At 38.7% G+C, this 143,368-nt stretch overlaps 10 protein-coding genes across 14 annotated transcripts; 4 read left to right on the forward strand and 6 right to left on the reverse strand.

The window, feature by feature from the left end:
• The first annotated feature begins 15,114 nt into the window (after nucleotides 1-15,114).
• LOC110710758 (protein kish) lies at nucleotides 15,115-18,944 on the forward strand. 2 transcript variants are annotated; one of them, XM_021889103.1, is made up of 5 exons: nucleotides 15,115-15,320; nucleotides 15,416-15,491; nucleotides 15,602-15,708; nucleotides 17,778-17,812; nucleotides 18,550-18,944. In XM_021889103.1, exons 2-5 carry the CDS (start codon nucleotides 15,489-15,491, stop codon nucleotides 18,615-18,617), a joined length of 213 nt encoding a protein of 70 aa, XP_021744795.1. In that variant the 5' UTR covers nucleotides 15,115-15,320; nucleotides 15,416-15,488; the 3' UTR covers nucleotides 18,618-18,944. The 2 variants fall into 2 exon arrangements, with proteins under 2 accessions (XP_021744795.1, XP_021744788.1); XM_021889096.1 differs by having other exon boundaries at nucleotides 15,116-15,320; nucleotides 15,434-15,491.
• A 1,002-nt stretch (nucleotides 18,945-19,946) lies between these two features.
• LOC110710749 (GTP-binding protein At2g22870-like) lies at nucleotides 19,947-23,973 on the reverse strand. Its single transcript, XM_021889087.1, has 10 exons — nucleotides 23,289-23,973; nucleotides 23,064-23,191; nucleotides 22,831-22,950; nucleotides 22,325-22,412; nucleotides 21,850-21,941; nucleotides 21,656-21,760; nucleotides 20,895-21,004; nucleotides 20,468-20,555; nucleotides 20,333-20,368; nucleotides 19,947-20,211 (listed from the first exon to the last, which is right to left on the reverse strand). The coding sequence occupies exons 1-10, from the start codon at nucleotides 23,833-23,835 to the stop codon at nucleotides 20,128-20,130; spliced, it is 1,398 nt and encodes a 465-aa protein (XP_021744779.1). The 5' UTR covers nucleotides 23,836-23,973; the 3' UTR covers nucleotides 19,947-20,127.
• Nucleotides 23,974-25,428: 1,455 nt separating this feature from the next.
• Nucleotides 25,429-27,891, reverse strand: LOC110710771 (uncharacterized protein At3g27210-like). Its single transcript, XM_021889117.1, has 3 exons — nucleotides 27,439-27,891; nucleotides 26,987-27,067; nucleotides 25,429-25,855 (listed from the first exon to the last, which is right to left on the reverse strand). The coding sequence occupies exons 1-3, from the start codon at nucleotides 27,572-27,574 to the stop codon at nucleotides 25,548-25,550; spliced, it is 525 nt and encodes a 174-aa protein (XP_021744809.1). The 5' UTR covers nucleotides 27,575-27,891; the 3' UTR covers nucleotides 25,429-25,547.
• Nucleotides 27,892-29,760: 1,869 nt separating this feature from the next.
• Nucleotides 29,761-44,766, forward strand: LOC110710782 (mannosyl-oligosaccharide glucosidase GCS1-like). 2 transcript variants are annotated; one of them, XM_021889125.1, is made up of 22 exons: nucleotides 29,761-30,338; nucleotides 30,553-30,626; nucleotides 31,428-31,679; nucleotides 32,454-32,628; nucleotides 33,176-33,262; nucleotides 33,700-33,768; nucleotides 33,907-34,003; nucleotides 35,065-35,147; nucleotides 36,283-36,390; nucleotides 37,925-38,043; nucleotides 38,158-38,265; nucleotides 38,344-38,417; nucleotides 39,658-39,783; nucleotides 41,429-41,496; nucleotides 42,677-42,826; nucleotides 42,900-42,950; nucleotides 43,139-43,195; nucleotides 43,270-43,416; nucleotides 43,754-43,845; nucleotides 43,990-44,099; nucleotides 44,206-44,269; nucleotides 44,363-44,766. In XM_021889125.1, exons 1-22 carry the CDS (start codon nucleotides 30,048-30,050, stop codon nucleotides 44,523-44,525), a joined length of 2,565 nt encoding a protein of 854 aa, XP_021744817.1. In that variant the 5' UTR covers nucleotides 29,761-30,047; the 3' UTR covers nucleotides 44,526-44,766. The 2 variants fall into 2 exon arrangements, with proteins under 2 accessions (XP_021744817.1, XP_021744824.1); XM_021889132.1 differs by lacking the exon at nucleotides 29,761-30,338 and having other exon boundaries at nucleotides 30,553-30,640.
• On the reverse strand, nucleotides 44,760-65,418 carry LOC110710796 (nuclear pore complex protein NUP54-like). 2 transcript variants are annotated; one of them, XM_021889139.1, is made up of 10 exons: nucleotides 64,691-65,418; nucleotides 64,497-64,550; nucleotides 63,930-63,989; nucleotides 63,688-63,798; nucleotides 62,495-62,566; nucleotides 60,092-60,157; nucleotides 59,889-59,975; nucleotides 59,487-59,588; nucleotides 59,247-59,396; nucleotides 44,760-45,192 (listed from the first exon to the last, which is right to left on the reverse strand). In XM_021889139.1, the coding sequence occupies exons 1-10, from the start codon at nucleotides 65,174-65,176 to the stop codon at nucleotides 45,076-45,078; spliced, it is 1,305 nt and encodes a 434-aa protein (XP_021744831.1). In that variant the 5' UTR covers nucleotides 65,177-65,418; the 3' UTR covers nucleotides 44,760-45,075. The 2 variants fall into 2 exon arrangements, with proteins under 2 accessions (XP_021744831.1, XP_021744835.1); XM_021889143.1 differs by lacking the exon at nucleotides 62,495-62,566 and having other exon boundaries at nucleotides 64,691-65,411.
• Nucleotides 65,419-66,064: 646 nt separating this feature from the next.
• Nucleotides 66,065-76,958, reverse strand: LOC110710807 (F-box/kelch-repeat protein At1g67480-like). Of its 2 annotated transcripts, XM_021889150.1 has the most exons (4): nucleotides 76,509-76,958; nucleotides 75,038-75,102; nucleotides 73,955-74,805; nucleotides 66,065-66,948 (listed from the first exon to the last, which is right to left on the reverse strand). In XM_021889150.1, exons 3-4 carry the CDS (start codon nucleotides 74,458-74,460, stop codon nucleotides 66,321-66,323), a joined length of 1,134 nt encoding a protein of 377 aa, XP_021744842.1. In that variant the 5' UTR covers nucleotides 74,461-74,805; nucleotides 75,038-75,102; nucleotides 76,509-76,958; the 3' UTR covers nucleotides 66,065-66,320. The 2 variants fall into 2 exon arrangements, with proteins under 2 accessions (XP_021744842.1, XP_021744849.1); XM_021889157.1 differs by lacking the exon at nucleotides 75,038-75,102.
• A 33,431-nt stretch (nucleotides 76,959-110,389) lies between these two features.
• LOC110713775 (uncharacterized mitochondrial protein AtMg00810-like) lies at nucleotides 110,390-110,971 on the reverse strand. The gene has a single exon (XM_021892221.1). It carries the CDS (start codon nucleotides 110,969-110,971, stop codon nucleotides 110,390-110,392), a length of 582 nt encoding a protein of 193 aa, XP_021747913.1.
• A 2,735-nt stretch (nucleotides 110,972-113,706) lies between these two features.
• LOC110713783 lies at nucleotides 113,707-114,405 on the reverse strand. The gene has a single exon (XM_021892230.1). It carries the CDS (start codon nucleotides 114,403-114,405, stop codon nucleotides 113,707-113,709), a length of 699 nt encoding a protein of 232 aa, XP_021747922.1.
• Nucleotides 114,406-120,976: 6,571 nt separating this feature from the next.
• Nucleotides 120,977-124,817, forward strand: LOC110713791 (small ribosomal subunit biogenesis GTPase RsgA 1, mitochondrial-like; the record flags this gene model as incomplete). Its single annotated transcript, XM_021892236.1, has 5 exons — nucleotides 120,977-121,339; nucleotides 121,610-122,161; nucleotides 123,657-123,878; nucleotides 123,985-124,218; nucleotides 124,320-124,817. Coding segments are annotated over 5 exons (1,590 nt in total), but the record flags the coding sequence as incomplete, so codon positions are not given.
• Nucleotides 124,818-132,181: 7,364 nt separating this feature from the next.
• LOC110710821 (small ribosomal subunit biogenesis GTPase RsgA 1, mitochondrial-like) lies at nucleotides 132,182-136,503 on the forward strand. Its single transcript, XM_021889165.1, has 5 exons — nucleotides 132,182-133,525; nucleotides 135,138-135,359; nucleotides 135,470-135,664; nucleotides 135,763-135,956; nucleotides 136,057-136,503. The coding sequence occupies exons 1-5, from the start codon at nucleotides 132,848-132,850 to the stop codon at nucleotides 136,241-136,243; spliced, it is 1,476 nt and encodes a 491-aa protein (XP_021744857.1). The 5' UTR covers nucleotides 132,182-132,847; the 3' UTR covers nucleotides 136,244-136,503.
• Nucleotides 136,504-143,368: the final 6,865 nt, after the last annotated feature.

The raw sequence follows: 143,368 nt of genomic DNA on the forward strand, positions 1-143,368 counted from the left end.
ATTTGAAATGATCTAAACTTGTTCATTTTTTATAAGTTCATATCCGAGTCCACATTTTTTTTAATGGCATATTTTTTAAACATTTAAATGGCATTATTCAAAACATTTAAATAAGATTAAATAGGCAAATGAATAAAAAAATTAGAAAAATAAAAGACCAATAAAAGTCTTTTAATAGCTCTAGTTCGGGTCATCACTTTCTCGAGTCCAAACAAGTCAAGTCATGATCGGGTACATGTAAATTATTTGGGTCAGATTATCATTGGGTCATTGTCATATACTCTTGCACACATTCAATCATTATCACGTTCAATTCAATCATTATATGATTTTTTTTTAACTTTTTTTTTAAAATTTATTTAATTTTATTTTATTTTTATAAAATATAAGTTAAAACAAACAAGCTTAAGGTCAAATTATATTTTTAAACCGTAATTGACTACATTAATAAAGAATGCACATGCATACAAAAAGTAGTGGTATTCATAAATTTTTATAAGTTTTTTTGAGACATATAAATTGTAATACATTTGATAATAGAAAATTTTATTGAAAATATTTGAATAAGCTTAAATAGGAAAATAACTCATAGAATTAGGGGAAAAAAAAAGATATGACGTAATCCTAAATTGCTAGTTATTTGGAGAAAAATGTAATACTTTAATACTTTATGACTTAATTAGCTAACAAAATAAATAAATAAATAAATAAATAAATAAAAGAGGGTAGCTCATTTCCTTTGAGTTCAGAAGAGCCGTGTTTGGTCCAAGGTTCTTTGGAACCCTTCCTAGAAGGTGGCCTTTGGATCTTGGTCCTTGGCTGGTGGTTGTGTGCCCTTAGGGGCTTTAGGCATTTGGGTTTAGGCCTACGGGCTTTTTGTATTCCTGTTTTGCTGCTTTGCAGTTCCTTTTGGTAATAAAATTTACTACAAAAAAAAAGTACTTAATCTAAAACAAATAAATTTTTCATCTTAATTGATTTTGATAAGTATGTGGAGTGTTTGTACTAAATTAAAGAGATGCATATATGTACACTAAGGTTAAGATATGAGACTTGGTATATACATGTACAACAAATATATACTATAATTAACGCCTAAATTTCGGGATGATGCTTCTTTCTTTTGTTGGATCGACTTGGTCTCCCTGCATCCAAGACAAAATACTTTGATTAATATTAACATAGAGTAGTTTTAGCCTTACGAAGTTTTGACATAACGAGTAGCTTAGAATATATATATAGCATATATCTTTATTTAGTATCTGATCTACAATAATAAAGATGTATAAAATAACAAGTCGACTTGATTTCAGGTTGGGTCAATAACAAATCGGGTTGAATTTGGATCGGGTCAATAACAAATCGGGTTGATTTCGGGTCGAGTTAGTGACAGATCGGGTTGAAGTTCGGGTCGGGTTAGCAATAGGTCGGGTTAAATTCGGGTTGGGTTAGTAATAGGTCGGATTAAATTCGGGTCTGGTTAGAAATAGGTCGGGTTAAATTTGGGTCTGGTTAGGAATAGGTCGGGTTGAATTCAGGCTAGGTTAGTAACAGGTCGGGTTTTGACGGGTTAAATTGGGTTTGGGTCAATTTCGGTTCAGGTCGGGTTCGGTTCAAGTCAATATTTTACGGGTTATATTCGAGTCGAGTCATCTCAAGGTCGGTTCATGTTCGGGTTCGGGTCTCAAATACTCGGGTTAACTCGGGTCTAGGGTTGGTTTCAGGTCGGGTCATATCGGATTCGGGTCATCATTTTTCCGAGTTTAGACGGGTCGGTTAATAATCGGGTTCGGATCGGATCAATTTTTAACAGCTCTACTTGTAGGTGCACAAACTTGAATTAAGATCGCATGAATATTCATCCTCTCGAACAGTTATGGTATAATTGATAATAAAAAAAGCAATTTCTCAACTCTTTAAAAAAAAAAATTATAAATAACTTCTGAATTATACTATTACAAATAAGACATATTATCTCTGTGTTTTGTGATACTGTACCTATAGAACTTTAGACACTATTTTTTATACCCTTCTACCAAATACTCAACCACAGATGCTTAAGGGTGATAATGTGCATGGAAATGCGTGAATCCTCCCATGTAATATTAAGAATATATCATAATACATTTATAATTAAAATAGAACATAGTTTTCAAATGTCAAGTTTGCAAATAACTACTTTTTTCAAATTCTGGCAAATTCAGACCTTAAACCAATTTTTTTTTTGTGTGAGTGGAACCTTAGTCTATATTCCAACTAGACCAATGTTTTTCGGCAATGACTAATGCATGCAGGTCACGTGAACCATCCCCCTCTTTTGCTTCCAATATTCCTCCATTTGCTTGCTTCTCTCTTTCTTATTCAATTTTGATTGAATTTGCAAATCATGTGTTATCTGTCCCTTACTACATTTCAATCATAATCAAACAAGGTAATGCCTAACTCTCTCTTCCTAGCTATTAATTTACCAAAACCCTAATTTCAATTCTACCAACAAACACACCTACCAAAGAAACAAGCCCTATTGAACCCAAATTTCAATTTCATCGACATGCATCTATCAAAGATAGTTAGATAGTACTTGTTTCGAGTGAAAATAATAGGTCCTTCGTCTGGACCTTTCTTGTAGGCTGAAGACTGAACTCGTCCCAAATGATGATTGGGATGAGGGTTTCCTACACAACAAACACACATAAACTGGCCTCGAGGGTTGTGCCGAGGAAGGCCCCTTCGATGCCGAAATCAATACAGTGTTTAGGGAGAGAAAGCTATACAAGAGTATTAATTGCTTGAGGTTTAAAGTGAATGACCGTAGAGAGAGGAGAGTGAAGGCTTTTATACCTTGCTCAATAGATAAATGGGCTTACCATGTTGACTGGGTCTTTGACTGACTTGGCATGTGTTTGAGGGTTGAACCTTCTTTGGGCTTTATAATTAAATCATTTGTGGACCGGCCAAATTGGAGTGAATTGGACCCAAACAACTTGCCCCCTAGACTCAGTTCGGAATTGTGACGAAGTGGGTTTTTACTTGCAAATTGGAGGGAAGTAAATGATTAAATTAGCATTTAAATTTTTGGGATTATTGAGGTTATAACGGCTGTTTGGAGTTAATGGAGGATGTGGATGGTTTAGTGGGCGGTTAATTAGAGAAGAAGACGGAAAAGTAGAGCATTAAAGTGGAGTTAGTGGGGGTTTTAGTGGCACGGACTCCCAAGATTCCCACTTCTGGAAGATATTTAAGCCACTCGTCCCGTTCTTTCTCCTTATTTCATTTTGCTAATTTCCAATTTCTTCTCGCTAATCTTCGCTACTAAACCCTTTTCTTTTTTTCACTCATATTCAGCAATCCGAGGCTTGAAATTGACTTTTGTTGCTCCGAACTTATAGATCGGCAAATTCCGCATCTGACCAAGGTAATTTTCTTCAATTTTCTTCGGTTTTCTTGCTTTTCCAAGTACCCCTCTTTTTCCCCTCTTTCGCGCAACCACCTTCAAAAATGGCCGGCGACCGTGGAAAGAAAAAGGTGGAGGTTGAGCCGAGTATTGAAGAAGAGGAGGAGGAGATTTCGCAGTTGATAACGACCAAAACCCTAGGGCTAGGATTGGTGCCTCCCCTGAGCGACCAAAACCCTAGGGCTAGGATTGGTGCCGTCGCCGCTTCTAGTAGCGCTGCAATTAGTGTCATTCCTTTAACTACTTTGCCGCCCCGTGCTTCGGGACAAGCTAGCACCTCTAGCCAATAGGGCGACTTCAGCGTCTATGCCTTTAACTCCCGAGGAAAGGGAGTGGCTGGATGAAAATGAAAACGCTGGCCTCATGTCGTCTCTGCCTTATAAATGGTGGATTGAAAACAACGCTGAATTCTACTTTGCCGAGCAACTTGAGATTTGCTACGGCATTATGAAGGAAAATGGGTACTGGTGCCAGATGCCCACTGTTAAAGACAAAATTCACCGTCCTCCGCCTGGTTATATTGGAGTTTATACTCCGCAACTGCAGTATGGGCTTCGGTTCCCACTTCACTCCTTCATAACCTCGGTGTCGAACGGGTACAACATCTCGCTGTGCCAACTTACTCCTGTGAGCATCCGAAGGGTGATGACTTTCTAGGTGTGCTTGTTTTAAGAATTCACACCGAGTTTTCATTGTTTTCGTTGCATGCACAAACTAGTCCTGAACACCCAGGCCAACAGATTTCATGGCCCTGGATGGTGGCAGATTGAGGATGAGAAGGGTTTCCTTTTTGTTTGGCCGAATGACACCTCGGATAAGGATTGGAGGGGTCAATGGATCTAGGTAAGGGCGCCCCAAGATGAAGACCATTAAAACTACTTCAACGCGTCAAGGTATTTGAGAAAGCCCGACCCCAGCATACCTAGCATCGGCCCTGATGAGTTTTCAGAGGCGGATTAGAAGCAGATGGCACTTTTTGGTCGGACACCAGTGCGTGGGGCCACAGGCCGAATGAAGGACGTGCCCACTACCTGGCTACCCTACTACCATTACATCTTCCAAGAGAAGATGCTCGCTGTTGTCCGCCTTAGCCGAAGATACCAAGGAGGTAAGGAGCTCGACTGGGGCCGAGGACTATTTTTTATTTCTTTTGTTCTTCGATGTTTATTTTCTTCGCCAAAGCTAACTATTGTTTTGTCTTTTCAGTGCTGTACAAAGCGAATTCCGGCATAATTACCAAGTGCTAGGAATCGATCAAGGGAGGAATCCGATTACCAACACCCCAAAGATCACTGACTCAAAGGACTTGCCTCCCAGCTTGCACGAAAAGAGGTTCAAGATAGTCAACGCAGCTGATTATCAACAACTGAAGTCTTGGTACAAGAAGGTTGACCCATATTTCATTCATTCTGCTGCTAAAGAACAAGCCGCTGCAGCTCGCGCTTTTTCTTCGGTTAGGACACCTAGGGTCGCCGAGGCTTCCAGTAGTGGTGCTAGGCATTCTACTCCTGCTGCTAAGCCAATAGTGGAAGAAGGAGAGGAAGAAGACGAAGACGAACGTCTATTGAAGACTTTGGTGAGTCTTTGGATTTATATTCATTTGCTGCCGTCTTGTTTTTTTTTTTTTTTCTCATATGGCTCTTTGCCCCTCTGTTCCTTCTTCTGTTGTCCGACAAAGAAGAAGAGAACACTGGAGAGCCAGCTGAGGTTGCTTAAGAAATATCTTTGGACGAGGAGATGTTGGTCCGAGGAAAAGAAGAGTTATTATAGGGCCAGGGATGTTTCAAGCTGCCCCAGTTCCTGCCAAGAAGCCTCGGTTAGAGGAAGAGAAAGCTAATGAGACCGAGGAGAAAAATCCTCCTCCTCCTGAGACTCTAGCTGAGCCAATTGAAGAGGAGGTTGAGTACCAGGTTCCTCCTTCCGAGCCCCAGAAGGTTCAGTCCAAGGGTTCGACTCCATCTCCATTTCCTCGGCATCTGGCAGAGCCTTTTGCTGAAGAGATTTAACGAGAAGCTGATGCTCTAGACTACTTGATAGTCCAGATTGAGGATGAAGAGGTGCATATCCTGGGTGGGAAGCCCTAGGGCTTCAATGCTGAGACCCCGAAGGGTGTTGAAGCTAAGACAGAAGCAGAGACTGCGAAGGGATTTGTTGTGCCTTCAACTGTGGTGGGCAACTCCTTCAGAACTTTCCAGTCTGCTGATATGGGGTTCGAATCAGTCCCATTACTCCATGTCCCTAACAACACTAGGAACACCCTTTGGTCGCATCGAGATGCAGCTGTCTCCGTCTTTGGCGACCTGTCTGGCCTGTCTGAGCTGGAGAAAGCTAAGACTTGGTCAATCAGGGCTACTGCTGGGATAGTCGAGCCCAGTGTGAGGGTGCCTGATCCTCTTTCTAAGAACTAGAAACTGCTGATGCAGGTATAACCCTTTATACTTAAGTATTTTCGCTTAAGGTTTTTTTTTTTTTTTCACTCTTTCATTTCGGCTGATTGGCTTTTAACTCTTTCAGGTTGTCCAAAACCACACTCTGGTTGTGGAAATAAATGAGGAGTTGAAGTTTAAGCTAGACGAGGCCGAATGCCGAGCTAATCTTGCTGGGCTCCGTGCCACAGCTGCTGAAGAATAGGCTGCCGCAGCCAAGAATGCCTCAGAGACTATCTTCGAGAATTTGGAGGATCATATATTCCCTGCCTTGGAGGAAGGATCCAAGTTGCTGAAGAAGTATGGGGTTAAGGACATTCCTGGTCTCGAGTCTCAGATTCAGGGTATGCATTGAAGGCATGAGGAAATTCAGTGGATGATGGCTGAGGATTTCAAGCAGGAGTCCAGTAAAAACACAGTCCTAGCTTCAAGATAAGATCCAGCGACTTCGGAATGAGCTGAACGCTATACAGGTGGAATCTTCTAAGGCTTAGGACAAGCTTGAGGATGCTCGGGATCAGTTGAAGACTTTAAAGGAAGAAGCTGCTAAGACTCACGTTGATCTTAAAGCAGCTCAGAAGTTGCTGGAAGTTAGGATCTATACCAAAGCCGAGTATGAAGAAGGCTATGAGAATGGTTTTAATGTGGCTCGGCGACTGGCTTTCCACGTTGATCCCTATATCAACTTGTTTTTTAGTACAAAATCTTTACTTGTTTTTGTTTTTGAGTAGATGTACTTAGTTCGACAGCTGTGATTTTCGCTTGTGGGTGGCTTCCAATTTAGAATATTTCCTCTGTTTACTCTAAACTTGATTTGATGTAGCTCGGGGATCCAAGTCTAACTCATTTGCTTTGAAATGCATTGTCTCTTTTCTTTCCAATTGCCTCGCTCCTTTTACTCAGCTTTGCTAAGTTTGCAAAAATATTCTAAGTGTTGAGCTTCGGCTTGGAATTACTTCGCCTTATCTTACTGAAAAAATAAGACTGGGCTGGGCGCTTCTTACCCCCCCCCCCCCAGAAATTTGAAGTTATAATCTTCGGATTTCTAAGGTGTTTGCTTGGAATTTCCAAGGTAGACGAAGCTAGCCTTGCCTTAGAAAAATTTTTAAGGTCTTAGCGAAACTTTTGAAGTTTCTGTCCTTTTTTTTTTTTTTAAGAATCTATGAGTTCATTGCTCAGAAGTCTTGGACTCCGAGAGTTGTATTCTCTTGATTCTTGAAATTTATCCGAGGGAATGACTATCCGAAGCACAAGGCCATTGTTTTGGCAAAGCCTCAGATATAACTCCACTGAAGCACCTTGCCAGTGTTTGGCTATGCTTCAGATTTGTCCACGACCTCTTTGCCCCAAAGACTTGATTTTTCCGAAGTACCGTGCCCTCATATGGCTATACTTCGGGGATGAAATCATTGTCCCTGTTGGGCAGGTTTGACGGCAATCCAAAGTACAGTGCCTTTATTGGGCTATACTTTGGACAGTGCCGAAGGGAAACCTTTTTCAAAAAATATAGAAGACAGAAAATAGAAACTTGCAAAATTGATAAGAATAGTGGCTCGAAGACCTTTCATTAATTTAAAAAGATGCACTTACATAGATAGTTCTTCCCCGAAGGGCTTACACATGATATTTTTCAGTACATCAGCGTTCCAGTGGTTCTTCAGCTCGGTTCCATCCAACTGATGAAGTCGGTAGGTCCCTGGCTGAAGCTCGTCATAGATTTCATAGGGTCCCTCCCAAGTGGCTGAGAGTTTCCCATGAATGCGGCTTTTTTGCACAGCTGCAGCATTCTGAAGAACCAGATCCCCAATTTTGAGTGGTCTTCATTGACCCTTCTGATGTAGAATTTGCTGATTCTTTGTTTGTATGCAGCCATTCTATCTCGATCCGAGTCTCTAACCTCATCCAGAAAATCGAGGGATTCTTTCATGAGTTGTTCATTTTCTTTGACTGAGAAGAGATGTACCCGCAATCTTTCTGTACCAATTTCCACTAGAAGGACGGCTTCAGATCCATACACCAGCTCAAAAAGTGAATGTCCTGTAGCCTCTTTTTCTATTGTTTGAAGTGACCAAAGGGTTCATGGGAGTTCCTCTTTCCACTTGGACTTTTGATCCTCAACTCTCTTCTTGAGCGCGTTGAGGATCTGCTTGTCTGCAGCTTCGGCTTGACCATTACTCTGCGGATGGCATACTGCAGAATTAGCCAACTTAATGCCGAACTGATCAGTGTACCGCCTTTACGGAAAATTGTCGAATTGCCTCCCATGATCAAAGACAAAGACCTTCGGAATCCCAAAGCGAGTGATAATATTCTGCCAAAAAAATTTATGACAGTTTGCTTTGTGATGTTCGAGGCTGCTTCGACCTCCATCCATTTTCTAAACTAATCGATGCTGACTATCAGCCACCTTTTTTGGTATGGAGCATCTGGAAATGGCCCCAAGATATCGAGCCCCCATTGAGTAATTGGAAGTAGGTTCAGGATCGGTTGGAGATCTCGGGTTGGCTGATGGATGATCGGTGCGAATTTTTGACATTTCTTGCACATTCTGACTAGTTCCTTAGCATCCAGGATCATGGTGGGCAAATAATACCCTGCCCTTAATGCCTTGTGGGCCAGTGTTCTCCCCCCGATGTGGTTTCCACAGATGCTGAGGTAGATTTCTCGAAAGATATAATCAGCATCTGTCGGTCCCACGCATTTCAGTAGTGGGGTTGAGATGGATTTTTTCAGCAGTTGTCCTCTGAAGACGATGAATCTTGAGCTAATTCTCTTCAGCTTGGAGGCTAAGTTTTTGTCTTCGGGAATTTCTCCCCGAAGTTTGTAGGCTAGGATGGGGTCCATCTAGCTTGGTTCATGTGCGACGCAGCACACTTCAGGTGCTTCGTCCACACTTCTTTCTTGTCGCACTTCCACATATACAGATCGGTTTAACTTAGTTAGAGTTGAACTTGCAAGTTTGGAAAGTGCATCGGCTTGTGCGTTCTGACCCCTTGGGATCAGCTCGACTTCTAAAGTCCTCAACTTCACAATTATTGTTTTGATCTTTGCGAGGTAAGAAATCATTGAGGGCTCTTTAGCCTCATACTCGCCTCGGATATGATTTGCGACGAGCAGGGAGTCTGTCTTCAAACAGAAATTCTCGGCTTCCAGGGATATGCACAACTCTAGGCCAGCAATTGCTGCCTCATATTCTGCCTCGTTGTTCGAAGCTCGAAATGAAAATTTTAGTGCATATTCGAAGGACTTGCCTTTAGGCGAGATAAGTACTACCCCGGCCCTCGAACCATTTACAATGGAGGATCCATCCGTAAAAACGGTCCATGTCCTCGGCTGATAACTTATGCTGAACTCAGTGAGCTTGAAGGCCCACTTTGCGAGCCTGCCTGACTTTTCAACTTTGCCGAGGACCTTTTCCAGTGGCTGATCAGTTAAGATCACTATCTGATGATAATCGAAATAGGGCCTCAGCTTCCGAGCGGCTACCACTACTGCATATGCAACTTTATTTTCCGAGTCAGGGGTAGCGAGTCTCAATACCTGTCAAAGTGTGTCTGACAAAATAGATCGGCTTCTGGACCTTGTCTTCCTCTTTCAGCAAGACCGCACTTATAGTGGCTAGGCTGACTACCATGTACAAGTACAAGGTTTCTCCTTCACCTGGACGGGCCAGCGTTGGGAGTAGAGCCAGATGCTCGCCGAGCTGCTAAAAGGCTTCTTTTTGCTCATTTTCCCAGATGAGCTCCTTTGTTTTTGGGAGTTTCAACGCTTTGAAGATGGCCATCCCTATGTCTGAAGCTCTGGAGATGAACCTGGACAAGGCGGCCATTCTTCCAGTAAGACGCTAAACGTCCCTCTTTGTTTTTGGCTTGGGAAGATTGAGCGCTACTTGTACTTTGGTGAGATTGGCATTAATCCCCCTCTTGCTGAACATGAAACCCAGCAACTTGCCTGACTTCACGCCGAAGACACACTTCTTCGGATTCAACTTCATTTGGTGCTTTCTAAGGGTGGCGAAGGTTTCGGCCAGGTCCGCAACATGGTCTTTGTCCTCTTTGATTTTGACGATGGAATTGCCAACATAAACTTCCATGTTACGGCCTTTCTGCTCAGCGAAGACCTGATCAACCAGCCTTTGATGTGTTGCCCCGACATTTTTCAATCCAAAGGGCATCATTTTATAATTGTACACCCCGACGTTCGTAACGAATGTCGTTTTTGCTTGGTCGTCGAGGTGCATGAAGATCCGATGATACCCCGAGAATGCGTCCATGAAACTAAGCAGAGCATGTCCACTTGTCGTGTCGACCAATTGATTGATCCTCGGCAAGGGGTAGAAGTCCTTCGGACAAGCCCTATTTAGGGCCGTGAAGTCAACGCACTCTCCAGATGCCATTTGCCTTCTAAACCATCACCACATTGGCCAGCCATTCCGGATATTGACAGGGTTCGATGAAGCCTGCATCCAGAAGTTTTTTGACTTCGGCTGGATGTCTCGGTTCTTATTAGCTGAGTAATTCTGCTTCTTTTGCTTGACAGGTCGACAGGTGGGGTCGACGTTCGGCTTGTGGGAGATGAGGTTTGGATCGATCCGAGGCATGTCTGCTGCTGAGAAAGCGAACACATCTCTGTTGTCCCGAAGGAGTTGGATAAGTTCAACATGAATATTCGGGTGAAGCCCGATCCTGATGCTCACACATTTTTCTAGGTCTCCTTCGGTTAACTTAATTGACTCGGTCTGCTGGTCCAAATCCATTGCTTTGGAATTGGACTCTTTGCAATCTGCCCTTCTGACGATATCAGCAGGCGTCCTTGACTTCGACTAGGCTTTCGAATCTTTCGGTTCGGATAAAGAACTAGTATTTCCTCCCCCCTTGGCTTTTCTTGGGTAGGAGTACCCTGAGCCGAAGCACTTAATCCTTTTTGCTTCGGTCCTTTTCTTTTTCCCCTCCTCATCCTGTTCGTCGCAGCGACTTTTGATGGCTTGAGGTAATTGCATCTGCAGGATTCTTTTTGGCTGCCTTGAATTCTTTCGGAGTGGCCCTCATCTGAAACATATATCATCATTTGATGATACATGGAGACCACTCCTTGAATTTCGTGAATTATGGGTCTCCCCATGATCACGTTGTACACAGATGGAACATCCATGACCGGAAATTCGGCCATGACGTTTCGAGCTGCTCGGTCTCTGCCGATGGTGACGGGAAGGGTAATCTTCCCATCTGGGTATGTTGCAGACCCATTGAATCCGGATACCGAGTAGGATATTGGAGTCAGGTCCTTGGTATGCAACTTAAGCTGGTCATACGCCTCTCGAAAAAGGATGTTTGCCCCACTACCGCCATCGACGAGGGTTCGCCAGATGTTGTGGTTTGCAATTCCCGTGATGATTACCAGCGGGTCATCATGGGGGTATGCTACCACCCGACAATCTTCGGCTGTGAACGTAAAGTTCGGCACTAGAGATTTTAGACTTTGGAATGCGGCATGGTTGACTTGATGGGTTAAACCCCTCAAGTGGCGCTTCCGAGCATTTTGGGATCTTGTCCCCCCATAAATGACAAGGATGTCAGGATTCTCTTTATCCTGTGGCTTTTCCTTTTTCCTGGGGAAATCTAGTTGCTTCCGAGAGTCTTTCTCAGCCTTTTTCTCCTCACATCGATCCGCGAGGTATTTTTTCAGATAGCCCTTTCAGACCATATCCTCGATCTGATCTCTCAGCTGGATACAATCCTCGGTGTGATGTCCCGGAGAGCCGTGGAATTCACACCATCAGTCCTTTTATTTCTGCTGATGCCACGAAGGTAGTGGCCTCGGCTTCTTCCACTTCTATTCGTCCTTCGTTATGCTGTAAATTTTAGCATGTGGAAGGGCAAGAGGAGTGTAAGATTCGTATTTACCTACAAATGGGGTTTTTTCTCTTTTCGGCTTAGTAGCCGAGGACAGTTCTGAGGATTTCGCCTTTCCTTTCCTTTGGCTCTGGCCTTCGGACGGTTGTCCTTCTGTCTTACCAGTCTTAGTTTGAGATTGGGACTTAGTTTTGTTCCACTCTTCGGCTCAGAGTACTTATTCGAAGCTTCTAGAGCTTCCTTCAGGGTATGTGGGGTATGTATGACCATAAAGTCAAGGAACTTTCCAACCTGTAGCCCATTCCGCAATGCGAAAACGGCTAGCCCTTGGTCCAGACTCGTAATTCTGGACAACTCATTGTTGAAGCGAGTCAGATAGTCTCGGAGGCTTTCGTCCTCCCCTTGCTGTAGGCTCATCAGCTATGTAGTTGTCTTCTCTCGGCGATTTACCGTAGAAAAATTGCTCTTGAACTTGTTAGAAATGTCTTTCCAACCGGTTATTGAGCCTTCCTTTACTCCCTTGGTGATCCACGCTTGTGCAACACCCTTGAGAGTGGTCGGGAAATACTTGCACCAGGTCGCTTCGAACTTAGGGTTCAGATACATGTGCTCCTCATAGGAGGCGATGTGGTCCTTCGAGTCCGAAATACCATTCATGTTACATTTGCCGGTATTTTCACCGTCGGCACATGCTCTTCCAGAATCTAGCTTTGGAAGGGTTAACTGCTGGGCACCATCACGACTTTCCCCTTGTACCCAGCCGTTGGGACCTCGATTCGCTCTCTCAGAGAGGTAGAAGTGGTTTTTGTCCTCGGCTGGGACAGTGCGGGGTACGGTGCAGTCCCTCCGGGGTAGCTGAAGCGACTGTGCACGCTCACCTCTCTTGAGCCGATACATTCGTGAATGTTTCGACGAGCAGTCTCTTGCCATGCAGAGATGGTGTTGTTGCTTTTGAAGCTTCGGGTTTTGGATTCCTCGAAGAACTGGGGGTTTCTTTCAATTCTCCAAGTATCCTCTTCCCATTTCTCTCTGAGCTCCCTGAAAGATGGGGCTCGCCCGCCGTCTTCTTGGCCGGTCCTCCTTCTCAGGATTCTCGGCTACTGAGGGGTGTCGGCGTGGACTGAGTGACTGGGAGGTGGTGGAAAATTGCCTGCTTAGGCCTTCATGAGGTCCATGAAGACCGCGAAGGTTTTCGCCACCTCCTCTGAGGTGGAACTCGTCTGAGGTGTGTATCCTCTAGGGTAGGAATGGGACTCTTAGCATTTGACTGGCTCGGCCGACGAGAGTCTGACGGCTGCGCAGTTTGATGAGATGGTGACTTCTCCGATGCAGCTCTCTTAAACGAGGCAGCCTCCGAAGAAGATGATGAAGAAGCAGCCTTCTTCAAGGAAGAAGGATTAACTTTCTTCGCGCTTTTCCCACTTTTAGTCATGTTACTAAGATGTTTAAATTTTGGGTTGTTTTTTTAATGTCTTCCCCACATGCGACGCCAAATTGTTTCGAGTGAAAACAATAGGTCCTTCGTCTGGACCTTTCTTCTGGGTTGACGACTGAACTCGGCCCAAGTGATGACTGGGATGAGGGTTGCCTGCACAGAAAACACACGTAAAGTGGCCTTGGGGGTTGTGCCGAGAAAGGCCCCTAAGATGCCGAAGTCAATACAGTGTTTAGAGAGAGAAAACTATGTAAGAGTATTAATTGCTTGAGGCTTAAAGTGAATGATCGTTGAGAGAGGAGAGTGAAGGCTTTTATACCTTGCTCAATAGATAAATGGGCCTTGAGGTCAAATGAGTTTACCATGTTGACTGGGCCTTTGAATGACTTAGCATGTGTTTGAGGGTTGAACCTTCTTTAGGCTTTTGTAATTAAATCATTTGTAGACCGACCCAATTAGAGTGAATTGGACCCAAACGGTACTCAATTGAAAAAAAAAATTAATAATTCTATTGAATTTTATTTTTTTCAGAGGAGAAGGGGCAAATAGAAAGTGGGTGTGTGAATACCCAAAAAAAAAAAAAAAGCATGCGTATTGCACACTCTAGCCAACGTAAAAAAACATTACTCAACAGCCGAATTATTGGTTAAGGTTTCAATTTAAAATAAAAAAATTATGATTTGAATTTTCCAGAGTTTAAACTATTGTTTTTTTTTTTTTTTTTTTTTTTTTGCAATTTGCAAAAGCTAGCTTTTAAAAAGGTTTGTGTTGACAAATTATTGCAAAAACGGGTTTGTAGTATTCCAAAAGAAGTATTGCAATAATTTACTATTTACTACACATTACTTAGGCCCTGTTCTTTTGAGTTGTTCTGCTCTTCTCTGCCCTACTCTGCTCTGCTTAAAAATAATAATTAATAATAATAATAATAATTAATATTTAATAAAAATAATAATAATTATTATTAATATTTAATAATAATAACTAATATTTATAGATAATAATAATTTATATTTAATAATAGTAATAATTAATATTTTATTATAATAATAATAATAATAATAATAATTAATATACAATATTAATTGATAATAAATTAATATTTTATATTATTTAACACATTTTCTAATGTTATAAAAAGAGTAAAAAAAATATAAAAAAATCAAATAATAATAATATTAAAAAAAAAAATAATAATAAAATTAATATTATTATTATTATTATTACTACTACTATTAATATTATTATTATTATTATTATTATTATTAGTATTATTATTATTATTACTATTATTATTATTATTATTATTATTATTATTATTACTACTACTACTACTACTACTACTACTACTACTACTACTACTACTACTACTACTACTAAAACAAAACGTTGTTGACGTCATCACTGTCCACATGTCACTCTCATAATAATAAAATTTCCCGCCTAAATGCAAGGATGATGTCATTTTTTTTTTTTTGAGCTATCATATTTAATAATTTTCAAATTTGAATATTAGAAGTTTTTACATTACAACTACAACCTATCAATTTATCCTTAAAAAATGAAATAATTTTAAGTAGCACACTAATAAATAAACTCCTATATTGAAATATATATTAGGTAACGTTGAACGGGTATTATATCATAATTTTAATGAAAATCTAAAATTTTAAAAGTACAGATATTTTTGTACAAGGTGCATAATTTTTATTTATACTTATTTATTTTTTTAAAAATGTACAAATTAAAAAAAATAGATTTTATATAAACCGTGCATTGCATGGGTTTTAACCTAATAATAAAAATAACGCTATAACTTTGTCTTGCTCTGCTCTGGTGAAATCTGTTCTTCCCTAATCTGCCCAAAAGCTCAAAAGAACCAGGTCTAGTTAAGCTTGAATAAATATTAAGTTAAATTTTGGGCCTATTTTTTGTTTTTTATTTTCTATACTCGTACATATAATCCCTGTGTAGTTGTGTTTGTGTGGGTTTTTAACTTTTTATTATTGAGTGGGAGAGGAACATACAACAAAAGGAGTCGACCAATTTCTTTTGATTTTTCCGTCGTCACCTATCACCGGAGATCTCATCCTCTCTCTCAATCTAGGGTTCTTCGCTTCTCAATTTCCCGTATCTTTCCAGTTTAATCTTTGGTAATCTCTCTCTCTTTCTCTTCGCTGTGTTTTTCAATTTGATATTGATGCTATGATGTGTATACATATTCAAATCTCTTCTAATTCGAAAACAGTTGATTTTCTCTGGTTAGGGTTTTTTTGGAAGATTCTGAACGAGTTCCTGAGCACAAATAGGAAGCATTAATCATGGTAAAATTACTCAATTTTAGCTTTTTAATCTACTCAATTGATAGAATTATTTTGATTGTTTGGTCAATTTTTGGCGAATTTGTAATTGGTTTTTTTGGGGAAATTTTCAGTCGGCGCTTTTCAATTTTCACTCTTTCTTGACGGTGGTGCTTTTAGTTATTTGTACATGCACTTATATCAAGATGCATTTTCCTGCCCTTCTTGAACAGAGAACTGGGTATGATTTCATATTTCTTTTTCAATTATTTTTTTGTTCTTTGATTAAACCTGAGGAATAAATGCTGGTGAATGTTTTATTCATTGTTTAGTTGAGCGGCTGCATTGTTTGAATTTTGAATATCTGAAGCTTGGAGACATTTGATCATTATAAGTTGCATGTAATACGCCTTCGGTTTTGGGATGATGTCCTTTCAATTTGAGTTGATTCTAATATATGTATACGGAGTACTTCTTTCCCAACTCCCACATAGTACCAATGCCTAGATTCTCTGATTTAGAAGAGTAATGGGAAGAGTATGAAAATGATATGACATTTAGTAAGGGATCTTTTAGTGAAATCATGACTTATCATTAGTTGTGAGGGACTGAGGGTTTAGTACTATGTGGCAACTATTAGGTCGGAGGACTACTCTTTTTTTTTATTATTATTATTTTTTTTTTTATTTTTTTATTGTCTCCACAGCTCTAATAATTATTAAGATGATTTTATTAGCTAGGAATGTTAGTTTGTGTGTGTTAAATGGAGCATTCTTCATCTACCCGTTGGGTAATCTACCCACGTAAAATAGATATTAATAGTTACTGGAATCTAAGTAACGTAAAATAGATTTTAACTGTCCATTTATATGGGTAGATTATCCAGTGGGTAGATGTAGCAATCTCTGTGTTAAATTAGGCCTTTACTTTGCTAAGCTGCAGTCTTTAGGAATTGATTTCTGTATAGATTGTTAGAATGCCTTTAGTTTTGTTTGGTTAGCAGCCAAGGGATTAGGAATTGCCACTTATTGAAGAGGGGTACTATTTTAATTTTCATGGTTGTAGGAAGCTGTAGTTGACTAGTTGGTCGTTATCTTTAGTCCTACCTTCTATTAATTGTGTGCTGATTATCCAACTAATAGTGGAACTAAGCTTGTACTCCATACTGGTGTAACCCAAATGACATTTATTAGGAATTGGAATTTCCTAATTTTATGTTGTCAACATAATGTGTCTTTATTCTGTATACAAATTAGCCATGGATTAAGCAAAGAGAGATTAGAAATTTGTTATTATAATTTGGCATGCTGCATGCGTTATGTGTATATTGTTAGGCATATGCTTCTCTAGGTACTTGTATACTTGAAACTCCACACATGATTGGACAGTAAACTATACTGGAATATTGGGAAATCACTTTCATGATTTTTAAACCTTTTATTGTATTAAGGCCATTACTAGCTTCTTGGGTTATTACTCAATGTGCTTATGGACAAATGGCCTCTTTTTCCCCTGATCTGATGTGAAATAAGGATTGGATATGTGGGAGCATGTCTTTGACCATGAAGCATATTATTGTGGTTCTTTATGAGTAGATAATATCATAATAGCTTATATCTAACACATGAAAGGTAAGTTGGTTGTTGTAGTTACTAGCAACTGTATCCTCTGAAATCTGTGTGACCTGTCATTGTTTCCAGATTAGTATCAAGTAGCTGAATCTTGTGCTCTTTAGCTTTTACCACCATTATCTTCTTGAGCCTAATATTTGTTCTGTTTTACCCATTTTTGTTTTGTGAGGGCCTTGTCATATATATTGGCGTAGCAATAACTGATGCATATGTAATTTCTTCAAAAAAAAAAAAAAAAAAAAAAAAAAAACGAAAGAAAGAAAGGAGGATCTTGTTTTGTTGATGTGAAGACTAGAAATGTGTATACTGTTTAATAGATAAAGCTTCATATTAGAAACTATTGTGTAAACCATTACTGCAGAACCAGATGAATCTCTGGGATATTACTTGTGCAAGGCATGTTGTGCTTGCTAATTCTTTGGAGCTTTAGTAATGTTTAGCATACCATCATTCTATATAAGGAAATAAGGATATTTTTAGTTAAAATCTGAATCATGACTGTAACCTTGTATTATGTTCAAAGTGCCTTGTTTCATTTCAGGATTAAAGCTGTATAACACTTTAACTTATCAAGTTGAAGTTACTGTTTAGGGAGGAGCTAGTCTTGTTGTAATCTCACTTTTCGTAGGTGTTGTTTTTTTTTTTTTTGGGTTTCATCTAATATTTTCTGGTCTTACAGATTTCGAGGGTTCTTTTGGAAGGCTGCTAGGATTGGTAAGCTTGTTATAGTTTTATTTTGTACGCTGAATATGGTTGTAATTGTTAGTGATGGCGTATCCTTTTTATCTCTTAGTATTGTAGTTGTGGCTTGATGGAATCCTTTGCATATTAAATCGTTCGCTCATCTTTGTTTAAAGTTTGCTGACAAAACACCGGTGATTTCATTGATTATACAATAACGCAATGGCTGTACCACTCTATCTCCTTCATTACACAGTTTACCTCTTCAGACTGCAATGCTGACTTATAATGATTCTAAAATTTCATATTGATTTATTTGATCTTGAAGGTTTATATCAAACATGTACATGATTGATTTCCGCATTTTATGGTAAAATGTAATAGTTGCCTACTACTATCTCATTTATATCTCAAGGTTTGATCTTTTAATGTACAAGAGAATAGAGGTTTATCCAGGTACTTTAGTTACCAAAAATACTGCAATGAATAATTTCCTCCTACTGCAAGAGATTAATACTACGTGAATGATATGAGCTTTGGCTTTGTTTGTTTTTATGGTTTTTTAAGCACACTCGTGCTTATATATGTGATGAGGTGGTGAACCTACAATATTCAGGGAAAGCTAATTTCTTTTACCATATTTTGCTGTTAAGCATGGTGCTTGATTTCTCCTTGATTGTAATACAATGGGTTTCATATGTGTGCTTATGGCGAGTTTTGCTGGAAATGCCATATGCTTCTGACATGTGTTCCTTGTTTATATGCATCAGGTGAAAGGCTGAGTCCATGGGTGGCTGCAGGATGCTTTACAATAGGTGTATCAATAATATTTTTCTAATAGAAAACCAATGTTATGTTTGCGAATTTTGCTCATGACAAGCTGCTCCTGGAATGTGAAGTTGAACCTCTCCAAAGTGTTTACATGAGGATTTTTTCGCACCTTTTGTGTCTAATCAAGGAGTTCATTTTTTTTAATCAAGTCTACTTTGTAATGTAGGACATTGATATTAATTTTACATCATGGAAAACCTTAGTGTAATTGTTTGTGACAGCATAATTATAATACTTGTAATATTGTGCCACGCAATACGCCAATACTAGTACCTGTAAGTACGGGTCTATATTTTCTACTACCTCTATGCTGTGTCTTATAGAGATTGTCATACAAGTAGTTTTGGATACTAGGACTCCAGTCCCAGTTGAAAGATTTGTTTTACAGGTGAAAAAAGTATTATCAGCTTAAACTATGTCAAATATATGAGTTTAATCCAAGCCAACTGTGCTTAAACAAACAATGAATTGTGCAATTGTGTTCCTTGGAAGATTAGTAGCCTTGATCATTGATTTTCCAAATTTTATATTTTTAAGAATTATAAGCAATATACTCCCCCCTATTTCCTTTTGATTGTTCTGTTTGAAATTTTAAGAGATTTTAATGTAATCGGATTCATCATGATATGATTTTTTTTTTTTTTTTTATCCAAATGTTAAATTTCTGTATGTTTCTTGTAACAAGTACACCGAGACTCTGTTATTACAATATTGCATTAGAAGTGTGTGATTCTAAATGATACCTTAAAGGGACTCTAAATGATACCTTAACGGGACTAAGGGAATAGCAACTCTAAGGCTCCATTTGTTTTCGTGGAAAACATTTTCCTAAAAAATGATTTTCCTTCATCTTTCTATTTTCCTTTGTTTATTTTGATAAGAGATGGAAAACAATTTTTCTAAAGGTGGAAAATTACACTTTAGAAAAGGAAAACCATTTTCCTTTGGAAAAAAAAGGTATATCACATTTTCCTCTTCACTCATTACTTGTCCTTATAGTCTCCTCCCATCCTTCATTTCCTTTTACTTCATTTTTCCTTTTCTCCTTAACTTTTCCTCTAATCAAACAAACAAAGAAAACTTGCTTTAAAATCATGTTTTTCATTGACAATTGTTTTCCTTGAAAAATGATTTTCCATGACAATTGCTTTTTCTTCAAAAAAAAACAGAGCCTAAATGTTACCTTAAAGAGACTAAGGGAGTAGGAACTTAAGTCAAAGATCATCCTCCTAAACCAAAATCATTTGGTGATATGGAATTGAGATAGTGTACCATAGCTTGTTAATAAGCGAGACAACAAGCCACTTATAATTGTACAATTAAAATGCTTTCTATATATTGTGATTTGAATTCCAGTTGCCAAATTTCATTATGAATTAAATAAAGAAATTACATTCAACTGACTGTTCTCAATTTGAAAGGCGTCGACCAAGTCTTGCACTTTCAAGGCTCTACTTAAAGTGACCTAAACATGTAAATATGCTCAAAAAAAAGTCCCAACTTCCATCCAAAAATGTTCAAGGCTTCACAAATTGCGCTATTTTGGAAAGAGCTGTTCTCAAACATCTAATGCCAGCTCCAGATCTTGAGCTGACCATCATCTGCCACAGGCATTGCAAAATTGCAAATATTAATGAGAAGAACCCAAAAAAACGCAATTCCTTTATATCTCATATTCACAAACACAGACATAAATATGGACTTGGTACAAGAAAGACATACCACAGGTTGGACAATGGATCTATGTTCTTTGAGTGTCTGCAAACACAAACAGATGGATTTTTATACGATGTTATTTAAAGAGACTGTCGTAGACTCATAGAGGATAATGGGAAGGTGATACTTCAAAGTGCTCACCTCTTCAATTTGCATAGCACGACGAGCCACATCAAGGGGGAACACTGTGTCTGTTTTTGTCAAGACAATTTGATACTTGGTCTGATATCTGAAAATTGAAAAAAAATATCAGGATACAAGTTGAAGGAAATCATGTTAGTGAACGAAGGCCACCATTAGTCTGACTAGTCCAAGGCCTTTAACTTATCACTATGCTAGAAGTCTTAACTTTCAATAGCAAATCCGATGTTTTAAAATATGATTTTGAGATTAACAACAGTGTTGGTCATACTATATGCAAAGCCTTACTAATGCTAGCAAAGCTATGCAAAGATAGCATACTAGTATCACTGAACTTAAAGAGCCATGCAAATTTTGACTGAAATTGGTTAAGTTGAGATCATTTACCTTCCAAGAGGGAGAGAGACAGAGAGAGAAAGAGACATACCTTTCCATCAAATGAACAAGTTCATGATCCCTTGGTTTCATACCCCACTTGGTGTCAATTAGAAGGCACACTCTCTTTAGCCCAATTCTTGTGGAAACATACTCTTTTACCTACAATATACAAATCCGAATCACCTCAAGTTATCAAACCATACCAAATTATGTAATGAAAAACAATGCTAATGGCAGATTATAAAAGCATAACACTTTTACCTGACATAAATTACAACACTACCCTTTTCCTATCTTAACCCATAGACTCTATTTATACATGGCCAGTTGGCATTGTTCAACTCTCTCTCTCTCTCTCTCTCATATTTTTGTATTTCTTACTTTTTGTAATCACATCGGTTAGTCACCCACTTCCTCGCTGGTATAGCATGCTCTTGCAAGATAAAAAGGTAAAAGCCAAGGAGCATATTACAAAGATCACATACAGTACTAACTAGAGCATCCCAGGGAGGCATTTTGTAATAGCAATGAATTGAAACAATATTTCAGGATGAAGTTTAAATATCCTTGATTGACAAGTGAAGGAACTTGGACAAAATAATAAAAAGCAGTCACAGTGGAAACTGTAAACCTTCACAATTGCTAAAAAAATTGTCATATCCCAGTCTCCCGCTTTAGAATGCAGCTTGGTGATCCGAGTACAGCACATATTATACAAGCTCTATAATGTGATATTGGAACTTGACTAAAAATTAATGTGATCCTGGAGCTTGACACAAGAAAAATTAGCAAGTACAGTAGCATACTTACCAGATCCTCCCAAGCCTCCTTGACTTCTTCTTTTGCATAAGCAAAGCCATAACCCGGTAAATCTACTAAGTTGAGCTTTGTACCAAGATTAAAAAAGTTAATACTCTGCAGAACAAAAGCCAGCTTGACTATTAGTAGACTAAATACAAACATTACAGCATGAAGCAAAATGTCTAAAGTTGATAAAATGAAACCTGAGTATGACCCGGTTTATCGGAAGTCCGAACAACTCCCCATTGTCTGGTAAGTGAATTAAGTAGAGACGATTTCCCAACATTAGACCTGCCTAAAGAGGAGGGAGAAATACACGATATCATTTTGGTGCCTTATTCTTCTCCATTTTCCCAAAGGAAATATAATGCGTACAAGTAGTCAAGCACCATCAAGCAAAATTGAAGGTTTATGCCTAAAAAAAAAAGTGACCAAGGTGAATTGCATCTTTACAAATTTGAATATAAAATAAAGTTAAAATAAGCCAAATAGGTTACAAAATTGTCCTTTATTGCACATTGCACATGCACAAAATGGCTAGAGAATAAAAGCAGTAGCATGGGGCAACATCATCATAACTCAAGAAGTTTTCATTGTCCATGCAAACATCAATCCCAAGATTCCAACCATACTAGACAGGTAAAGAAACTTGAATATACACAGGATGAAATAAGTTACCAGCAAAAGCAATCTCAGGAAGATCAGGCGGGGGAAATGATGAAGAAACTTTTGCAGCTGCGAAAAACTCCATCTTATTCCTGAATACCTGAAATAAAAAAGTCAGAACAGTGGAATGAAGGCAAACATAATGATAGTCTGATGGCTAATAGGATCCATTATGGGTTTTTCACTTTTTTTTTTTTTTTTTTTTTTTTTTTTTTTTTTTGAGAACTTGTGGGTTTTTCACTTGATTTAATGCTGATAAGTAAAAAAAAAAAAAAAGCCAATTGCAAGGCTTAGAAAGTTCATTTTTATCATCAATAAGATATATTGCAAACAAAATTTATCATATTGCTAGACTTGCTCCAATGCTATAGCTAACAGGCTAGAGTAACATCTACAACCATTACTAAATAAAGATCGAAACAAGCAAAGTTTTCCATACATATTCAGCAGCAACAAATGACCTCAATAATGGGAAAAGGATTTAAGGCAAAAATGCAACTCCCAGTAAGTGAACATACACTTTCTTCAATTCTTTCTCTATCCGTGCTTGTGGAGAAGGGTATGTTATCCAATGGCGCTGAGAGTTCAGTGTTATAGCCAACCCTTCGCAGCTCAATATCACGTCTTCGACCCAATAGCTAAACAGATTTACAAAACAATAACCCACAAGAAAATCAATCAAAGTAACAAAACTAACAATCAATAATCTAAACCCCCAAAAAATTTAAGCAAAATTAGCGAAGGAAGTTACATTGTCCTCAACAAATGTAAGGATTGAAGGACTAGGTTTAATTGCCCTGAATTGTGCATTCATTGACAATTCCACTTTGTCAACCTCTTCTTTTTTCTCTTCCTTCTTCTTCTGTTGATTGGTTATCTCTAAAATTCACAGACAATCTAATTCAGCTAAAATAATGGATATAAATTGAACTTATACAAACAAAATTGGACCACAAATAACAACAATTTTCCTTACCATTAAGCACATTTCCATCATCAAGCCGCTTATTCGAAAAGTCGTAACAATCAATCTTGATCACTCTCTTCTTCTTCTTTGGTTTAGCTTCCACTGAATCATCCTCAGAATTTTTCTTCCCAAATTTCTTCCTCTCGGTTCTCAAAATTGAAACATTTGATGAATTCTCCTCAAATTTATTCCTATTATCCCCAAATTTGTTCTTACCAGACTCCGAAGAAGAAAACTTTAATGGGTTTTTTCTGATATACTTGTTATCATCATTATTGGGTTGCTTATCAAAATTATTCCCCAAATTTTTGCTGCTTTTGCCTGAAAAATCCTCAAATTTCTTCTTTTTTTCTCCAAATTTCTTCTTGCTGGATTCCAAAGATGATACCTTTAATGGGTTTGATCGAATATGAGTCTTCTCTTTTGTAAATTTTTTGCTGAAACCTTTTTTACCCTTTTCTTGTTTATCAAATTCACCATTGTTGTCTCCATTTTTACTGCTTCTGCCTTTGAATTTAAGGCTGATTTTGGATGATTTTGCGAATTCCTTTGCCATTTTCTTTCTATCTCTTGATTATTATTGTGGTATGCACTTTGCAAAATGGTGAAAGTTTGAGCGTTTTGGGTTTGTAAAATCCCAACTTCCTACATTACCAAGTACCAGGTTCAGGGGTTTAGGGTTCTCTACAGTACGTTTTAGTGTTCTCTCTTCGAACTGGCCACGTGATTCCCACGTGCTAATATGAGATGCGACTATAAGACGGAATTTGATCCCGTGTCTTGAGTAGTGATACTACCCCTTCAAAATTTTAACCAATTAATCTAGTAGCTTATGGCTTGTTTGGCACTTATTTTAATTTTCTTTTTTAAACAAAAAAATGGAAACAAGAAAAAGGTATTTCCACTTTTCTATTGTCAGTTTTCAAAATTATCATGATATTAGTAAGTTTGACTAATTTTTTTATTCATTATATGACATATATCTTGTGATTTTGAAAAACAAAAAACTAAAAGCCAGAAAACCGCAGCGAAACCAAACGAACCCTTAGTTAAAAATCCGTTTTTTTTTCTTTTTCTTTTTCTTTGTTATGTCAAATTTGCTCTTTATTGATTTTAACCTAATCGACTTGTGTATCATCTATTTTAGCATCTAAATGAGAATTATATGGGTGTTTTTCCAACACAAATCATCTTTAAAATGTTGCTATTCCTCTAACATGCTGTAGATCAATTGGACTTGAACATATTTTTATATGTTTGGATTGGCTTAAATGATTGCTTTGATTTTTACTATTTATTGGCATGCTTTAATATTTCACTGAAAAAATATTACACATATCGTCATTTCATGGGGTTGAACGTCGTAACAATCCGAATGTAAAAGTTACCGATCCAAAAATGACAATAATTAGCAAGGGCAATGTAATTTTTATCTAGCAGCGGGGAGATATTTAAATTTTTGTTCTTGCAACATGACCAAACGATTATTAGTAATTGGTCTTACTTATTATGTTGTTACGTCCCATCAACAAACATTTTATAATTAGTAATGAACATTAAATATGATGAAAACTACGGAGTACAATAATTAGAATTATCTGATCTTAATTGTTTTGTTATACTTTAAATACTTCGTATAAACTCCTTCCTTCAATAAAAATTTTCCAATTTCAAATCTTAAATTTTGTGCCTTCAACATGACCAAACGATTATTAGCTATACATGTTATGTTGTTATGTCCCATCAACAAACATTTAATTAATATAATTAGCAATGTACATTAAATACAATGAAAATGAAAACTAAGTTAGATTTGTCTTATATTAATTATTTAAATAAACTTTAAACTCTCTATAAATATCTAGTCTTTAATTTAAAAGTTTTTCATGTTTAAAGTCTTGTAATTATTCACATTTTGAGAGAATTTTTAAAATTATAGTATATTTTCAGTGAATAAGGAAAAGAAACATATTCAATAAAGTCTTGTTGACTTGTTTCAATGAGATTAGTACGTCTTTAGAGGTTTCAATGGTCATAGATATGCATCGACAAAACATGCACAATTAAAACACGATGAACTGTTAAAGTTATAGACGAGTACCCGGGGTTGTTATAATAAAGACAGATACTTAACAAAAATGTTAAGACATATTAGAAGCAAAGCACTCTTATCAATTACTTTGATAAATATTTATCACTCTCTTTACAAAGCCATACATATATAAATTATCAAGACAAACTATGTTTGTGTGTTGTGTTTATGTATCATCAGCCTGCAACAGCAATATGAGCAGGATTTGGCCTCTTTTTGCGATCACCACAACTTAAACTTCTAACTAAACTTGGTAAACAATGCTTAACAGATTTACCCCCAGATTTTTTATCTTTCTCCATCTTATTATTAGGAGTACTTTTACTTGAAGTTGTTGGTGTCTCTTTTCCTTCTTCACTTGCTGCTTGTGCCTTTGCACTTGTTAGGCTGTCCCTGCTGAAGCTGCTGTCCTTGAATAGCTCGGACAGCCTTCTTCCTTGGTGTTGATCTTCGTTCTTGTTTGTTAGCTTATACGGAGGCGTATCTGAACATCACAAGGTGTTAGATGCACAATGCCACATTGATAGAGGCACACACACCCAAGTGCGTGCATAAGTGCATAGCACACCCGAGTATATGATAGTGTCATATAGGCGATAAATAATATATACATGTACTTGTCATACTGTCTATGTATTTATGTGCATTTAATTAAGTTGTCACATATTAGATCCATTGGACAAAGTAAAGAAATTAGCTACCTTCAATACCCTCCTACTTTATTATAGGGTGTTCTATTCATTTAACATTTCACATATATTTTGTATCAATTACTGGTATTAATAATTCTTATCTGAAATTATGTAACCGTATCTTAAAAATAAATAGAGATAAGGTGGATATAACCACGAGCCCACCTTAGTGTGGCTCAACCTTATTCATCAATGTGTTGAATTTATAGTACTTTGACTTGTAGTTGCAAGGTGGGCCTCTAAAATAAATGGAGAAAGGGCTGCCAAATTGTTCATTCATACTCCCTTTTTGTAGGAACAACCATTGCGTCATCCGGTATCAACTCGAGCTTATGAAACATCATCCATGATTCCAAATCAATTATAGACTAGTATTCCGTATAAAACTAGTAATTCCTAATTATTTTACCTACTACCGAACTGATTATACTTCCTCCTTACTAACTGCAATATGAAAACCTTTATAATTGTCAATGTTATAATTTTGAATATTAATCATTCGGTAACAATGATTATAAAAAATTTGATATTTTGAAAACTTACCTTTTTTTAGAAATTTTTTAAAATTTACCTAAAAAGTTTAATTTTACTCCAAAAATCTTTTAACTTTTACTCTGTATATCCGTATATATTTACAGTACTCCGTAGTAAAGAAGTTCCCAAGTAATAATTAACCGGAATCACAAAATTCGTACTGATTCAAATCTCTGTGCTTTCCCTGTGTCTTCAGGAATATATGCAAAGATATACAGTACAGTAACGAATCATGAGAATATAAGATTAACCTCCCCTCTATCCCCTTAAATATCACATGAATTAAATTAATAATTAATTGATAATACATACCAGTATAAAAGTGTATGGACAAAAAAAAAATATATATATATATTTAACTAAGTTAAATACAATCTTGCAATACTTACCACTATTGATACTGAAGAAATCTTGTTCATCATCTGAATCTAGCCAAGGCTTTGAATCATAAAAGGTCTCCTCTTTACTACCTGCAACATTTATAATTATGCAGTATAATTAACCTCACTAATCATGATCATCAATTATTAAAGCTAGCTAATTCTTATATTTATAAGGTCAAGTCCTATAAATTTCCATACTTCCTAAAATCCAACAAATTTAAACTTATAGACTACGTATAACTTTATCTATGTTAAATTTAAATATTGCTAGGGCTAATCTCAAAAAATTGCAAACTGAGATCATAACAACAAAATATTATAAACTAGAGAATGCAAAATTCAACAACATCCAAAATTCTAAGCATTAAACCCAATGATGGGTCGGCTACATGAAATAAGATTTTAGCGTCACTGATTATATTCAACTATGTAATTGAGAAGTTAGAGAAGTAAATTACCAGCAGGTTCCCAAACAGGGGATTGAACAGAATTGAGTGCTTTTTCCAAGGTAAAATTAGAAGGAGATTCAGTAGTTTTGGTAGAAACACATGAACTCATCCCCAAATACAAGAACACCCTCTTCATATTTTTCATAATTTTTCTTCAAAATAAGAGATTAAGAAAGAAAAAAATAAGAGTAAAGTTTAGAAATCTAATTAAAAACAGAATAAAACAAGACAAAAACACCCAAAAAATACTTTTTTTTTTTAAGAAAAAAATAAAAATCTGAAAACTGAAAATTTGTTTGTTTTAGGGGGTATTTGGGTGGTTGGTTTCAACTTTAGAGCAAGGAGAAAGAAAAAGAAAGGGGACAAATAATTAAGGGTAGCTTTATGCTAAAGATGGGAATAGTGGGCTTCCACTTGAAAGGTAAGGAACACAGCATTACTACAGTACAGCATAGTTTTTGGGGAGAAATAAAGAAGAAATTAGTCTTGAAAGTGAAGTTAATTTGTTTGATAATAGTTTCCATAATCACAGCAAATGTGCAAAAATGGGTCCATTTTGAATAGCGTATAATATCCTAAAGTTGGTCACTTATTTATGGGGAAGTATAAATCAAGTTGGTCTACTTATTTAAGAAGTATAAATGTGTGACACTTACTACTAACTAGATTTGAAGATCTTCTTCTCTTGTCTCTTTTGAGTAGTATTAAAAAAACATGATCAACCTCTAATCTTACCAAATACAAGTACTAATAATACGAAAAAATGCTCATGAGGAAAAATATTGATAAACATCTACCATATACATGATCATTTAGCGAGTATAAAGCGAGTAGGGCGAAATTGGTGAGTAATAGAATATGATCTTAGCAAGCTCAAGAGTCCTGCTTTTATTTTTATTCAAGATTATGGTGACAAAAATAATTTTGCTTGTAGCTAACAATGTGCAAAACAGAGAGATCATAGTAAGTTTGTAGTAATGTGTAAAACAAAATTTATAACATGTACAAAAAAAAAAAAAAATATCAAACGATTATTGATTTAACAGGTTACCGGTAATTTATCTTGTTTAAAGAAAATGTATATCAAAGTTCGTATTTATCAGTATAATTCAAAGTTTATACTCGTACTATTCTTGTAAAATTTTCCATAATGTTATTGTTAGTTGGGGCAAAACGATGAAAATAGGGACTTTTAGCTTGTTCTTTTGCATATGACCGTAAAGAAAATTATAAATATGGTCATCAATAGCTTTTCTTGAAGAAGTCTTATTACTTGACGAGAATAATTGCATTGAAATGCCGTCATCCAAGGGAGACCAATCTGTGCTGCGTAGTTCAACTTGGAGATTTGGGAAAGAAGTTGCCATTATTACGTTCAATAGTGCAGCATCGCGGCTACTTAAATCAGACGTGCATGACAGTAGTATGAATTATACAAAACGAACTGCATAAATAGAAACAGAAACACAAAAATAAGTGTTCGTTGCTCATGCTTTCATTGTAAGGATTATTGCGAATACAAGAAAGAAATGACAAGCAAGTTTGACTTAAAGGCTTAGACGAAACTTTAAAAAAAAAATTAAAAAAAAAAATTAAAAAAAAAAAAAAAAAACCACATGACACAATAGGTAAAGTATATGACTACACTTTTACAGCAGATTTTAGATTATCCTATTTTACTTGGAATAACGGATTATCTTAAACTACTAATGACCATATATTATTTATTTATTGCTTTAAAAAAAATATATATATATATATATATTATTTATTTATTTATTTATTTTAAATTTAAAGAGCCACAAATCAATCCCAAGAACTAATGACCTCATTTTGTAGAATAAGATACATTACAATTTTCAAATAATGCAATTATATCTCCTAACATATGTGTTTTTACTCATAAAATTCATACAATCCTTGTTCAAATAGACTCATCATATACCATGCATCTTATAATATGCAAGTATTCTACCTTGTCTAAATAAACACGTACAATTCTGGTTCAAATACATTTTATATGAAATGTATTAATTACATATATAGATTAAAAAAAAAAATCGCGCATGATAAAATCAATGCTTCTAATGGATGTTGAAATTATTTACCTAAAAAAACCTCCATTGAAATTCAAGAAAAATAAAAGGAAGAAACAAAAGACTGTGATGAGTAATGTTAAGTATAGAGTACCAACCTTATGCTCATCAGGCCGGGTTTTATCAGATAATTTGATATTGTATAAGATAGAGCACAACGCACAATCAATGAATTAATAATCAAACATATATTACATTTTCTTTTGTATTAATTGAATTTAAATCAAATAAACTTAGCTAATTCTACAATTTCCTAAAACAAAAAAATAAGTTGAAGCCAATGACGTTTTTGTAGGGTCCAAAATCATTCGTGCTCCTCTCACTCCTGAACAAGCATACAGTTCACTAGTGCCTCTCCAATTCCTATGATCGACAAAATTACTCTCAGCTCTAAACTTCAAGTCAACTCTCTCTCACCTTCAACCTTCATCCTCCATTAATGGAGTCTATCATCTCCAGATAACTTCATCTCCTAATTCTCAGAATTTCAGATTAATCCACCAATATTTTTTAGGGCGTAAAATGACAGGAAATAGTAGAAAAAATGCTCGAAATCGACCTAAACCTTCAATCAATGTTGATGAAGATCATCATCCGATCAACACCGATAAGAAATCAAAGCTTAGGAGAGAGAAAATCAAGCCTCGCAGCATTTCCAAATTACAATTATTGCTCGGTTTCTTCGCAATTTTCGTCTTCGCAATTTCGACGTATTTTGTTTACGCTTATGTCGTGAATTCTACTGATTATGGAAGTCGGAAACCTAGGGTTATCACTCCATTTCCTGCTCCTAAACTCATGGATCTTCCTCAGGTTAGTTTCATTATAATGGAAGATGATATTCAATGGAAAGTTTTAGTTAAAATAAACATTAATTACACCATTCGACGTATGATTTTGTCGTGCATTCATAAAATTAAAGCATAATGTATCGAATACTTGTATGCAATTATGCGTTTAATTTTTCTAAGTTTATGTTTATTATTAATTGAAATTTGAGGATATGAATTTGTTTTGTTGATTATAGTTTCAAGGCGAACACAAGGAAAGTTTGTATTGGGGAACTTACCGGCCTCATGTTTATCTTGGCATTCGAGCAAGGTTAGTTAGTACTGGTATGATTTATACTCTTTGTTTAGTTATCCGCTTCTAATATCGACTATCCGCTAATTGCCTAACAGAGCCAATGTATGATTTGTTAGCCAAGGTTAGTTAGTACTGGTATGATTTATACTCTTTGTTTAGTAATCCGCTAATACTATCGACTATCCGCTAAATCCCAAACAGAACCAATGTATGATTTGTTAGCCTTATACTCTAATACTCTTATCATATTGAATATTGATATGACAAAAGTGTGTCAATAGCTTGTACGGAGTAATGTATACTTCATGTTAATGGAATAGTATGTGAATTTACATTATCAACGCAATTTTAGTTTAGTTTTGTCGGACATTTGAATTTGTAGAAATGCCTTATATTTTGAAACTCAATGAATACTTGCGAATTATGACTATACGAGTAGTATTTATTAAGACGATGGATTATTGTTCATATGATTATTGATAGTCATAATTGTGATGGATGAATTGATTAGAGCTTTGAAGGATTAAATTGTTAGGTTGAATAAGTTTTCATCAACTTATCAATGAAGTCTCGGGATTCTTGGCTAAGTAATTACTAGCTAGGACAAACTTTGGTTTATTAGATACTAAGTTCAAATGGCTCATTCCCTGTTTTATGCTTATTTTTGTTTTTTTTTTTTGGTATGTGTTTTAGCTAGGACTACTTGTCCTTTCTGTTGGATTGGTCATTTGACGTATTATTAAAATTTTACTTGAATGTTAAGTTTTGATTTTGCATGTGAAATTGTGAGTGATAATAACTGGTTGTTAATGGCAGGACTCCGCAGTCACTGATTGCGGGATTAATGTGGATTGGTGTCAAGGATGGACAGTATGTCATGCGGCATGTCTGCCAAGATTCCGATAACCTTAACACTTATGGTTGGACTCATCACAATGGGCGAGATTATGGAAGGCAGCTGATAGTTGATCAGGGGCTAACCTTGGAGACCAGTTTCTTAAAATTGAGAGAAAAAGGCAATGGTTATGGAGGGGATTGGGCTGTTCGAATTGATTTGCAGAGCAAGAAGTAAATGTTCTCATCTGGTTATGGCTGCTTGCTTAAGAAGTATGCTAATTTAGCTTTGCTATTAAAGTATGTTGGATTGGTTTGCAAAATTGAGTTGAAATAGCTAATTGATCTGACCCAGATAAATTTTTATCTACTCAACTTGTATGAATCTATTGATGGTAAGCTGGCAACCAATTATTTTGGTTCAAACTTCAAAGACCTGATCCGATGTGTAGTTGATGTAAACAAAAAAAAAAAAAAAAATGAAAATTTAAATAAATAAATAAATAAAATTATCTAGACTAGAAAATTTGGCAAATGTGTTTCTCTGCAAATCTTAATCTTATGGTATTTTTTGGCTGCATATGTATTGGTTGAGAGGTGAGAAAAAATATTGATATTGCACAATGTTTCATTTGAGTTGAGGAAATGTCTGGGAAAGTCAGAAAGATACTGATTTCTTTCATCCTAACACGGATAGGAAATAATCCCCTGTCTATGCTTCCCGAGTTCTTGTCCTGTAGTTATTGTTTGAATCCCTTGATACTTAACAAACTTTTTTTTTTTTTTTTTTTTGTTCTAATATTTTTTTTTATGTTTCTTTAGTCTTTACAGTTTCAGTATTTTCTTTATTTGCAAGTGTAGTTTGTGAATCATATAATTCTTTGCCAGTTCCAATTGTGAGTGTGTTCTGTACATGACTTTTTAACAAGGGTCGCCTATTCTAAAGAATTTAATTTCTTTGCATCTAATCCATGACTTGTATTATTCACATTCATATTTGGGACACAGGTCGGGCTCAGATGAGGACAGTTGGGGAACTGGTCATTTTTTCTTCTATATGGCTGATGAAGGTGGACATGCCATCAGCATGAGTAGAGATGTTTTAGATGTTCGTGAAAGCTCATTACTGGCATCAGGATCACGAAGTGACGTTGGAGGCTGGCAGTTGCATCTAGAATCAGCTGTATGTTATCATATGGTTTAGATTATGTTTGGATATGCTACTTTTTTTATTTCCTTTTTGGTTTAGCCTGTTGTGACTTTATTCTATGCATGCATTATAGTTTCCATTCTGTATTACTATTACTATTCCGTGCTTCACATGGCTAGTTTTCTGATACTCTTATGCTAAAAAGCAGGATATGGACCTTTTTCATACCTGAAATTCTTCTTTATGCATTGGTTTTTGAATGGATTTTCCAACCTTTACTATATTTGGCAGTTGTTAGAAGATCTCTCAAGCTTAAACCATGCGGCTCTTAATTTTCCGTGGCAACATTCTTGTGTTGTTATTTCATGATCCTTACCTCCTGCTTGTTTGATGTACTTTATATTTGGTCATTAAAGGTCTTATCAGCTTCATGAAATTGTTGATTGATGCTTTTGAAAACTATCTGGTTACTTAGCCATTTACATATTTTCATCCTTTTTGTGTTGCTTTCTAAATGATGTTTTCTCTCTCTACAAAAATTTGTCTCTGAAGTAGTGCTCATCTTTTGTCCTTATGTCAGGACAATCCGGAAATTCATTATTCTGGTTTCAAGACACCACACATACACAACCTGTCTGATCTTGTCCTAGTAACTCTGGCACATCAGGTATGTAATAGGCTTTTCATTGCTCTAAATTATTAATGTGGTGAAATTTGCTTAATCACAGTGGTAGAGTGAATGTTAAGCTGTGAAATTAGTATTGTACATGATTTGTGTTTAGTTAGATGCTGCCTTTAGCTATGAGCTACTTTGTATAGAACTTAGTTTGCTGCTTCTGTGGCCAAGGGATGGTATCCTTCAGTTTTGTAGCATGTAGGTCTTTGAACTCTATTTTAGCACATTGCAAACCTTAAGCACCCACTGAACCACTATGAGGATATCACTTTGCTTGGGCCTTTGATGGTACTGCTTTAGCATCCTCATTTCTTCCCTCAGATGACTGAAGGAAATAGTTATTCATGAAGAGTCAAAGATCTAACATTGTTTCTCACTTGCTATTATCCGAAGAAAAGATGACCGTTGCTTTTGCCTTTATCTTGTAGATCAGAAGGTTTGGCTATCTGCAGCTTCCCGACAATCCAGGTCATTCTCCTAATATTCTCGTGTTTCAGGTAATTTTATGGAATGTGTTGATGTAATATGTTGTGGGAAGTTATATGTTGATTATTTACTGAACTGTGATATAGATTGTTCTGTCAGAAAAAGAATTGCCTGGTTTTTGTTTACTTTAATTTATTTTATTTTTGCAGATTTCTGCAGTGGTTCCTTTCAAAGCAGACTTTGCTTTTGTGTCAGGAACTGACATGAAAACTTCAGGGATAGATGAGCGCATTAGTAGCCTTACAGGTATTTTCTTTATAATTTATAATCTTCTTGCTTCTCTTTTATGCCAACTATTGAATGCTACCACCTACTGATCACACAATTTTCTTTCGACGTATATTGTGAAATGTGAATTAGTGAGTCTTGGTATTTGTTAATGTAGTATCAAAGAAGAAATTATGCATGTTGGATTCTTTTTTAATATATCAAAGGGAAGGTTCTATCTGGTAGCATGATCACTCCATATTACCTATAGGTTTGATATATAAGGCCATGCTTTCGACTTTTGTCTAACTTTGCCACTTATTTGTTATAATCCTTCCTCCAATTAGTGCTGTATTGTTTTTGAGTTTTGAGCTAAGGAGGATCTATATAATGACTAAAGCTTTTCTTATATGATAAATATTGGAAAGATAAATTTCACTTTGTATGAAAAATGTTGTGCGAAGAACACAATTAATTCATTTATTGATGGCAAGGATTATAGAGAAAAGTGGTCAAAGGTTTGTATTGAGTCTTTTTTAATGACATTTTATTGGAATTGTAGAATAACAGTAAAGTTGTTGAAAAATAATTCCTAAGAATTCTAATCAATATCTATAAAGGGACTGAAGGCTTATTCAACACTACTTTTGAAATTAAAGAATCTTGTTGAGATTTTTTTTTTTTTTTAAGCAATACTTTCCATAAGTTATATTTGCACCGTCATGTATACTGATGTATATTTATAGAAGATTTATGGTGATATTCACAAAAGAAATGAAATTAAAATGGTATCTAGGGTGTCCTCAAAAAAAAAAAAAAGGTATCTAGGGCCCCTTTCTTTTTTTTTTTTTTTTTTTTTTTCGTTTTTCGCAGAATGTGGTGTTAAATCAAAAATAAATAAATAACACTTCATATTTTTTCATGAATTCAAAAGTTCCAATTAATATATGTGTTTGTTGAATGTTTGAGGGTTTTAAAAATTGGACGAGTGTTGGATTGACTGCTACGAGAGAAGTGTATTCTACTTATGATATTATTAGTCTTACAAAGTTGCTTATATAATCTGGCAAGTACTGAGGATAAAAGATATGAATTTTCAGGAGAAAACTTGAGCAAACAACTAGTGAAGAAGAAGAATGAATATGATGATAAATTTCAAAGATGCTTCAATTTGAGTGAGAAGGTATCATCACAGTCATTTCTTCTCCTCTTGTTCACTATTTTGAAGTTGGAGTTTTTTCAAAGTATCCTATCATACTTGTCTGCAATATTGCTTGAGCTTTACATTATATCTCCTCTTGCTAGATACAGCTATGCTTATAGTTTCATAAGAGATACATACTTCTCTCTAGAAATATGACCTGAAAACTGAGCTTTGATCTTGATTGAGCCTTGTATACTTTTGGACAGATAATGATCAATCTAATGTTGATCCTTGTTCATGAAATTGAGGAAGATTCTCACTCATATGGTCTTCAGAGTTTGTTCAGATCTGATACAGAATTCTGGATACATTATCCAGTAAAAAATAACATATTGGTTTTACAACAGATCACAGAATTAGGGATGCAGAAATGGAAGACTTCTCTCTCTCTCTCTGTGAAAAATTTAAATTATTTTTCTTCCCTCATGGTCTCCAATCTTACATTCCATATTAATCCTATCCTTTCACATCCTTTACTTCATAGTAAACTGTTAAGCACTCTACCACTATCTCACTAGTTAAATTTTCCCACAAACCCCACTTCTATGATATTTTAGCCCCCCTATATACTTCTTAAAATCTGCGTGGAAGTAGTATGTCACTAAAAAAATAAATAAATAAATGAAGGGACTAATAGAAATACCAAGCACAAGTATCAGGGTTAAATTAGAGTTGGCTATTTGCAAAACACATTTTATGTATGTTAAAAGATTAGCTACTTAGGATTCTCATACCTTAGTATGTATTGAGAACATTGGTTAAAACTATGATATTGTTGAATTCAAATCTAATGTCATACATATTGAAACTTGAAGTCTGCCCACTTTTAGGCTAATATCTTTTTCAAAAGTCTGATCTGTAATGCATGAAAAAAAAAAATCAGATGTGGAAGGTGAACAGAATAAACTCAGGGATTAAGTCTCCAAATCTCTATGATTTCAAATGTTAATTTTTTTGAATGTAAATAAACTAGAAAGATGTCCAAAAGGTGGCGATAAGCAATGGGCAAGTTGAATCCATGTTTTGTTCTCTATTAATAACATTAAAAATTTCTTAAGCTTTTTATTTATTTATTTATTTATTTATTTATTTATTTATTTTCCCGTTTGTTCAGGTTGATTCAGAAGTTATTGTTGTTGGTAAAGCCACAATTGCAAATTTGATCGGTGGCATTGGTTACTTTTACGGGCAATCAAAAATTTCCGTGCCTCAGAATACTGATGTAAGTTAGCTGTCAACACCGTACCTTTGCTTATGGTACGTTTGTTCTTTAAATGTTAAGGATTAGGCAAAAATTCTAGTTCTGAATGTCTTGGGATAGAGATCATGCTATTAAGAGGCCGTTGAAGTTAGGAGATGCTATACTACATGTATCACTACTGGGGACAATGATCATGTAGTTACAATTCCGTTCATATTCAATTTGTTAGAGATAAGGAATATATGCATCTAAGGATGGACTTTAATGCTTGTTGGAATACCTTGGATCATGTACTTTACTATTGCTGTTATGCTTTGGACGTTTTGAAGTTTCCGTGTTCTTAGTGAGAACAAATAACACGTGGTGTAGAGAAAGTGTTTTTGTGGTTTAATATTGTATTGCTGTGCATATTGCTTATATTTATCATTTCATTTATTTTAGTAAAATAGGATTAAAGTAATTTGATATTTCTGCTTTCCTGCCAAAAATGTTTATCTGAAATTTACATACTCACAGTGTTGGGACTTGGAAGTCACAGTTGATGAGGTGGACAATATTAATGAGATAAATGGGTAACTGCATGTTCAGTACTAGGTTATATGCACTATAAAGACACAACAGATAAATTGTCAACTCTCTAATTCCTATTTCCTCTTGACAGATGAGAGAGGTAGACCTCATACAATGTGAAACTGAGGCATGCAGTATATCAGATTAATTATTAATACCACTAACTACACAAATTGACAAATCGGAACAGTATTCACTTTGACATTGGAAGTATGATTCTGTGTGTGTGTGAAATATTCAGAACCTGTATATTGGCTATGAGCAAGCTCATGATGTCGGTGATAAAGACAGCATATATTAACATCATAGAGATCAGGTTTAGTAAAAGACTAGTTGTCAGCAGCAAACAATTTTTCATGTAGTTCTCTGAGAATTTATACATGAATCCTTGTGAGGTTGGGTAGATTTAAATGCAAATTACCTTTTCCTTTACTAGTTAAAGTCTATTGAAAAGATTGTTTCTGAAAGACGTGGAAGAAGAGGGGGGGGGGGGAGTAAAACTCCTTGTCATTTCTCATTTTATCCTGACATTAATGATTCTGTAGAAACCATATATATATATATATATATATATATATACAAGATTCCACCTCAATAACGTACTCCATAGTCCATACCCAGCAACTTTAACTTTCTTATAGTTGCTAAATTTTTTAATAAGCTTGAATCTTATGAAAGCTTGTAAATGATTCACCACTTTCACCTTTAGTAGTCAAATGGTTTCCCTTTCATACTAATTTGATTAAAGTTCATTATAGGAGTTTTCTAGGTTCTCAATATGTCTTAGCTAGTTCCTTTAAACTATGTCGATTGCTTATCGTTGAACGTGCTTATCATTATAGCCATTCTCCTGTCTTGATTCTGTGGTTTCTGAATGCTTACATACATTGCTTACTGGCAAAAATGCTATCAGTGTAAGTCATCTTTTCTTGGGTCATGCCAATGATTTCCAATGTAGTCATGCATACCATCTTTCTTCTTGCAGATAAAGGGTGATGGTTATTTGTTGTACTGGCCAGCAGAGCTCTACACAGCTGTTCCTAGTCGCGGAGTCTTCCCACGGGGATTTTTGTGGGATGAAGGTTTTCATCAGTTACTGATTTGGTAAGACATATGCTGCCTTTTGGGTCTCTACGAATTCAAAGTTTAATCCAATTGTCGCTGTGAATTATGTGACAGTGCTACTCTATTTGTTCATTGATCTGTGTATGATAATAGGCGTTGGGATGTCCGCATTTGCTTGGACAACATTGGCCACTGGTTAGATCTATTGAATATTGATGGTTGGATTCCTCGTGAAATGATTTTGGGTGCTGAAGCTTTAAGGTGACTGAAACATTTTGTTTAGCTACTGTCTTTATCGTTTTCATGAAATTTGTTATTCAACTTGGCCTTTTTCTGCAGCAAAGTCCCTGAAGAATTTGTTCTCCAGCACCCAACTAATGGCAATCCCCCTACATTATTTCTGGCTTTACATGGTACTTTTCTCTGTTGAATCAGCTTATATTTTTAACTACTTAAATGATTTTTGCTTGTTGTGGTCAGTGCATTTCACAACTTTGTTTGCTGAGTTGAAATGATTGGTCATGTCGCTGATCCTATCCTATTGAGATTGAGGGTTTGACATTGTTGTTGATTTCTAAGCTGTTAGATATTACTGCTATTATGTTGCCTATGAACATTGTAAGGTGTTTTGTGCTATGAAGATGTTATGCTACTGTGACAATAAGACTAATTAGCTAAATTTTCAGGCTACAGGTTTTATAGAGTATAATAGTCTAATTCCACAGTTCACAAGTACATCACTAAAAAACTTTGGTATAAGTTTGTATAAATGTAATTATGGATGAATCTTGGCAAGCATAATGCTTGAGTTTGTTATGCGGCTTACAACATTGCCATCAATAAATCTAGTAGATCTTGGGATTTCATGTGATCCTTAAATCTCATTGGTTAATGCTCCATCACTAAAATTTCTTCCAGCTTGTATAATAGAATAAAAGAAGGAAGAGAAATTTATGTAAGCGATAGTAGATTGTAATATTGCTGCTAGAAAATCACCATTCCGATACCCAGATCTTCAAGTGACTGGAGTACTCTTAAAAAATAAACAGAGTCCCTTTTGTGGATGCTTTTCGATTTCTCCTCCCTCCTTTATTCCCTTACTCATTACACTGTTCTCTCTCTGTAACTAGCTTTCTAAAATCTAGATCCTTTGGGTTCCTCTTCTTCTTGCTCAATGCAACGCATAACAGATTCTCAAGTAAAATGAAGTGTACTTTCCATCTAGCCTTTCTCCTGGCTTATTGCGTTGGGTATTTGGATATGAGGCTTGGAATGGGTGGCCTGATCCATCACAGCCTGCCAAATTGTTCCTCTTGCTTGTGTGCTTTTTTCAAATGCACAACATTTATACTGTACACAGTAAGTTTTGGAGTTCTCTAACTGTCTTTTGCTAGAGTTGACTGAGGTTTTTTCATGTGGTAATCATTTGTTGATGAATTCTTCTATCTGAACTGTTAATTATCATTAATATTCTATGAAAGACTATATATGATATTCGTAAGCTCAAAGAACTTTAAAGTATGTCACAGATTGCAGCCATGGTTTTGTAAGAAACAATAAAGGATGCTGTTAAGCTGCACTTGTGGTAGTTAATTGAAGTATCTTACTTATTCATGCGTCCCACTTTCTGAATCTATATGATGCTTCTATCAGATCTGGTCTTTGGCATTAAGATGGGCAAATTCAGTGCAGCTGAAAGCAGTGAGATCTCTTCCTTTTTAGAGCATGCATATATTCGTCTTGATGCATGGTTTAAGTGGTTCAATACATCACAATCAGGTACGTTTCCTTTCTCACCGTCACCCCCCCCCCCCCAAAAAAAAAAAAAAAAAAAACCTCCAAGGAGGGGAACTTGCTGGCATTTAAAAAGAAAACTAGATGTCTATGCTTATTCATGTGACTATGTGATTTGTTGCATACGTATGTATGTGGTGTTTGACATTTAGGCCCCATTCACTTCTCCTTATTTTTGCTGAATTGAAATTATTTTTACTAATTGTCTAGTATATTTCTTCTTTGAAGTTACTGATTGTTGAACTAAAATTATTTTCACTGAACTAAATTATTTTATTGAACTGAAATTATGTTTAGTGAATATTAATTTTTTAAGGTGAGGTGAACAGGGTCTTAGTGGGTTATGAAAGTCAAAGTTAACAGTGATGGGAATGTCAATGATCAAATTGTTCTTGCCAGTAATCTTTACTGAAATTTGCTAAATGTTGCCGTTCCAATTAACAATACGTAATTGATGGGTTTGCATTTCACTGTCTTAGTACTTTAGGAGCAATTGAAGATATTTTTCTTCTTGTATCATGGGGAAATTCAACTGTATTTACTTGATGCTTGTATGTTATCTGTCATATTCTTCAACTCTTTATACTGGATCACTGGTCGACTGGGGTTATACTTAAGATTTTGACTCTTACATAATTGGGTAGCTGATAGGGGTTTTTTTTTTTTTTGGATGTACTCCATCCTTTACGTGAGTATTGGGTTTGCATAGTGCTGATCTTGGGGGCTGAAGAATGATATTTAGAAGAAAATGTTTTTAAATATGCCTTGATCATATATTGAAATTAGGAACATGTATGTCATGAAAGGTAGTGTAAGGCAGGAACATTTGAAAATAACTCCCCGTAGAAAATCACTCAAGAATCTCCCAAAGTTATACTATTTAATAATGTGTTCCTAAACAAGCTTACATGCCACATCATACTATTGTACAAGAGTTGAATCCACAACCTGAAGTTATTCCTGTATTACATGTTATCTTTTGAATCATGGCATTACTGAGATAATTTGGGGCATTGCTTAGTCTCATAAACTAGTTGGTGTATAAAAAAAAAAAAAAAAAAAAAAAAAAGCTTCTACCCTGGTGAACATGTTTGAAGGTGTAATAAACTTTAGCTTTACAATGTGTTTGGATAAAGAAAGGGGAAGGAAAAGAAGGGGAGGGAGGAGAAGAGGAGGGGAGGGAAAGGAAGGGGAGGGAAGAATGGTGAGTTTTCCTTCCAAATCTCTCCATTGTTGGAGGGATCAACTTCCTACAATTTAATCCTTCCATTTCTCTCCCCTCCAATTCCCTTCCTTCCTCATTTGTTATCCAAATGAAAGATACCCCATATCTCCATTTCCCTTCCCTTCCCTTCCTTTCCCTCCATTTCATTCAATCCAAACATACCGTTAATGAATCAAGTACCTTCAGAGTAGTGGTGGAGAGAAGATACCCCTTATCTCCATGTCTTTTTCTGACATACATATTCTTTTTCTTTTTTTTTATTTTTCCTTCTTGTGGATGCTCTTTGTTTGCAATGCAATACATATTATGTTTTTTTTATAAACCTTCTCATCCAATCTAACTTAAGCATTTCTACAGTTCTGCATGCTGTAATATATTGCTCACTATTGCTGTCTTCATTTGCAGGAAAAGACCCAAATAGCTACTTTTGGCATGGTAGAGACAATATTACTGATCGTGAATTGAATCCAAAAGTATGACATATAGTCACTGCTTACACTTTTACTAAATCCGCCTCTCTTTTATTCAAAATTATATTTCCTCCGTTCTTTTTAAATTGCAACGTTGGGAGTCTCATTGGGGTAAATCAACCAATGCATATTTTATACCATTAATATCTTTAATTGTATTTTAGGAAAGTTTTAAAAGTTAAATGTTTTTAAAATATACTTCCTCGGTTTTTTAATACTTACAACACATTTTTATTTTTTACGGTACTTGAGAAAAAGTGGGTCATAGATGATTTACCACACTTAAAATGAGGCTGATAGATTGTTAGGATTATAATTAAGTGGGTCGTGAGCTTTAAATAAGAATAATAGTACAACTCTCACCCAAAAAAAAAAAACAAAAAAAAAAAACACCTTCCAATTGTTAAGTGATGCAAGTGCTGTGACCTCTCCATTTTAGGGAAGTGTTGCAATTATTGAAAACCGGAGGAAGCATATATCTAGATAAATCTAATAAAATCCCACTTGATTATATTTTTCCTAATGTATAAATCACACAAGACGGTCAAAGGAGTGTGTTTGAATAGTGTGAAATTTTAAACATTGCGATTGAAAAACAATAGAAAAAGTGACGTTTGGATTTGCCGTAAAGATATCTTGGATTAGTATCAGATTCTTGTTATTGCATGAGCTTCGCATGTATATTCAGTTCCTAGATAACCGGACCCTTTTGACGGGCCTGTTTTACTAGCTGAGGTTCTAATAGGACATTATTAATTTTAGCTTAACTTGTGACTGCCATTTCTACATGTGAAATCTTCCTATTTGTCGTTTGCACGGAGCATACCAAATATTTCTAATGGCATTCCTATGATCATGGTTATCCTCAACTTGTCTTAGGCATGACAGTGTGTGTGTGTGTACTATAAAGTTTATGGTATACCATATACCTTCCTCTTTGGAAAACTCTTATACTTGCTCGAGTAATATTGAAAATAGTACTATAAAGTTTAGGGGTTTTTTTTTTGGCGGTCAGCCAAGACTGTATTATGTTTTTGATTGTAGTGACATGCTGCTTTTTTTGCTCATGCACTTCTTACACAAATGCAGGTTAGATAGGATGAGAAACCTGCTTGCAAGCTTTTTGCTGTCTTTGAGTTTGTATATTTCATGTTGTAATATTATTACTTTGTGGAATTTTCAGACATTGTCATCTGGGTTGGATGACTATCCACGTGCTTCTCATCCCAATGAAGATGAACGCCACTTGGATCTCAGATGCTGGATGCTTCTTGCAGCAGATTGCTTACAGACCATTGTCAAAGTTACTGAAATTTCTAATGAATCGGGGAAGGTACAACGGTGTGAAATATTTTCAAGCTTTGGTATTTGTTAGATTATTAAACCTCATGAATGGATCACTGCAGGAGTATGGTTTCACTGTCAATCAGCTGTCAAATTTTGAAATTCTCAACAAGGTCTGTAATTCTAATACATTTTAAATTTTTCTATTTTAGTGTAGCATGTCATGATTGTCATCCATTCTTATTTCTTGTGTGAGGGTCATGAGAATTTAGCATTACATTTTGTTGCTTCAGCTTGCTTTTGGAGAATTTTTTTATTCTGTGTATATACTTTGTGAAGTTTCTAGACATTTTCTATACAGATGCATCTTGATGAGGCTTTTGGAGCATATTTTGATTTTGGCAACCACACTGAAAAGGTATGCTTCTAATTTAAGTGTTTTTTCAGCTACTTGTATGGTAGCTTGTGACTGTGGTATATTTCCTTTTGTAGGTTCGTTTACGTACGCAATTGAAGATGAATGGAAATCATGCCAGACAAGAGATGGTCCGAGAAGTCCTCGAGGAACCAAAACTTCAATTTGTACCTCATCTTGGCTATGTCAGCCTCTTTCCATTAATGGGAAAACTTATACCTCCTGTAAGTTGCAGGTTTTCTTGATATACCATTTTATGGTTGGAGGTGTTTATCGGTTATGAGAAAAGTGTACATGTGACATGTATTAACATCTGACCATGTTTAAAATGAAAATTTTGGTTGAATGAGAGTTTCTTACCCATCTGTCAAGTTGTTAACTGTCAAGTACCTGACCACAGGTACTCCAAGGAAGAAGATTCTAGATAGGATTACCTTACTTAATTACCTCCAATATTGGATGGTTTAAGATGCTCACAGTTATTCTCATAATTTACTTCATAAATGCATTTCTGTGAAGTAAATTTTTTCCCTGCTGATAAGAGTAACAATTATGTTGCAGGAGTCGTGGATTTTAGGGAAACAGCTCGATCTTATTTCAAATAGAAGCTTATTATGGACCAATTATGGGATTCGCTCCCTTTCCAAATCAAGGTGGTAATCCTTTCACATATGTTGACCGGTCTTCTTGATCTATTGCTGTCAAATTCATGCACTTCTCACTCTTATACATTTAGATTTTTTTTTTTTTTTAAACAACAAAAACTCTGACTATGCAACTTATTTGATTTGCTCCAGCTCCATATACATGAAATACAATACAGAGCATGACCCACCGTACTGGAGAGGGACAATTTGGATAAACATGAATTACATGATCCTCTCTTCTCTCCACCACTACTCTGAAGGTACTTGATTAAGATACAGAAATTTAAATTTTGAATATCTATATGCTTACATGAAGTTTAGTTTTTGGGTGTGACAATTGTATTTTATGGCTGTATCGATTCACAGCTGATGGGCCCTATAAATTGAGAGCTAAAACCATTTATTCTGACTTAAGAAGCAATCTTCTAAGGTACTAGCAATGTTTACCCATGTAATGCCAATATGCTCACTTGCTACATCTGAAGTAGTATGTAGATGTAATAATTTGTATTCAACGTGGCAGAAATATCATTCAAAACTATTACAAGACTGGCTATATTTGGGAACAGTATGATCAGAAGACAGGAAAGGGTAAAGGTGTCCGACAATTTACAGGTTGGTCATCACTTGTGGTGCTAATAATGTCAGAAAGTTACAGCAGTAGCTGGGGAATGTCAAATTCATAATCAGCCAAAGATTTTGAAGAGAAAGTATAATCAACTACAAAAAAATTTGCAGTAGTTTACGCCATGCTTCATTTATGTTAACTGAGAATATTTCGCCACTAGTATTATTGCGTCATTGTGAAATACAAAACTGTAGTGTAAACTTTCTAGATTTGGAAACAGGCATTGTGCCAATCACTACAAATCAAATTCAACTGGACAATTGCGCATGTCAATTCATTAACACAGTTAAAATGAGCAAGCTATAGTAAGACTTATGAAGCACAGAATCTGGTTTTACAATTACTTTAGCTGGATTCTTCAGGATTGATCAATGTGATGTTATTGCACTTTCGAGATTCAAAGCAAGCTGGATTCCTCGGAATTGATCATACATGTATTGAGAAAACAGCTCTCTAGTCTGTACTATTACCATATTTTACTCACTAGTACGATTATAACCCATTGTACTATTGATATAAAGTTACAAAATTAAAAATTACTAAGTTACAATATCTGCAGTAAAAAAATATGGTGCAAGCAAACCCGTCCATCTCATGAAAGCTCTTAATCAACTACCATCTCCAATCATTTCAGTATCTTCAGACATAATAATTTCCATATCCCGAATGTCTCGCTTCAATACATTACCAAGTCTTGCTATGGCATCAGTTTGCTGCTGTAAAACCTGCCAAATCAATAGTACCAATGAAGAAAAAAGAAAGAAGCTGATGCATATGGTTTAGAAGCTAAACTGCAATGAAGACTGCATTGCATGTGAGACGACAATTATATGAGAATTGTGATATTTGGACAAGACTAATTCATAAGAAAGTTTTCTAGTTGTCAACAAAACTTGTTTTATAAAAAATAAGAATTAAAAAGAAAGCAATTAAAATGGAGAATCTCATAATTTACTAGCATAAAAATGATAAAATTAAGTTCTAAATTTTCCAAAAACATATTGTTTCGGGTGAAAACAATGGGACCTTGTCGAAGGTCCGATGAAGTGGAGAAGACTAGATTCGATCCAAGTAATGTTGGGCCGAAGGTTTCCTGCACAGTAAACACACGTAAACTAGCCTCGGGGGTGTTGCCGAGGAAGACCCCTCCGATGCTAAAGTCAGTACAGTGTGTAGAAAGAGAACACTATGCAAGAGAATTAATTGCTTGAGGCTTTGCTTTAATGAATGTACAAATGTAATATTGATGGCTTTTATACCTTTGCATACATGGAGAAGTTGGGCCTTAGCCCAATTGGCTTGCCTTGAGGACTGATCTTTGACTTTAGCACAATTGGAGAGATGAACCTTGACCTTGGGCTTTTAATTGGATCATTTAATGCCTAGGCCCAATTGGACTAAATTGGACCCAAACAACTTGCCCCCCAGACCCGATTTGGAAGGATGACGGGTCGGGTTTGATTTAATCAGAAAAGGAGGGAAGTGAATGATTTAATTAATCCAAAAATTTGAATTTAAACCGTAATTAATGAGATAACAACAGTTAAGGCGGATAATTGTGGAAGTTGGACGGATAATGGGCAGTTTAATCGCAAGGTCGTGTGTTTAACGGTTACTTAGTGGGGTATTTAAGAGAAATTGAAACGCGGACTCCCCGTATTCCCATTTCTGGAGATATAATTAGAGGCACGTCATCTCTCCTCACTTATTCACCAACACAAACCCAGAATTCTCGAAAGAACCCAAGAACCAGCATCAAAACTTCGCAAATTCCCCGAGCATTAAGCTTAGAAACTGAGACTCGCCACTACCAATTCGTAAATCGGCAACTTTCGCTTCAGATTAAGGTAAATTCCTTTGATTTTAGTTTATTTTTCTTCGAATTTGAACTCCTTCCCTTTTTTTCGACTTTTTTCTTCGAAATTATCAATGGCGAGAGGAGTTAGGGGTAGAGCCCGTGCTCCAAGAAGAGCAAGGCCAATTCCCGATCCCAGGAACAGGATTGGGACCTGGAATGGACAAAGAGCAGAGTCTGACCCTGCTGAAGGGATTAGGGCAACTCCAATTTCCTCGGCTCCTCCTCAGAGAACGGAGGGGCCGAGCGCTTCTGGGCGGGACGATGAAGTTCCCGCTGTCCTTTGGGATATCCTTCCCGGGTTTTCAGAGTGGGAGGATGCCGAAGTAGCTTCGGCCATGATAAAGAACCGCCCCTACTCATGGTGGGTGGTGAATGCCGAACAGTATCGGTTTGCCGAACAAATTGAGTTGCATTACGGCATCCTTGAAGCTGATGGGTATTGGTGCCGAATGCCCATGGCATCCGATAGAATCCATCGTCCACCCCCGGGGTATGTGGGGGTGTACACAAGACAACTTCAGTATGGGCTGAGGTTCCCTTTGGACGTATTCGTCCGAGACTTGCTGATCCATTACAATATTTCCCTATGTCAGCTAACTCCTATTAGCATCCGAAGGGTTATGACATACTTATGGGTCTGCAAGTTCTTCAGGTATGTGTCGAACCTGCACTGCTTCAAAAAGCTTCATCGGCTAGTGCCGAATATTCAAAGTGGGCACGGAAGTCATGGTTCTGGGTGGTACCGGATTGAGTCTCGGCCCCAGTACCTAACCATGTGGCCGAATGACTCTTCAGACAAGGACTGGAGAGGTCAATGGATTTGGGTTAGGGCACCCACAGACCCGGGCCACCCTTGCGTCTTCAGCGCTCCCTGGTACCTTGCTGAGCCTGATCCCGATATGGGAAGTTTAGGTCCCCCCGCAGATAACGGCCCAGATCCAAACCTTAATCAACAGAATATCTTCGGCAAGCTGCCGAACCAGGGGGGCAGCGGCCGAATGCAGCATATCCCGGAGACTTGGCTCCCCGATACGCATTACGTTTTCAAAAGAGAACATGCTAGCAGCTGTCGGCCTCAGCCGAAAGTTTAAGGATGGTAAGCTTCTTCGGCTGGGGCGAGGCCTTTTAATTATCTCTTTTTCTCCTCTCACTTCGCTTTTTTATGCTGTGCCAACCTAACTGAACTGACCTTTCCCCTTTTCTTTTTTAGAGCGGGACGAGACCAACGTCGGCATTAACTACGCTCGTCTTGGCGTCAACCGAGAACGAGTTGTAACTGATCGGGCCCCCTCTATCACTGAACCGCGGCATAGAGAAGTTCATCTAGACTCTTCCCACTTCCAAATTGAGGTTGTTGCTCTGTATCAGAGGCAGAAGCCTTGGTGGAAGAAGAGAGATCCCTGGTTTCAGCTGCTGGACGAAGAAGCTGAAGTTGTCCGTACGGCCGAAGAGGTTGCACAGGTTATTGAAGCTTGTGAAGGAGGAGAAGGGTCCTCCAGGGCTGCTGAAGAAGAAGCTGCAGCTAGGGCAACTGAAGAAGACGAGGCTTTGCTGAAGACCTCGGTGAGCTTTCAGACTTAATTTTCTGTTTCTGTTTGTTGTTTTGTTGTTTTGTTTTTTTTTTATTTACTCACATTCTTCCTCCCCCCTGTATTTTACAGTCTGAAGAGAGTAATAGACACAGAGAAGGGAAAGCCCATGTTCGTCCCGAAGACCAGATAAAAGAAGAGTCCTCAGACTCAGACATGGACGAGCAGCCGCTTCAGAAAAGGCGCCGAAGAATGGCCATCATCGGCCCCCATGACTTTCAGCGGAGGCCGATGACCATCGGCGTCGAAATAAGGGAACCCGAGGAAGGCAATGGATCGCCGAGGGTTCCCCGGCCACCACCTCAATCACCTCCAAAGACCCCTCCGCCACCTCCCGAGATGGAGGTGGATCAGAAAACTCCCGAACCTAAGGGAGGGGTCCAAGAAGAAGTTCAAGAGAGTGCTGCTGAGCACAAGAATGAGGATGCCGTGATGCCCAGTGCTGAGGGTTTCACGGCAGACATTGCAAGAGAGGTTGAGGCCTTCGTTCTCACCCCTGAAGAAGAAGAGGTCATAATAATTGACTCTTCTGAGAAGGAGGATGCTGAGCCATCCAAAGTTAAAGAAGCTTCATCGTCATCCTTTCCTTCCTTCCAGACTCTGCAATCTGGAGAAATGAGTTTCTCGGCCCCCCGAATTCCAATCCCAGATCACATCTGGGACCTCATATGGGGTCAAAACCGAGAAGGTGCTGCAGCCTACTTCGGCGATTTTGCTGGCATGTCCAAAGTAGATAGGGCAAGAATCTGGTCGCTGAAGGCCACTGCTGGGATGGGCGAATCCAGCAGATCAGTTCCTGACCCAGCCAGGTCTAACCAACTGCTGATGATGCAGGTGATTTTCCTTGCCTTTATCTCCTTTAAAATTCAGCTCTTTACTTATCATTATTATTATTATTTTTTATTTTAACTTGTGCTCCTGTTTTCAGTTCGTGCACAATCAGACTCTCACTGTAGAGCTGATAGATACCCTACAAGATAGGGTAGACGCTGCCGAGCACGACAAAAAGGTAGCCGAAGAGGAGTTAAAGCTTGCTAAGCTGAAGCAAGCAGCAGCTGAAGAGAAGCAGCAGAAGGGTGAAGAATATGAGAAAAAAGCTGCTGAAGCCTTCAAAACCTTCTGCGATGCTATGGAGAAGGAAGTTTTTCCCCCACTGATGGAAGGGGAAAAATTCCTCCAAGAGCACATGGGAGTGGACATCTCCAAATTCAAGGCTACCATTGAGAGCCGAATCCAGGAAGAGCTGCTGCACAAGCTGAAGTGCAGCAACGGCTAGAAGCTCTTGAAGCCAGCAGAATGGCTGCTGAAGAGATGCTTCATCATGCGCTCAACTTTAGACTTGCCGCTTTCTGAATTTTTGCCTTGTTTGTTTTTTTGCTTCAGCTTGCCTTGTCGTACAAAACAGTTTATTTTTTTGCTTCTGTACGTATTTCGGCAGCTGTTATTTTCCGCTTGTGGGCGGCTGCCGATATAGTTTCTTAACTTATTTGAACTTGTAGCTCAATTTCTGAGCATAAATTATTAATTTGATGTTCTTTTCTTCAGCTGCTTTGTTTTTGAGTGCTTTACTGTTTCTTCAATTCTGCTGAATATAAACTTGCATTGGTAGTGCTTCTTGCCCCCCCCCCCCCAGAAATTGAAGTATGGCTTCAGCTAAATAAACAATTTCTTTATTTCTTAAAAATGGGTATTCGAAACACAGGGCCAACTGAAGGCAATGCTTCGTATAATGGCTTTCTGGGATACAAGGCTCAGTTAAGGCAATATCCCAGAATTGTCCATGGACTCATGCCTTTGGAGAACAAATCTTACTGAAACTTGACTTCAGCTGAAAGACTAGAGTTCTTTAAAAAGACGAGTTTGCCAGCAATCAGAAACCCAGTTACCCGAAGGCGAAGGTTTCAGACGAGGCTGAATAAACAATTTCCAACAGTTGCTGTTATCCTTGATTTTCTGTCTATCATTGAAAAATGGATATCCGAAACACAGGGCCAACTGAAGGCAATGTTTCGGATAATGGCTTTCTGGGATACAAGGCTCAGTTAAGGCAATATCCCAGAATTGTCCATGGACTCATGTCTTTGGAGAACAAGTCTTACTGAAGATTGACTTCAGCTGAAAGACTAGGGTTCTTTAAAAAGACGAGTTTTGTCAGCAATCTGAAACCCAGTTACCCGAAGGCGAAGGTTTCTGACGAGGCTGAATAAAAAACCCTTAAAGAGTAGATAGAACCGAGAAAACTTTGAAAGGATAAAAAGTTGCGAATATTTATATAAATGGCGGCTCCAAGGCCTTTCATTAATTCAAAATGTACTTACAAAGATCGTTCGGCCCCGAAGGGTTTACACATGATATTTTTTCAGTACATCAGCGTTCCAGTGATTTTTCAACTCAGTTCCATCCAACTGCCGAAGTCGGTATGTCCCTGGCTGAAGCTCATCACAGATTTCATAAGGCCCTTCCCATGCAGCTGAGAGTTTCCCATGGATTCGGCCTTTCTGAACTACAGCAGCATTCCGAAGGACAAGGTCTCCAATTTTAAGAGGCCTTGCATGGACCCTTCGGTTATAAAATTTGCTGATTCTCTGCTTATAAGCGGTCATTCTGTCTCGAGCTGAGTCTCTTACTTCGTCGAGGAAATCGAGAGATTCCCTCATCAGTCGCTCATTCTCAGCCGAGAAGTGGTGCACTCGTAGGCTCTCAGAGCCAATTTCCACTGGAAGAACGGCTTCGGCACCATACACCAGTTTAAAAGGTGAATAGCCTGTTGCCTCTTTTACAGTTGTCCGAAGGGACCAAAGGGTTCCAGGGAGCTCCTCCAGCCACTTGGACTTTTGATCTTCCACCCTCTTCTTGAGGGCATTTAGGATCTGTTTATTTGCAGCTTCGGCTTGTCCGTTACTTTGCGGGTGGCATACCGCTGAATATGCCAGTTTGATGCCGAACTGATCTGTATACCGCTTCAGTGGTAAGTTATCAAATTGCCTCCCATGATCGAAGACAAATACTCTCGGGATGCCAAAACGAGTAATGATATTCTGCCAGATAAATTTTCTGACAGTTTGCTCTGTAATGTTCGAGGCTGCTTCGGCCTCGATCCATTTACTGAAGTAGTCAACACCAACTATCAGCCATTTTTCCTGGTACACAGCCTCTGGAAATGGTCCTAGTATATCCAGTCCCCATTGGGCAAACGGGAGTGGATTAAGGATCGGTTGAAGATCCCTTGCTGGCTGGTGGATAACTGGAGCGTATTTTTGACATTTTTCGCATTTCCGGACCAGCTTCTTAGCATCTGCGATCATGGTGGGCCAGTAATATCCAGCCCTCAATGCCTTGTGGGCTAAGGTCCTTCCCCCAATGTGGTTCCCACAGATGCCGAGGTGAATCTCCCGTAGGATATAATCTGCATCTGTTGGTCCCACGCATTTCAGCAATGGGGCTGAGAAGGACTTTTTCAGAAGTTCCCCTCTGAAGACAATGAACCTTGAGCTGGTTTTCTTCATCTTGGAGGCCAAAGCTTTATCTTCGGGAGTTTCTCCCCGAAGCTTGAAAGCTAGGATGGGGTCCATCCAACTAGGCTCTGGGTCAGCGCAACACACTTCAGGTGCTTCGTCGACACTTCTCTCTCGACGCACTTCTACATATACAGATCTGTTCAGCTCGGTAAGAGTTGAACTGGCAAGTTTGGAGAGTGCATCGGCTTGAGTATTCTGACCCCTTGGGATCAGCTGAACCTCAAAAGTTTTCAGCTCTGCAATGACTGACTTGGTCTTGGCAAGATAAGCTATCATGGAGGGCTCTTTGGCCTCGTAGCTGCCGCTAATCTGATATGCAACTAGCTGAGAGTCTGTTTTCAGGCAGACATGATCGGCTTCCAGGGAGATGCACAATTCTAGGCCGGCGATTGCTGCCTCATATTCGGCTTCGTTGTTCGAGGCCTTAAAAGAAAATTTTAGTGCATACTCGAAGGATTTGCCTTCGGGAGAAGTTATCACTACTCCTGCCCCCGAACCGTTTTCGGTGGAAGATCCATCCGTAAACACGGTCCACACTTTCTTTTCATTGTCTAGCGCTTCTTGGTATGAGCATTCGGCCAAGAAATCCGCTAGAGCTTAAGCCTTAATGGCAGCCCTCGGACGGTAGCTGATGCTGAATTCGGTGAGCTCAAAAGCCCACTTGGCTAGCCTACCAGATTTTTCAACTTTGCCGAGAACTTTTTCCAACGGCTGATCAGTTAAGACCACTATCTGATGGCAATCAAAATAGGGCCTCAGCTTCCGAGCAGCTACTACTACCGCGAAAGCGACTTTCTCGAGTAGAGGGTAGCGAGTCTCGGCATCCGTCAGTGTATGACTGACAAAGTAGATCGGTTGCTGACTTTTACTTTCTTCCTTCAGCAGTACTGCACTGATGGTGGCTGGGCTAACGGCCACATACAGGTACAAAGTTTCTCTTTCTGCTGGGCTAGCCAGCGTTGGGAGTTGAGCCAGATGCTCCCGAAGCTGTTTAAAGGCGTCTTTTTGCTCTTCCTCCCAAACAAGCTCTTTTGTTTTCGGGAGTTTCAGGGCTTTGAAGAAAGGTAACCCCTTATCCGAAGCTCTGGAAATGAACCTCGAGAGGGCTGCCATTCTTCCGGTGAGCCGCTGAACATCCCGCTTTGTTTTCGGCTCAGGAAGGTCGAGCGCTGCTTTGACTTTGGAGGGATTGGCATCAATCCCCCTTTTGCTGACTATGAACCCAAGGAATTTCCCTAACTTCACGCCGAAGACACACTTCTTCGGATTCAGCTTCATTTGATGCTTTCTTAAGGTGGCGAAAGTTTCAGCCAGGTCCTTAACATGGTCCTCAGATTTTTTGCTTTTGACGATCGAATCGTCGACATAGACTTCCATGTTTCGGCCCTTTTGATCGGCAAAAATTTGATCCACCAGCCTTTGATAGGTTGCCCCCGCATTTTTCAATCCGAAGGGCATCATTTTGTAATTGTACACCCCAGCGTTCGTGACGAATGCCGTCTTTGCTCGATCGTCGGGGTGCATGAAGATTTGATGATACCCCGAGAATGCGTCCATGAAACTAAGCAAGGCATGGCCACATGTCGAATCGACTAGCTGATCGATCCTCGGCAAGGGATAGAAATCCTTCGGACAAGCCTTATTTAGGTCCGTGAAGTCAACGCACATCCTCCAGGTACCATAAGCCTTCTGAACCATCACCACATTTGCCAGCCATTCTGGATATTGGCAAGGCTCGACGAAGCCTGCCTCCAGCAATTTTTTGACCTCGGCTGCGATGTCTCGGTTCTTATTAGCGGAGTAATTCCGCTTCTTTTGCTTAATTGGTCGACACGTTGGGTCAACATTAAGCTTATGGGAGATGAGGTCTGGACTTATCCCGAGCATATCAGCTGCCGAGAAAGCAAACACATCTCTGTTGTCCCGAAGGAGCTGAAAAAGTTCACAACGGGTGTTCGGATCAAGGTCCATCCCGATTGTTACACATTTCTCAACGTCTCCTTCGGCCAACTCAACTGTTTCAGTCTGTTGGTCCATGTCCATTGCTGATGGACTGGACTCTTCAGAATCTGGCCTGCTGCCTATGTCAGCAGGTGTCCCAGTCTTTTTGTTTTTCGGCTGGCTCTCTGAGTCTTGTTGTTCAGCTGAAGAGCTAGCCTTTTCCCTTTCGGGCCCTTTACCTCTAGGTACAGATCCTTGGGCCGAAGCACTTAGGCCTTTCGGCTTTTTTGTGCTTGGCTCTCTTTCTTTTTCTTTCTCCTCCTCATCCTTGTCGTCATCTGGGCGACTACTGGATGGCTTGAGGTAGTTGCACCTTCGGGCGTCCTTTTGGTTGCCCTATATCCTTTCGGGGAAGCCAGCGTCTGAGACGTAAATCATCAGTTGATGATAAGTTGAGACGACCCCTTGGATATCATGAATTATGGGTCTCCCCAAAAAATCACGTTGTACACTGAAGGAGCGTCAATGACCAAAAATTCAATCATGACGTTCCTGGCTGCCTCATCGCAGCCGATGGTGATAGGAAGTGTCACCTTCCCATCTGGATAAGTTGAAGCCCTGTTGAACCCGGATACCGGGTAGGGTACCGGCGTAAGGTGCTTGGGCTTCAGCTTGATTTGATTGTAGGCCTTTCGGAACAGAATGTTTGCTCCGCTGCCACCGTCAACAAGGACCTTACTGACGTCGTGGTTGGCCACCGTGGCGATGATCACCAACGGATCCTCGTGAGAGAACGTTATCCCCCGGCAGTCGGCGGCAGTGAACGTCATGTTCGGCACCGGCGATTGGGGAGACTGAATGTCAGCGTTGTTCACCTGGTGAGTCAAAGCCCTAAGGTGTCGCTTGTGCTCCCTCCGAGAGCATATTCCTCCCGAGATAACATTGATCGGAGAGAATTTCCCCTCCGGTTTTTTACTGACGTTCCGGGGGAAGTCGAGGTCTTGCCGAGAGTCCTTTGCTGACTTCTCGGACTCTTTTTTCTCGCGGTGATCCGCGATGTATTTTTTCAAGTATCCCTTCCGGACCATGTCCTCTATCTGGTCCTTCAGTTGGATACACTCCTCAGTGTTGTGTCCCGGAGACTCGTGGAACTCGCACCACTGATTTTTATTTTTTCGCTGATACCACTCTGGGAGTGGTCTCGGCTTTCGGTAACTCTGCTCCTCCTTCGTCACGCTGTAAATTTTGCAGCGTGGAAGAGAGAGCGGAGTGTAGGACTCGTATCTGCCTGTGTATGAGGCAGATTTTTCCTTCTTTGGGTCGCTGGCCGAAGATTGCTCCGAGGACTTTGACTTTCCCTTTGCCTTATGGCCTTGGCCTTCAGACAAGGGTATTTGTCTTTGTTTCCCTCCCCCGAATTGAGGTTGGGTTTTCGCTTTGTTCCATTCTTCGGCTCGGATGAACTTATCCGAGGCATTCAGAGCTTCCTCCAAGGTCTGTGGGGTATGCATGACCATGAAGTCTAGGAACTTCCCGGGCTGAAGGCCATTCTGCATTGCAAAAACGGCTAGCCCCTGGTCCAGCTGAGAGACGCTGGATGACTCGTTACTGAAACGGGTCAGATAGTCTCGGAGGCTTTCGGTTTTCCCCTGTTGCAGACTCATGAGTTCTGCAGTAGTCTTCTCTCGGCGGTTTGCCGTGGAAAACTTGCTCCTAAATTTGGAGGACAGATCATCCCACCCTGTTATGGAGCCTTGCTTTACTCCCTTGGAGATCCACGCTTGCGCGACCCCCTTGCGAGTGGTTGGGAAATATTTGCACCAAGTCGCTTCGGATCTGGGGCAAAGATGCATATGAGTCTCATACGAGGCCACGTGGTCCTTCGGATCCGAGGTCCCGTCATATGTGATGTGCGACGGTTTTTTAACCGTGGGCACGTGCTCGTATCCATTGCTCGAATGGCGAACTGGCGGGTAGCATAACGGCCTTGCCCTTGTTCCTGGCCGAAGGGACCGCGCTCCGCCCTCTTAGAGAGGTAGGAGTGGTTTTCGTCCCTGGCTGGAAAGTTTGGGCCTCGGCCGCAGGGAACGAGAGGCGACTGTGCACGCTCAGTTCCTTGCCGCCGAGTCGGTCGAGGACGCTTCGGCGAACAGTCTCAGGTCGTTGTCGGTGAGTAGATTCTGGCCAAGAAGCTGAGCTGCTGCTCTTATGCGTTTCTGGTCGGGAGGATGAGGATCCTTTGAAAATTGAGGGTTCTTTTTCCTCTCTTTTTCAGTTTTTCAGGTATCCTCTTCCCACTCTCCCAGTTCCCGGGAGGAAGGAAGCTTCCCACCATCACGGTCTAGCTTCCTCCGTTGATGCTGGGTATGCGGAGGAGTACGATCACGAGGTGGTGGCATATTTTGTGCCCTCATTGCCTCCATGAGCATTGTCAGTGCTCTTGCCACCTCCTCCGAGCTGGGCCCCGCCAAAGGGGTCCTCGGCCGAGTATGGGAATGAGAGCGCACAGTCGATGGTTGGCTTTGGGGCACTGAATGTGTCCTATGATCGGACTCACCTCTGCTAGACCGAGAGTGACTCGGCCTATGATGAGAGTTATGAATTACGGGAGAAAGGGAATCCTCCCTGTATGATCCTCCCCCCGAGCTGGCACCCTTGGGAGAGTTCCGGTCCGACGAGGGTGATGGTGTAGGGGTTTTAGGCTTTTCGCCTGCTCCTTGACGGAGGCCTTTGCTCTTGCGGTTCTTAGCCATTGCTACTAAGATTATTGCAAGATGATCTTGGTTAGAAATTTGGCTTAAAGATTTTTGAAAGTCTTCCCCACAGACGGCGCCAAATTGTTTCGGGTGAAAACAATGGGACCTTGTCGAAGGTCCGATGAAGTGGAGAAGACTAGATTCGATCCAAGTAATGTTGAGTTGAAGGTTTCCTGCACAGAAAACACACGTAAACTAGCCTCGGGGGTGTTGCCGAGGAAGGCCCCTCCGATGCTAAAGTCAGTACAGTGTGTAGAAAGAGAACACTATGAAGAGAATTAATTTCTTGAGGTTTTGCTTTAATGAATGTACAAATGTAATATTGATGACTTTTATACCTTTGCATACATCGAGAAGTTGGGCCTTAGCCCAATTGGCTTGCCTTGAGGACTGATCTTTGACTTTAGCACAATTGGAGAGATGAACCCTGACCTTGGGCTTTTAATTGGATCATTTAATGCCTAGGCCCAATTGGACTAAATTGGACCCAAACACATATAATTATACTATGTTCACAAAACTGAAATTTAGTGCGTCTGGTGAGCCTATGACAAATCTTAAGACTCGAGAGCAGTGAACCAAAGACAATACCACCAAGCACAATGCCCCCGGAAAATCGAGTTGCTTATGGACAATATCCAAAAGTAGAAGTGGAGTCTTGTCATAATCATACAGAACCTAATGAGGCTACAGTTATTTGTTGCTCTTGGAGATATTTATTCATTTGTTGATGGTATATTATCTTACTACCTCCGTTACATATTATGTGCAACTTTTGAATTTTTTGTATCTCACAAATAATACCTTAAAGTTGCACATAATATGTAATGAAGGTAGTATTTTCTTTTCTTAAAAGATAGATTCTAGTCTTGAGAGAAGACTATTCTAACTTCTTTTTCTTTTTTTCTAGAAGACTATTCTAACTTTTTGTGTACTTTACTTAATAAAAAAATAAAAATAAAATACCACAGCACTACAGGCATGCTTTCCCAACACTTGTAAATCCTATGTTAGACATCAAATTTGAATCTTTGAAGCAGATAAGCTCTCTTTTAAAACCCTCAAGATTCTTAAGACTCATCAAATTTGAACCATTAAAGCAACACGGGTTACTTTCTTTCCAAGTAATAAACTCATCCTCCATACAACAACGATAAAAAATTCACCCTTTATTTCCATTACACAAGAACATATTTTCCCTTCCAATATTTAACGAAGTAAATCCCCAACTAAGCTTAAGAATAAGTACCACAAAGACCCAAAAGAAGATACAAAGAGGTGATTAATAAACTCTTTCCGTAGCTATAGTTCAAGTAAGGACCAGAGTTTTAAAGGCTCAAAAGTCTATGCTTCAAAATAGCACCAGAGTTTTCCCATGGCCCCAAAGCTCTCTTTTGGGTTTCAGAATAACTGTATCATCAGATTTTGGTATCCTCCTAGATCACCTTAAGATTAAAACTACTTGGTCTCTTGGTATTTAGTACTAACAGTCACGATTTCATTTACTGATAAGAAAAGTTATTGAGGGGATAAAATAAAAGCAAATTAAAATAGTCAACTACATTAGTTGATAGCCAAAAAAGTGTGGCAACATACGTAACAACAATTGAAATTATTCAAAAAATATCTATAGAGTAGCACCAAAGACCTAGTTTGGTTGACATAAAATTTCCAAAATGGAGAAATTGTAACTTCCTTGGGAATTCCATATTCCCGCATAACATGGAAAGTTATTTACCTAGCCCCCTATCATTCGTAATTACCATGAAATGTATTTTCCAATATGACAACCAAACAACCTTAACCAAACAAGCACCTCTTACCAATAATGGCCTACAAGCACCCTTCCAGACTTCACCTTTAAGGCGAGATATTTCAAACCATATAACCCCCACAAAGCATCTTTATCCATAAAACATTCCCCCAAACCACCTTCATAACCTTTGGTTTGTGATATCTAAACCCTCTGCATTTGCTTTGAGGTGTAGCCTTTGGTTAGAAGATAATTCTAATCCCATTATCATCAAACTAAAACCAAAAACTACATCTCTATCATCCAAGATGTCACCATCTAACCCAGTTACACCAAGAGATATTTTCTTTTGACATTCCCTTGACCATCTTTAGAAATATCTAAAGGCTTGAAGTTCCCGAGAACCAAATTTCCAAACTTCAACTTGCCTTAATAGACCTATTTGGTATCTCGAATTTCACATGTAAACCCACCAAACTCATATTTAATATTCCATAAGAACATTCAAAAATTCTTGTAATCAAACACTTAAGTAGGGGTTAGCCTTCAGATTGAAGATCTGAGATTAACCAAAAGCTCTCTTTCATGGCCTATAATCTTGTCATTGCTTGCCTTAGAGCATTCTAAGCTTATCAGGAAAAAAAATCAACTTTCACCAACAACGCGAAAGCCTTAGAGCATTCTAAGGATCTCCAGCTGGAAACAAATCTTAAGACCAAAATTCCTTACAATTTATTCTCCCAAACCACCCAAAATCTTCTAATTCCCCAGGACAGCCTATAACACTCAACAAAGAAGAGCTACAACACAATCTGAAGTGTGGCTCTTGTTTAGACCGATTACAGTGGCAAATTGGTGATCTCCAGTGCCAACGTCGAGCAAATGCATCTAATTATCATCCACCCTGAGGACAAGGTGGAAGTTTAGGCAATCAGTAATGTAATGAACCGACCTAAGGGGGGCATTATAGGTAGTGCATAATAAGTTGTTAGGACTAGCTGCAGCAGAAAATTAGATATAGGTCATTATGACGAATGTGGATGAGAGTTCTCTTTTAATTTTCGTTTGTATTTTGAGAGAGTGCAAGCCTCTCGAATGCTTGTGTGTATCGGTCACTTGTTGACATTACCAGTTTATCACTCATAATCACCATCATTTCACATTAAATCAACATCACTAAATCTGTCAAGTCAAGTCAGTTCATAACAAAATCACACAACAGTCACTTTGCTCTTGTGTGTATATTTGATATAGTATTCAGAAATAGGTCATCATATAAGGAGCAATTGTTCCATATATCAAACATTCAAACCACTCATGCATAACATAAACTCCAGAAAAATAAGAGATCCTTTAATGCTAACCTCCTGCATGTCGGTGAGACTTCGCTCATGAATTTTAGTTGAACCTGGAAGGTATACAGAGATACTACCACCATTGGAATTCACCTGAACACGAGATACTGTCAGCAGGTTTTGTACTCGCCTTGAAAGTTCTGCCCCAGATCCTTTGAGCTGCAGTTGAAAGTTCTCAGGAAAAAGCCACCTCAAAACTTTAATAATCTTCAGGGATGTGGGGGATCGGAGGGGAGTAAACCCACATACCTGTCTAACTATAGCAGCCAACTTCTCAGCCAATTCAACTTCCCCTTTCATTAGGGGCATACGACAACCTTTTCCCTCAAGAGCCTCCACAATTCTCATTACCTAATAAAGCATATGAGCAAACAACAGTATCAGCATTGAGGATTATTGCATTTTACAGATGGTTGCTGGTTATTATTGCATGAGCAAACAAAAGTAGCAGATAAGTGGAGCCTGGACATAAGTTTCTTTGAATGAATTGTACAACAGGCAGTAATGACATCTTATTTAGCCAAAAAGAATAGACTATAAAGATAAACCAAATTAATCAGAAACTTTTCTGAGCTATAAGCATAAATGGCAGCAGAAGCCTCATTCTCCCCACCATCTCCCAAAATAACCAATAAAAATCATAAGTCCCACCCTTAATAAACGTCTTTGAAGACCTTGCTCTTTCTGCTTCAATCTCTCAATACGAGGTAGAGTGTCAGCTTGGAAATGCCTTTGAAGCTGCATAATGTAGAATGATATTACAAAAAAAAAAAAAAAAAAAAAAAAAAAAAAAAAAAAAAAAAACTAACTAATGATCATACAAAAATGAAGACTAGCAGACAGATAAACAGTACCGTCTTCACATTGCCTTGAGTCATCCGCAATCTCTCTGCATCTGCAACAATAACTTCATCTTGAAGCTGCAGCGATATGGACCAGAACAATCAATTGAAGATGTCTTAATAAAATATCCGATTGCAGCATGGGGGACGGATCATAGTTCCTAAACCTCCTTTGAAACATATAGGAGGCATGGATATCCCCCTTGACAGCTAATGATCACATACCAATATCAATCCCACATCCACCACCATGCTCTAGCCAAAAAGGCATCAAGATTGCAGGATAGGCAGAGCACTCATAGAAAAACAAATATTTGCAACACTGAAAATGCATCCAACTTCACTGATTTTTGTAAATGTTTAACACAATTTACATTATAACCTCAGAGTTATGCTTCACAGGTCCAAACTTCTACAACACATAAATAGGCCAGAGTTATGCTTCACATGTCCTTTTCCCTTCCCAAACCACCTAAGCAAAATGTCTGTATTTAGTTTCCTTTCTAAGAAAGATTACAGGCAAACATAGCTACAGCCAAAATGGAGAGATGCAAATTAGTTGAGGAGTAAAAATGGACTTCTACTCATGAGTAAATCAAAATAGTGCAAGAGCAGAATCAATCAGGAACAGCTAGATTTGGACAATCTATGTTGACTAACAAATGCAAGTCCTTTTCACTTCCTTTTTCATTTCAAGAAAGTCATACATATTTAGAGACTTCTGAGGATTATTTTCATGAGTCAAATAGAAAGAGTACAAATGCAGGTCCACATCAGAAAGAAATTCTAGATAACATTTTAACGTATGCAAATTCAACTCAATAAACAGATAGCTAAGGACCTGCCAAGATGCAGTATGAAATTTTTATCAACTAATCAAGGTGACCTAATCATGAGAGGAGGGGGGGGGGGGAGGAGTTTATACCTTGATAAAATTCCAGTTTTTCAAGACCTCAGGCTTTCAGCAATAATTTGTGAACTTTGGAATGAAATATCCAGATAAACGGATGCCTATTTAAGAACAGTTTCTAAAAATCAACTGAACATAACAAAATGACCACATGCAGAAGATACTAACACCACCTGATCGAATATTAGCCTAGTCAGGGCCACCTGCCTAACACTCACTTTTCCATTTCCCTCGGATTAAAGCATATATATATAACTAAATAAGGTGCTCATGGGAGATGCAAATGCCTTTTCTGAGACTCCTCCTTTAAGCAAGGTAAGGAGATATGGGAAATCCAGATATACAATCAGATTTTGCATACATAAAAACCAAAAAATATGCTCAGAGATGTTGGGGGGGGGGGTGAGGGAAAGGAGTTTATACCTTGATAAAATTCCAGTTTTTCAAGATCTCAGGCTTTCAGCAATAATTTGTGAACTTTGGAATGAAATGTTCAGATAAAAAGATGCCTATTTAACAACAGTTTCTAAAAATCAACTGAACATAACAGAATGACCACACGCAGAAGATACTAACACCACCTGATCAAAGTCAGAGCCACATGCCTAACACTCACTTTTTCATTTCCTTCAGATTAAAGCATATATATAACTAAATAAGGTACTCATCGGTAGGGGTGAGCAAAAATTCAGGGTACCCTGAATCGGAACCAGAACCTGTACAAGAGGTTCCGGTTCTGGGTAATAAATAGAGAACCTGTTGCAACAGGTTCCGGTTTAGGTTCTCGGATTTTTTGAACCGGAACTTGTAGGGCAATGTATAAAAAGCTCAAAGGCGCACTAAAGCGAGAGGGGTTCTGCTGCGCCTAGGTGCGCCTCAGTGCTCTTTGAAGTGAGGCGCACTATATGGGCAATTAAAAAATTTTGGCTGAGGCGCAGCGCTTTTTGTGCGCCTAACCCAAAACGCCTTGCCTAGACCAAAATAAGCGCTCACCCCTGATCGTCTTGCGCATAGGCGCGCTTTTTCAAACACTGTTGTAGGGTAACCTGTAACCTAATAAAAATGTTACTTAAGCCCAAATCATATATCAATTTAAGCCTAATTTTTACTTAATATAAATAAAAATAATTGTTATAACTATATGTATTAAATTTGGTAAACACCTATTTTTTATTTGTTTTATTTGCAAACTATAAATTTATGACCCTACAATTTATTTATTTTTAAAAAAGATGAAATAAAGTACGAAATATAGTAAAAGACAGGGTACCCTGAATCGGAACCTACAGGTTCCGGTTCGGGTTCCCAGTTTTCAGGAACAACAGGTTCCGGTTTCTCATTTTTAGGAATCTGTTGCAACAGGTTCCGGTTCCAAGAAATTTAACAGGGTACCCTGTTATGCTCACCCCTACTCATAGGAGATGCAAATGCCTTTTCTGAGACTCTTCCTTTAAGCAAGGTAAGGAGATATGGGAAATCCAGATATACAATCAGATTTTGCATACATAAAAACCAAATAATATGCTCAGAGATGTTGTGCATCCCATCCGGCCATACAGAATCAGTACATTGCTGACCTGCCCATGAAAAGTGAATGCCTTAAATTTGCAACTGCTTCCAGGTAAACTAGACTCTGATTAGAAAATTTCTGTTATGTTGTATAAGATATGCATAAGAATAAATGAACTATCATCCCACAATTATCATTCTGAAAGCTCCATCAAGCATACATAGAATGAGAGAATACAAGTTTGAAGGTTTCCTGTAGATAGGAAGTCCCCCTGGGGGGATTTAGAGGAAGCTCTTTTTAGCCTTACCCTTACAGTTAAAATGAGGCTCTTTTAGCCACCAGCAATTGTTACAGATAATTGGTGAGCACGAAAGGCTAGAAATTGGGGATTGGGGGGGGGGGGGGGGGGGGGGGGAGCAATAATTCATAGCTAACCAACTAAAATTTACTCAAGGAAAATGCCCTCTTTGAAGAATATGAGGTCATGTTAATATAGAAGTTTAACTATTATGTTTGCTTTTTTTCTACAGCTTTATTTTAAGTTTATTTTGTTTTAGTTTAAGCTATTTCCTAGCACTTTGCATTTTAACAATAGCTCACAAGTCACAACCAATTGTGCTTTCCTTTGTCAAATTAGGCTTTAATAATACTCCCTCTATCCTATAATATAATGCTCATTTTCAAGTTCAAGGTTGAACTATAAAAATTTCACCAAAAATTCTCATTAATATATACATAAAAAACAGTCATATGAGATATTGCTAGATTTGTCTTATAATGTAATTTTAAAATGACAATGTTTCTATAACTTTTCTAATATATAATTAGAGGTATTAATTGTTAAGATGAAGACGGTGCAAAATGAAATTGACATTATATTACGAAACAGAGGAAGTATAAGAGTTATGTTGTTTTGAATACAATTTATATCCAGAATTGATTTTGGAGGTATTTTGGCACTTAAAGTGCACTGTGAAAGGTTCACGCTTTGGCCTTGCACTTCACGCCTTCGAAAACTAAGGATGGAGTCGTATCACCATGGAACTTTGCTTGATAAATTACACATAAATTCATTATCAGACAAACTAACCAATGGATTTTTCGCAAGAACGCATTTATAATCGACAAGACAAGACTAGTCTTCTTGAAGTAAAAATATATAGAATAGAAAACGCATAGAATGACTACCTTCAAACGACTTGATAGATCTTTGAAGCCTTTTACAAGCTGAGGCCATAAGCGCTCCCGATTCGTACTATCCATGCCCTCAAGTTTCCCCATAGCCTCAGCCCACATTATCTGCCACGGCCAAATCAATACAAGTTCACAAACTTGCAGTTACATTTTGTGCTTCAAAGAAAACATAAACCGAAAGAAAAAATATATAGCTCATCATAATATAACACCACATAGCATATTAAAAAACTTACATCTGATACACCAGATGGCTTAACTCTGAATTTTGGATCTGTCACACTGAATAACAAATGCTGAAACATCAACAAAAAAAACGTTTACCATTGCCACGTCAAAATCAAAAAGAGTAAGCATATGCAAAAATGAATACATTTTTTCTCTATGAGGACACTAAGCAGGACACTCAACAATAGATTAATTTATACATCGGTAACAGAATTAATGTATACAATATTTTTTTATACAGTTCCACCTTCACACGCACATATTTCCCGCAACTATTCCGGACATCCATCAATACAACCGAACATTTAGAAAATGATCTTCGTCAAAACATAAACACCAATAAGTTGTGCATGAATTATGAAAACACATGACTAATTTAATTTTCAGACAACTTAAGCTCACACTGATAGTTTACAAAAAGATCAGTCTGATGCCTAAAAATATGACAATATTTCGTTTTTCGGTAATCCTAGATAATAATAAAGGCATCACAAACTTGAAGGACAATTCTATGAATCAAAATTGAAGAATTCCATAACGCTAAATTTAAGAGTGATTTTTGGCGGGAAACTAACCTTAAACGCGTATTTAGAATTTCCAGGCTCATCCTTGTATGCATCGACAATAGTCTAAATTATAAAAAACAATCGAGAATTATACACACAAATAGTCAATCAAACAAAAAATCAAAATGTAAGCAAATTAAAGAAAATCGACAAATTAGGGTTTCAAAACAAAATGCGGCAAATTCCTACAAAGTAATTCGAACCTGAATGTCGCGCTCGGCGAGGGAGAAAGGTAAAGGAGCAACAGGAGCCATTTGAGTGGTGAGCTGCTGAGCACCAGAAAGAGTAAACGGCGTCGTTTGCTGCGGTTGTTGTTGTTGCTGTTGAGGAGTCTGAAACGGCGTCGAATTGAACCCAAATCCGGTATTCTGCTGCGAAAACGGCGTCGTTTGTTGCTGCTGTTGAGTATTCTGACCAAAAGGAGAGGGAGTATTGAAGAGAGAAGATCCGAGAAAAGGCGAAGACGGAGTTCCGAAACCCGGCGTCGAAGGAGTCGCACCGAAAGCAGGTGTCGACGACGGAGTTCCGAAAGCTGGCGTCGATGATGGAGTTCCGAACGCCGGCGTTGACGACGGCGCTCCGAAGGCCGGCGTTGATGACGGCGTTCCGAAGGCCGGAGTTGACGACGGCGCTCCGAATGCCGGAGTTGACGACGGTGTGCCGAAGCCGGAGGAAGATGCTCCGAACATTTTTGCGGAGGCGAGAGAAAAGGAGAGAGAGAGAGTGTAAAAAATGTAAATTGATTGAGGTTTTTGAGGGAAAACGGATTTTCTTTTGTTTCCTTTGGTTTTGGATTTTGGAGGGTTTTTTTGAGTTTTGATTATAAACTTTGTGAATCTAATGTAGTGATTAGTGAGTGATGGATGAATTTATTGAAAATGAAAATGTATATACGAGTATTTGTTTTTAATATCTTGTAATTTCATAAAGTATGTTTATATAGAGTATAATGGTTTGTTCGTTAACGAATAACAAGTGATTGAATCAATTAGTAAAGGAGTTGTTTTGTGTTAATTATAAGTTTTGAATTTGAGCCTTAAAACATTGTATTACTGTACGTAGATTGTTGAATCTTAATATCGTGGTCCCAAACCTGTTCCCTTAAAACGCAACAATATTTGTTGTGAGAGTTTTCATTTTAATTGCGTCTTAATCCGGATCAAATATGGATTATTTAAAGCATGATATTACCAATTTACCAAGTAATGTCCTCTACAAAAATAGTCACCGACTCACTAGTTCATTTACATAACACACACTGACACACATAACTTCATTCCTTGGGTGAAACTGAAATTTCAAGTTGGTTGATGACTTTTTATAGACACATAACACACACATAAGGCTGATCAAATGCTCAAAGTCAAATCCACCCTCTTTCCCTTTTCTATAATGCACACATATCTTCATTCCTTGGGTAGAACTGAACTCAAAATCATGTACTCCTGACTAGTGACTATGCATCCCCATGACTCCATGAGCCTAGTACCAATATTGTGAATTTGCACATCAACATATAAACTTTATCGTTATATCTAAAAAAAATGACTGCCATATCTCGCAATATTGGCAAGAAATAAGAGATAGAAATTGCAACATATTCTATTAAATTATATGAGTGCCTATTTTACAGTCAAAAACACACCAAATCTAACATCCATGGCAAAGACCGAAAGGGTTAAGTTATACATAATAGACTACGTCAAACATCAGGAACATACAAACTCGAAAGCAACTAGAACAATTGTACAAGTGCAATGAGACAAATTACACAGGTACAACATGAAAAAGGAAATACATGTCAGGCAGCAAATGACAAACTGCCATCTACATTCATGCCCTCATAGTCACGCTACACAAGCATGCACCTGAGGGTTTGATATCAGTGGTCATCCACTCCAAGCCTGGGGCTGCCTCGGGATCATACAGCAGAGTCCGATACCCAGGCTCATCCTTAAGCGAGAAGAGCAAAAGCTTACCATCAAGTATACCAAACCGAAACCCAATACTCAAGCTTCCAGTTACTGGCACGGGTACCATCTTCCATGAACTGTCCCTAGGGTTGAATATAGTTAATTTCCTTTGGTTCTTCCATTCCATGCAAAACAGCTTTTCACCTAGCACGGCATGGGCAGTAACCATAACACAACCATTCTTCATCTCACACCAAGTGTGGTTATCTGGGTCATACACATCAACAAACTTTGAGTGTCCGATAGTGAAACTTGACCTCCCGCCCATAACATACAGCTTGCCCTCAAACCCACAGGCAAAACAGCCCCACCTTGGGCGGCGAAGGGACTCTATCAGAGTCCACTCGTCAGTATCAGGATTGTATACCTCAACACTGCACAGAGACTCACCGTCCATGCCATAGCCTCCCACAGCATAGATCATCCCACTAACTTCAGCACATGCAAAATCATAACGTGCAACGTTCATACTTGACAGCTTGCTCCAGCTGAAATCATAAACATTACAGAACTAGATTAACTAAAGATAGACTCAAAGTACATAAGATGAGATATATTGCAGACAACACACATAATAGTTTGAGATAAGCAACAAACGTTTTTCTTCTTTACAAAAATCAGCATCAAGATCATAAAATTTCAGAGTTAACTCATATTTGGCCCGGGTGATGCCTCGGGTTTATACTTTGTATAATATTGTGTTATAATGTTTATGTATTAGATAGGTGATTCGACTTTTAAATTTAATTGTTTACATACGTAATAATCTTAGATATATTTATGTACTTGTATATTTTAGTTTGATTAGAAATATAGATTCATACCGCTAGCAATACAATTCTATCTTCTAGCCAACCTAGAATCCTAATTCTATTCAAATAGGGGTTTGTCCTCTTAATGAATTCATAACTGAGGTTCAAACTGTGTCTAGCAAACTTTCCCGCTAGGCTAAACAACCTAAACTCAAAACCATGAAATCAATTTCCTTAATAAATGCAGTAGCGTGATCGCTGATTCTGTCTTGGGGTTGAACCAAGCATTGGAAGCAAGCAATGACTTAAGAAAAAGAGTCGAAGAGGCTAAACATGGAGAACAATATAAGGACAGTGCTTAATGCTATCAATCACTGCACAAATTATTTGTAAAGTTCACATGCTAGAGATGTCATGCTCAAAAGGGTTGATGACATGGATGTCATCAAGACACAACACACCACTCGATCAGCTAGCTTGCTACTAAGGTTGTTGATCTCTGTTGATAAGTATATTAGGTGACTCGTACTTCGTAGCTTTGTCCGCCCGATCGGGCGGACATTGCCCGGTCTGACCGGGCGGAAGAAGAAGAGGTGCCTGGCAAATTCGTTGAAGAAGCTGCTCTCGCGCCCGACCGGGCGAGCCTTCGCCCGACCGGGCGAGCCTTCGCCCGATCGGGCAGACCTTGCCCGGTCTGACCGGGCGGTGGGGGTTGGATACGTTGAAGCATTCGTATGGAGTTTTCTTCTCGCGCCCGATCGGGCAGACCTTGCCCGGTCTGACCGGGCGGAGAAGGAAAAATACGGAACGCGGATTTTGCGGTTTTAGGTTATCTTATTTTATTATCTTTTTGCCCAAGTATCTTTTAATTAGGGATTAATATAAAACCTCCCTAATATCAGTATTAGGGTTAAGAGAGATAGAGTGAGAGCCGTTCTTGAGAAATACAAGAATCATCTTTGTAATCTTTGCAGTTTATAGTGAAATCATTCGATCTCGGTGCCCGTGGACGTAGCTATCACATCGATAGTGAACCACGTAAATTCTTGGTGTTGTTCTTATTGTTTGCATTGAATTTCTTTATTGTTTTCTTGTTTGTTTTCGACCTTTGCTTCCGCTGTCGCACAACAATTGGTATCAGAGCTCAGGTTCAATCCTTGGAGAGTTTCTTGAAGATAACAATGGCAGGAGATTCAACAATAAGAATTGAGAAGTTTACCGGGAAAAATAGTTTCGGGCTATGGCAAATTAAGATGAAGGCTCTGTTAAAACAACAGCAGATATGGCGTCCGTTGGCTCCAAAGAGTACTACTTCGGAGTCAGGAGACGGACCGACTGACTCGCAGTTAGAAGTTATGGAAGAGAAGGCACACTCTACCATATTACTTAGTCTTGATGATCAAATCATCACGGAGGTTGCTGATCAGGAAACGGCGGCTGGATTGTGGCTGAAGCTGGAGTCATTGTATATGACTAAGTCGTTGACCAACAAATTATTACTGAAACAGCGGTTGTTTAGCCTCCGGATGCAGTCAAGTACTTCCTTACGGGAACATCTAGAAAAACTTAACTCTATTTTGCTTGATTTACGTAATTTAGATGTTAAAATTGATGATGAGGATGCTGCGTTGATTTTACTTGTATCTCTACCGTCTAGCTTTGAGAATTTTGTAGAGTCTTTTGTTGTTGGTAAGGATTCTATAACCTTAGAAGAAGTGAAGGCAGCACTTCATACTAGGGAACTCAGAATGAAAGCTACGAGTGATAATGGGGATAATGGTAGTGGGTTATTTGTTAAGTCCGGAAAGTCTAAAAAGAATAAGGGGTTTAACAAGGGGAACAATGCTGGGTCGGGTGCTGGAAACGGCAAGGATGGATCTAGTAAAACTACTACTAAAACATGTTATTACTGTAAAGAACCGGGTCACTTTAGGAATAATTGTCCGGTGAGGAAAAACAAGTCCCAGGCTGCTGTAGTTGAAGAGAAACCGAATGAGAGCTATAATTCAGAGGAAGATTTAGCATTAGTCAGTTCTGCTAGGTCTGATGATTTATCTGATAACTGGGTTCTAGATTCGGGGTGTTCGTTCCATATGTGTCCACGTCGAGATTGGTTTGATACATATGAACCTCGCAATGGGGGTATGGTTATAGTCGGTAACAATGCTCCATGTAAGGTCACAGGTATTGGTTCCATGAGGTTGAGGACTGTTGATGGGCGGAGGTTAACTTTGACTAATGTACGGCATGTTCCTGCTTTAGGAAAGAATCTGATTTCATTGGGTACCCTGGATGACTTGGGGTACAATGGTGTGTTTTCAGATGGGGAGTTGTGTATTTTCAGAGGTTCTGAGTTGGTACTTAAGGGTATCAAAAGGAACACCCTCTATGTTTTTGAGGGTGTTACACTGCCTAGTTCTGCGGTTTGCGCATCTGTATCTCACCAGGAGATGACTAAGATTTGGCACATGAGGCTTGGTCATATGGGGGAGAAGGGGATGCAGCTATTGTCCAAGAGGGGTCTTCTATCCGGGGTCAAGGTTGCCAACCTTGAATTTTGTGAGCCTTGTGTGTTTGGTAAGAAACACAGGTCAAAGTTCAGCAAGGGTGCTCACATTACTGATGCAGTGCTCGATTACATCCATTCAGATTGCTGGGGTCCATCTAGAGTTGAAGGTATGGGAGGTTACCACTATTTTGTGTCATTTGTTGATGACAAGTCCCGATACACATGGCTTAGGTTGCTTAAGTCAAAGGATGAGGCCTTCAAAGTTTTCAAGCAATGGAAAGCTTTGGTGGAAAATCGACAAGGAAGGAAGATCAAGAAGCTACGAACGGACAATGGGCTAGAGTTTTGCAAAGACGAGTTTAATCAGTTCTGTGCAGATGAGGGTATAGGTCGGCATCATACTGTCAGGAAGACACCACAGCAGAACGGTGTAGCAGAACGGGTTAATCAGACACTGCTAGAGAGAGTTCGATGCATGCTCTCTAATGCAGGGCTTGGGAGGAGGTACTGGAGTGAAGCTGTGTTAACAGCTTGTTATGTCATTAATAGGGGTCCTCATTCTGGAATTGATTCCAAAATTCCGTTTGAGATCTGGAGTGGTAAGTTGCCTAATTTTTCGAATTTGAAGATTTTTGGTTGTGTTGCTTATTATCATGTTATTGAGGGTAAGCTGGATCCACGAGCCAAGAAGGGGTGTTTTGTTGGGTACGGGGATGGTGTGAAGGGGTTTAGAATTTTTTCACCTTCGGAGGGTCGGGTCATTCTTAGTAGGGATGTTACTTTCGATGAAAACACCATGTATTCAATTAAAAATGCAGAGATTTCAGATTTGAGAAGGGAAGGAGACAATTTATTACAGACAGATGGGGTACTTGAGGTACATCAGTCTACCATTGCTGATTTACCTCGGGTACAATATATTGATGATGATGCTGATGTTCCAGTGCCGGGTACTCCTGAACCTGAGATTACTCCTACTCATTCTAACTCTGGGGATGAGGTGGAGCAATCTAATCAGGGGTCATCTAGTCAACCTGACACCATTCTTGAGATGCCTAAACGAGTTATCAAGAAGCCTGTTAGATTGATTGAAGAGATGGAGGGAAGAAATTGCTGTGTTGATGCGATGACAGGTTATGCATTGAGTGTAGCTGATGATGTAGAGTCATTTGAACCTGCCACATATAAACAAGCAATTAGTTGTAGTGAGTCTGCGCAATGGCTTGCCGCAATGGGTGAAGAGATGCAGTCTCTTTACAAGAACAGAGTGTGGGAACTGGTAAAGGTACCGGAAGGGAGGAAGCTTGTGGGTTGTAAATGGATTTACAAGAAGAAAGAAGGGTTGTCGGAAACTGAGCAAATACGTTTTAAGGCTAGGCTAGTTGCTAAGGGGTTCAGTCAGGTAGAAGGGGTTGACTTTGTTGAGATATTCTCACCTGTGGTTCGACATACTTCTATCCGTGTGTTATTGTCAATTGTAGCACATTTTGATCTTGAGCTGGAGCAGTTGGATGTTAAAACGGCCTTCCTTCATGGCGATTTGGAGGAGGAGATTCTGATGAAGCAGCCCGAAGGATTCGAAGCTCCTGGAAAGGAACACTATGCCTGCAGATTGCTAAAGTCATTGTATGGACTTAAGCAATCCCCCCGACAGTGGTACAAAAGATTAAAGGAGATGCTTAACTCGGAGTTTGACATGAAAGACTTGGGTGCAGCTAGGAAGATTTTGGGTATGGAGATCTACAGGGATCGGGCTAGAGGTAAGCTTTTCTTGACTCAGAAAAGCTACATTGAAAAGATTCTGTCTCGTTTTGGGATGGAAAAATCGAAGCCTATAAGTACGCCAACTACTGTTAGTTGTAAGTTGTCTTTGTCTATGTCACCTCAATCAGAGGAGGAGTTGTCTTATATGTCTAGAGTTCCATATGCAAACGCGGTTGGTTGTTTGATGTATGCTATGGTCTGTACTAGGCCGGATATTGCGCATGCCGTTAGTGTTGTAAGCAGGTTTATGGCTCGACCTGGGAGGGAACACTGGCAAGGGGTGAAAAGGATTTTTCGCTACCTGAGAGGGACAGCTGATATTGGTCTTGTGTACGGGAATGATAAGGAATGCTTGGTCACTGGGTACAGTGATTCTGATTATGCAGCTGATGTGGATACCAGGAGGTCTGTGACTGGTTATGTGTTCACTTTGGGTGGTTCTGTGGTTAGTTGGAAGTCTACATTGCAGTCATCAGTTACGTTGTCAACTACTGAAGCTGAGTATATGGCTTTAACTTCTGCAGCTAAGGAGTCTATTTGGCTCAAAGGCCTAGTAGGTGAACTGGGTATTGCACAGGATTTTGCTACAGTGTATTGTGATAGTCTAAGTGCGATTTGCTTAGCTAAAGATCAAGTACACCATGATCGGACGAAGCACATTGATGTCAGGTATCATTTCTTACGTACTGACAAGAGGATTAAGGTGAAGAAGATTGGGACTGCTGACAACCCGGCTGATTTCTTCACTAAGCCTGTTCCGTTTAGCAAGTTTAAACATTGCTTAGACTTGTTAAATATTGATTACTACGTGATGTAGTAGGCCCTGAGGGGCGAAGTTGGGGAGCTCCTGGTGTAGGTGTGTTGGCCTTAAGGTGGAGCTTGCCCGGGGCTTGTGATGCAGGTGGAGCATTATGAGTTGTTATACTTGGAGACGAGTATGTGATGGGTCTTGGTTGAAGACTTATCGGGATGTATGGCTTATGCATGAGTCCTGCATCGGGTTTGGCTTGAGATGTTTTTTTTCACTATGTCTTGATGGGGTCGTTTGCTGACTACGAGTTCTCGTCAAGGTGGAGATTGTTGATAAGTATATTAGGTGACTCGTACTTCGTAGCTTTGTCCGCCCGATCGGGCGGACATTGCCCGGTCTGACCGGGCGGAAGAAGAAGAGGTGCCTGGCAAATTCGTTGAAGAAGCTGCTCTCGCGCCCGACCGGGCGAGCCTTCGCCCGACCGGGCGAGCCTTCGCCCGATCGGGCAGACCTTGCCCGGTCTGACCGGGCGGTGGGGGTTGGATACGTTGAAGCATTCGTATGGAGTTTTCTTCTCGCGCCCGATCGGGCAGACCTTGCCCGGTCTGACCGGGCGGAGAAGGAAAAATACGGAACGCGGATTTTGCGGTTTTAGGTTATCTTATTTTATTATCTTTTTGCCCAAGTATCTTTTAATTAGGGATTAATATAAAACCTCCCTAATATCAGTATTAGGGTTAAGAGAGATAGAGTGAGAGCCGTTCTTGAGAAATACAAGAATCATCTTTGTAATCTTTGCAGTTTATAGTGAAATCATTCGATCTCGGTGCCCGTGGACGTAGCTATCACATCGATAGTGAACCACGTAAATTCTTGGTGTTGTTCTTATTGTTTGCATTGAATTTCTTTATTGTTTTCTTGTTTGTTTTCGACCTTTGCTTCCGCTGTCGCACAACAATCTCATCCATCATTTTCATTAATTAGATTATTTTTTATATTTGTAGCTAACATTGCACCAAAAAAATATATTTGTAGCTAACAGGTTTATTGCTCAAATATTTTCTTGAAATTTCTATGCACCATTAAATTTCAATTTGTTACATTATTCAATATTTCGAATTGCATCTGTGTGTAGTTCTATTAAGTTTTATTCATTAGAGATTTAGAATAAAGATATAATTATTTTCCTCAATTTTCTTGTTTACACCTGCTATTTTATATTTTAAAGTTGATTGCATAAATCTATAGATTTTTTATTATGACTTCTATATATGCTACCTCGCCCAGTCGCCCTTAAAAGTTCTTTCCCTTCACTATTTATTTGCACATGACACTTAACACAATCTGTAAACATTAAGATGAACCTATAACTAGTTTTTAAGGCCCGGATGATGCCCTAGGTCAATAAGCTTTCACATGATTTAGTGGAGGTCACAAGATCAAATCCCAAATTAATAGTGCCACATGGCAGTGTTCCTTGTTTAGGAAACTTTTTAATATACTTCGTAATCAAGTGTAGATTCAACATAATTCTAAGAAAATAAAGAAACAAGAAGCAAATACAAAAGCTCGTAGATTTTTTGTGCCACTGGCAAAATCCATAAGAATATAACCTGAAATCTAATCTATCTGAATTAGTAGGGAGAATATTTCAATAACAAATGTTAATCAGCAGGAGAGCATAAGCACACAGGCAAACATAGAAGATACAAACGTACCTGTTGAGACTGGAATCATATTGGTAAACTTCAGCAGTGGGAGATGCCACCCCTTCAGAGACTGTACAGCCAGCCATTACTAGCAGCTTCCCATGATGAACCACGACACCAAATCCCATCTTAAATTCACCAGGCATGGGTGGAAGAACTCGGTGTTTGTTACCGACACTATCCAATACCTCCCACTGGCTCTCTTTTCCCTCTTCATCGATGGTCAACAAATAGAGCCACTCCTCCAGCAATCCTACTTGCTTTCGGATGGTAATGAACTCCTTACTTCGAATATATGACCTCCATTGGTTAGACACAGCACCCATTGAGGGAAAGGAATTTCGAGGGACAAGTGCAAGGCATAACTTCGCCACATCATCAGGAAGCCCCGGCAAAATGGGGACATAGCGATCATCCACAACTCGAGACCTAATCCCACGAGCGTCTTTTGAGTGATTTGCAAAGCACATGTTTGACTCTGTCAATCTTTTCTTTTCACTAATAAAACCAGGCATGTTCCAGCTATTTAACCTTGTTGACAACAAAATCTGATTTTTACAAAGTAACCAGTTATCACTCAAAATCTAAGTTCCAGTTATAAACTAAAATTATCAACAACAGCTAGAGAAACTCATGATACCCATCACATATAGGAATTTTACGCGACCAATGAATGAAAGAAGGAGATGAAGAAATCAATAAGGGTTTCTGTACAGAAGACGGTATATGCTTTGTCCAACCAAGCCCATTGGCCATGCCAAAACCTTCACTGTTAAGATCTTTTGTTGCTGTTCCGTAGAGATTAGAGGTGCTTCCAATTGTCAATGAGTAGTTTCTCCCTCCACACATTGCCCAATCACCTATCATATGTTACAATTGCAACCTACTCAGTAACAGTTATGAAATAACAGCATGCTACACTACATTCTAATTTACTATTAACACACAAAAGTGATCATTTTTAATATTCGACAAAAAAGTAATTCCCGTATTCTCAATTCTTCATACATAGTCTAGAAACCAACCAAAATCATGAAAGACATAAGGCAGGGGTAAAAGGAGTCATAAGCAATTAATTAGAGCAAATAATACCAGTCAATGCCATAAAACGTAGCCAGAATTATCCTGCAGCGACTTCCATTATGAGGGAAGATCAACTGTAAAAAACCATACAGGGTCAAAATTGACAAGGTAACCAATTAAGGATTTCACCAGCAATGAGTTAAACATGGACAAATCATGAAAAAAAAGCCTATTTGTCTTAACTAACAAGGTTTGAAATGTCCTATAAACCCTTCACGAGAAAGCTGTAATTAGACTCACATAGGACTAATAGGAGCACTACATTTCTCCCCTTCCCCCGTTAACTCCGTGTTAGGTGATTCCAAACTTATGTTATACGTAGCCCATATAGTTCAAGCTAAAGCCTCTTTATGAGTGCCAATGAGCCATGGTTCGTCCAAATGAACTATGACGGGTTACATCAAAAGTCTCAATATCCAAATCATAACATGTACGAGTGCTAATATTACATGCATGAAGTGGATGTCAATTACAGAATAGCATAGTTGGTAAAGTTTTAGGGGTGGTATTCAATGACCAAATCTCGTTTATACACATTACTCCATACAATATGCATGATAAGAACATGGATGCAATGTTAGGGGTGCTGTGGTAGGTAGATTTGATGCAAGAAAGTGAAAAACTAGCACATGGGGCAGTAAAGTAAATTACAAGCATAGATCTCAAATGAAATTCTAATAATTTACCTACCTGGTAACCACCTACCCCACTAACAGACATTGAAAAATCATAAAGATCAAAATTCTAAGAACTAGTCAATTAAAGTTTCTCCTTTTGTACTAAATAGAGCTCAACAAAATTGAGATCCCCTTTCTTTTTTTCTTGTGTTTTTTTTCTTAGTTTAACATATATAATGTCCTGCCATGAGAAGTTGAAAACAGCAACAACAACAAAGCCTCAACTCTAAAATGATTTGGATCGACTAATATGAATCGTCATAAACTCATAACTATACAGAAAATGAAACATTTCTTCTTGACATATAAAAATAATAATATAAAATATCTGAACAATCTTAATTTCAAAAAAAAAAAAAAATCTGAAATGCATATTAAGACCTCAAATAGATCAAAACCATTGCCTAAATGAGGCATTATCCAATCATAAAAGCCAAGGGATTTGAATACATTAGTCAACAGGTCAACCTACTCAACCAGAAAATGGTGTATTATTGTATTAATAATGGGTTTATAATTTACATATTGGAGAAATTATAAACTCAATAACATTAACTAGGAATTCAAATTCTTGTATCGGACTGACAGTTCGATAAATTAACATGAATATAATCAGAAATTAAAAAGATGCAATCTTGGAAATCAATGGCATTGGTTATTCATGCACAATAATTAGATTATCAAATTTTAGGCACCCTTAAACCCCATCTAAATATATACAGGAAAATTTTAAACAAAAAAAACTAGGAAAAAAAAAAAGCATTAATAATAATTAATTAATTAAAAGAGAGATAAAAATATACCTGATAAAAAGGGAGTTGGAAACAATGGTAAGAGAGAAATTTTTAAATAATTTCAGCAAATGCTGTTTAAGAGTAGAGGATAGGAAATATGGAGGAAATGAGAATGTAATGAAGAAATTTGGAGTGTGAATTTATAGAGCCTCAAAAATAGGAGTGGAGAATATTTTAATTTTTGTAGGAAAATAAAAAAACTAGATAAAGGAGCGTGGGGTAGACATGGATAAAATTTTGACATGGTCGACCGACACGTCAGGATTAACAAGGACTATGGAGTAAGATTCTCGACTCATATTACAGTAGATAAAACATGGTTTTGGGTTGGAGAGATGAAGGATGATGAATTTATGATTTCCAATTTTATTTTTATTTTTTCTGAGATGAGATGAATTGATGATTGGGCATATCTTTCGATCTATAAATATAAGGTTGCATTATTTTGTTTGAACTTATCAGATAAGAAAGCATTACATATATTATTATTAGAAGTTAACGAACATTTAGCGTTGAATAAGAAAACAAAAGGTAGAAATAATGTATAGACGGGAAATTTTGATATGCATTCCTAAATTAATACCACTTTAATAAATATTTTAAATGCTTATCTATTGACCCGGGGATATTTTTTTTTTTTTTGGTTCATATGAGCCACTAAGGCGGGGATGAGAATCGATCCCAAAATCACCTGAAACCGGAAGGGAAGTTCTTACCAACTGAGCTACCCCTCACTCTCTTGACCCGGGGATATTTGGTAGCAAGATACTTATTTTATTCTGCATTTAATTTGCACAAAATTTATTCTAATATTCTATTTTTACATTTGATTGGACTTAACGATAGCATTTTTTTATTTTTTTTTAACCAAGTATTCAAAAATTTACTAATCATAACTTCATAAGTTCATAAGTCATGACTCATAATTTATAGCTTCGCAATTGAAAAGAACACCAGAATGATTCAATTGTGAAGCTGGGGCGAATGGGGACTTTGGGGTAACGAAATCATTAAGCTTCCACTTGATCCTCTTTGCTAATATAATTGACACTCCTTTGTTTCTTATCATCAAAATAAGTAAACAAAAATTGAGAAAAGTAAAGTACATGTTATTATAACTTCTTTTCTTTTTTTTTTTTTTTTTTTTTGTGACGATAGCAAATATATTTATAAAATCAGAGTTTACAAAATACAGAACAAGAACTAAAACTTAAAGTGGGCTTTTAACACTTAAGTCGTTACAACAACTTTTGAGATTAAATACAATATTAAACTTGAATTGGCCGGACATGTCGCAAATTAGGGACTCCTTACAAACCAAGGAGCAAAAACATAATACACACCATAAAGAGAGCAACAGAGAGAATCAAAACTGTTTTACCATGGCTAGCATTTCCTTACCTGGCGGGATCAACTCATCACCAAGTAAGGTCTTCAAACGGGTCACTTGAACTAGTGACCTTCCAATCAATAGCTTTCCTTGTTGGCAAGAAAGCTTTGACAATGTCGAGGCTCGAGAAACCCCAAAGTTTTGGCGCCTGCTTCAGATAACAAAATTCAAAAGTAATGATCACAAGAATCATTACAATCGAGGGAAAAGAAACCAAACCAATACCACTCCAACAAGATACACACTTCACCTTAGCCAAGGCCAACTTCTTGTTCAAACCCCCAACAACCACACCTGTAAACTCTCTTACCACTATAACCACACCAGAATCCTTAACAAAGGATCTTAACTCCCTCTGCACACAACCATCCAAAATACTATAGCCAAAACAACTCAATAGCCCGAAAAACAACCAAAGGAGGCTAAAATATACCATAAAACAAACTAAGACAAGTAAACTCTGATAATTACTAAGAAAAAACATACTTAGGAAAGAGAACAAATCAGAGGAGAGCACCGTCCAAATCGAAAAACCCGAAACCACGAACACGAGGAACCTCGAAACCCTAGCCCTAACTTCATCGTTTCCGTCACGAACTTCTCTTGACGGCGGCATTAGGCCGCAAGAACCCACGAAACCCTAACCTTAACTTTACCGTTTCTGTCACGGTCAATATTACCGATGACCAATGACGGCGTTAGGCCTAGTCCTTAAGCCTTGTTTCACTGGCGGAGAGACCCTTTGAACGAACACTAACCTTCCACGCAAAGGTGGGAAACGGCATCAGAGTCGGACGATCTGAAAACTCCCCTCGAAACCTTCGTAAACTAGGATAGGCTCACACAAACACCTCAAAATAGGATTAAAATCCTCAAGAAAGAAGGTGACGGCGTCGTCGGCTTTGCGAGTGTGAGGAAACCGCCTAAACCAAGAAGGGAAAATTGAAAAGAAAACAGAAGAGAAGCAGAAGAATAAGAAAGAAGAGGAGGAGGCTCGCCGGAGTTCGCCGGAGTACGACCGCGGCGCCGGAACTCCGACGAGCTGGTTTTAAAGGGGAAAGTTGAAATAGGAGGAGAGAGAAGAGAGGATTTTAGGAGAGGAGAGAGAACGGCGAAGACTTGAAGTAGTAAAGAGATGAAAATTTCATCTATAACTTGTTAGGTATAAAAGAAAAGGTTATTTATAAATTTGAACTTGTATGTTTCAACTCGCAATAGATTTATTGTAGTTGTATGCAAAGATTAATAAATCTAGATTATATGATAACATTATATTGAATCTAACCAAATTTCTAATCTAACTGAATTGAGTTAAAAAATAAAAATAATTAATTAAATATAAATAAAAATCATCCCATAGTACTTAATCGAGACAGGCTTATATTATTAAGTAGGAGCTTGAGCAACGTAAAAACATAGTTAGTCCAAAATAGTTAAACTTAAAATTATTGGTAGGCCAATTTTGAGTGACTAGAAGTCTAGAACATCATCTTATCTTCTCTTTGTTACCAAAGCATAACAAGACAACAACAGGCAACAGCCCCTCTTTTGAAAGGGATTTGCACTTAAGGTGTATTGACTTTTGCACTTTGGCCTTTACTGAACCTTTGCACAATCTCATTAATGCCAAATGAAATTAGATTTTCAGTTTTGTAGAAATGTGAATCTAGCACAATTAAAAGAAATGACTTTTTAAGTCTCTAATAATATTTTTTTATGTAAAAATATAAAGTAAAAATAAATACGGAGTATTGTTTTTACGTAAATATGAAAAGTAAAACTTAAAAAAAAATTGAGAAATTTAAGCCATTATTCTTAATAGTTTTATGGTTGTACCTTTTTTATAAAAATAGAACAAAAAGTAAAAAGGATTTGCAAAAGATTATACGGAGTAATTATCTACATAAAAAATATTCTTAAAAGGTTTTAAATAATGTGCATTTCATGAGATTTTCTTTGAAATTTTAATTTATGTATGGATATAAACAACGTAACAATACCTATAGGTTTTTTTTTTTTTTAACTTTATAAATCCTACTATATATATAGTACTGTATACAAACATTATTTGTAACAATTTGTCAAAAAAAAAAACAATTGTAACAAAAATAAAGCTTGCCAATTAGACATAGTCTCATAAGTCATAATCGACTTTTACTCTTTTAGCCAGGCTTCTACATGACTTATCATAGCTGCGTTGCCAAGATGAATTTCATTACAAGAAGATAGGAATAGAGGATGTTTCGGTTGAAAACAATGGGACCTTGCCGAAGGTCCACTAAAATGGAGAAGACTGGATTCGATCCAAGCTGTGTTGGGCCGAAGGTTTCCTGCACAGTGAACACACGTAAACTAGCCTCGGGGGTGTTTCCGAGGAAGGCCCCTCCGATGCTAAAGTCAGTACAATGTGTAAAAAGGAAGACACTATGCAAGAGAGTTTGTAGCTTGAGGCTTTTGTGGAGTATTTCTCAATGCAAGAATGAGCATATGAGTTGGAATAATCCGTGTATGAGATAATGTATGTGATGATGCATGTGTTGTTGTGTCTCGTATGTGATGTTATGAGATGTCTTATGTAAGAATATGACTCTCTCCTTGAATGTGTTAATATGAGGGCTTTTATACCTCATCATATTTGGAGAGGTTGGGCTTTAGCCCAATTGGCTTACTTTGTGGGCTGACTTTTGACTTTTGAGCAATTGGAGAGTTGAACCTTGACCTTGGGCTTTTAATTGGATCATTTAGTGCTCAGGCCCAATTTTGACTAAATTGGACCCAAACAACTTGCCCCCCAGACCCGATTCGGAAGAATGACGGGTCGGGTTTGATTTAACTCAGAAAAGGAGGGAAGTAAATGATTTAATTGATCCAAAAATTTGAATTTAAACCGTAATTAATGAGATAACAACGGTTAATGATTTGCGGAAGTTGGACGGATAATGGGCGGTTTAATCACAAGACATGTGTTTAATGGTTACTTAGTGGGTACTTAAGAGAAATTAAAGCACAGACTCTTCGTATCCCGTACCTGGAGATATAAACAGAGGCGCGTCATTCTCCTCACTGATTCACCAACACAAACCCAGAATTCTTCGAGAGAGAATCCAAGAACCCGTATCAAAACTTCGCAAATTCCCCCGAGCATTGAGCTTAGAAGCTGAGACTTGCCACTACGAACTCGTAAATCGGCAACTTTCGCTTCAGATTAGGTAAATTCCTTTGATTTCAGTTTATTTTTCTTCGAATTCGAACTCCTTCCCCTCTTCTTTCGACTTTTCTCTTCGAAATAGTCCATGGCAAGAGGAGTTAGAGGTAGAGCCCGTGCTCCAAGAAGAGCAAGGCCGATTCCCGATCCTAGGAATAGGATTGGGACCTGGAATGGTCGAAGGCCGGAGTCTGACCCTGCTGATGGGATTAGGGCGACTCCCCTTTCCTCGGCTCCTCCTCAAAGAACGGATGAGCCGAGTGCTTCTGGACGGGACGATGAAATTCCCGCTGTCCTTTGGGATATCCTCCCTGGGTTTTCAGAGTGGGAGAATGCCGAAGTCGCTTCGGCCATGATAAAGAACCGCCCCTACTCATGGTGGGTAGAGAACGCCGATCAATATCGATTTGCCGAGCAAATTGAGTTGCACTACGGCATTTTTGAAGCTGATGGATATTGGTGCCGAATGCCCTCAGCATCCGATAGAATCCATCGTCCACCCCCGGGGTATGTGGGGGTGTACACGAGACAGCTTCAGTATGGGCTGAGGTTCCCTTTGGACGTTTTCGTCCGAGACTTGCTGATCCATTACAACATTTCCCTATGTCAGCTAACCCCCACCAGTATCCGAAGGGTGATGACATACTTATGGGTCTGCAAGTTCTTCAGATACGTGCCGAACCTGCACTGCTTCAGAAAGCTCCATCGGCTAGTGCCAAATATTCAGAGTGGGCACGGAAGCCATGGTTCTGGGTGGTATCGGATTGAGTCCCGGCCCCAATACTTGACCATGTGGCCAAATGACTCTTCAGACAAGGACTGGAGAGGTCAATGGATTTGGGTTAGGGCACCCATAGATCCGGGCCACCCTTGTGTCTTCAGCGCTCCCCGGTACTTAGCTGAGCCTGATCCCGAAATGGGAAGTCTAGGTCCCCCGCAGATAACGGGGCGGATCCGAACCTGGATCAGCAAAATATCTTCGGCAAGCTGCCGAACCCGGGGGGAGTGGTCGAATGCAGCATATCCCGGAGACTTGGCTCCCCGATACGCATTACGTTTTCCAAGAGAATATGCTAGCAGCTGTTGGCCTCAGCCGAAAGTTTAAGGATGGTAAGCTTCTTCGGCTGGGGCCGAGGCTTTTAACTACCTCTTTTTCTTCTCTCGCTTTGCTTTTTTATGCTGTGCCAACATATCTGAGCTAAACTTTTTCCCTTTCCTTTTTTCAGAGCGGGACGAGACCAACGTTGGTATTAACTACGCTCGTCTTGGTGTTAACCGAGAGCGAGTTGTAACTGAACGGGCCCCGTCTATCACTGAGCCGAGGCATAGGGAAGTTCATCTGGACTCTTCCCACTTCCAAATTGAGGCTGTTGCTCTGTATCAGAGGCAGAAGCCTTGGTGGAAGAAGAGAGACCCTTGGTTTCAGCTGCTGAACGAGGAAGCTGAAGCTGCCCGCACAGCCGAAGAGGTTGCACGAGTACTTGAGGCTTGTGAAGGAGGAGAAGGGTCCTCCAGAGCTGCTGAAGCCGAAGCTGCAGCTAGAGCAGCTGAAGAAGACGAGGCTTTGCTGAAAACCTCGGTGAGCTTTCAGACAACTTTTTTCTTTTCTTCTTCTTTTTTTTTTTTTTTTTTTTTTTTTTTTTTTTTTTTTTTTACTCACACTCTTCTTCCCCCCTGTCTGTTACAGTCTGAAGAGAGTAACAGACACAGAGAAGGCAAAGCTCCTGTTCGTCCCGAAGATCAAATACAAGAGTCTTCAGACTCAGATATGGACGAGCAGCCCCTTCTGAAAAGGCGCCGAAGGATGGCCATCATCGGCCCTCATGACTTTCAGCAGAGGCCGATGACCATCGGCGTCGCAATAAGGGAACCTGAGGAAGGCAATGGATCGCCGAGGGTTCCCCAGCCAACACCCCAATCTCCTCAAAAGACCCCTCCGCCACCTCCTGAGATGGAGGTGGATCAGAGAACTCCCGAACCTAAGGGAGGGGTCCAAGAAGAAATCAAGGAGAGTGCTGCTGAGCACGAAAATAAAGATGCCGTGATGTCAAGTGCTGAAGGCTTCACGGCAGATATCGCAAGAGAGGTTGAGGCTTTCGTCCTCACCCCTGAAGAAGAGGAGGTCATAGTACTTGACTCCTCTGAGAAGGACGATGCTGAGACAACCAAAGCTAATCAAGCTCCATCGTCGTCCTTCCCTTCTTTCCAGACTCTGCATTCTGGAGAAATGGGTTTCTCGGCCCCCCGAATTCCAATCCCAGATCACATCTGGGACCTCATATGGGGTCAAAACCGAGAAGGAGCTGCAGCCTACTTCGGCAATTTTGCTGGCATGTCCGAAGTAGACAGGGCAAGGATCTGGTCGCTGAAGGCCACTGCTGGGATGGGCGAATCCAGTAGATCAGTTCCTGACCCAGCCAGGTCTAACCAACTGCTGATGATGCAGGTAATTTTCCTTCATTTCCTCCGAAATTCAGCTCTATTTTTTTTTCTTATTACTTATTTTTTTTTGTCTTCCTGTTTTCAGTTCGTGCACAATCAGACTCTCACTGTAGAGCTGATTGATACCCTACAAGATAGGGTAGACGCTGCTGTGCACGAAAGGAAGGTGGCTGAAGAGGAAGTTAAGCTTGCTAAGCTGAAGCAAGCAGCAGCTGAAGAGAAGCAGCAGGAGGTTGAGGAGTACGGTAAAAAAGCTGCCGAAGCTCTGAAAACCTTCTGCGATGCTATGGAGATGGAGGTTTTTCCCCCACTGATGGAAGGGGAAAAATTCCTCCAGGAGCATATGGGAGTGGACGTCTCCAAATTCAAGGCTGCTATTGAGAGCCGAATTCAAGAAGGAACTGCTGCACAAGCTGAAGTGCAGCAGCGTCTAGAGGCTCTTGAAGCCAGCCGAATGGCTGCTGAAGAGTTGCTCTTGGCCAAAGACGTCCAACTCTCAGAGGCTGCTGCTGCTGCTGAAGCTCAAAGAGCTAAATTCCAAGAGGCTGAGGATCAACTGCTGATCCAGAAAGTTGAAGTGGCCCAAGCTCAGACAAAGGCTTTCCAAATTCAGCAAGAGCTGAATGAGCTGAAGGGGTCCTCCTCCAAAGTCGCTGAACAGCTGAAGAAATCCAAGGAAGACTTGGAGGAGACCCAGAAGAAGCTGGCTGATGCTGAGGCTTTACTCAAAGTCCGTGTTTACACCCAAGAGGAATATGAGATGGGTTTCAGAAACGGATTCCGAGTATGCCGAAGACTCTGCCTTCATGCTGAGCCGAAGCTGGACTGGTCTAAATGTGCTGAGTGGGTCCAGAATCCCGAAGACCCTCACATGAAGTATGCAACTCCAGCTGAAGCTGAAATTCTTAAGGCTGAGGAAGCCGAAGAGGAAGCTGAAAGACTGGAGTTGGAAGCTGAGCAGAGGGAAAGGGAGGCTCGGCAAAGTGCAAAGCCCGCCTCTTCTGCTGCCCGAAGGCGAAGGTTTCAGACGAGGCTGATTTAAAAATTTTCAACTGTTGCTGTTATCCTTGATTTTCTGGCTATCTTTGAAAAATGGATACCCGAAACACAGGGCCAACTTAAGGCAATGTTTCGGATAATGGCTCTCTGGGATACAAGGCTCAGTTAAGGCAATATCCCAGAATTGTCCATGGACTCATGTCTTTGGAGAACAAGTCTTACTGAAGTTTGACTTCAGCTGAAAGACCAGTGTTCTTTAAAAAGACAGGTTTTGTCAGCAATCTGAGACCCAGTTACCCGAAGGCGAAGGCTTCAGACGAGGCTGAATAAAAAACCCTCAAAGAGTAGATAGAACAAAGAAAATTTTGAAAGGATAAACAGTTGTAAATTTTATATAAATGGCGGCTCCAAGGCCTGTCATTAGTTCAAAATGTACTTACAAAGATTGTTCTGCCCCGAAGGGTTTACACATGGTATTTTTTCAGTACATCAGCATTCCAGTGATTCTTCAACTCAGTTCCATCCAACTGCCGAAGTCGGTATGTCCCTGGCTGAAGCTCATCATAAATTTCATAAGGTCCCTCCCATGTAGCTGAGAGCTTCCCATGGATTCGGCCTTTCTGAACTGCAGCAGCATTCCGAAGGACAAGATCCCCAATTTTGAGAGGCCTTGCATGGACCCTTCGGTTATAAAATTTGCTGACTCTCTGCTTATAGGCCGCCATTTTATCTCGAGCTGAGTCTCTTACTTCGTCGAGGAAGTCGAGAGATTCCCTCATCAGTCGCTCATTCTCAGCCGAGAAATGGTGCACTCGAAGGCTCTCAGAGCCAATTTCCACTGGAAGGACGGCTTCGGCACCATACACCAGTTCAAAAGGTGAGTGGCCCGTTGCCTCTTTTTCAGTTGTCCGAAGGGACCAAAGGGTTCCAGGGAGCTCCTCTAGCCATTTGGACTTTTGATCTTCCACCCTCTTCTTGAGGGCACTTAAGATCTGTTTATTTGCTGCTTCGGCTTGTCCGTTACTCTGCGGGTGGCATACCGCTGAAAATGCCAGTTTTATGCCGAACTGATCTGTATATCGCTTCAGCGGTAAGTTGTCAAATTGCCTCCCATGATCGAAAACAAATACTCTCGGGATGCCAAAGCGAGTGATGATATTCTGCCAGATAAATTTTCTGACAGTTTGCTCTGTAATGTTCGAGGCTGCTTCGGCCTCGATCCATTTACTGAAGTAGTCGACACCAACTATCAGCCATTTTTTCTGGTACACAGCCTCTGGAAATGGTCCCAGTATATCCAGTCCCCATTGGGCAAACGGGAGTGGATTAAGGATCGGCTGAAGATCCCTTGCTGGCTGATGGATAACTGGAGCATATTTTTGACATTTTTCGCATTTCCGAACCAGCTCCTTAGCATCTGCGATCATGGTGGGCCAGTAATATCCGGCCCTCAATGCCTTGTGGGCTAAGGTTCTTCCCCCAATGTGGTTCCCACAGATGCCGAGGTGAATCTCCCGCAGGATATAATCTGCATCTGTTGGTCCCACGCATTTCAGCAATGGGGCTGAGAAGGACTTTTTCAGAAGTTCCCCCTTGAAGACAATGAACCTAGAGCTGGTTCTCTTCATTTTGGAGGCCAAAGCTTTGTCCTCAGGAGTTTCTCCCCGAAGCTTAAAAGCTAAAATGGGTTCCATCCAACTAGGCTCTGGGTCGGCGCAGCACACTTCAGGTGCTTCGTCGACACTTCTTGCTCGACGCACTTCTACATATACAGATCTGTTCAGCTCGGTAAAAGATGAACTAGCAAGTTTGGAGAGTGCATCGGCCTGAGTATTCTGACCCCTTGGGATCAGCTGAACCTCAAAAGTTTTCAGCTCTGCAATGACTGATTTGATCTTGGCAAGATAAGCTATCATGGAGGGCTCTTTGGCCTCATAGCTGCCACTGATCTGATATGCAACTAGCTGAGAGTCTGTTTTTAAGCAGACATGATCGGCTTCCAAGGAGATGCACAATTGTAGGCCGGCGATTGCTGCCTCATATTCGGCTTCATTGTTCGAGGCCTTAAAAGAAAATTTTAGTGCATACTCAAAGGATTTGCCTTCGGGAGAAGTTATCACTACTCCTGCCCCCGAACCGTTTTCGGTGGAAGACCCATCCGTAAACACGGTCCAGACTTTCTTGTCACTGTCCAGCACTTCTTGGTATGAGCATTCGGCCAAGAAATCCGCCAGGGCTTGAGCCTTGATGGCAGCCCTCGGACGGTAGCTGATGCTGAATTCGGTGAGCTCAAAAGCCCACTTGGCTAGTCTACCGGATTTTTCAACCTTGCCAAGAACTTTTTCCAACGGCTGATCAGTTAAGACCACTATCTGATGGCAATCAAAATAGGGCCTCAGCTTCCGAGCAGCTACCACTACCGCGAAAGCAACTTTCTCGAGTAGAGGATAGCGGGTCTCGGCATCCGTCAGTGTATGACTGACGAAATAAATCGGTTGCTGACTCTTACTCTCTTCCCTCAGCAATACTGCGCTGATGGTGGCTGGGCTAACGGCCACATATAGGTATAGAGTTTCTCCTTCAACTGGGCTAGCCAGCGTTGGGAGTTGAGCCAGATGCTCCCGAAGCTGTTGAAAGGCATCTTTTTGCTCTTCCTCCCAAACAAGCTCTTTTGTTTTCGGGAGTTTCAGGGCTTTGAAGAAGGGTAACCCCTTATCCGAAGCTCTAGAAATGAACCTCGAAAGGGCTGCCATTCTTCCGGTGAGCCGCTGAACATCCCTCTTCGTTTTCGGCTCAGGAAGGTCGAGCGCCGCTTTGACTTTAGAGGGATTGGCATCAATCCCCCTTTTGCTGACCATGAAACCCAGGAATTTCCCTGACTTCACGCCGAAGACACACTTCTTCGGATTCAGCTTCATTTGATGCTTTCTCAAGGTGGCGAAAGTTTCAGCCAGGTCCTTTACATGGTCCTCTAGTTTTTTGCTTTTGACGATTGAATCGTCAACATAGACTTCCATGTTTCGGCCCTTTTGATCGGCGAAAACTTGATCCACCAGTCTTTGATAGGTTGCCCCCGCATTTTTCAATCCGAAGGGCATCATTTTGTAATTATACACCCCAGCGTTCGTGACGAATGCTGTCTTTGCTCGATCGTCGGGGTGCATGAAGATCTGATGATACCCTGAGAATGCGTCCATGAAACTAAGCAAGGCATGGCCACTTGTCGAATCGACTAGCTGATCGATCCTCGGCAAGGGATAGAAATCCTTCGGACAAGCCTTATTTAGGTCCGTGAAGTCAACGCACATCCTCCAGGTACCATTGGGCTTCTGAACCATCACCACATTTGCCAGCCATTCCGGATATTGGCAAGGTTCAATGAATCCTGCCTCCAATAATTTTTTGACTTCGGCTGCGATGTCTCGGTTCTTATTGGCGGAGTAATTCCGCTTCTTTTGCTTAACTGGTCGACACGCTGGGTCAACATTAAGCTTATGGGAGATGAGGTCTGAACTTATCCCGGGCATATCAGCTGCCGAGAAAGCAAACACATCTCTGTTATCCCGAAGGAGCTGAATAAGTTCACAACGGGTGTCAGGATCAAGGTCCATCCCGATTGTTACACATTTCTCAGCATCTCCTTCGGCTAACTCAACTGTTTCAGTCTGTTGGTCCATGTCCATTGCCGATGGACTGGACTCTTCAGAATCTGGTCTGCTGCCAATGTCAGCAGGTGTCCCAGTCTTTGTGTTCTTCGGCTGGCTCTCTGAGTCTTTCGGCTCAGATGAAGAGTCAACCTTTTCCCTTTCGGGACCTTTTTCCCTGGGCACTGATCCTTGGGCCGAAGCACTTAGGCCTTTCGGCTTTTTTGTGCTTGGCTCTCTTTCTTTTTCTTTCTCCTCCTCATCCTTGTCGTTATCTGGGCGACTACTGGATGGCTTGAGGTAGTTGCACCTTCGGGCGTCCTTCTGGTTGCCCTGTATCCTTTCGGGGAAGCCGGCGTCTGAGACATAAATCATCAGCTGATGATAAGTTGAGACGACCCCTTGGATCTCGTGAATTATGGGTCTCCCCAAAATCACGTTGTACACTGAAGGAGCGTCGATGACCAAAAACTCAATCATGACGTTCCGGGCTGCCTCATCGCAACCGATGGTGACAGGAAGTGTCACCTTCCCATCTGGATAAGTTGAAGCCCCATTGAACCCGGATACCGGATAGGGTACCGGCGTAAGGTGCTTGGGCTTCAGCTTAATTTGGTTGTAGGCCTTTCGGAACAGAATGTTTGCTCCGCTGCCGCCGTCAACAAGGACCTTACTGACGTCGTGGTTGGCCACCGTGGCGATGATCACCAACGGATCCTCGTGAGGGAACGTAATCCCCCGGCAGTCGGCGGCTGTGAACGTCATGTTCGGCACCGGCGACTGGGGAGATTGAATGTCAGCGTTGTTCACCTGGTGAGTCAAAGCTCTAAGGTGACGCTTGTGCTCCCTCCGAGAGTATATTCCTCCCGAGATAACATTGATCGGAGGGAATTTCCCCTCCGGTTTTTTACTGTTTTTCCGGGGGAAATCAAGGTCCTGCCGAGGGTCCTTTGCTAACCTTTCGGATTCTTTTTTCTCGCGGTGATCCGCGATGTATTTTTTCAAGTATCCCTTCCGGACCATGTCTTCTATCTGGTCCTTCAGCTGGATACACTCTTCAGTGTTGTGGCCCGAAGACTCGTGGAACTCACACCACTGATTTTTATTTTTTCGCTGATACCACTCTGGGAGTGGTCTCGGCTTTCGGTAACTCTGCTCCTCCTTCGTCACACTGTAAATTTTGGCGCGTGGAAGAGAGAGCGGAGTGTAGGACTCGTATCTGCCTGTGTATGAGGCAAACCTGTCCTTCTTTAGGTCGCTGGCCGAAGATGGCTCCGAGGCCTTTGATTTTCCCTTTGCCTTATGGCCTTGGCCTTCAGACAAGGGTATTTGCCTCTGTTTCCCTCCCCCGGATTGAGGTTGGGTTTTTGCTTTATTCCATTCTTCGGCTCGGATGAACTTATCCGAAGCACTAAGAGCTTCCTCCAAGGTCTGCGGGGTATGCATGATCATGAAGTCTAGGAATTTTCCTGGCTGAAGGCCATTCTGCATTGCAAAAACAGCTAGCCCCTGGTCCAGCTGAGAGACGCTTGATGACTCGTTACTGAAACGGGTCAGGTAGTCTCGGAGGCTTTCGGTTTCCCCCTGTTGCAGACCCATGAGCTCTGCGGTAGTCTTTTCTCGGCGGTTTGCCGTGGAAAACTTGCTCCTGAACTTGGAGGACAGATCATCCCAACCTGTTATGGAGCCTTGCCTTACTCCCTTGGAGATCCACGCTTGCGCGACCCCCTTGAGAGTGGTTGGGAAATATTTGCACCAAGTTGCCTCGGATCTGGGGCAAAGATGCATATGAGCCTCATACGAGGCCACGTGGTCCTTCGGATCCGTGGTCCCGTCATATGTGATATGCGACGGTATTTTAACCGTGGGTACGCGCTCTTCTAGTATCCATTGCTCGAATGGTGAACTAGCGGGAAGCATAATGGCCTTGCCCTTGTTCCTGGCCGAAGGGACCGCGCTCCGCCCTCTCAGAGAGGTAGGAGTGGTTTTCGTCCCTGGCTGGGAAGTCTGGGCCTCGGCTGCAGGGAACGTGAGGCGACTACGCACGCTCGGTTCCTGGCCGCCGAGTCGGTCAAGGACGCTTCTGCGAGCAGTCTCAGGTTCCCGGCGAGTAGATTCTGGCCGAGAAGCTGAGCTGCTGCTCTTATGCGCTGCTGGTCTTGAGGATGAGGATCCTTTAAATAATTGAGAGTTCTTCTTCCTCTGTTTTTCATTTTTCCAAGAATCCTCCTCCCACTCTTCCAGTTCCCGGAAGGAAGGAAGCTTCCCACCGTCATGGTCTAACTTCCTCCGCTGATGCCGGGTATGCGGAGGAGTTCGATCACGAGGCGGTGGCATATTCTGTGCCCTCATTGCCTCCATGAGTACTGCCAGCGCTCTTGCCACCTCTTCCGAACTGGGCCCCGTCAAAGGGGTCTCCGGCCGAGTGTGGGCATGAGGCCGTGCAGCCGATGGTTGGCTTCGGGACACTGAATATGTCCTATGATCAGACTGACCCCTGCTAGACCGAGAGTGGTCCGGCCTATATTGAGAGTCATGCATTATAGGAGATAGGGAATCCTCCTTGTGTGATCCTCCCCCCGAGCCGGCACCCTTGGGAGAGTTCCGGTCCGGCGAGGGCGATGGTGTAGGGGTTTTAGGCTTTTCGCCCGCTCCTTGACGGAGGCTTTTGCTCTTGCGGTTCTTAGCCATGGCTGCTAAGATAATTGCAAGATGATCTTGGTTAGGAATTTGGCTTAAAGATCTTTGAAAGTCTTCCCCACAGACGGCGCCAAATTGTTTCGGTTGAAAACAATGGGACCTTGCCGAAGGTCCACTAAAATGGAGAAGACTGGATTCGATCCAAGCTGTGTTGGGCCGAAGGTTTCCTGCACAGTGAACACACGTAAACTAGCCTCGGGGGTGTTTCCGAGGAAGGCCCCTCCGATGCTAAAGTCAGTACAATGTGTAAAAAGGAAGACACTATGCAAGAGAGTTTGTAGCTTGAGGCTTTTGTGGAGTATTTCTCAATGCAAGAATGAGCATATGAGTTGGAATAATCCGTGTATGAGATAATGTATGTGATGATGCATGTGTTGTTGTGTCTCGTATGTGATGTTATGAGATGTCTTATGTAAGAATATGACTCTCTCCTTGAATGTGTTAATATGAGGGCTTTTATACCTCATCATATTTGGAGAGGTTGGGCTTTAGCCCAATTGGCTTACTTTGTGGGCTGACTTTTGACTTTTGAGCAATTGGAGAGTTGAACCTTGACCTTGGGCTTTTAATTGGATCATTTAGTGCTCAGGCCCAATTTTGACTAAATTGGACCCAAACAGAGGATAAAGATATCTAAACTATTCCTAGCTAATTGTGTACTAGATTTTTGTCATTAATATTGCAAAATAAAATAAAAAAACCTCCAATCTATCTAACTACAATTATAAACGAAGAATTTTTCTATGACAAAACTCAAATGGTCTACCTCATAAATGTCAAATTTATTTATTACATCAAGTGGTATAAATATAAATCAGAGTATCAATCACTTTATGTTATAAGCATAATTTATAACATCACAATCATTTAGTTAATTTCATTGATAACAACTCATGGTTTAATTTTTAAACCACTCATGTATTACTATAATTTTTTTGGAAAAATGTTCCAAGAGATACAAAAAAGAAAAGGAAAATAAAATAAAATTATGTATAGCCAAGAAACACACTTTGTTCAATTCTAACATCAAGCTAAAATTCAAGATATTAATTAGATCGGACTTGGATTCTTGTAAATATACCTATCACACTTCACACATCAAAAATGATGTAAGGAGTGGAATGTTTCTTTATTGATCTAGCTAGTGATCAAATACACCAACCAAATTTCAAAAGTTTTATAAACCTCCATGAAAATCCCAACCACATACAACTCATGTGGTGTAACAAATTAAAGAGAATAATAATAAGTAATTAACTACAAGAAAATGTCAAAAAAATTAATACAAAAATTTAGAATTATATTCTAATGAAGAAAAATCTAGGAAATGAAAGCCACACGATGAAGTATCACATTGGGCCCACTACTTCACGTCATTCCACGTGTATGATTAATCATATTGTCCGAAAATCTGGGTCGCTTGATTTTCTTGTCGTGGGATCTCCATCGGTTGAGTTCATTTTCAGATTTCAATTTATAATTTCCAACATCTTTGGACTTAATTGTAGGAAAATGATATAGTAATTGATCAGGAGTTATATAGTTTATAAGATGCTTTTAGTCCACAAAAATGCACAAAGAAATTTTCTCCTCTCATCTTAGGGCCTGTTGAACTGAAATTAAGCTGAAGAGAACAGACCCTTAATACAGCTCAAATTTCCATTAATATGTACGTAGTACAATATACTAATTGGTACAGTAAATGATCTATCAAACATTTATGATGATTTACACAATAAGATCTTTCTCTAAAAAAATGATGTAACTAAGGATCTGTTCTCATTTACTGAATTGAGCTGAATTGAACTGAACTGTTTATAAGAGAAGGAAATCAGGAATTAAACTGAGCTGAACTGAACTGAACTGAAATTAAGCTGAATTGAACAGACCCTAATTAATGTATAGGATAATGATGACTTGTTATGGATATAGAATACGTATGGAATACTAATCTATTTAAGTGATCAGAGATATGAACTATGAATTAAAGAAAGTGATAAGTTTAGTTGATTAAGATGGATATGACATTTGTTAGAATATGCCTTAAATTTGCATTGTTCCCTACAAATGACGCACATAGAAGTTATATTAGCAAGTTAAGGTTCGTGGGGCGATACACCTTGATTTGAGGCTTTAGGGGCAATGCCTTCAAAACTAACATTATTCAAGTGGGCATATATATACATACACAAGAACATGACAGCTATAATTAGGGCGCAAGCGAAATAGGGAAAGCAGGATCGTGCCCTAGGAAATCTGATAACATGAAAGATAATTAATTCCTTGACAGCTCGTCTTGTGTGTGGCTGACCACACGATGTGACCAGATATAAAAGAACAAAGTAACCCCTATAACACTAACCAAGTAACCCCTATAAGACTGATCAAGTAACCCCTATAACACTGACCGAGTAACCCCAATAATATTAACCAAGTAACCCCAATAACACTAACGAAGTAACCTCTATTATGACTGGTCACATGGTGTGACCTCACATATAAGAGTTTGATTCCTTGATTATTCACATAAGCTGAGCCCGCTTATATACTCAAGAACATGACAGCTATAATGCTAAGTTTACATAACTGACTAGCTATTCTAAGGAGCTAAATAATACAGGTATACACCTAACATATTTACCATACTTATTATATATACACAATCAGAATATATGGGAATATATTCTAACATTTGTCATGTTGGGCTACAATATTTTGTTTGGACATAAATTACAATATATTTTAGGGGCATATCTATTAACTATTACTAAAATAAAAAATTACTGACATCATCCTCTTCCCAAACTGTATATGTGTCGCTCTCTCATTAAATAATTTCCCGTCATATGCACTTATGATGTCAAATATTTTTTTGGTTTTTTTTTTTTTTTTTTTTTATTCTTTTTCAATTCAATCTTTTGACTGTCATATTGAACTTAAACTTTTTAGGTAACTGGTAATTACGAAGTTTTTTTTTAAAAAAAAAAAATAGGTTTTAATGTTATTTGTGTGTGTGGGTTTTTTTTTTTTTTACTAAGGATTGTGCAAGCAACCTAGCTATGAAGTCATGTACTAATAATATGGTGTTTGTTATACAAAAATGAACTAATAGTCTCGGCAAGTGTTATCATTGTTTTGTATTTCCAAGGTGCTTCCATTTATTTAAATTAAGATTGATAGAGTATAAAAACATAATTTTAGGCCTCAACCAAAAGCTTAAGGGATATTCTCAATGGTAACCCCGTATTATTGCTACGCACCAATGATAACCCTTCTTTTTTTGGATTATACAAAATGACACCACTTTTCTGTTTTCTCCTAATAATAACATTAATGATGGTGTTTTAACTTACATATCATTAATAAAGTTAACCATGGTTAACCTTTCCCCCCTAAAAAATCAGAAAACAGGTTATAAAAACCCTTTCTCCCTTAATTCCCCCAACTTCCTCCATTGTTGTCTTTTTCGCCATCCAAAATTACACAGCCACCATGAGAAGAACTCGAGCAATCAAGCTTCGCTGTTGCGAGTGTTCATTTAAGAGGTATCTGGATGTGCGTTTTTTTGACACACGCTCCAATTCAGACATGCCCTACTACAAACGCAGTACTTGACACTTTTTTGCGTGAGTTCCTGAAGAAAATATTGTGAGGATTGTTGATGAGGTGAATGATGAAGGTTATTTCGATGGCTTTGGGAAGAAGATGATGAAGATTGCAATTTGGATTTTTTTGATTTGGTTTTTCTGTACTTTGATTAAGTGAATTTGTTTATTTTTGGACTTTGTAAACCCTAGATTGATAATTTGGGGGAAATTAATTGAAATTAGGGTTTCATGTAAGGGCATTTTGGTTGTGTGTACTTAGTCCTCAACAATCTAGGTAGTAAACATGATGTACTGATCTTCCTAGCTAAATAAAATCAAAATTTTGTTCAAATTCAATTTCTTATGTTTTGTGATTGTGTTATTCAACTGTATCAATGGTTCATATAATATAGCTGGACACAATATAAACATAAAGGAAATACTTGTAGATTAAAACTTAAGCAATTGTTCACAATCCAAACTTAAGCAATTGTACACAAATCAACTGTTAATATGCCTTGTTCCCCCAAAATACCCAAAATAAACTGATTCAAATACCTAAAAAAATCAGTTTCCAGTGCTGTTTACTTATGCTAATTACAACAAACACATTCATCTACTGAGGCTGGGTTGAGAACCTAATTCCCCAAAGTGTCCTCATTTTTGGAGCAGGTTGTGAATAGGACATGGGTCCTTTGCCTTTATCCTTTGCAGAGGCAGAAGCAGGAGCAACATCAGCTTGCTTCCCTTTACCCTTTGTAGAGGCAGAAGCAACAGCAGCTTGTTTTGCAGTGGGGCCTCCTTTACATGTAGCTGAGTTGTACCCAAAGCATTGACAGTTGCTGCACTTAATGGTTTTGCTTCTCTTGCCCTTCCTTTCTTCATCTTCATCCCTTCTTCTCTCTCTACAAGGCCTGCCAACTCCTCTTTTCATGGCAGGAGGTTCAATCTTAGGCATGTCAAAGTCAGGCCATTGATCACTATCAGGGATGGAGTTGATTCCACCAGCATATGCAGCTTTGTACCTTCTCACAATGTACCATTCATGGACAAAGTGTTTGGGATCAAGCCTTGCATGCAAGATGGCTCTCATGCCATGCCTGCAAGGAATTCCAGAGATCTACCATACCCCACAAAGGCACCTTTTATCAGCAAAACTGACAGGGAGCACTGATTTTCCATCAGTCATCTCATACCCATCAGCACTAGGGTATGCCTTGCAACACCTGGACTCTTGAGCTATCACTTTAAGTCTGGCCTTGATGTTTGGACATATGTCATCATCTACCCAGTTTGCAGAAGCTTGCTTCCTAGTGCACATCCTGACCATTGTTGTTCTCCTAATTCCTAACATTAATAAGCAAAAGTGGTAATGCTACATTCACCAATATAGACACATTACATGTACATAACAAAGAATATGTTACCTTTTAATAAAGTCAGAACAGGTCTTGCTCTGTCAGTACCCAATGTGGTATAAAAGCTTTCCACAAAGTTGCTTTTGTTTACATCACATTTGATAGCCTCATTGAATTTGTGCTTGGTCCATGTTGATTGTGGCCTAACTTTAGACAGCCATATCAAAGCAACTGGATTGACCTTCTGCAGCTGTTCCATGACTTTTTTGAATGTAAACTCATAATATGCCACACAAAGAACTTCCAATCCTCTATGTCCTCAACTGATACAATTTCCCAAACAAAGGGGAATAGCTCATTGTTTGCATTTAGTGCCACTGCAGATAACAGGACACCACCATAATTCCCCTTTAGGTTAGCCCCATCAACACCTATAAAACTCCTACAGCCAGCTAACAACCCATCTATACAGCCTTTGAATGATATAAAGATGTTTAGGAACTGCAAAGGCATGTCAATATGATCTTGAGGTGTCCAAGCACCGAATGCAGAAGAACCTGGGTTTGTTGATCTCACCATTTCACGGTAGTCAGGAAGCTGGGCATATGAGATGTCATGACCCCCATTAATATCCCTCAGAGCCTTTGACCTCATCCTGTATAGAGTACTTGCAGACATTTGTACTCCATATCTTTGCCACAGTAATTGGTTCAATGTCTTGGCAGAGATATCATTGTTGGCTCGTATATCCTCCATCAACACTCTTGTTGCTCAATTGGTAGACACCATTGGATTCTTCACCTCTAAACCAGAACAAGTGTGCTCCATGTTCTGAATGGACTTGATTGCCCATGTGACACCATCAGGAAGCCTAGATGCATGCAGCCTCCACTCACAGTTACTATCGGAACATGTAACTGTCCACCTCATATTAGATGTCTTGAGAACAACTACAGAAAACCCACTTTGTATGCAGTAATCCCTCACAACATCTCTCAAATGCTGTTTATCTGTAAATAATTGCCATAGTTTGATGACAATTTTGCCAAACTCCTCCTCATTGTACAACTCTCCATTTTTTTACAAGTTTGCAAAGTAATCTTCAGCTTCATTGTCATTCTCCCACACATGGCCTTCCCAAGGATCAAAGTTGTCATCAACTGGCCCTACATCATCAAAACTATCCTTATCATCTTCATTTTCCTGATCTACATTATGATCTTCCTGATCATAACCTTCTTCAGAATCAAATTCACCTCCATCCACTTCACCCCCTTCATCACTCAGAACAGCTTCATCTCCACCCAAACTCACCGTAAGTTGGTTTGATGGCTCACTTGTTTCATCAAAACTTGTTCTGATAATCAATCCCCTCCTCTTAGCTATAGTCCTTGGAATTCTCTTACCAAATGTGGTAGATGTCTTGGAAGATTTAGAAGATGTCACTATCTCCCCAGAGGGCCCTGCAGCTTACTTTGTGATAACATTCATCTCAAACAGAGGTGGTGCAATCACATCCATCCTAGCTTCTGTCTGAGTTTGGAACCTTTTTCTTGGACTTCTTCTGAGTAACTGCACTGGTTTGGCTTATTCTATAGGTGGTAATCCTAATTCTTTCCTCATCTCTTCTTCTCTCTTCTCTCTTCTCATACCTTTCCCTAGCCAACCTCTCAGCCTCAGTCTCTACTGCATTCTCTAGTTGCTTCTTATACCATGCCTTCAAGTCTCTTCCAGGTCCACTATGCCATATCCTACCACCTGTCATCTTGACAGGTGCTTCTTCCCCCTCACCTCCCCCCTACCTCTCCCTCTAGGTCTCCCCCTCCCTCTTCCCCTCCCCCTACTCATGCATTCCTGTTCTTTTTCCATTCCCCTCATCAAATCAGCCCAGGTATCATCACTAGGCACTGCATTATATATTTCAACTATAGGGTTTTCAATAGGTTCACCATCACTTTCATCATCAGCTTCCTTATTTCTCTAATTAACAAGTTCAGGAACAGGGTCTGGAACTGAGTCTACAGGTTGTGTGACATTGGATGGAGTGTTTCTCCTAGGGGTTAGTTTCTTAGGTCTCTTAACATCTATAACAGGTTGACTTGAACTAACCTCTAGGTTCCTCAGACTTCTCCTAGGGATTCCCTTTTCAAGATCACATTTAGTCTGACCCAACTGTCCCACACTTTGTTTCAAATCAGCAGCTATTCTACTTGCCCTCAGAGTCCTAGCAGCCTTCAGTAACTCATTTGGTGAATTAGCTTCACCCACCCATATATATATATGTATATATAAGGTCTCTTCCATTTAATTTAGTAAACATTTTCATCAAGTCTTGATCAGTAATCAAGTCCACATGTTTTATTTTGTGAACATAAGCAAAACTAGCATGTTTTGGAATTGGTTTTTTTTACTCTCAACAACCTTATCTCAATACTCTATCACTAGGTCAACTAGGTTGACTGTGTCAATATCCTCAACTACCACATCAACCTCAACACCCTTATACTGAAACCTCAACACCACCGCATCACTCATTCTAACACCATACCATATTCCAAACACAAACACAGACAAGCAAGTCCATAACACAAAATCAGTAAACAAGACAACATAAATTTTCAATTTAGGGCATAATACTTGAACACAACACATTAAACATGCAACAAAACGATCATGCCAAAACAGAGTACATAACATGCACAACTCAAACGTTATTTAAAAATTAGGGTTTTTTATGCATACCTGAACTTCTTTTTGGCAAGAAGATGCAGAAAGATTCGATCTTTCACCAGGTACCCCCGATCCTTAGCCCAAACTTCAATACCCTACTCGCAATTGTTGAAATCACAAAGCTTTGAATCTCCCTTCACTTCAACCCAGAAGAAAAATTAGGGTATCACCGCCTTTTTTTTATGGTATTATACACTGGCATTCAATGCTCTGTGTTTTTTTGTGTCTTGATGAACCCTTGATGGGAAAGCTATCACAGGGAAGAAGATGATGAGTTATGACGAGGGAGAAAGAAGTAGAGAGAGAAATAAATGGAGGGAATGCAAAACGGAAGGTTGGGTGAAATAAAAAGGGGGCATTCTTGTCATTTCGCTATTTTGCTTAATCATGGTTTAATTTTAAGTTAAAACACCATCATTACTGTTATTATTAGGAGAAAACAGAAAAGTGGTGTCATATTGTATAGCCAAAAAAAAGAGGGTTACTATTGGTGCGTAGCAATAATAGGGGGTTACCATTGAGAATATCCCAAAGCTTAATTTGGTTGAGTTGGTCCTTCAACAAGGATCTTTAAATTACAAGTATTTTTATATTGCATTTCGAACTCTTAGATGGAGTATATAAATTCATATGCATATGGTTTGATTAGATCAGTTTGACATCATTTTTATATTTTGTTACAGCTCATGTAATTTATGATGATAGATGTGTTTTTATGATCTAATAATAAGTATATAAGGGAAAATAATAATAGAAATAAGCTATTTCATTTCAATAATTTTGCAATCCGTGCATCACACGAGTCTAATCTAGTTTTTCTTCTATTACACACCCTAATTTTGTTTTATTCTAATCTAGGAGTATTTTGTAAGCAATATTTTTGTCATTCAAGATTAAAAACGACCCTAATTTCTCTCACCTTCTTTAATGAACCATATAAATTTGTGCTTTCTTGTTTGTTTTCTTTAATCATGTATGCACTTATCACCAAATCACCAATACAGAACCTTTATTATCATCCACTCATCCAGTGCATCTTCAATGATTTTCCACACATAGGCTGATTTTTGCTCATCTCATTTCTATGTAGTTAAGGTTTTATGGAGAAAAAAGTTTAGATGATTAGATACAAGTTTAGATAAGGGATTAATCATAAAATATTTAAAATTTACAGCTATGTTCATTATTATAAATCTATTAAGTTTAAATAAGTGAAAATTATAACTTATCTCAACCTATTATTCAGTCCAAGTAGAGATATTATTATAAATAATCATAAATTATCATATACTGCATTACTGCGTAACTATCATTAAAATAAAGTAAATTGACTTTTCTTACATTTCTAAATAGTATATAGACTTGATCGATCACTATTAGAATCATTCCCTTTTCTCGATGACAATTTCAATAATAACCATCCACTTTAGCCACTTGATCAATTAAATTGCTGACAAGTATTCTCGTACAACAAATCCACATCTAACACAAATAATGAAATAATGAAGTAATAAATACTTGTAGAATTTAAATGGAATTTTACAAATAATTAAATACCTGTCGAATTTAAATGGAATTTTCAGGTGATGTTGTTCTAGCCAATACGTAGAACAAATTATTCGGATTTGGAACAATCTTATTAGCTACTTCGTTTAAAGCAACTTTCATGTTTGTATGGTAGGTGGAACTTGGAAGGTGGTTCAATACACTTAATTGTTGGTTTGCGAAAGTGGAAGAAATGGCCTATAATTTGTTCATTCATCTGATAATGATACTATCTTTGTATGTACGAAGTAATTAATAAACTTAGTTTTATTAGTTAATACGTTGTAACTTTTGACAATATTTTCAATCTATACGTTGATTAAGTTTTGTGATTTATAGTTGTGATAAAACAGTCATGTGAGACATTAAATTAATTAGAATCGTTTCATTGTTTATTTTATTTCATTATATCAATTAATAAGGGTGATGCTAAAGGGCTAAACATTCAAATGCATTTTTTTTACCACTAATTATATTAATTATATAGTGAAAAAATTAGTTTATGAAAATTTGGTTTTTTTGGTAAATGCATATCAAAACAAATTAACCAAATGTCATCACCTCACATGACAATTCTTTAACACTTAGAAATAGAATGTAGTAGTTTTTATTTAAATCCATTAATTAACAATCTTAGGCAAAAGAGGTCGGTTGTTGAATTGAGAGGTTTATTTTACTGAAGTGATTGTTAGAGAATTTTATTGGAGAATATAAGAAGCAGCTCTTATAACAATCCAATTTAGATGACGAAGATGTTCTTCAAAAGAATACTCAATCACCGGTGCTTCAATTTATGTATTACAGTAGATTGAAAGTGATACAAATATACTTAGTATAATAAATAATATTATTGTGAAGTAGACATTGTATAGATCGATTAAATTAACAAAGGGATCGATGACCATGGCATGGTTATCAGGTTATATCATTGTCATTCATCAAGATTTATGGAATACAAGGTACAACCGTATAATAATTGTTATTCCGTAGTATATCATTAAAGGTGAACAATAATAACTAATGAACATAAATAAACACTCTCAATCACAGTTTTATATATACAAAGAATTTAGTATATTATAACTGTATATAAAACATACATCGTAATTAAAAGAAAGTAAAAATGGTAAAAATAAGTAACTCATTTTGACCTTATAGTAGAATGGATGACCCATCAATAAAACTTATGACTCTATGTCCCTCAATAAAGAGAAAACACATTCTTATTAATGTTTAAACTTCATGCCTAATAGTAATTAACAATTTATGTAAAAGAATTTATTTATTTTTCCCATATTCTTAGATCATACGGAGTACATATTTTTAAAACAATCAATCTGATCTGCCCACTAACGTGAAAGCATCGCGAGGCTAATAACTAGTTTGAGCTTAATCCTTAGGATATATGCGTGTGATCCAATAAACAATGGTTGACACTTGATAAGGTTTTCAAAGGATAATCATCGTCAGGAACAATGTGGCAACTACGTACTTATAAATTAATTATGCATCTTCTTGAATTTGGGGCTACTTATTCTCCATTTGCATTACTTATCCATACGTTCTCTATTTAATTACTTATACCTTGGTTTTCATTACGGAGTATTATTTTTGTCAAGACAAAAAATTTAATTCAAGGCATATACCTAATAAAGTCATACTACAATTTGTTTGGTATATATACAATATATATACAAGTATACAACATATAACGTAATTGAAAGCAATATACGGAATAGTAAATACTACTCGTACTACAATTATCTATTACATTAACATATTAATTTATGAAATTGTGCCATTTGTCCATTTATTCAACTCCAAATTATAATACTCTTTAGACCATTTTTTTATTTTATTTTATTTTATTTATTTTTACCTTAAATACAAAGTCAATCACTTTAGTTGCAACTTGCAAGTGGACGGCGATTTTAGATAATCTTTAATTATTTATCAGTATTTTTTTTAAATGCAATTTTAATACTCCGTAACATTTTAGAGTTTCATATGTATCAAATTCACTATATATTACAATCCATATTAAAGCCAATAGAAAAATTAAGGCGGCAAATATTTTTAATATTGACCGATATTAAAGATATTTAGATGATCTTCATCCATCAAATATGAAATATTTTCTCATTTTTCGCTTTATGTTCCATGGTACAATGTTTTTGTAAAATATAAATAAATGGAGTAAATCTAATGTCATTATCTATACAATAAAAGTCAAAATTTTGGTGTTAGAGATATGAAATATCGGAAAATATATGTGTGGTATATTTTCCGTATATATCATTAAGAGAATAATATATTTAGATTTATTTTATGTTAAGATATTATTTAGAGTATATATCTTTAGGATTTATGATTAGGCTAGCATATCTTTTAGGAAGATTGTTTCATATCTTATGAGATTAGGTTTTGTATAAATACGTACTCAACCTATTGATGAAGAACAATTGCAAAATAGAAAGCCATTTTATTCTCTCTATTTCAATTTTTACATGGTATCAATAGCGGGTTAGGTTTCCACCGCCACCATCAGAAAAACCCGACCATCAATCTCCATGTAGGGAGGCTTTGGCCGGTCTTATGGGTAATACAAGAGTTCCCGAAAATCGGCTAAATGGTAACTTTGATGATACTTGTTGGATTATCGACATCGGAGCTACTCACCATGTAACCGGAAATAAATCTTGGCTTTTCGACACTTACGCCATTGAATGTCTTGTTGGCTTGCCCAATGGTGCAAGTGTACTCGCAACTTTGGCCAGCTCGGTTTACTTGTCCGATAAAATTACTATCTCTGGCGTTCTTTATGTCCCAAAATTGAATTGCAATTTAATTTCTGTTTCTCAACTCAGTGATCAATTAAGAGTTGTTGTACAATTTAACTCACATATGTGTGCCATATAGGACCCAATGAAGGAGCTGATTGAAACGAGACTTAGGCGCGACGAACTCTATTATCTTAGCAAACTGGATGTGGTGCAACATGTGTCTATGATTGAAGCGCCATCTAATTTGGATCCTTGGCATAGAAGAATGAGGCATCCTTTGAAAAAAGTAGTTAAGTTGCTTTCTCATATTAGCAATAATAAAAGTAGTTTAGCAAAAGGATGTGAAATTTGTTTTCGTACTCAACATCCTAGAGACAAATTTCCTCTAAGTGACAATAAAACTTCTAGAATTTTTGAAAAAATTCATTGTGATTTATGGGGTACATATCGACATGTTTCATCGTGTGGGGCTCATTATTTTTTTACTATTGTTGATGATTATTCTCGAGCTGTTTGGATTTATTTGATGCTTGATAAAACTGAAGTTTTTCGGATGTTTATGGCGTTTGTTTCTATGGTTGATAGATAATTTAATCAAACAACTAAAATTGTGCAAAGTGATAATGGAACCAAATTTAATTGTTTGCATGATTACTTTGTTGCAACTGAAATTCTTTTTCAAACCTCGTGTGTTGAAACCCTCAACAAAATAGAGATGGAGAGAATAGAATGGCTTTGTATTGCTTGATTGTTCTTCATCAATAGGTTGAGTACGTATTTATACAAAACCTAATCTCATAAGATATGAAACAATCTTCCTAAAAGATATGCTAGCTTAATCATAAATCCTAAAGATATATACTCTAAATAATATCTTAACATAAAATAAATATAAATATATTATTCTCTTAATAATATATACGGAAAACATACCACACAAATATTTTCCGATATCTCATATCCCTAACATTTGGTTTAATCACGTTTTCAACGCTTAAAATAACCACTTGTTCAAAAGTTTGCCCCTTTGAATGCTTCAATTCCCACTCAAAAAAGATTTAGAGCAGTATAATAATATGTAAAGAGACAAAAGGAGTTAAAAAAAAAAAGGAAGTTCTACATGGTGGCCTCATGGTTTTGAGTTTTCTACGTGGAAGACAAAGTTTTTTTCAGCTCTTTTTAGTGGCACCAAGGTTTAGAAAAATTGACCATAGTGACCTTTTTTAGGTTTATGGCGAATTTTTTTAGTTAAAATGGTTAAACTTTGATTTTTTTTATTAAAAAATTATTTAAATTATATTTTAAAATAATAAAATTAAAAAAAAAAACAAAAAAAACATTACACGCCGGCGAACCACCTCTCCCCCGCCCCTTCCCACGCCGGCGCCCGCTCCCAGTCCTTCCCTCTCGGGTGCGCCGGCCTCCCTCACCCCTGCCGGCTGCCGCGTCTCTCCTTTCCATTAAACCACCACCCCTTAACGATTCAACACCAACACAAACAGCCGCACCTTATCTCATAATCTCAGCAGCAATCTGACAACAGCCCAACCACCATAATCAACGATGGCTCTCCATTAACGCACCATCAATTGCCTACTGACCGTCCACATATCACAACCACCGTCGCAACTAACCCCCAATGCACTAGCCACCGTTACTTCCATAGCAGCCCCTGCCATCACCGCACAGCAGCCGCGACCCCCCCTTTTCTCCGTCAATACCAGCTTCGGCCGCCGATCAAAGCAATAGCACCACAAGTCACCCCCAAACAATCCCTCAAATATTAATTCACCTGCAAAATCAAATTTCCAACACTAATTAATCAACATATCACAATAAAATAACAAGTAAATTACTAAATTATTCTTTATTGTCCTACAAATTAATCAAACCTAAAAAATTGAATAAGATTCTTACAGTTGAATTTGGGGAAAATAGGTTGAGCGAAAATATTTGTACTTGAATAAGAGATCCAACGAAGAAGAAGGGTCGCTGATGGTGGCTGGGAATATTTTTGTTTTTTGTTTTTTTTTTTTTTATTTTTTTTTTTAAATTTTATGATTTTAAAATATAATTTAAATAATTTTTCAATAAAAAAAATAAAAAATTAACCATTTTAACTAAAAAGGTTAGCCATAAACCTAAAAAAGGTCACTATGGTCAATTTTTCTAAATCTTGGTGCCACTAAAGAGAGCTGAAAAAAACTTCGCCTTCCATGTAGAAAACTCAAAACCATGAGGCTATCATGTAGAATTTCCCAAAAAATAAATAAATAAAGGATTAGTTTACTAAATAAACATATAGGGTCCAAACAGAAGTTTACTACATTTGCTTTTGCATATGAATATTATGTTCCTTAATTATTTACAAGAAAAAAACATGAACTTAATTAAAACAACCTCAATTGAATTGGTAAGAAATGAACTCAATTCAATCTTGTAAGCTCTTAACTCTTAAATATGTTCCATTGTGGATGTAATTTAATACTCCGTAGATAGTAATAGTCTATTCGAAGTTTATATATACCCTGTAGTTTTCACTTTGTAAAGTTGATTGAGATCAAATAAGAATTTTCTCTCTTTATAATTGTTTCTATTAATTGATACCAAGATAAGTTGTTCGATTTTTATTTTCTTTCAATCACCTTGACGGCTTGACCTTGGCACGTTTACAATAGTTATACAAACTCAACATTAAATTAGTATAGATATTCGATTTTTATTTTTATTTTTTTTAAAAAAAATCAATGTTTAAATATATGAAAATAATAGTTGTTACATGCAAAAGATTCAAGTGTACGCAGTATCCCTTTAATACCTCTTATTGGTATATCGAAGGTAGAATGTTGGCTTTTGATAACCCTTATTGGCCATTTCAATAAGGTAATCCCTCTCTAACTAGAATTGTCATCATTTTATCATTTCAAGAGAAGAAAATTGATCTATCTCTCACTAACTAAGAAAATTGATTACCTTATTGATCTATCATGTCAACATCTTGAGAATAATATTATAGAATCCGTATAATGTAGTAAATTAGTAATGAAAGGTTTTTTTTTTTTTTTTTTTTTTTTTTTTTTTTTTTTTTTTTTTTAATATACCACTCACTAACTTTTGAATCAACATTATCCCAAAAATATTTGAATATATAATACGGAAATAATGAAATAAAAAGTCAAAACTTTTTATTAATCATAATGTCAATGCTTTGAATATATGTTTGTCATAAAACGGTATGTCTAATCCCTACCTTAAAAAATATGTTTAAAATAACTTTTATAAATAGTACTCCGTATTTGAACAATTATATTCTCTAATATTAATGTTATATACTTGCTTATTTGTCTCAGTAATGTTAATTGTCTGGTTTTTAAGTACTTAAGAATAGTATGCGGACATTTATACCCATAAAAATATTTGTTTATTACATACTTTAATTCCCTCGCTAATGCTGCCAACAATTAAAGTTGTGACCTGAAAAAGAGTTTTTTTTTTTTTTTTTTTTGACATAACTAGCTAAAAAAATGGTAATTATGTTGTCCTTTGGAGAATTCTTTAAAGTTCAAAGTGCTTGAGCCATCAAAGAGAAAGAAGCCAAAGGGTGCTACTTGCCTACTTATAATATGAAGGTTTATATTAAGAATTCACTTCAAGTTGTGATTTTATAGTGTACCTGTGTATGCCTTGATGAGTTCATAATAATATAATCATGGAAGATTCTTGGTGTTTTTAATTTATTCTTATCTATTGCATAGATTATTTGGTTTGAATTAACTTGTACAAAATTCCTTATTTGAGATAAATTTAATAGTAATTTAATTTTAATCTACTCTTTTCTCATATCACTCGTAACTTGTTTTAAACCCGTCTCTAAACATGATATGTGAGATAAAAATTGACCAAATATAAACAAATTTATCATCCCTAATAAATGGATGGTTGTGAATTTTCATACTTCTATTGATTGTGCCTTGAAATCTTGAAATTATCGAAGAAGAGTTTATACGAGCAACGAAGGAAAAAAGGAGTCCAATTCACTTTATGGGGAACTTCCTAGCTAGATGCATTATTTTTTTTAAAAAAAAAAATTGTTGTTTTGTAGATCAGATGTTTTATTTCATGTTTCACGGCTTGTTCATGCATGGAAGCTAAGATGTTATTCCTCGGAAAATAATTAGGATTTTCTAATGTTACAAATTGAAAGGAAACCATTGAGTGATTTATAAGGGTGAGCATAACACTATAACAAGGTACCCTGTTAAAATGGAATCAGAATTAGAACTTGTTGAATAGGTTTTCGGAAAATGAAAACGTGCATGTTAGGTTCATTCCAAAAATTGAACCTGAACCGAAACCTTTACAACAAGACCTACAATTTCTAATAGGTCCCGGTTTTGATTTTGGGTTCCTAACACTTTAAGGCAAATTTTAAAACTTGTAATCCTGTTGATTCTTCCATTTAATCCCCACTAGTCAAAATTCGAACTTACCACAAAATTCACAAACAAACCAATATGAGATTACTTCTTCAATAGAGGGAAATTTTCACACTTTTCAACAACAAGACGATGTGTAGTTAATTTTAAATTTAAAGGTCAACAATAATTGCTAATTACTAAAACCAACTATAGCTATCGGAAAATTCCTCAATCTTTGTGATTATTTTTGTACTTTGTAATGCAAACTATAATTTCAACATAAAACATTACTAATTTGATTGTATGAAACAAAGCTTGTATGAACTCATTGCATTCAAATAAAAGTACTTTTTTTCCGTGATATGATCTTGATGATGTAGGCATATAACCATTGGATAAGAATGATAGAGTCAACTTCGAACCAATTAGGCACAACAAGTTGGTTTAGTGTTTGCTTGATTTCAACCTAAACTACTTTGGATTGGTCCACCTAAAAAGTGATTCATGGATCAAACTCACTTTCCACCAACCAAGATTGAACCGCCTCACCTCAATTGACCCAACCCTTGAGTCATCTTATAATAACCACCTAACCCACTTTTTAAGCCGTGCATATGTTCGGACTTTCCAATCTAGCCATCTCGCTTAATGATCACCTTTAAATTCAACTGTGACTATGACACCCAGACATTGATTCGATTATCGACCCCTGATATGTTCATTTTATGTAGTATTTTATCCCCGTCCCTTGGTCATAATTAGGAGTATATTTGGCTCTTTAGAGCCACTTTTATTACTAATATATGTTTTCTAGTGTTTTCGTAGTTGTGGTATTATTTTACAGGAAATTGCAGATTTGGAGCATTTCTCCGTACCTAGTTGAGCCACCGCGAGCATTAGAGCGAAACGCATTACAATGATCATATTCCGGAGCCCAGGGCCGCGTTAGAGAAATCAACCCGGTGATTAAGGACTCAGTGAAGAAAAGAAGAGCTCGGGCATTGGACCGTAATTCAAGACCCAAGGATGAAATTTATTGGGCCAAGAAAACTAGCCCAAAAGAGTTGAAATAACCCTTTGCCTGGGAGTTCGCCCGATCGGGCAGGGCTTCGCCCAAAGGCGCGCCGACCAAGCAAGGGAGATAGTAAAGGGTGAGCTTCGCCCGGACGCGCGCCTGACCGGGCGCGAGCAAAGCATTAGAGAGGAAAAAGGCGCGCCCGACCGGGCGCGTGTTTACATTAGGAATTTTATTTTGTTTTAGCTTTTTCTTTAATTAGTATTAGGAGTGGAGTATTAATACGGTGGGTTGCTAAAATTGTAGGACGTCTTCTTGACACCGATGATTAAGTTTTTTTCATTAGATTAATTTCAAGATGTTTGCTTAAGTTTTGTTCTTGATACTCTTGTTCTCTCTACATTCTTTGATTTATGCAATTCATCCTTTCCATTTAATTTGATAACGATTTCTTTCCTTTTTATTTTCAGTAATTTAATTGCTTTGGTTAATTATGTTTTGCTTAATTATTTTGTTTAGTTTAGATTTAATTATGAGTGAGTAGATGTATTTCTAGGGTTTGTGGAGATCCATAAATAATATGAAGGGGTAAATTATTATTGTTGGTTGTTAATGCTTGATTGATTTCCTATTGATTGATTTAATGCTATGCAATTAGATTTGGCTAGGTTTAATTGTATGAGTTATGCAATATTGATTCGAGATGAGAATTAATGTTTAGGCTTGGTTTCAATAGGCATGTTAATCTATAAATGGTTAAGTCAAGATTCGAGAGATGCGATTTAATACCGGTAGATTATTTTGTGATTATAATACGTAGCGAAAGCCCTTTATCATCTGATTAATTTATGCATTGATGATTGATTGTTGTGTTTTACCCTGGAGTATTAGTTATTGGTGAACCTATACCCTAGGCCTTTTATTATTGATTATTCCCGTAATTTTCTTAGTTTAATTGTTAGTTTAATTCTCACAATACAATTGGTTACTTGATAATTTAGATTATAATAATTTATTAGGAGTAAAAGAACATTGTTTTCCTGTGGATTTGACCCTACTTCCCTATCTACTTTAGTTAGAGGATTTAGGAATTACTTTTGATTAGGTGATACGACTAGATCCCGTTTGATAAAATTATCGAAATCCTAGTAGAAATAACTTTGGGCTTATGTTTTAGACATTCCCAAACCCCAAGCAAGAGCAAAGATCTAAATACCCAAACCACCAAAAATACAAACTTCAAACTTACACAAAATAGGCCTTATCTAAGTTATCCCTTCTAACCAACCTCAAGAATCCAGAAACATCTAGAATATTCTGAAAATTCCACTCTCCAGTAACCCCTGGAAAAACAGCAGAACCAAAAACAAAAAAAATGGATTAGAATGAAAACTTCCACCACCTACTAAAACAAACAATCACTGAGAAAAAAAAAACTGCATGTTAGATAATATGAAACTCCTTAGATTGGAGTGTTTCCACTGATGCATATATATAGGGTTACAAAGGTGAAACCTAATCACGTTAGGAAAACTCGAAAGATATTTACAGAATATTCACAAAACTATATCCTTCGCTACAGAATAATTGCTAGAATATTTATCATATTCTATCATACCCCCACAGTCATAGCGGGAGGAGAACGGACGCTGAGACTGGATCTAAACTCCAAAAATAGTTGTCGAGGTAGGCCTTTCGTGAAGACGTCTCCAAATTGATAACGAGATGGAACGTATAAGACCCGTAAATGCCCATACGCCACCTTTTCTCGAATGAAATAATGTCCATTTCAATGTGCTTGGTGCGTTGGTGTTGTACGGGATTATGAGATAAATAAATTGCACTGACATAATTCACAATAAATAACAGGGGCCTGCCGGAGAGGATAATGTAACTCCAAAAGAAGATTACGAAGCCAACATGCCTCGGCAACAACATCAGCGACGCCTCGATATTTTGCCTCTGCACTAGATTTAGAAAGAGTAGGTTAACGCTTAGACGACCAGGAAATGAGATTGTCCCCTAGAAAGCAACAATAACCCGAGGTCGATCGACGAGTGTCTAGGCACCCGCCCTAATCTGTATCAGTATAAGTGATCAAGTGCATGGATGATGGAGGATATAAATGTAACCCGTGATCAATGGAGTTCTGAATGTAACGCAGAATGCGTTTCAATGCATCATAATGAGCTTGTCTGGGATCATGCATGAATAAACATACCTGCTGAACTGCATAAGCTATATCAGGGTGAGTAAAAGTGAGGTACTGTAATGCACCTACAAGACTACGATAGAGTGTTGGATTATGAAATTTAGGTCCTGCCTCTGCACTAAGCTTGGATTGAGTATCCACTGGAGTCGCCGCAGGTTTACAACTAGCCATGCCTGCGCGCTCTAAAATTTCCAGTGCATATATCTGCTGAGACAAAAACAGATATGAAGGAGAATGAGTAACAACAATGCCCGGAAAATAATTAAGAGGACCTAAATCAGGCATTGGAAATCCAATACGTAAGTGAGAAATGATGCGGTCACGCAACAGATTTGAAGATGTAACCAATACAATATCATCAACATATAATAGCAAATATGCCATGTCTTTCCCATATCGGAAAATGAATAAAGAATTGTCACTTTTAGCAGTGACAAACCCCATCTGCAAGAGATAGTTAGCAAACCGCTGATACCAAGCCCTTGGAGCTTATTTTAAACCATACAGAGCCTTGCGGAGCCTGCACACATAGCCTGGAAATCTTTTGTCAACAAACCTGGGGCGTCGATGCATGTACACACACTCATTCAGATCACCATGCAAAAAGGAATTTTTCATCAAGTTGGTGAATAGACCACTTACGAGCCATAGCCAAATTCAAAACTGTGCGTATAGTGGCCGGTTTAACAACCGGACTGAAGGTTTCATCACAATCAACACCTTTTACCTGAGACCTGCCATCACAAACTAATAGAGCTTTGTGTCTTTCAAGATCACCATTAGCATTCAATTTATGACGAAACAACCACATATAATTAACAATGTTCACCCCCGTATGCTAAGGAATCAAATCTCATGTCCCTGTTTCAATTAAAGCACTATATTTATCATGCATCACAACATTCCAATTTTGGTCGGAAAGGGCTTGTTTGTGATTTTTGGGAAGCGGAGAACAGATGATGGCGGATAGACTGAATTTTGGGTTTGGTTTAACTATTCCGTGCTTAGACCTAGTTTGCATTTGAGGTGATAATGGCAGTGGTCTAGTTGGAATAATTAGCGTGAGGCCGCAAAGTGGGGGTGGTGTGTATGTGGATGAGGTGCCTGGAGAATGGATTAGGTTGATTGGCAAAATTGGGCTGCTGGGATGATTTAGGACATGTGGAGTAGGTGGCGAAGTGGGCTCGTGGGTGGGTTGTTGGGCCGCTGGATTTCCAGCAGGTACTGGGTTAGTGGGGTTAGCCTGCTAAGCTACTGTCTGGCCCGCTGGAATTCCAGCGCCTGTTGGGCCTTGGGTTGGCAGTGAATGTCGCAACCCACTTGTGGCTTGCTGAGCTGCGCCACAAATCCCTTGTGGTGTGGGCTGGTTGGTTGGACGCATAGTGGGTTGCATAAAAATGTGATGTTGCAAGATTGGTGATAGGTCATCCGAAGCTAGAAAATCATAATCATTCGATTGAAACTTAGTGATATTTTTAAATGGAAGAGTATGTTCATCGAAAGTGACATGGCAAGAGATTATGATTTTATGAGTGGTGATATCCATACACCTATATCCCCTATGGTCGGAAGGATAGCCTAAGAAAACACATGGGGTGGAGCGAGGTGCAAGCTTATGAGGCATGGTTGTTGATAAGTTTGGGAAACAAAGACACCCAAAGACTCTAAAATGACTATAGGACGGGACAACCCCAAATAAAGCTTGAGCCGAAGTGATTTGATTGAGAGTTTTGGTAGGAAGAATATTTAGGAGATAAGTGGTCGTTCTAAGGCATGATGCCAAAAGGACGGTGGAAGAGAAGCATGAAACAATAGATTACGCTTAACATTATTAAGAATACGAATCATGCGTTCGGCTTTGCCATTTTGAGAAGATGTGTGAGGACAAGAGAAGCGAAAAACCAATCCATTTTTGACACAAAATAATTTAAACGGGTCATTATCAAATTCACGACCGTGATAACTTTGAAAAGTATTAATAGGACGTTCAAATTGAGTTAGAATATATTGCCGAAAATTAAGAAAGGTTTGAAAAGCTTGAGACTTATACACAAGAGGAATAGTCCACACATAATGAGTATAATCATCCAATAGAGCTAGATAATATTTGCGACCTTTATCTCTACGAATAGGAGAAGTCCACAAATTTGCATGAATAATGTCAAAAGCAGAAAAAGTAGTGCTATTGTAATTATGAAAAGGCAAGCGAGTTTGTTTTCCTAATTGATAACCTACGCAAAAAGTGGAGTCATGCTCCTTATTACAATCAATCAAATTTTTACTTCTAAGAAAATTAAAAATGGGTTCTCCGGGATGTCCTAAGCGGTTGTGCCACATGGATGGAGACAAGACTGTGAGAGAAGTGGCTAGACAAGTTGTCGGTGCTATGGTCACAGGATTAAGGTCCCCGGTACTATTGCAATCTGGTTATTAGATTCCCAGTTCGTAGATCCTTCCTAAAATCCATTAGGGATTAAACTCTATTGACACGGAATTATCAGAAGTAAAATTTCTAACAGAAATTAAATTTTTTATAGTTTGGGGAGCTAAATAAACATTATGCAAGAAAAGAGATTTATTAGCAATAGTGGAATGACCATAACCCATAATTGGAATGCGTTGATTGTTACCCACTTGAATATAATTAGATGTGCTTAAATTAAAAAAGGGTAAGAGTTTACCAGTATTATTTTTCATGTGGGAAGTTGCTCTGGAATCCATGTACCAAGACGGATCGTAATTGGGGAAACTCATTGTTGCAAACGCATTTCCAAGCTTGGTTGGAGTCATTGTCGAACCATACTCCGATCCATGAGAAGAGTAAGCTGCTTGGGACTGTTGTGGAGGCCCAAAGAAATAGGCCTGCTGAGGCCTTTGTTGCTGTGTCGGGTAGGGGGGTCGTGGGCAACCCATTGCTGAGGATGTGGAAATGGCGCCTGACCCCATTGTGGGGAGGCTTGCTGGGCCTGATTAGTTGGGCCATTCTATTGCTGAGGTGCGCCCCATTGTGTAGCTTGTTGTTGTGATTGCTGGTGTTGTTGTGGCAAACCTCGGCCACGACCCTTGCCTCAACCTCGGCCACGACCCTTGCCTCAACCTCGGCCACGACCCTTGCCTCAACCTCGGCCGCGACCACAACCCTGGCCACAGGAGCTGCCACCCTGACCGGCCGGCGCCGCCTACTGCTGTTGTGGGGCCGTCAAACTTGTAGTGTTGATGGATTGAGCCACAAAAGATGATTCCTGTGACGATGAGTCATTGGCTCGCCTTGACTCCTCAAGTAACAATCGTAACCTCGTTGTTTCGAATGAAGGCAACGGGGTAGTTTTTTGTATCATTGCAGTAACAGTATCAAAATTTGTATTCACTAGCCCTGAAACTAGTCGAATTACGAGTTTTTGCTCCAACACGGATTGATCAACATTAGCAAGTTGATCCTTCAAGTTCTTTAATTCTCGACAATAAGAAGAGATGTCAGAGAATTTTGATAGGTGCAAATGATTAAATTGGTTTTCCAGATAAACCGCCCTAGTAGTTTTATTAACTTGAAAATTTTCCTTAAGTTTATACCAAACTTGTTGTGCCGTATCCCCTTTGCACAAAATTGTTTCTAGCAAATCAGTAGAAATAATACCATAAATCCAATTCTTGACAACGGAATCAAACCTTTTCCACATAGCGTCGGATAGGTCTGTAGGACGTGTTGTTTTTGGGTCAACATGATCAAGAACATCAAAGGCATGAGCGTGACACTCAAATAATTCAACCCAATTGGAATATTGAACTTTTTCATGATCAAGAATTAGAGGAATAACATTCTTAATGTTACTAACACCGAGAGCTGGATGAAATACTGACGATTCACCTTCCTTGACCATGGTGATTGGCGGCAAAGGTGTTAGGGACGGCTAGGGGTAGATGGCTAGGGAAAAAGAAAAAAATTCGGTGAAGGAAAAAATTGCGGAATCTAGGATTGGATCATAAACCTAAGTTGTGATACCATGTTAGATAATATGAAACTCCTTAGATTGGAGTGTTTCCATTAATGCATATATAGGGTTACATAGGTGAGTCTTAATCACGTTAGGAAAACTCAAAAGATATTTACAGAATATTCACAAAACTATATCCTTCGCTACAGAATAATAGCTAGAATATTTATCATATTCTATCACTGCAAAAAAATGGCGGCAACTTAATGTTAGGTTTTACAGTAATTCAACAACAAGAACTACTTAAGAATGTGGAAACAAAACCTAGAAATGATGTATAATTTCAACTTAATTATACAACAACCAATACTAATCAAAGTATTACAACTAAAGCACCAAAAGATCAATGCATTACAGAAATTACAAAGAAAAACACTAATGTGAAAAATACCAAACTTGCCTTAACTCCAAGCCTTGAAAGATGAACATGAACATGAGAATACCGATGACCACTTGAGTCTCAAACCTTGATACTCTGTCTTAGGCGTGTATACACTTTCCTAAAGAGGTTAATTTCCCCCACAACGGTGCTTGGGTTCAATCCGGAAATCCTCTTTGAAATACAAAAGACAACACTTCGTTCTTAGCACAAAGAATCGAAATATAGATGATAAATTCACAAAATTTGGCTAAGTTTCAAGAATTTTTCTCACAAAAGTTTGCAAAAAGTTTAAGAGAAAATGTGGAGAATAAATGTTGGGAAGAATTCAGTAAAATGAAACTCTGTATTCTTTCGATAAAAACGAAAGCAATTAAAAGCCGAGAAAATAACCGCAAAAAACCGCAGACAAGGGAAGCAACGTGGGCGCGACACAAATAGGCGCGGGCGCGCCTCCCCAGTTCTGCCAAAGTTTTGCAACTTTCCATAGAGTTGGCGCGATTTTGACGCGCTTTTGTCGCGGGCCACGCCAACCTTGCGCGGGCGCGCTGAACAGTGGCGCGGGCACTCTTCTCTAACACCTCTAAATCATCCGTAGGAAATAAATCAAATGATTAAAATTCTCTCATACACTCTAAATAATCTAACAATCCTCCCCCATTTAGAGTGTATACTTTTTAAAACATTCTCCACTTTTATTCACTTAGCCACATCTCATGCATCAATGTTAATGTCCCTTCGGATTGAATTAACACCTAGTACAACACACTTAACGATGATCATATCCCATGATTTCCATATGGATTGAATCACACGGATATATTCAACCATTCAAAGGTGAAGTACACACAAGACAAATCAAATTAATTTTCACTTGACACTTTTATACAACCATGTGTCTGTATCTTTCATAAGTACATCAAAGTCTATATGTCCATCTAGACTTCTTGAAGCGGCTAAACTTCGAACTCATATAGGTAGGTTCTCATATACGTAATAGTGCCCTTGTGATAAGACACCTTCATTTAGAGCTTCTCAACTCTAAATCTTAGATAACTTTAAATAAACGCTACCTTACACATCACAAGTAACATAGCAATATGGGTCATCAAACATTGCTAACAAACAACAAAAATGCAATTCAACCACATTGAATCTAAGACTTGATAGATGTTTCTTCAAGCGTTAGATTGGGTCTCACAAATTTGTGTTTTTGGACATAAACCCATTCCATTCATAGCAAATATGATGGTATCCCTTGGCATTGCTTTAGTAAAACAATCCGCCAAATTTATTATTGGAACATAGTCAAGACTTATGACCCCATCATTGATAAGCCTTTTCACTAGGCTATGCCTAAGTGAAATATGCCGAGACTTACCATTGTACACTTGACTATAAGCCTTTATCAACGCCGAATTGGAATCACAACGGATTGCCACCGGTGGCATTGGCTTAGGCAATAAAGGCAATTCTATCATGAGATTCCTCAACCACTCAACTTCCTTACTAGCTGAAGCAAGAGCTATAAACTCCGCTGTCATAGTGGAATCCGCAATGTAAGTTTGTTTCTTGGAAGACCATGAAATGGCACCTCCCCCAAACATGAATACCCAACCACTTACGGAAGAGTCATCCTCTTTGTAAGTGATCCAACTTGCATCAGAATATCCTTCTAAAACTGAAGGAAATCCACTATAAATCAGACCATAGTCTAACGTACCCTTAAGGTACCTCAAGACCTCTCTTATTGCAAACCAATGTTGTACACCCGGATTACTAATAAATCTACTAAGTTTCCCTACAGCCAATGCAATGTCTGGTCTTGTACTCGTCATGGCATACATCAAGGATCCAATATCCTTGAATATTCCAATTGGGAAACCGTTTTCCCTGAATTCTTAACCAATTTAACATTAGATTCCATGGGGGTGTTCACTGGACACTTATCAAACATATTAAACCGTTTGATCATCTTCTCAATATAATGAGATTGACTTAAGATAAGTCTTCCATTGTCCCTAATAATCTCGATGCCTAAAATGACATCCGCCTCCCCCAAATCCTTCATCTGAAAAGATGAGGATAAGAATTCCTTGGTCAATTCTACTTGTTGTAGACTTGTACCAAAGATAAGCATATCATCAACATATAGACAAATGATGACACCATGACCTTTGTCATCAAATTTGCTATATATACACTTATCAGCTTGATTCACCTTGAATCCAAAGGACAAAATTGTGTCATCAAATTTTCGATGCCACTGCTTTGGTGCTTGTTTAAGTCCATACAATGACTTAACCAATTTGCACACCTTATCTTCTTGTCCTTCCAAAACAAACCCTTCGGGTTGTTTCATATACACTTCTTCCTCTAGATCTCCATAAAGGAATGTTGTTTTGACATCCATTTGATGAATCACTAGATTATATACCAAAGCCATTGCAATCAATAACCTTATGGATGTAATTCTTGCAACCGGTGCATAGGTATCGAAATAATCAATACCATGCTTTTACCTAAAGCCTTAGATAACCAATCTGGCTTTAAATTTCACTATGGAGCCATCCGGTCTCCTTTTCCTAATGAAAATCCACTTGCAACCAAGAGGTTTGCAACCGGGAGGTAAATCCTCTCTGACCCATGTATTATTTCCCATGATGGAATCCATCTCATCATTTATAGCTTCCTTCCAAAATGCACTATTTTGACTAGATATTGCCTCGCTATAAGTCTTTGGGTCACTATCCACATTAAAACAATATGGAGTAGAAGAACTAAGGACATCCCTAGACCCTTCCACTAAATAAATTATAAAGTCATCAAGAGGGTTCCTAGGTTTTCTTTCCCTAGTACTTCTCCTAACTTGAGGAGTTTCAACATTCTCATTATCGAATGTATCTTTATGAAGTTCAAGTTGATCATTCAACTCTACTATGTCCCTATTATTGACACTAATTAGTAAATCTTTCAGTCTACTCATTGATGAAAATCGATTTTCATAAGAAATTGCATCTCTTGACTCAATAACCGAATGAATCGATATATAGTCATTTTGTTCTATTACATAGAACCTATAGGTTTTGCTATGCTCAGCATAACCTATAAATATGCAATCCAAGCCCCTTTCACTGAGCTTTCTTTTCTTGTTGCCGGGCACTCTTACGATTGCCCTACAACCCCAAACCTTGAGATACTTCAAGTTTGGCTTTCTTTTGTACCATAGTTCATAAGGGGTAGATTGTTTTCCCTTAGTTGGAACCCGGTTAAGAATGTGACAAGCTGTCAACATTGCTTCACCCCAGAACCCTTCACTCAAACCAGAGTAAGATAAAACATGGAACTAACCATTTCTTCAAGAGTTCTGTTTTTCCTTTCAGCTATATCATTTGATTGTGGTGTATAACCCGCTGTAGTCTCATGAATTATACCCAAAGTTTCGAAATAAGCTGGATCATAATACTCACCTCCCTTATCAGTTCTAATTCTCTTAATTAATGATTCAATATGCAGTTCTACTTCCCTTTTATAAATATCAAATTTTGTTAAAGCTTCATCTTTGGAATGCAAAAGATACACATAACAAAACCTAGAATAATCATCTATAAATGTAATCATGTATCTTTTGTTCCCCAAAGAAGGAGTACTATGAAAATCACACAAGTCACTATGGATCAGTTCTAAAATATTAGAACTTCTCTCAACTCTCTTAAAAGGAATTCTAGTTATCTTGTTCAACATGCAAGTAAAATATTTATTAGGAGAAATATCACAAGAAGGTATCAATTCTTGTTTTGACATGAAAATCATTTTATTGTAATTCACATGTCCTAACCTTGAATGCCATAAATCAAACATATTCAAATCAACTTGATTAACATTGTCAACAACATTCAAACACATATCATCCATTACACAATTCTCTCTCAATAAGAGTTTAAACAAACCATTATCCAAATAACAACGACCTATGAATGTTACACCCCTAGTAATTATTCATTTATTAGCTTCAAATACAAGCTTATAGCCAAGACTATTCAGGGTAGGCCCGGATACAAGATTCCTACTAATTTCCGGAGCATACAAAACATTCCTAAGAATAATTGCAGTCCCCAAACTAAACACAAGCTCAACTTGTCCTCTTCCAAGAACCTTGATGGTAGAGTTGTTCTCCATGTAGAGGTCTTCTCCATCAACAACCTTTTGAACCAATGTTTACTCTTGCACACATGCCTTGAAGCCCCCGAATCAATCCACCATGAGTCATCATCCTGCACCATAAAAATGTTAGGATCCGTTGCATTTAAGTCCAAACCGGAATTAAATTCAACCTCATGGAATGGGTTACCTTTGGTGGGTGGGTCCTTGCTTTCGGTAGCACGACCCTCCTTGGCTTTCTCCATTCTTTTCTTGAAATAATTACAGTCCTTCTTACGGTGTCCAACCTTACCGCATTCCCAACAAGCAAATTCGTTATTGTTTGCTTTCGTTTTGGACTTTCCTTTGGAAGAACTATTATTCTTCCTTTTACCACTAGTAGATGCACTAACTCTTCCTTCATCTACCATATTAACGGTAGATGTGCTAGGATTTCCATCATTTGCACCTTCCATGGAACGAATCCCTTCTTCAATTTGAAGATGGGTGGCCAAACCGGACAATGTCATGTCCTTTTTATGTTTTAAATCATGCTTAACCTTCTTCCAACTAGGGGGTAACTTATCAATAATGCTTGAGACAACAAACAATTCATTCATGGCTATTCCATGTCGTTCCAAGCTACCATAGATACGTTGCAATTCATGAAATTGGTCTATTATGGACCGACCATCAACAAATTTAAAGTTATTGAAATTGCAAACTAAAAATTTCTTACTTGAAGCGTCTTCTGCCATGTATTTGCTCTCTAAGGACTCCCAAAGCTCCTTAGCCGACTCAATATTTTGGTAAACATCAAAAAGATCTTCCTCCATCCCATTCAAAACGTGACCACGACATATGAAATCATCGTTGTCCCATTTTGACCTCTCCCGAACGGATTCTAAGGTTTCATTCTCATGTTCATCTGGCCTTGGAGTACTTATATCACATAGGCTACATTCAGAGATATAAGAAGAAAATACATCTTCTTCTTCCATCTCCGAAATTCCACACCGTCAAACTATTTCAGTTTAACAAAATTTGTGGTCAATTCTTTCACACTAGACATGCTTACTAAAGATAGAATTAACCTCTTTAGATTGTTAGGTTTTACAGTAATTCAACAACAAAAACTACTTAAGAATGTGGGAACAAAACCTAGAAATGATGTATAATTTCAACTTAATTATACAAGAACCAATACTAATCAAAGTATTACAACCAAAGCACCAAAAGATCAATGTATTACAGAAATTACAAAGAAAAACACTAATGTGAAAAATACTAAACTTGCCTCAACTCCATGCCTTGAAAGATGAACATGAACATGAGAATACCGATGACCACTTGAGTCTCAAACCTTGATACTTTGTCTTAGGCGTGTATACACTTTCCTAAAGAGGTTAATTTCCCCCACAACGGTGCTTGGGTTCAATCCGGAAATCCTCTTTGAGATACAAAAGACAGCAATTCGTTCTTAGCACAAAGAATCGAAATATAGATGATAAATTCATAAAATTTGGCTAAGTTTCAAGAATTTTTCTCACAAAAGTTTGCAAAAAGTTTAAGAGAAAATGTGGAGAATAAATGTTGGGAAGAATTCAGTAAAATGAAACTCTGTATTCTTTCGATAAAAACGAAAGCAATTAAAAGCCGAGAAAATAACCGCAAAAAACCGCAGACAAGGAAGCAACGTGGGCGCGACACAAATAGGCGCGGGCGCGCCTCCCAAGTTCTGCCAAAGTTTTGCAACTTTCCAGAGAGTTGACGCCTTTTTGTCGTGGGTTGCGCCAACCTTGTGCAGGCGTGCTGAACATTGGCGCGGGCGCTCCTCTCTGACACCTCTAAATCATCCGAAATAAATCAAACGATCACAATTCTCTCATACACTCTAAATAATCTAACACTTCATTCTCTCTCCTCCGCCACCACGCGCCACCGCATCTCACTGCCTCTACCACCGCCGTCCTCTTTCTCCGACTTCGATTCTCTCTTATCGCCACCACAATCGTTTGCAAAAACACCCACGACAAGAGCAAGCAAGCTCAATCAAATGCGCTCAAAGCGGCACGTGAAACTACACGCATCAATCATATACAGTCCTCTCCTCTTTCCTCACTCCTTAATTCCCATATTCTCTCTCCTAATCAAGCCATAGGTTTGGTTGCTTCAGCTCAAGCCAACTTCATGCGCGTCATCGTACAATCGACTCCTCCAGAACCAAAAAAAACTTCTAGAACCTCCGAGAAGAAGGATGTGAACGTTCTAAAGGGTTCTGGAAGTGGTGCTGGAATTGAGGTGTTGTGTGTGGTGTAGACTTGGCAAATAGGTCATTCGGGTCGGGTCAGCTAACATTTGGGTCGGGTCGATTCGGGTTTCGGGTCAGGTATCGGGTTGAGTTCGGGTCGGGTCAATTTCAGGTCAAGTATGTTCGGGTCATATTCGGGTCTAGTTAAAATCTGGTCGGGTCATATTCGGGTTGTTTCATTTGTGAATCAAGCTCAAATGAATAACTTTAAACAGAATATATATATTTTGTTATTGTTATAATTAAAACTATCAATTTAGTTTATGAGCTTAGCTACGGTTGAAGATGAACAATTTGAGTTACTTTTGGCAAGACATTTTAAGTTCAATTATAAGGTAATTTTAGTTCGGGACATTTCAGATATCGGGTCTGTTCGGGTATCGGATTTGTTCGGGTCAAACACTTCGGGTTTCGGTTCAGGTCAGTTCGGGTGTCGGGTCAGGATCGGGTCAACTCCATTTTCGGGTCGGGTTAGGTCATTTTCGAGTCATCGGGTCTGGGTCAGGATTGCGAGGTCTAGTGTGGTGAGAGCCGTGTTGAAGAAGATTAAACGGAGGGTTTTGGTTGGGGATAGGGTTTTAGTGGGGTCCATTGATTGGGTGAATCGGCGAGGTATGATTGAGAATGTGTTTCCTCGTGAATCGGAGATTCCTGACCCTCCGATTGCGAATGCTGATCATTTCCTGGTGGTGTTTTCGTTGGATCAACCTAAGGTTGAGCCGTATTCTTTGACTAGGTTTTTGGTTGAGACCGAGTCTACTGGATTCCCTCTTACTTTGGCTTTGAACAAATGTGAGCTCGTTCGCGATGAGGTTCGGGTTTTCTAGCATCGATTTAATTGGTTTTGTTGTTGAATTTGCTGCTGAAATGTGTATATGTTTGTGTGTTTAAGCATGTTTTGGAGGACTTGATATTGCAATGTTATTATAGATAAATTGTGTGATCAAAACTATGGAACAAAAAAAGCCTGTTGGGTGGATATTGTATTGATTGATTGGGCGGAGTTATAGTGTATTGATATATTGTGTGATTAAATTTGTGTTTCAAGTTTGATGATGCTCAATGTGCGTAATTTGTAGACTTGGGGACAAGTTTAATGAAATGCAGGCTCGGTTTTTAGCAACATTGAATTCAAATATATAACACAAGGAAGTATATGGATGTTTGTGTTTTACCAGTTTTTGAAGAGGGTATGTTATGTTATTTGCAGAATTTGAATGAACTTGCTGCATTGAGACTCTTTCCCAGTGCTGCTTATTGTTTTATTTTGGGTCTTATGGTGCTCGGAGACAATGTGCATAGCTTTTTGTGAACTCGTCTAGGAGTGGAGTATTGAAGTGAGATTGTAAAGGACTAGTGGGAGTAAGTTAAATAGAATGCAGGTTTTTGGTGCTAATGTTATTCTCAATTCTGTGGTCACAAGTGACAGTCATTGGGGAGTACAATATTCTAATGCAAGTAGCTTATGCTTTAATTGGTATTGTGAAAGTTTGCTATTAACCATTGTAGATGTAGTGATCAAACTATCTTATTTACTCGGGTTGCTTGTAGAAAATAAGTTTGTGTTTTGAAAACTTAGTGTTCAAAATTTAATCGCAAAAACACGTGTGTCTTGTATTTTGGAAGGAGTATTAGTAGTTGTGTAGTTTAAGTAGCATTTTAGTGTGACTTTGGAATACTCTTGCTATGTTCGTGCAACCAGTAGGGGCTTATGATTCTTCCCTCATTATCCTTGCAATTCCTTTCTTAGTAGCAGCTATTTTCATTGCCTTTTTATTTTAGAACCCCCTTTCCTTTGCAGGTTCTGTTAAACAAAATGGCCAATCATATGTGACGGAAAGTCACTTTCTTTTTCCTCATGTCGGAAAAACAGTGTGTTTAAAGTGCCGGAATTTTTTATTCAGTTTTGTGTTTAGTGATACTTAGAAACAATGTGTATGTTTTTCATAAATTGATTTGTATTGGAGTGAGTAGCTAAGTTATTACTTGTCAGAGCATTAACAAAGTTACAGAGCAGGCATACTCATACAACCTAATGATCCTAGGTTGAAATCAGAGGTTATATTATAGCTGAAAAGAAGTGCAATCTTCTAGCGCTTGGAGCTTACGCTCATAATTGATATCTACTTTTCTGAAACAGATAATAGTATGACTTATGACTCCTTTGCTTGTGTATCTACTTGTTCCAATTTGCACGTAGTGGCTTAGCTTAAATTATTTCATGTGTTGCCATTAAATAGCATATGTTCTTTTTGTGATGGTTGTTTTACTAGCTCTTCAATCATATGCTTTATCTGCACCGTGCAGGTTCTGATTGAGTGGAAAACCAGGCTTCGTCAGTGGGGATATGCACCCATATTTTGCAGCGTCGAGTCAAAGCGTGGACTTGATTCCCTTGCATTCTACTTGAGAGATAGGACAACAGTTATTGTGGGTCCAAGTGGTGTTGGGAAGTCTAGTCTGATTAATGCCTTGCGAAGCAATGATCAATCCCCCAACCTCATTGAAGAGGGTAGCCTGTTTGATCCTGTGGGTTTTATCTCCCTATTGTTTCTTGGATCATCTCAAATCTTTTAAATCAATGTTAACTGAGAAGCTTGTAATAGCTTAGCTGTTCTCTCTGACAAACTATCAGAATTCAGGCAGCAAATGGTTTGAGGAGCAACGAGTTAGAGAAGTATCTGCTAGGAGTGGAAGAGGGAAGCACACAACTCGGAACGTGTCTTTGCTACCATTGGCGGGAGGTGGATATCTTGCTGATACCCCAGGGTTCAGCCAACCTAGTCTAATAAAAGTAACAAAACACACTCTTTCACAGGCTCTTCCTTCTGTTTCCCTCATTTACCTAGCTACCATCAATTCTTTTTGTTAATTTCTCCCATATACAATGGCTTATACAGTTCAACTGTATCTTCAGATTCAGAAAAACCTAGAAGAAAACAAACCCAATGGATCTGAAATTTTGTTTAGCTTCGTACTCATCTTGGTCAATTGTATAACAGGAACAAGGTGGGAGATATGGGGGTCACACTAGCTGAGCCAAGGTTGGAGCCAAAGAAGCACAGGAGGCAATCTCGCAAGAAAACGAACCAGTCTCTATTAGACGAGTTGGACGAGCTGGATGATGATGACGATGTTTACTTGGAAGATAATCCTATCATCCGTGCCATGGAGCAAGAAAATCAGTAGGACTGCAACTAGACGAGCATCGTTTGGATAGCTAAGCTAGATGATGATGATTACATCTTACTTTGTTTTAGATCATTTTGACTCTTCAGGATAGTGAATAAGGGGGAAAAGGTTTAGAACCCTCTTTTTTGTTTCCTTCTTGTAAATAATGAGCCCAAAAGCAAAATGCCTGTATTAGCTGTATATATGAAACTTTGGGGTCATTTTAGTTTTAACTAATGCTGTTGAGAAGATATGTATAATCAATCTCTAATGACTGGAATAAACACGACTTTTTCATGATTTTTTTTTCAAATTTAAGCTGCCCAACTGTATGATCAACTCCAATATCCACCATGACCCTTCTGTCTCTATTTTTATTAAATTTGCTATAATTCACCCTATAGATTAGCTCATGGTAGTAGTAATTTAACCACAATGTTTACAAAACAAATACTCCCTTTGTCTCTATTTTTTGTCCCAATTGACTTTTTATGGTCTTCAAGATACATATTAAAATGATCATATCTATAATTTAATTGACCGGCATATAATTTTAGGCAATTTAATTGACTTAAATTAAATAAGAGGTAAGGGCCTATTCTCTTCAGCTTAATTTCAGTTCAGTTCAGTTCCTAATTTCCTTCTCTCATAAAATATTCAGTTTAGTTCATTTCAACTCCAATCAGTTCAGTTCAGGTCAACTCAGTTCAATAAATCAGAACAGATCCTAAGTGGAAGTGTTAGAGTTTAAAATTTGTAAAAGAAAGATAGTGAAGTTAATAGATTATTGAAAAAGTAATGAATGTGAGATCAAAGAAATTATTAAAAAAAAAGTAGAAGTGAGTTTGGGTGAGGACCATGAAAAGAGAGAGATATAATATTAGGCCCTGTTTGACAGAACTAGCGGTAGCGGGTAACTTTAGCGGTCGAGTAGCGAGTAGCTGCTAGGGTAACGAGTAGCTGTCAATTAGTAGTGAGTAGAGGTTAGTTGTCAAAGTAACGCTTGATACTATGAGTGTTTGACAAAAGTAGCGGTTGGAATACTAAAATATATTAATCATCATACAAATTGTTATAATAAAATAACCAAAAATTAATAAATGCTACCCGCTATTCTTTAACGCTACTATTTTTAACGTTTGAGAAAAGCTACCTGAACGCTACTTCCACCGCTAACCGCTACTCACATCGCTACCTTGCCAAACGCTCTTATTTTTTTCATAGTAGTGTTTTGATTGGTTAAAACGTTAACCGCTACTTCAAACGCTACCACCAAACAGGACCTTAAAATGTAGTTTTTTGCTAAAAAAAGGAAGTGTAATACTTATTAAAATACGACAAATATGGCAGGGAAGTATAAAAAGTTGATATCAACAAAATATACAATGAGATGAATAAAACAAGATTTCACATAACTCTATTACCTATTGTAGAATAACGGGTATTTATAATAAACGTTTTCAAAGTGTGACTTAAAATTTAAAAAGGAGAAGAGAGAGAGAGAGAGAGAGAGTATATAAGATACAAATTCAACAAAGTTTAATTTTACAAACAATACATCCAAAACACACACAATCAAAATAACTACACTTCAATGAAATAAAAACTATAACTTGAATAATCATCAATCAATAGTTTTTGATAAGATATGAGATGTGGGGTTGTTGGTTTTGGGCCCAAGTATGGTAAATACCAAGTTACTTCCCTTAAATTTTTATACAAATTTTTACAAACACCTCTATGTATGTTGCACTCCCTGCACCCTTTTTTCATCATTATAACATTTTATAATTTTTCGATTTTGAATTATATATAAAATATTCATTTTTATATGTGTAAATGTTCAATTTTTTTTTTTTTTTGAAACAATGTAAATATTCAATTTTGTATCATTAATTGTTCAATCTTGTAAATACGACGTGCCATATCCAAATTAGTATTTTTATTCCACTTTTATAGTAAGACAATTTTTTATATTGATTTGTTTTATTATTTAATTAAATTAATAGGCTTTATTTGAAAAAAATATTTTTCAATATAGAATAAAATTAATTCAATTACAATTATAACATCATTTTAAATTAGTCATATGCGAACCAATGTGAATATATAATAGGAACTATGAACCAATCTTAGCCTTTAATCGCGCTCCATCTAACGGCTCACGTTTCACCCGCATCTCTCATAATCATAATATTTGCAATGACTATGCTGGCAGTAACAAATCTATTTTTTTTATTAATTAGTGGGTTCAATAACGTGAGATAAATTATGTTAAAATTATTTATGAACTAACAAATCACGTGAAACTATATAAGTCATTCATCAATATGTAAAGATATGTAATTATAACTACATACCCTACGGGTTATTTATAAAATTATATAGCAACATGGCTACACTTTTAAAACAATATTAATTGTCCAAATACATAAGATAGGAATAGGCTCTCTTTTATAAGCAAGTTACCAAGAACTACGTTAAACTAATGACTTACCTATGACATTAATAATGGTTAATCCACTTCATACTATCTAATTTATGTAATGATAACAGATTAAATTTCATCAAATCGGGGGTTTACAAAAACATTCATTTGTCTCTCTTTCACACACACACTAAAAATGTCTATTCAACAATTTCTTGCAATTAATTATTAATGGAAATATATATTTTTATACATATGTTTTACTTTTGTGTATCAATTTCTGTGAAAAAATAATTTTTTTATTTTTTAAAGCCATAATGGGGAGCGGTTCAAGCATTAAACCACTTAAAGCCATAATGGGGAGCGGTTCAAGCATTAAACCACTTCTCATTCTCTTCAAATGGGAAGCGGTTTGAACAGCTTCCCATTTAAAGTGACAATGGGAAGCCCCCCAAGCGCGAGCGGTTCAAAAATCGCTTTCCATTAGGGTATTGAACCGCTTGTCATTTACTTTTTTCTACTAGTGTTACTATTGTTAGCAGCTTTCTGTTTTGCAAAGTCATCTTCAATTTCAATGCCTATGTTGTAGACATCTTGAAAGTATTTAAATTGCAATGATATTTCAAATGCTTTTGATATTTTTCTTGAAGGTTCTTAATGAACATTCTTACAGATTCTTTCTCACTAGAAACTTCAATCATTCTAGTGAAAGTATCCTTCCATCTATTGTAGAAGGTAGTGAAACCTTCATTCTCTTTTTGTTTAAGCATTTCAAGTTTCCTATGGTCGATTTCTACTTGAATATTACATTTGTATCTATAATTAAAAGCATGTGTAATAACCTCCCAAGTAGCGATCTTCTCGATGTCCATGGAGAAGAATCATTGTTGGCATACTGGCTTAAGAGAAAGTGGGAATAGCGAGGGGAAAACCTTCTTTTTAATTCCTTTGATTTCCATGATTGTTTCAAAGGCCCTTAAATGAAAGTAAGGATTGTCGATGACCTTGAATTTAGGGATGTCATTGGCAGAAAACTTTTGCGGAAGAAATTCCTTATTCACTTAGACCCCTTTGGAGCTAATTGAAAGGTACTTGTAGTCATTAGAGACTTGACTCAAGCTATTTTCCATACTCAAGGTATATACATTCCAAGAGTTTTGGTGCGTAATCTCTTTCACTTTACGTTGTTTACATATTTTTAGACTTGGTGATGACTTTCAAACCATAACACAATCAATCATTATAAAACATTCAAGCAATCAATCATACCAATTTAATTCTTGAATAATTAGTGACTACATACACTTAATGTTGAATCCTTTTTAAACTACCTCGGTGTTAAATAACACCTTAAGTGCATAAAGCACCACAAATTCTATCCCTCGGTGTTTAGAACACCTTAAGTGCACTTAGGCACCAAAATATAATTTATCCCTCGTGTACATAGACACTTAAATAGCTGTTTTCTCATGCTTGTAGCATCAATAAAAATTATATGAACCATAATAAAATTCTCCTTCCATATTCCAAATTCAAGTAAACCTTTAGTTTAATTAAACATGCTCTAAATCATGCCAATAATAAAAGTGTGGTTCACATTTAACATGTCATCGATATTAATTCCAATCATCAAGTCACCACAAATAATCTATACTTCACAAATCATTCACCAACATCAATCCAAACCACAATTCCAATCAACACCTATCATGATACTACATTGGAATTAATTGAGCAAAGCCTAACATACTTCTATACACTTAAATAATTGCCAAGTATGCAAACATATCTTGAATACGATCTCAAAATCGCCACGACTACACGAAATCACTTACTTGGAAATCTCCTGCAACCCAAATAGGCAAAGTTACAAAGAGACATTAATACCTATTCAATATAAATTTCCAGCAATATATATATGCACTCTTTAAATCACTTTTAAACCCTTTAAAACAAGTTGAAAATAAATTTAAAACCCTTACTTTTATTCCCAATTAATGGGTAATTAAAAATTCTTTCAAGAATCACAATTCTAACCTTTATACAAAAAATCTAGCTTTATAAAAACATGTAAAATTTCTTAATTATGTTTAAAAACACCTATTTCAATAATTTCAATCATCTATAATCAATTCTCATCAATATACTTTAATTTAGAAACCTATGATTTTCAATTTGGGCCTTTTTAATTCAAAAATTAAATCTGAAAATTATATACATAATAATTATATAATCAAACATCACAAAAATCATCACACAAACTCAAAAATAATAATAGAATTAAGGCTAGATTAATTTAAAACAAGAAAGACTTTTTTTTGTTCGAACCACACGCACAAGGGGGAGGGGGATGGTTGTCGCCGCCTCCCACCGGCTGCTGCTGCCAGCGAGTGATGGTGGTGGCCGGCCGATGATGGTGGTGGCAGTCGGCCACCCGTGCGTGTAGTGTGTGTGTGTCATGTGATGTGAGAAGAGGGGAGGGGGAAAAATTAAAGGAGATATAAAATAAGGGGGGAGAGAGAGATAGAGAGAGAGAGTTTACCTTTGGGTATTCTCCACCTTGGGCAAGATCTAACTTGCTCAAAAGATAGGTATTTATACCACCTCTCTAAAACCTCTTAAGCTTAAAATCCCTTTCTACCCTTAATGATCCCTTCTCCTATTCAAACTAGTCATTTGACTTCTTTAAAATCCCATTGATTTTAAAACTTTCTTTTATAAAATCATATGCCCCAAAGTTTCCAAATCACGAAATAAAATATTTTCAAAACTATTAAATAAATAAAATCGAATCTTTTATTAAAATAAACCTTTTAAAATTAATAAAATACCGCAAATAATTCATTTTGAATTATTTAAATACTTTATGAAATACTAATTTAAATTAAAATACGTATAAAAATACGGAGTATTACATTCATGGAGAGGGAATTCGAGGTGAGGTGCGTCGGGGAGGAGGAAAGGGAGATGGTTGGGGTCGGGCTTGTCGCCGGCGGGCGAGGGGGGATGAGTGTCGAGAAGTGGGCCCATGCATCGGCCAGAGGAAGGTGGTGGTCGGGCTGAGATAAGGGCAGTTGTGGTTAAGGCTGGCGATCCCTGACCGGAAACTGACTCAAAGTTTATGAGAGAAACCCGAACTCGACCCAAACCGAACCTGAACAACCCGAATTCGACCCGATTTGACCCAAATTTCTTATTTCGTAATAATATTAAGTTTTACACTATTTTTGATTATTTCTAAGCATAAACCGAAATTGACCCGAACCCGACCTGTTGACCCAAATTGCCACCCCTAGTTGTGGTGGGTGAGTTTTTTTTTTTTAAAAAAAAAATAAAATAAAATTAGTTATCTATACTTAGTATTTAAAAACACAAACCACAAATTTTTCATATGACACATGTCATTACAAGTCACTACTCACTCATTACCCCATATGACACATGTCACCTCTCTTAATCTTTTTGTTTAAGTCTTTATGCATTCTATAACTTGCAAATTCAAGTAAGAAAATTAAGTATTTTATTTCCACCATAATAAAATCAAGTTGAACTAACCAATTAATACACATCACATAAACATATGAATTATAATAATAATAATAAAAAATATATCTTTTCAACTCCCGACTAATATAACTTAAACCAATACGTCATTTTATATCCCACGATCTTTAATTATATATACCTAACTAAATTCCTTCATCTTCTTCCACAGTTCTACCCTCACTCTGTTTTTTTTTTTTTTTTTTTCAAGTTTTAGCAATGAAACAATTACTTCGTATTTCATATCAAAAGTTTCAATTATTGAAAGTATACCTACATATGAAATAACCAAGTAGCAACCCGTGCATCGAACGAGCCAAAAGGCTAGTTAATGTATAATTATCTATATTATTATTAAAACTCATAGGGACAACATGCTAACACCATATGTCACCCTTATTTATCATTTGGTGCCACATGTGTGCCATGTGTTGTCCTATGTGTATCACCCTTCCCTCACTGCATTGAATTGTAGTAATGTGTAGTTAATTTGAAAAACTCTTCATTGGTATAATTTTAATCCTCTATAATAATGCTTAATTTACTTGAAAAACTCTTCATATGTATGTATAACCTCTATATTTAAATTTGACATATTAATATAGATTATTATATTTTTCACTCACTTATTAATATTGTTCAACATAACCCTTTTTGTTAATTTTGGTCAAACTTAAAAATTTATGATGTAACGGGGCATCGCCCCGGCCAATAACTAGTTTAAAAAAAACAAAACAACAGCCAATAAAATGTTGCCACATGACAAAATAAGCCTTAATTACTAACGGAGTTAACGTCCGTTAGTCATTTGGATATTCCGTGACATTTTTGTTAAAATCGTGGGTATATGGTGAATTTGAAAAAATTTATGGGTATGGTGAAAAAAAAAAATTACTCAGGGGTACATGGTGAAAAAAACCGTAAAATATATTGATTTACTTAATAAATATTTTGTCAAATTAAAATATTTATAGTTTGGATTAAGCTTTTGATTGAGTTGGTGTTTTAACATGATATCAAGAGCCAGCGTGATACAAAAGTCACCGGTTTGAATCTCATCCACAGCAAACCAACAATAGTAGCTATCAAATTCAATGCAGATTATAGAAATGGACTTGAATCAGTATATGTTATCTGTTAATCTGTTATCATGTACCCATCATGTCAGAATTGACCGGGTACCCGACATGTTACAATTCCAAATTAATGAACCTTAACCGAAGCATGTATAACAAGTTTCAATTCCAAGACCTACAATTTGCTAATAGGTCACGGTTTTGACTTTGGACTCCTACCATGTTAAGACAAATTTAAAAACTTGTAATTATCGTGATTCTTCCATTTAATATCTACTAGTCAAATTCGGACTTGCCACAAAACTCACAACAAACCACTGTAAAGATTACATTTCAAAAGAGGAAAATTTTTGCACTTTCAATAAGAAGACGATGAGTAGTTAGTTTTAAGGGTTAACAATAATAACTAATTATTAAAACCAACTATAGCTACCTGAAAACTCCTCAATCTTTGTGATTGAATTTTTTCTGTGTAATGCAAACTATAATTTCAACATAAAATATTACTACTCCGTAATTTGTATGAAACAAAACTTGTATCGACTTTTCTAAAAAAAAAAAAAAAAAAAAAAAAAAAAACTAATAATACTTATTACACTTAAATAAAAGTACTTTTTTTCGTGATAATATCTAGATGATGTAGGCATGTAGCCATTGGATAAGAATAATGTAGTCAACTTCAAACCAATTAGGCACATCAAGTCAGTTTAGTGTTCGCTTGATTTCAACCTAAACTAATTTGGATTGGTCCACCTAGCAAATGTTTATAAATCAAACTCACTTTCCACTAACCAAAATTGAGCTGGCTCACGCCAATCACCCAACCCTCGAGTCATCTTATAATAACCACCTAGCCCACTTTATAAGCCGTGTATATGTTTGAACTTCCCAATCTAGTAACCCTGCTTAATGATCACCTTTAAATTAACAACTTCGAATACGACCAATTCAATCATCGACCCCTAGTTGATAAAATGATCCAAATCCTATTAGAATAACTCTGGGCCTATGATCTGGACATCCCCAAACCCCAAGCAAGAGCAAAGATCTAAATGCCCAAAGCATAAAAAAATCCAAACTTCAAACTTACACAAAATAAGCCTTATCCAGTTATCCCATTTAATAATCCCGAAACATCAAGAATATTCTATCAAATTCTACGTTCCAGTAACCCCTGGAAAAGCAACAGAACCAAAAAACAAAAAAATGGATTAGACTGAAAACTTCCACCACCTACCGAAACAAACAATCAGTCACCGGAAAAAAAAAAACTGCAAAAAATGGCGGCAACTTCATTCTCTCTCCTCCGCCACCACGCGCCACCGCATCTCACTTCCTCCTCCACCGCCGCACTCTTTCTCCGGCGCCGATTCTCTCTCCTCACCACCTCAATCGTCTGCAGAAACACCCACGACAAGAGCAAGCAAGCTCAATCAAACGCGCTCAAGGAGGCGCGTGAAACTACACGCACCAAGCATACACAGTCCTCTTCTCTTTCTTCTCTCTCTAATTCCCATATTCTCTCTCCTAATCAAGCCATAGGTATGGTAGCTTCAGCTCAAGCCAACTTCATGCGCGTCATCGTACAATCGACTCCTCCAGAAGAACCTTCTAGAACCGAGGTTCTAGAAGGTTCTGGAAGAGGTGCTGGAATTGAGCTGCTGTGTGTGGTGAGAGCCGTGTTGAAGAAGATTAAACGGAGGGTTTTGGTTGGGGATAGGGTTTTAGTGGGGTCCATTGATTGGGTGGATCGGCGAGGTATGATTGAGAATGTGTTTCCTCGTGAATCGGAGATTCCTGACCCTCCGATTGCGAATGCTGATCATTTTCTGGTGGTGTTTTCATTGGATCAGCCTAAGGTTGAGCCGTATTCTTTGACTAGGTTTTTGGTTGAAGCTGAGTCTACTGGATTCCCTCTTACTCTTGCTTTGAACAAATGTGAGCTCGTTCGCGACGAGGTTCGGGTTTTCTAGCATTGATTTAATTGAGCTTTGATTTATATATGATTGTTGAATTTGCTGCTGAAATATGTATATCTTTGTGTGTTTAAGCATGTTTTGGAGGTGTTGATATTGCATTTTTATTATAGATTGGCAGAGTTATAGTGCATTGATGTAGTGTGATTAAAATTATGGAACAGGAAAAGCTTGTTGGGTGGATATTGTATTGATTGATTGACTGAGCTTCAATGCACTAAGAATGTTTTGGGTGTTGCAATTTGTGTTTCGAGTTTGATGATGTTCAGTGACATATGTGTGTAATTTGTAGAGTTGGGGCAAGTTTACTGAAAAGCAGGTTCGGATTTTAGCAATATTGAATTCAAATAATAATACAAGGAAGTATATGGATGTTTGTGTTTTCCCATTTTTTGAAGAGGGTTTGTTATGTTATTTGCAGAATTTGAATGAACTTGCTGCATTGAGACTCTTTCCAAGTGCTGCTTATTGTTTTGTTTTGGGTCTAATGGTGCTCGGAGACAATGTGAGGTAGCTTTTTGTGAACTTGTCTTGGAGTGGAGTATTGAAGTGAGATGTAAAGGACTTGTAGGAGTAAGTTCAATAGAATGCTGGTTTTTGGTGCTAATAGTATTCTCAATTCTTAGGTCACAAGTGATAGACAATGGAGAGTACAATATTCTAATGCAAGTAGCCATACTATAATTGGTGTTGTGAAAATTTGCTATTAACCATTGTAGATGTAGTGATCAAAGTCATCAAACTATCTTGTTTAATTGGGTTGCTTTTAAGAAAATAAGTTTTTAGAAAACTTAGTGTTCAAAATTTAATCTCAAAAGCAAGTGTGTCTTGTAATTTGGAAGGAGTATTAGTAGTTGTGTAGTACAAGTAGCATTTTAGTGTGACTTTGGAATTTTCTTGCTATGTTCATGCAACCAGTAGGGGCTTATGATTTTTCTCTCATTATCCTTGCAATTCTTTTCTTATTAGCAGCAATAGAATGCTGGTTTTTGGTGCTAATAGTATTCTCAATTCTTTTCTAGAACTCCTATTCCTTTGCAGGTTCTGTTAAACAGAATGACCAAAAAATTTTGACGGAAAGTCACGTTCTTTTTCCTCATGTTGAAAAAAAAATAGTGTGTTTACTACTTTACTGCATTCAAAATAGTTTAAGTGCCTGAATTTTTTATTTGACTTTTCAGACATATCAGTTTTGTGTTTAGTGATACTTAGAAACAATGTGTATGTTTTTCATAACTTGATTTGTATTGGAGTGAGTATCTAGGTTAATACTTGTCAGAGCATTAACAGAGTTACAGAGTAGGCATACTCATACAGCGTAATGATCCTAGGTTGAAATCAGAGGTTATATTATAGCTGAAAAGAAGTGCAATCTTCTAGTGCTTGGAGCTTACGCTCATATTGAAATCTGCTTTTTCTGAAACAGATAATAGTTTGGCTTATGACGCATTTTGCTCGTGTATTTACTTGTTCCAATATGCATGTAGTGGCTTAGCTTAATTTACTTCATGTGTTGCCATTAAATAGCATATGTTCTTTTTGTGATGGTTGTTTTACTAGCTCTTCAATCATATGCTTTATCTGCACCGTGCAGGTTCTGATTGAGTGGAAAACCAGGCTTCGTCAGTGGGGATATGCACCCATATTTTGCAGTGTTGAGTCAAAACGTGGACTTGATTCCCTTGCATTCTACTTGAGAGATAGGACAACAGTTATCGTGGGTCCAAGTGGTGTTGGGAAGTCTAGTCTGATTAATGCCTTGCGAAGCAATGGTCAATCTCCCAACCTCATGGAAGAGGGCAGCTTGTTTGATCCTGTGGGTTTTATCCCCCTTTTGTTTCTTGGATAATCTCAAATCTTGTAATTTATACAATGTTAACTGAGAAGCTTGTAATAGCTTAGCTGTTCTCTCTTGTAAACTATCAGAATTCAGGCAGTAAATGGTTTGAGGAGCAACGAGTTGGAGAAGTATCTACTAGGAGTGGAAGAGGGAAGCATACAACTCGGAATGTGTCTTTGCTACCATTGGCGGGAGGTGGATATCTTGCTGATACCCCAGGGTTCAGCCAGCCTAGTCTAATGAAAGTAACAAAACACACTCTTGCGCAGGCTTTTCCTGAGGTAGCTTCTGTTTCTGCTCATTTAGCATAGCTACCATCAATTCTTTTTGTTATTTTCTCCCACATACAATGGCTTATAAAGTCCAACGGTATCTTCAGATTCGGAAAAAGCTAGAAGAAAACAAACCTAATGGATGTGCATTCAACAATTGTTTGCATGTTGGTGAACCTGGATGTGTGGTAACTGGGGATTGGGAGAGAGATCCGTACTACTTTCAATTGCTGGATGAAATAAAAGCAAGGGAGGAATTCCAACTAAGGACATTGAGCACAAAAAGGGAAGGTGATGTCAGGTAGAAAAGAGGATCTGCAAATATTTATTAGATTTATTATGCTCAAGAGAATCTGAAATCTTGATTAGCTTCGTACTCATCTTGGTCAATTGTATAACAGGAACAAGGTGGGAGATATGGGTATCACACTAGCTGAGCCAAGGTTGGAGCCAAAGAAGCACAGGAGACAATCTCGCAAGAAAATGAACCAGTCTCTATTAGACGAGTTGGATGAGCTGGATGATGATGACGACGAATACTTGGAAGATAATCCTATCATCCGTGCCATGGAGCAAGAAAATCAGTAGGACTGCAACTAGACGAGCATTTGGATAGCTAGATGATGATGATGATTACATCTTACTTTGTTTAGATTATTTTGACTTTTCAGGATACTAAATAAGGGGGAAAAGGTTTAGAACCCTCTTTTTTGTTTCCTTGTAAATAATGAGTCCAAAAGCAGCCTGTATATATGAAAATTTGGGGTCATTTTAGTTTTAACTAATGCTGCACGTTGAGAAGATGTGTATAATCTCTAATGACAGGAATAAACGCAACTTTTTTCAAATTTTGGTTTTCCAACTCTAGGATCAACTCCGATTTCCACCACGACCCTTTTGCCTGTGGCGTCTTGGAGTATATACTTGTATTTTTTATTAAACTTGCTATATTTCACATATTAGCTCATTGTAGTGCTTTAATCACAAAGTATATTAAGCAGATATACAAAATACAAATTCAACAAAGTTTAAATTTACAAACCATAAATCCAAAAAAAAAAAAAAAACAATCAAAATTACAGTTTAATTAAATTAAAATTACAATAACTCATGTAATCATTAATCAGTAATTTTTTATATCAATTTTTTTTCTTTTAAATTTTTTTTAGAGTTTGCCCCACCCGGTTCATTGGAGCTTAGCTCCGACTACATCCGGATCCGACTCGGGTTGCACACCTAGCTTATGGTGGGTGAGTCTCCCAACAAGAGTTTTCTGCATTCGGTGAGACCTCCCTTAAGCGACATCAAGCTGCTTACTACTTGAGCCTACCCTTGTTGATTTTTGATATTAGTATGAGATGTGGGCTTGTTGATTTTGAGCCCAACAGTAAACACCGAGTTACTAAAAACAAATATCCCCTTTATTACTTCCATTAAAAAAAAAAAAAAAAAATCACCTTTATTACCTCCCTACCAAAATCAGAAAAAAAAATACATCCCTTATCATATTCCTAAACTAAAAAGATTTTTTTTTTAACAAAAACCGTAAAAACAAATCCCAGATATTTAGAACCTCTTTTTATACTATGAGTAGGATTTTCTCTTTCTCCTAAAATTATACTACAATCGCCTTACATGCACAACGAACACTCCATATAAATATAAACCTTGCTCTTCCCTCCTCTTCCTCTTCCTCTTCCTCTTCCTCTTCCTCCCAAGTTTCATCCTTTTGTATTCTCCCTCGTAAAATCATAATCTAAGCGCTATGGCTATTCCGTACGATCAACTGGAGAGATTTTTTTGGTTGTCCGTCTTCCTTACCGTGAGAGAGATTATTTCGGTATGATTGCATGGACCGGAATCGGAGTTGATAAACATTGGGGCATTTCCTTGCTTATTTGCTCTTTTTATTTCCTTGTTATTGATTCTGAGATGGCATGGCCCGACACGAGCCCGCCTCTTGGCCCGCGTGTCGGCCGTCTTGGCACGTCAATAACGACCATAATTAGAGCCGTTTGTCACGACTCACATATTCCCACCCCTCACTAGAGCCACAAGGCAGCAAGTTATAATCGTGGCCAAGGGGAATGCCCTTGGTGCATGGCTAGCAAGGCCAGAACACCCTTCCCCCTATAGAGCTTTATTTAGCTCCCTGCCATTTACCCTAGTGAACACGCCCATGACAGTAACACAATAATGGGCCATGGGCCGGGCTTAATGGACTCCAAATGAGCCCAAACTTGATGGCCCACCGTTTTTGGGCCCAATAAAGATGATGGTGCAGTCAGAATTTGAAGATGAGGCCCAGAACTTTCCAGAATGCACGAAGAGGTTCGTGGTGCATCCGGAGGTCTCTAGAAGCCTCTAGGGACAACTTTTACATACTTAAGATGCTAGAACTTTGTAGATGGTTCTAGAACATTGTACATAAGCCTATGTAATTAGAAAGTGTATAGAGTTCTCTAGAACCTTCCATTTGAGGAGGTTAGGAAGCATCTAGATTAGAACACTCTAGAAAGGGATGGTGCCTATAAATAGGAAACCTCCCACCCATTCTTACTCATGTACAAACACTTGTATTCTCTCAAGCATTTATAAAAAGCCTTCTTCCTTAAAGCTTTCTCATATATTCTCACTTGTGCTTTCCAAGCAAACCACACTTAACTAACAACATCAATATTTAGCTTTGCTAAGCAATTGGGAGCCTTGACTAGTAGTCTAACGGGTGGTGACTCTAGTAGGCCGCGTGCAAAAGACTAAGGGAATTAGTCAGCGCGTGACACGTGGTATCAGAGCAACGTCGATCGTAGGGGCGGTCTGTTGCGTTTGTGTGCTAGTTGTTGTTAGAAGATAAGTGCGGAAGTCAGGAGTATGGCACAAAAGGACGATGCCCATGCATCCGTTGTGGAAGAGGGAAACACCAGTAAGAAAGCTAGCCGTACCACCTTGCTTGAGGAGAAGATGGTTAGCATGGTCCAGGCCATCTCGGAACACCGAGATAGCATTAATGACCTCAACGAACAGTACAATGATGTTGAGGCTAGGGTCAAGGGTCTTGAGTCGGGGACTGAAGAGGCGAAGGTGGAAACTCAATCCTTGGTCAGTCAAGTTGCTGGAGATATTAGGGCAGAGATGGCCCAACTGAAGGATCTCCTCATGTCCACCATTGACTCGATGGAAAAGAGGATCGGCTCGATGGAAGAGAAGATCGAGTCCTTACACGCCGACGTGGTGTTGTGCAAGTCGGCAATGGCCGGGAGTGCCGCTGTTCGGGATGGACCTAGGTTGAAGGTCCCCGAACCGCCAAAGTACAACGGAAGGCGCGATGCTAAGGAGCTTGAGAACTTCCTGTGGAGCATCGAGAAGTACTTTGGCGCGATGCATTTGGACGATGATGCATCAAAAATCAGCACCGCTACCATGTACTTGGGGGACGATGCCATCCTTTGGTGGAGAAGGCGCGAGACCGACATCAAGAAGGGTCCAACTCAACACCTGGGACGAGTTCAAGAGCGACCTCAAGAAGCAATTCTATCTAGAAAACTCGGAAGAGGTAGCCATAAAGAAGCTGCGTGGGTTGAAGCATACGGGGTCAGTCAAGGAGTACATCAAACAGTTCACTTCACTCATGCTAGAGGTGACCGAGATGCCGGAGAAGACTCAACTTCTCTACTTTATGGATGGTCTACAACGATGGGCTGAGCAAGAGTTGAAGCGCCGAAACGTCCAAACTCTCGTTGATGCCATCGCTGGTGCCGAGTCCTTGTACGAGTTCAAGCAAGAACCAAAGAAGGAGAGAGGCAACAAGAGTAGCGGCAACAAGGGGAAAGGTGGGGGAGCCAAGCCCACCGAACGAAGCCACAACGGTAGCAAATCGTCTGAGAGGAAGGACAAGGACAAGGAGAAGTCCCACTCAGACCGAAAGTCAAAGCGCTTAGATTGCTTCCTATGCGGGGGTGATCACTGGGCTAGGGAGTGCCCACAAAGGAGGAAGCTCAATGCTATTATGGCTACATCACCTGGGGAATCGTCAGGGGACGAGGCACACATGGGGACGTTGCGCCTGTGCAACAGCGTGAAGGCCACGGTGGAGGAGCCCAAGGAGGACAAGGACCTGGCCAAGGTATGTACGCTACCCCGGGACAAAAAGCCATATCTTATGTTTGTTGAAGCCATAGTTGGGGGAAAGGCCTCAAAAGCATTAGTCGACACTGGTGCTACCCACAACTTTGTGACGCTCAAAGAAGCCACAAGGTTGGGTCTTAAGTTCACCAAGAAGAGGGGTTCTTTGAAAACGGTGAACACTATTCCAGCATCCATCCACGGTGTGGCTCGTGGAGTCCCACTTCAGTTGAGTGAATGGAAGGGGGCAGTAGATTTCACAGTCGTCGACATGGATGATTTCAACTTGGTGCTAGGATTGGAGTTTATGGACTCAGTAAGGCCTTTCACGTTCGAAGAGGATGGCTCGCTGACCATCAAGAGGGGACAAGGAGCATGGTCAGTCCCCGTTGCCCGAGAGGAAGCCGAAGCCAAGATGTTGTCCGCAATACAACTTGACAAGGGCATCAAGAGGAAGCAGACAACCTTTTTGGCAACAATGGTTGAGGAGAAACCCGAGGTGCAACAGGAGATCCCAGTGGAAGTTGCCAGGGTTCTCAAGGAGTTTGAAGATGTCATGCCTCCCGAGCTACCCAAAAGGCTTCCCCCTAGAAGGGAAGTAGATCATGAGATCGAGCTGGAGCCTGAGGCAAGGCCTCCAGCCATGGCACCTTACAGGATGGCCCCACCGGAGCTTGAGGAGCTACGGAAGCAGTTGAAGGAATTGCTCGATGCTGGTTTTATTCAACCATCTAAGGCACCATACGGGGCACCTGTTTTGTTCCAGCGCAAACATGATGGAAGCCTGCGCATGTGTATAGACTACCGGGCGTTGAACAAGATCACCGTGAAGAACAAATACCCCATTCCCCTTGTGGCAGATTTGTTCGATCGATTGGGGAACGCCAGGTAATTTTCTAAACTTGATCTGAGGTCGGGGTACTGGCAAGTACGCATCGCCGAAGGGGATGAGCAAAAAACGGCATGCGTAACTCGCTATGGGTCCTTTGAGTTCTTGGTAATGCCTTTCGGCCTTACCAACGCCCCGGCAACCTTTTGCACTTTGATGAATAAGATCTTCCAGCCTTTCTTGGATAAGTTTGTGGTCGTCTATTTAGACGACATTGTGGTGTATAGTAACACTTTGCAGGAGCATGTGCAGCATCTGGCGCAAGTGTTCAAGGTTCTACGGGAGAACTAGCTATATGTCAAAAAGGAGAAATGCTCGTTTGCCAAGATGAGGTGTCTTTTTTAGGGCACCATATCAAGGCTGGCAAGATTATGATGGAGCATGACAAGGTGCGCTCCATCCAAGAATGGGGTGAGCCAAGGAATGTGTCCGAGCTACGGTCCTTCCTTGGCCTTGCCAACTACTATCGGCGGTTCATTCGAAGCTACTCGGCCAAGGCAGCACCTTTGACCGATTTGCTCAAGAAGAGGGCCCAGTGGTGTTGGGACGAGAAGTGTCAAAGGGCATTCGATGGGTTGAAGAAGGCAGTCACGGAAGAACCCGTCCTAGCCTTGCCTGATTACTCGAAGCCATTCGAGCTGCATACGGATGCCTCCGATTATGCCATAGGTGGGGTCCTTATGCAAGAGGGGCATCCCATTGCCTACGAATCTCGCAAGCTAAACGATACGGAGAGGAGATATCCTGTCCATGACAAGGAGATGACGGCCATAATTCATTGCTTGCGGATATGGAGGCACTACTTGCTCGGGAGTCGGTTCACCATCTACACCGACAACGTTGCGACAAGCTATTTCCAAAATCAGAAGAAATTAAGCCCCAAGCAAGCTCGTTGGCAAGACTTCCTGGCCGAATTTGACTATGCCATGGTGTATAAGCCAGGCAAAGTAAACTTTGTCGCCGATGCTCTAAGCCGCAAGGCTACCCTTGCAGCTATTAGTCGCGCCACGAGCACCATCTTGGATAGAATCAAGGATGGTCTTACTCAAGATCCTATGGCTAAGGGGCTCCTGAACCTAGCCAAGGAACGCAAAACCCGAAGGTTTTGGATAGAGGATGGGATCCTCTATACTGCTGGGCGGCGACTATTCGTGCCTAAGTGGGATAATCTTAGGCGAGATATCATGAAAGAGTGCCATGACTCTAAGTGGGCTGGTCATCCTGGCGTCTTACGCACGTTAGCACTCTTGGAGGTGAATTACTATTGGCCACACATGGGGCAAGATGTGGAGGCCTATGTAAAGACTTGTCTTGTGTGCCAACAAGACAAGGTCGAACAACGTGTGCCGGCTGGGTTACTTGAGCCACTTCCTATACCTGAAGGGCCATGGGAGCGCGTATCAATGGATTTCATTTCAGCCCTACCCAAGTCAGATGGGTATGGCTCGATCATGGTGGTGGTCGATCGCTTTTCCAAATATGGCACGTTCATACCGGCACCAAGGGATTGCACAGCCAAGCAAGCAGCCCATCTATTCTTCAAGAACGTGGTAAAATATTGGGGCTTGCCTTGGAACATCATTAGTGATCGAGACCCAAGGTTCACAGCAAAATTTTGGACAGAATTGTTCAAGTTGCTTGGGTCCGGACTCCACTTCTCAACAAGCTTTCACCCCCAGACGGATGGGCAAACCGAAAGGGTGAATGCCTTGCTGGAGCTATATCTCAGGCACTATGTGAGTGCCAACCAGCGAGATTGGGCTAAGTACATGGATGTTGCCCAATTCTCCTTCAACCTACAAAGATCCGAGGCTACGGGCAAAAGTGCCTTCGAAATAGTCATGGGACAGCAACCCTTGACTCCACAAGGGATCGCCTCGGGGTACACAGGGAGCAGCCCAGCTGCTTACAAGCTTGCACGAGGGTGGCACGAACAACTCGATATATCCAAGGCTTACTTGGACAAGGCGGCCAAGAAGATGAAGAAGTGGGCTGACAAGCATAGGCGCCCAATGGAGTTCCAAGTAGGAGATTTGGTGATGGTGAAGCTGCTACCCTAACAATTTAAGGTCTTCCGACAGGTGCACAAGGGTCTTGTGCGAAAGTATGAGGGACCATTCCCCGTACTAAGGAAGGTTGGGAAAACATCATACAAGCTTGAGTTACCCCCAAGGTTGAAGATTCATCCGGTGTTCCACGTGAGCATGCTCAAGCCCTATCAAGCTGACCATGAAGATCCAACAAGGGGCGAGTCACAAAGGGCGCCCACGGCTGTGGTGGCATCCTTCGAGAGGGACATCGAGACAATTGAGGCCAAGAGGCTCATAAGAAAGAGAGGGGTTCCAAGCTACAACGAGTATCTTGTTCGTTGGAAGGGTCTCCTGGATAGTGAAGCAACGTGGGAAAAAGAAGGAGACATATGGCAATTCCAAGACAAGATAGCTAAGTTCGAAGGGCGGCCTTGACGGGGACGTCAAGACTTGGGTGGGGGAGCATGTCACGACTCACATATTCCCACCCCTCACTAGAGCCACAAGGCAGCAAGTTATAATCGTGGCCAGGGGGAATGCCCTTGGTGCATGGCTAGCAAGGCCAGAACACCCTTCCCCCTATAGAGCTTTATTTAGCTCCCTGCCATTTACCCTAGTGAACACGCCCATGACAGTAACACAATAATGGGCCATGGGTCGGGCTTAATGGAC

Source organism: Chenopodium quinoa, unplaced genomic scaffold (assembly GCF_001683475.1).
Source record: "Chenopodium quinoa cultivar QQ74 unplaced genomic scaffold, ASM168347v1, whole genome shotgun sequence".
NCBI classification, from domain to species: domain Eukaryota; kingdom Viridiplantae; phylum Streptophyta; class Magnoliopsida; order Caryophyllales; family Amaranthaceae; genus Chenopodium; species Chenopodium quinoa.

Bases quoted from the DNA above. Each gene is read 5' to 3' on its own strand.
- LOC110710782 (XM_021889125.1), top strand. From the start codon at position 30,048: ATGACAGGAAATAGTAGAAAAAATGCTCGAAATCGACCTAAACCTTCA. The intron at 34,004-35,064 runs GTATTTTCTTTA...ATGAATTTTCAG, and splicing joins GCGCATTAGTAGCCTTACAG to GAGAAAACTTGAGCAAACAA. The intron at 42,951-43,138 runs GTCTGTAATTCT...TTTTCTATACAG, and splicing joins ATTTTGAAATTCTCAACAAG to ATGCATCTTGATGAGGCTTT.
- LOC110710821 (XM_021889165.1), top strand. From the start codon at position 132,848: ATGGCGGCAACTTCATTCTCTCTCCTCCGCCACCACGCGCCACCGCAT. The intron at 133,526-135,137 runs GTTCGGGTTTTC...TGCACCGTGCAG, and splicing joins GTGAGCTCGTTCGCGACGAG to GTTCTGATTGAGTGGAAAAC. The intron at 135,665-135,762 runs GTAGCTTCTGTT...CGGTATCTTCAG, and splicing joins TTGCGCAGGCTTTTCCTGAG to ATTCGGAAAAAGCTAGAAGA.
- LOC110710796 (XM_021889139.1), bottom strand. From the start codon at position 65,176: ATGTTCGGAGCATCTTCCTCCGGCTTCGGCACACCGTCGTCAACTCCG. The intron at 63,990-64,496 runs GTTAGTTTCCCG...TTGATGTTTCAG, and splicing joins ATTCTAAATACGCGTTTAAG to CATTTGTTATTCAGTGTGAC. The intron at 62,567-63,687 runs GTAGTCATTCTA...TTTCATGGGCAG, and splicing joins ATCTATCAAGTCGTTTGAAG to GTCAGCAATGTACTGATTCT.
- LOC110710771 (XM_021889117.1), bottom strand. From the start codon at position 27,574: ATGAAAAATATGAAGAGGGTGTTCTTGTATTTGGGGATGAGTTCATGT. The intron at 27,068-27,438 runs GTAATTTACTTC...TAAATGTTGCAG, and splicing joins CCCTGTTTGGGAACCTGCTG to GTAGTAAAGAGGAGACCTTT. The intron at 25,856-26,986 runs GTAAGTATTGCA...TGTGATGTTCAG, and splicing joins TTTCTTCAGTATCAATAGTG to ATACGCCTCCGTATAAGCTA.
- LOC110713775 (XM_021892221.1), bottom strand. From the start codon at position 110,971: ATGGGGTTTGTCACTGCTAAAAGTGACAATTCTTTATTCATTTTCCGA.
- LOC110710758 (XM_021889103.1), top strand. The intron at 15,709-17,777 runs GTATGATTTCAT...CTGGTCTTACAG, and splicing joins CTTCTTGAACAGAGAACTGG to ATTTCGAGGGTTCTTTTGGA. The intron at 17,813-18,549 runs GTAAGCTTGTTA...TATATGCATCAG, and splicing joins TTGGAAGGCTGCTAGGATTG to GTGAAAGGCTGAGTCCATGG.
- LOC110710807 (XM_021889157.1), bottom strand. From the start codon at position 74,460: ATGCCTGGTTTTATTAGTGAAAAGAAAAGATTGACAGAGTCAAACATG. The intron at 66,949-73,954 runs GTACGTTTGTAT...TTATGATTTCAG, and splicing joins TATGATTCCAGTCTCAACAG to CTGGAGCAAGCTGTCAAGTA.
- LOC110713783 (XM_021892230.1), bottom strand. From the start codon at position 114,405: ATGGTCAAGGAAGGTGAATCGTCAGTATTTCATCCAGCTCTCGGTGTT.
- LOC110710749 (XM_021889087.1), bottom strand. From the start codon at position 23,835: ATGGCAAAGGAATTCGCAAAATCATCCAAAATCAGCCTTAAATTCAAA. The intron at 22,413-22,830 runs GTATGTTCACTT...TTTTTATTTCAG, and splicing joins GAGAAAGAATTGAAGAAAGT to GTATTCAGGAATAAGATGGA. The intron at 20,212-20,332 runs GTATGTCTTTCT...TGCCTGTGGCAG, and splicing joins GATCCATTGTCCAACCTGTG to ATGATGGTCAGCTCAAGATC.